Source organism: Phyllobates terribilis, unplaced genomic scaffold, assembly GCF_046119375.1.
Source record: "Phyllobates terribilis strain yellow unplaced genomic scaffold, ASM4611937v1 Scaffold_8__6_contigs__length_399053987, whole genome shotgun sequence".
In the NCBI taxonomy this organism is placed as follows: domain Eukaryota; kingdom Metazoa; phylum Chordata; class Amphibia; order Anura; family Dendrobatidae; genus Phyllobates; species Phyllobates terribilis.
The window spans coordinates 208,349,084-208,492,842 of NW_027362768.1; positions in this window are offsets into that span (position 1 = coordinate 208,349,084).

Consider the following 143,759-nt stretch of genomic DNA (forward strand, 5'->3'; position numbering starts at 1 on the left):
AACCCTAGTTGTCCTGACGCTAATCCTACTTGTCCTGACGATAACCCTAGTTGTCCTGACGCTAACCCTAGTTGTCCTGACGCTAACCCTAGTTGTCCTGATGCTAACCCTAGTTGTCGTGACGCTAACCCTAGTTGTCCTGACGCTAACCCTAGTTGTCGTGACACTAACCCTAGTTGTCGTGAGGCTAACCCTAGTTGTCCTGACGCTAACCCTAGTTGTCCTGACGCTAACCCTAGTTGTCCTGGCGCTAACCCTAGTTGTCGTGACGCTAACCCTAGTTGTCCTGACGCTAACCCTAGTTGTCCTGACGCTAACCCTAGTTGTCCTGACGCTAACCCTAGTTGTCGTGACGCTAACCCTAGTTGTCGTGACGCTAACCCTAGTTGTCCTGACGCTAACCCTAGTCGTCCTGACGCTAACCCTAGTTGTCCTGACGCTAACCCTACTTGTCCTGACGCTAACCCTAGTTGTCCTGACGCTAACCCTAGTTGTCCTGACGCTAACCCTAGTTGTCGTGACGCTAACCCTAGTTGTCCTGACGCTAACCCTAGTTGTCCTGACGCTAACCCTAGTTGTCCTGACGCTAACCCTAGTTGTCGTGACGCTAACCCTAGTTGTCGTGACGCTAACCCTAGTTGTCCTGACGCTAACCCTAGTCGTCCTGACGCTAACCCTAGTTGTCCTGACGCTAACCCTACTTGTCCTGACGCTAACCCTAGTTGTCCTGATGCTAACCCTACTTGTCCTGACGCTAACCCTACTTGTCCTGACGCTAACCCTAGTTGTCGTGACGCTAACCCTAGTTGTCGTGACGCTAAACCTAGTTGTCCTGACGCTAACCCTAGTTGTCCTGACGCTAACCCTAGTTGTCCTGACGCTAACCCTAGTTGTCCTGACGCTAACCCTAGTTGTCGTGACGCTAACCCTAGTTGTCGTGACGCTAACCCTAGTTGTCCTGACGCTAACCCTAGTTGTCCTGACGCTAACCCTAGTTGTCCTGACGCTAACCCTAGCTGTCGTGACGCTAACCCTAGTTGTCGTGACGCTAACCCTAGTCGTCGTGACGCTAACCCTAGTCGTCCTGACGCTAACCCTAGTCGTCCTGACGCTAACCCTAGTTGTCGTGACGCTAACCCTAGTTGTCCTGACGCTAACCCTAGTTGTCGTGACGCTAACCCTAGTTGTCCTGACGCTAACCCTAGTTGTCCTGATGCTAACCCTAGTTGTCCTGACGCTAACCCTACTTGTCCTGACGCTAACCCTAGTTGTCGTGACGCTAACCCTAGTTGTCGTGACGCTAAACCTAGTTGTCCTGACGCTAACCCTAGTTGTCCTGACGCTAACCCTAGTTGTCCTGACGCTAACCCTACTTGTCCTGACGCTAACCCTAGTTGTCCTGACGCTAACCCTAGTTGTCCTGACGCTAACCCTAGTTGTCGTGACGCTAACCCTAGTTGTCCTGACGCTAACCCTAGTTGTCCTGACGCTAACCCTAGTTGCCTGACGCTAACCCTAGTTGTCGTGACGCTAACCGTAGTTGTCGTGAGGCTAACCCTAGTTGTCCTGACGCTAACCCTAGTTGTCGTGACGCTAACCCTAGTTGTCCTGACGCTAACCCTAGTTGTTGTGACGCTAACCCTAGTTGTCCTGACGCTAACCCTAGTTGTCCTGACGCTAACCCTAGTTGTCCTGACGCTAACCCTAGTTGTCCCGACGCTAACCCTAGTTGTCCCGACGCTAACCCTAGTTGTCCCGACGCTAACCCTAGTTGTCCTGACGCTAACCCTAGTTGTCCTGACGCTAACCCTAGTTGTCCTGACGCTAACCCTAGTTGTCGTGACGCTAACCCTAGTTGTCCTGATGCTAACTCTAGTTGTCCTGACGCTAACCCTAGTTGTCGTGACGCTAACCCTAGGTGTCCTGACGCTAACCCTAGTTGTCGTGACGCTAACCCTAGTTGTCCTGACGCAAACCCTAGTTGTCCTGACGCTAACCCTAGTTGTCCTGACGCTAACCCTACTTGTCCTGACGCTAACCTTTGTTGTCCTGACGCTAACCCTACTTGTCCTGACGCTAACCCTAGTTGTCCTGACGCTAACCCTACTTGTCCTGACGCTAACCCTAGTTGTCGTGACGCTAACCCTAGTTGTCGTGACGCTAACCCTAGTTGTCCTGACGCTAACCCTAGTTGTCCTGACGCTAACCCTAGTTGTCCTGACGCTAATCCTACTTGTCCTGACGATAACCCTAGTTGTCCTGACGCTAACCCTAGTTGTCCTGACGCTAACCCTAGTTGTCCTGATGCTAACCCTAGTTGTCGTGACGCTAACCCTAGTTGTCCTGACGCTAACCCTAGTTGTCGTGACACTAACCCTAGTTGTCGTGAGGCTAACCCTAGTTGTCCTGACGCTAACCCTAGTTGTCCTGACGCTAACCCTAGTTGTCCTGACGCTAACCCTAGTTGTCGTGACGCTAACCCTAGTTGTCCTGACGCTAACCCTAGTTGTCCTGACGCTAACCCTAGTTGTCCTGACGCTAACCCTAGTTGTCGTGACGCTAACCCTAGTTGTCGTGACGCTAACCCTAGTTGTCCTGACGCTAACCCTAGTCGTCCTGACGCTAACCCTAGTTGTCCTGACGCTAACCCTAGTTGTCGTGACGCTAACCCTAGTTGTCCTGACGCTAACCCTAGTTGTCGTGACGCTAACCCTAGTTGTCCTGACGCTAACCCTAGTTGTCCTGACGCTAACCCTAGTTGTCCTGACGCTAACCCTACTTGTCCTGACGCTAACCCTAGTTGTCCTGATGCTAACCCTACTTGTCCTGACGCTAACCCTACTTGTCCTGACGCTAACCCTAGTTGTCGTGACGCTAACCCTAGTTGTCGTGACGCTAAACCTAGTTGTCCTGACGCTAACCCTAGTTGTCCTGACGCTAACCCTAGTTGTCCTGACGCTAACCCTAGTTGTCCTGAAGCTAACCCTAGTTGTCGTGACGCTAACCCTAGTTGTCGTGACGCTAACCCTAGTTGTCCTGACGCTAACCCTAGTTGTCCTGACGCTAACCCTAGTTGTCCTGATGCTAACCCTAGCTGTCGTGACGCTAACCCTAGTTGTCGTGACGCTAACCCTAGTTGTCGTGACGCTAACCCTAGTCGTCCTGACGCTAACCCTAGTCGTCCTGACGCTAACCCTAGTTGTCGTGACGCTAACCCTAGTTGTCCTGACGCTAACCCTAGTTGTCGTGACGCTAACCCTAGTTGTCCTGACGCTAACCCTAGTTGTCCTGATGCTAACCCTAGTTGTCCTGACGCTAACCCTACTTGTCCTGACGCTAACCCTAGTTGTCCTGATGCTAACCCTACTTGTCCTGACGCTAACCCTACTTGTCCTGACGCTAACCCTAGTTGTCGTGACGCTAACCCTAGTTGTCGTGACGCTAAACCTAGTTGTCCTGACGCTAACCCTAGTTGTCCTGACGCTAACCCTAGTTGTCCTGACGCTAACCCTACTTGTCCTGACGCTAACCCTAGTTGTCCTGACGCTAACCCTAGTTGTCCTGACGCTAACCCTAGTTGTCGTGACGCTAATCCTAGTTGACCTGACGCTAACCCTAGTTGTCCTGACGCTAACCCTAGTTGTCCTGACGCTAACCCTAGTTGTCGTGACGCTAACCCTAGTTGTCGTGAGGCTAACCCTAGTTGTCCTGACGCTAACCCTAGTTGTCGTGACGCTAACCCTAGTTGTCCTGACGCTAACCCTAGTTGTTGTGACGCTAACCCTAGTTGTCCTGACGCTAACCCTAGTTGTCCTGACGCTAACCCTAGTTGTCCTGACGCTAACCCTAGTTGTCCCGACGCTAACCCTAGTTGTCCCGACGCTAACCCTAGTTGTCCCGACGCTAACCCTAGTTGTCCTGACGCTAAACCTAGTTGTCCTGATGCTAACCCTAGTTGTCCTGACGCTAACCCTAGTTGTCCTGACGCTAACCCTAGTTGTCCTGACGCTAACCCTAGTTGTCCTGATGCTAACCCTAGTTGTCCTGACGGTAACCCTAGTTGTCCTGACGCTAACCCTAGTTGTCGTGACGCTAACCCTAGTTGTCCTGACGCTAACCCTAGTTGTCCTGACGCTAACCCTAGTTGTCCTGACGCTAACCCTAGCTGTCGTGACGCTAACCCTAGTTGTCGTGACGCTAACCCTAGTTGTCGTGACGCTAACCCTAGTCGTCCTGACGCTAACCCTAGTCGTCCTGACGCTAACCCTAGTTGTCGTGACGCTAACCCTAGTTGTCCTGACGCTAACCCTAGTTGTCGTGACGCTAACCCTAGTTGTCCTGACGCTAACCCTAGTTGTCCTGATGCTAACCCTAGTTGTCCTGACGCTAACCCTACTTGTCCTGACGCTAACCCTAGTTGTCCTGATGCTAACCCTACTTGTCCTGACGCTAACCCTACTTGTCCTGACGCTAACCCTAGTTGTCGTGACGCTAACCCTAGTTGTCGTGACGCTAAACCTAGTTGTCCTGACGCTAACCCTAGTTGTCCTGACGCTAACCCTAGTTGTCCTGACGCTAACCCTACTTGTCCTGACGCTAACCCTAGTTGTCCTGACGCTAACCCTAGTTGTCCTGACGCTAACCCTAGTTGTCGTGACGCTAACCCTAGTTGTCCTGACGCTAACCCTAGTTGTCCTGACGCTAACCCTAGTTGTCCTGACGCTAACCCTAGTTGTCGTGACGCTAACCCTAGTTGTCGTGAGGCTAACCCTAGTTGTCCTGACGCTAACCCTAGTTGTCGTGACGCTAACCCTAGTTGTCCTGACGCTAACCCTAGTTGTTGTGACGCTAACCCTAGTTGTCCTGACGCTAACCCTAGTTGTCCTGACGCTAACCCTAGTTGTCCTGACGCTAACCCTAGTTGTCCCGACGCTAACCCTAGTTGTCCCGACGCTAACCCTAGTTGTCCCGACGCTAACCCTAGTTGTCCTGACGCTAAACCTAGTTGTCCTGATGCTAACCCTAGTTGTCCTGACGCTAACCCTAGTTGTCCTGACGCTAACCCTAGTTGTCCTGACGCTAACCCTAGTTGTCCTGATGCTAACCCTAGTTGTCCTGACGGTAACCCTAGTTGTCCTGACGCTAACCCTAGTTGTCCTGACGCTAACCCTAGTTGTCCTGACGCTAACCCTAGTTGTCGTGACGCTAACCCTAGTTGTCCTGACGCTAACCCTAGTTGTCCTGACGCTAACCCTAGTTGTCCCGACGCTAACCCTAGTTGTCCTGAAGCTAACCCTAGTTGTCCTGACGCTAACCCTAGTTGTCCTGACGCTAACCCTAGTTGTCCCGATGCTAACCCTAGTTGTCCCGACGCTAACCCTAGTTGTCCTGACGCAAACCCTAGTTGTCCTGACGCTAACCCTACTTGTCCTGATGCTAACCCTAGTTGTCCTGACGCTAACCCTACTTGTCCTGACGCTAACCCTACTTGTCCTGACGCTAACCCTAGTTGTCCTGACGCTAACCCTACTTGTCCTGACGCTAACCCTAGTTGTCCTGACGCTAACCCTAGTTGTCCTGACGCTAACCCTAGTTGTCGTGACGCTAACCCTAGTTGTCCTGACGCTAACCCTACTTGTCCTGACGCTAACCCTACTTGTCCTGATGCTAACCCTAGTTGTCCTGACGCTAACCCTAGTTGTCCTGACGCTAACCCTAGTTGTCGTGACGCTAACCCTAGTTGTCCTGACGCTAACCCTAGTTGTCCTGACGCTAACCCTAGTTGTCCTGACGCTAACCCTAGTTGTCGTGACACTAACCCTAGTTGTCGTGAGGCTAACCCTAGTTGTCCTGACGCTAACCCTAGTTGTCGTGACGCTAACCCTAGTTGTCCTGATGCTAACCCTAGTTGTCCTGACGCTAACCCTAGTTGTCGTGACGCTAACCCTAGGTGTCAAGACGCTAACCCTAGTTGTCGTGACGCTAACCCTAGTTGTCCTGACGCAAACCCTAGTTGTCCTGACGCTAACCCTAGTTGTCCTGACGCTAACCCTACTTGTCCTGACGCTAACCTTTGTTGTCCTGACGCTAACCCTACTTGTCCTGACGCTAACCCTAGTTGTCGTGACGCTAAACCTAGTTGTCCTGACGCTAACCCTAGTTGTCCTGACGCTAACCCTAGTTGTCCTGACGCTAACCCTAGTTGTCCTGACGCTAACCCTACTTGTCCTGACGCTAACCCTAGTTGTCCTGACGCTAACCCTAGTTGTCCTGACGCTAACCCTAGTTGTCGTGACGCTAACCCTAGTTGTCGTGACGCTAACCCTAGTTGTCCTGACGCTAACCCTAGTTGTCCTGACGCTAACCCTAGTTGTCGTGACGCTAACCCTAGTTGTCGTGAGGCTAACCCTAGTTGTCCTGACGCTAACCCTAGTTGTCGTGACGCTAACCCTAGTTGTCCTGACGCTAACCCTAGTTGTTGTGACGCTAACCCTAGTTGTCCTGACGCTAACCCTAGTTGTCCTGACGCTAACCCTAGTTGTCCTGACGCTAACCCTAGTTGTCCTGACGCTAACCCTAGTTGTCCCGACGCTAACCCTAGTTGTCCCGACGCTAACCCTAGTTGTCCCGACGCTAACCCTAGTTGTCCTGACGCTAAACCTAGTTGTCCTGATGCTAACCCTAGTTGTCCTGACGCTAACCCTAGTTGTCCTGACGCTAACCCTAGTTGTCCTGACGCTAACCCTAGTTGTCGTGACGCTAACCCTAGTTGTCCTGACGCTAACCCTAGTTGTCCTGACGCTAACCCTAGTTGTCCCGACGCTAACCCTAGTTGTCCTGAAGCTAACCCTAGTTGTCCTGACGCTAACCCTAGTTGTCCTGACGCTAACCCTAGTTGTCCCGATGCTAACCCTAGTTGTCCCGACGCTAACCCTAGTTGTCCTGACGCAAACCCTAGTTGTCCTGACGCTAACCCTACTTGTCCTGATGCTAACCCTAGTTGTCCTGACGCTAACCCTAGTTGTCGTGACGCTAACCCTAGTTGTCGTGAGGCTAACCCTAGTTGTCCTGACGCTAACCCTAGTTGTCGTGACGCTAACCCTAGTTGTCCTGACGCTAACCCTAGTTGTTGTGACGCTAACCCTAGTTGTCCTGACGCTAACCCTAGTTGTCCTGACGCTAACCCTAGTTGTCCTGACGCTAACCCTAGTTGTCCTGACGCTAACCCTAGTTGTCCTGACGCTAACCCTAGTTGTCCCGACGCTAACCCTAGTTGTCCCGACGCTAACCCTAGTTGTCCCGACGCTAACCCTAGTTGTCCTGACGCTAAACCTAGTTGTCCTGATGCTAACCCTAGTTGTCCTGACGCTAACCCTAGTTGTCCTGACGCTAACCCTAGTTGTCCTGACGCTAACCCTAGTTGTCGTGACGCTAACCCTAGTTGTCCTGACGCTAACCCTAGTTGTCCTGACGCTAACCCTAGTTGTCCCGACGCTAACCCTAGTTGTCCTGAAGCTAACCCTAGTTGTCCTGACGCTAACCCTAGTTGTCCTGACGCTAACCCTAGTTGTCCCGATGCTAACCCTAGTTGTCCCGACGCTAACCCTACTTGTCCTGACGCTAACCCTAGTTGTCCTGACGCTAACCCTACTTGTCCTGACGCTAACCCTAGTTGTCCTGTCGCTAACCCTACTTGTCCTGACGCTAACCCTAGTTGTCCTGACGCTAACCCTAGTTGTCCTGACGCTAACCCTAGTTGTCGTGACGCTAACCCTAGTTGTCCTGACGCTAACCCTACTTGTCCTGACGCTAACCCTACTTGTCCTGATGCTAACCCTAGTTGTCCTGACGCTAACCCTAGTTGTCCTGACGCTAACCCTAGTTGTCGTGACGCTAACCCTAGTTGTCCTGACGCTAACCCTAGTTGTCCTGACGCTAACCCTAGTTGTCCTGACGCTAACCCTAGTTGTCGTGACACTAACCCTAGTTGTCGTGAGGCTAACCCTAGTTGTCCTGACGCTAACCCTAGTTGTCGTGACGCTAACCCTAGTTGTCCTGATGCTAACCCTAGTTGTCCTGACGCTAACCCTAGTTGTCGTGACGCTAACCCTAGGTGTCCTGACGCTAACCCTAGTTGTCGTGACGCTAACCCTAGTTGTCCTGACGCAAACCCTAGTTGTCCTGACGCTAACCCTAGTTGTCCTGACGCTAACCCTACTTGTCCTGACGCTAACCTTTGTTGTCCTGACGCTAACCCTACTTGTCCTGACGCTAACCCTAGTTGTCGTGACGCTAAACCTAGTTGTCCTGACGCTAACCCTAGTTGTCCTGACGCTAACCCTAGTTGTCCTGACGCTAACCCTAGTTGTCCTGACGCTAACCCTACTTGTCCTGACGCTAACCCTAGTTGTCCTGACGCTAACCCTAGTTGTCCTGACGCTAACCCTAGTTGTCGTGACGCTAACCCTAGTTGTCGTGACGCTAACCCTAGTTGTCCTGACGCTAACCCTAGTTGTCCTGACGCTAACCCTAGTTGTCGTGACGCTAACCCTAGTTGTCGTGAGGCTAACCCTAGTTGTCCTGACGCTAACCCTAGTTGTCGTGACGCTAACCCTAGTTGTCCTGACGCTAACCCTAGTTGTTGTGACGCTAACCCTAGTTGTCCTGACGCTAACCCTAGTTGTCCTGACGCTAACCCTAGTTGTCCTGACGCTAACCCTAGTTGTCCTGACGCTAACCCTAGTTGTCCTGACGCTAACCCTAGTTGTCCCGACGCTAACCCTAGTTGTCCCGACGCTAACCCTAGTTGTCCCGACGCTAACCCTAGTTGTCCTGACGCTAAACCTAGTTGTCCTGATGCTAACCCTAGTTGTCCTGACGCTAACCCTAGTTGTCCTGACGCTAACCCTAGTTGTCCTGACGCTAACCCTAGTTGTCGTGACGCTAACCCTAGTTGTCCTGACGCTAACCCTAGTTGTCCTGACGCTAACCCTAGTTGTCCCGACGCTAACCCTAGTTGTCCTGAAGCTAACCCTAGTTGTCCTGACGCTAACCCTAGTTGTCCCGATGCTAACCCTAGTTGTCCCGACGCTAACCCTAGTTGTCCTGACGCAAACCCTAGTTGTCCTGACGCTAACCCTACTTGTCCTGATGCTAACCCTAGTTGTCCTGACGCTAACCCTACTTGTAATGACGCTAACCCTACTTGTCCTGACGCTAACCCTAGTTGTCCTGACGCTAACCCTACTTGTCCTGACGCTAACCCTAGTTGTCCTGACGCTAACCCTAGTTGTCCTGACGCTAACCCTAGTTGTCGTGACGCTAACCCTAGTTGTCCTGACGCTAACCCTAGTTGTCCTGACGCTAACCCTACTTGTCCTGACGCTAACCCTAGTTGTCCTGACGCTAACCCTAGTTGTCCTGACGCTAACCCTAGTTGTCGTGACGCTAACCCTAGTTGTCCTGACGCTAACCCTAGTTGTCCTGACGCTAACCCTAGTTGTCCTGACGCTAACCCTAGTTGTCGTGACACTAACCCTAGTTGTCGTGAGGCTAACCCTAGTTGTCCTGACGCTAACCCTAGTTGTCGTGACGCTAACCCTAGTTGTCCTGACGCTAACCCTAGTTGTTGTGACGCTAACCCTAGTTGTCCTGACGCTAACCCTAGTTGTCCTGACGCTAACCCTAGTTGTCCTGACGCTAACCCTAGTTGTCCTGACGCTAACCCTAGTTGTCCGGTCGCTAACCCTAGTTGTCCCGACTCTAACCCTAGTTGTCCCGACGCTAACCCTAGTTGTCCCGACGCTAACCCTAGTTGTCCTGACGCTAAACCTAGTTGTCCTGATGCTAACCCTAGTTGTCCTGACGCTAACCATAGTTGTCCTGACGCTAACCCTAGTTGTCCTGACGCTAACCCTAGTTGTCCTGACGCTAACCCTAGTTGTCCTGACGCTAACCCTAGTTGTCCTGATGCTAACCCTAGTTGTCCTGACGGTAACCCTAGTTGTCCTGACGCTAACCCTAGTTGTCCTGACGCTAACCCTAGTTGTCCTGACGCTAACCCTAGTTGTCGTGACGCTAACCCTAGTTGTCCTGACGCTAACCCTAGTTGTCCTGACGCTAACCCTAGTTGTCCCGACGCTAACCCTAGTTGTCCTGAAGCTAACCCTAGTTGTCCTGACGCTAACCCTAGTTGTCCTGACGATAACCCTAGTTGTCCCGATGCTAACCCTAGTTGTCCCGACGCTAACCCTAGTTGTCCTGACGCAAACCCTAGTTGTCCTGACGCTAACCCTACTTGTCCTGATGCTAACCCTAGTTGTCCTGACGCTAACCCTACTTGTCCTGACGCTAACCCTACTTGTCCTGACGCTAACCCTAGTTGTCCTGACGCTAACCCTACTTGTCCTGACGCTAACCCTAGTTGTCCTGACGCTAACCCTAGTTGTCCTGACGCTAACCCTAGTTGTCGTGACGCTAACCCTAGTTGTCCTGACGCTAACCCTACTTGTCCTGACGCTAACCCTACTTGTCCTGATGCTAACCCTAGTTGTCCTGACGCTAACCCTAGTTGTCCTGACGCTAACCCTAGTTGTCGTGACGCTAACCCTAGTTGTCCTGACGCTAACCCTAGTTGTCCTGACGCTAACCCTAGTTGTCCTGACGCTAACCCTAGTTGTCGTGACACTAACCCTAGTTGTCGTGAGGCTAACCCTAGTTGTCCTGACGCTAACCCTAGTTGTCGTAACGCTAACCCTAGTTGTCCTGATGCTAACCCTAGTTGTCCTGACGCTAACCCTAGTTGTCGTGACGCTAACCCTAGGTGTCCTGACGCTAACCCTAGTTGTCGTGACGCTAACCCTAGTTGTCCTGACGCAAACCCTAGTTGTCCTGACGCTAACCCTAGTTGTCCTGACGCTAACCCTACTTGTCCTGACGCTAACCTTTGTTGTCCTGACGCTAACCCTACTTGTCCTGACGCTAACCCTAGTTGTCGTGACGCTAAACCTAGTTGTCCTGACGCTAACCCTAGTTGTCCTGACGCTAACCCTAGTTGTCCTGACGCTAACCCTACTTGTCCTGACGCTAACCCTAGTTGTCCTGACGCTAACCCTAGTTGTCGTGACGCTAACCCTAGTTGTCGTGACGCTAACCCTAGTTGTCCTGACGCTAACCCTAGTTGTCCTGACGCTAACCCTAGTTGTCGTGACGCTAACCCTAGTTGTCGTGAGGCTAACCCTAGTTGTCCTGACGCTAACCCTAGTTGTCGTGACGCTAACCCTAGTTGTCCTGACGCTAACCCTAGTTGTTGTGACGCTAACCCTAGTTGTCCTGACGCTAACCCTAGTTGTCCTGACGCTAACCCTAGTTGTCCTGACGCTAACCCTAGTTGTCCTGACGCTAACCCTAGTTGTCCCGACGCTAACCCTAGTTGTCCCGACGCTAACCCTAGTTGTCCCGACGCTAACCCTAGTTGTCCTGACGCTAAACCTAGTTGTCCTGATGCTAACCCTAGTTGTCCTGACGCTAACCCTAGTTGTCCTGACGCTAACCCTAGTTGTCCTGACGCTAACCCTAGTTGTCGTGACGCTAACCCTAGTTGTCCTGACGCTAACCCTAGTTGTCCTGACGCTAACCCTAGTTGTCCCGACGCTAACCCTAGTTGTCCTGAAGCTAACCCTAGTTGTCCTGACGCTAACCCTAGTTGTCCTGACGCTAACCCTAGTTGTCCCGATGCTAACCCTAGTTGTCCCGACGCTAACCCTAGTTGTCCTGACGCAAACCCTAGTTGTCCTGACGCTAACCCTAGTTGTCCTGACGCAAACCCTAGTTGTCCTGACGCTAACCCTACTTGTCCTGATGCTAACCCTAGTTGTCCTGACGCTAACCCTACTTGTCCTGACGCTAACCCTACTTGTCCTGACGCTAACCCTAGTTGTCCTGACGCTAACCCTACTTGTCCTGACGCTAACCCTAGTTGTCCTGACGCTAACCCTAGTTGTCCTGACGCTAACCCTAGTTGTCGTGACGCTAACCCTAGTTGTCCTGACGCTAACCCTAGTTGTCCTGACGCTAACCCTACTTGTCCTGACGCTAACCCTAGTTGTCCTGACGCTAACCCTAGTTGTCCTGACGCTAACCCTAGTTGTCGTGACGCTAACCCTAGTTGTCCTGACGCTAACCCTAGTTGTCCTGACGCTAACCCTAGTTGTCCTGACGCTAACCCTAGTTGTCGTGACACTAACCCTAGTTGTCGTGAGGCTAACCCTAGTTGTCCTGACGCTAACCCTAGTTGTCGTGACGCTAACCCTAGTTGTCCTGACGCTAACCCTAGTTGTTGTGACGCTAACCCTAGTTGTCCTGACGCTAACCCTAGTTGTCCTGACGCTAACCCTAGTTGTCCTGACGCTAACCCTAGTTGTCCGGACGCTAACCCTAGTTGTCCCGACTCTAACCCTAGTTGTCCCGACGCTAACCCTAGTTGTCCCGACGCTAACCCTAGTTGTCCTGACGCTAAACCTAGTTGTCCTGATGCTAACCCTAGTTGTCCTGACGCTAACCTTAGTTGTCCTGACGCTAACCCTAGTTGTCCTGACGCTAACCCTAGTTGTCCTGACGCTAACCCTAGTTGTCCTGACGCTAACCCTAGTTGTCCTGACATTAACCCTAGTTGTCCTGACGCTAAACCTAGTTGTCCTGACGCTAACCCTAGTTGTCCTGACGATAACCCTAGTTGTCCTGACGCTAACCCTAGTTGTCCCGACGCTAACCCTAGTTGTCCTGACGCTAACCCTAGTTGTCCTGACGCTAACCCTAGTTGTCCTGACGCTAACCCTAGTTGTCCCGATGCTAACCCTAGTTGTCCCGACGCTAACCCTAGTTGTCCTGACGCTAACCCTAGTTGTCCTGACATTAACCCTAGTTGCCCTGACGCTAACCCTAGTTGTCCTGACGCTAACCCTAGTTGTCCTGACGATAACCCTAGTTGTCCTGACGCTAACCCTAGTTGTCCTGACGCTAACCCTAGTTGTCGTGACGCTAACCCTAGTTGTCCTGACGCTAACCCTAGTTGTCCTGACGCTATCCCTAGTTGTCCTGACGCTAACCCTAGTTGTCCTGACGCTAACCCTAGTTGTCCTGACGCTAACCCTAGTTGTCCTGACGCTAACCCTAGTTGTCGTGACGCTAACCCTAGTTGTCCTGATGCTAACCCTAGTTGTCCTGACGCTAACCCTAGTTGTCGTGACGCTAACCCTAGGTGTCCTGACGCTAACCCTAGTTGTCCTGACGCAAACCCTAGTTGTCCTGACGCTAACCCTAGTTGTCCTGACGCTAACCCTACTTGTCCTGACGCTAACCCTAGTTGTCCTGACGCTAACCCTACTTGTCCTGACGCTAACCCTAGTTGTCTTGACGCTAACCCTACTTGTCCTGACGCTAACCCTAGTTGTCCTGACGCTAACCCTAGTTGTCCTGACGCTAACCCTAGTTGTCGTGACGCTAACCCTAGTTGTCCTGACGCTAACCCTAGTTGTCCTGACGCTAACCCTACTTGTCCTGACGCTAACCCTAGTTGTCCTGACGCTAACCCTAGTTGTCCTGACGCTAACCCTAGTTGTCCTGATGCTAACCCTAGTTGTCGTGACGCTAACCCTAGTTGTCCTGACGCTAACCCTAGTTGTCCTGACGCTAACCCTAGTTGTCGTGACACTAACCCTAGTTGTCGTGAGGCTAACCCTAGTTGTCCTGACGCTAACCCTAGTTGTCGTGACGCTAACCCTAGTTGTCCTGACGCTAACCCTAGTTGTTGTGACGCTAACCCTAGTTGTCCTGACGCTAACCCTAGTTGTCCTGACGCTAACCCTAGTTGTCCGGACGCTAACCCTAGTTGTCCGGACGCTAACCCTAGTTGTCCCGACGCTAACCCTAGTTGTCCCGACGCTAACCCTAGTTGTCCCGACGCTAACCCTAGTTGTCCTGACGCTAAACCTAGATGTCCTGACGCTAACCCTAGTTGTCCTGACGCTAACCCTAGTTGTCCTGACGCTAACCCTACTTGTCCTGAAGTTAACACTAGTTGTCCTGACGCTAACCCTAGTTGTCCTGACGCTAACCCTAGTTGTCCTGACGCTAACCCTACTTGTCCTGACGCTAACCCTAGTTGTCTTGACGCTAACCCTACTTGTCCTGACGCTAACCCTAGTTGTCCTGACGCTAACCCTAGTTGTCCTGACGCTAACCCTAGTTGTCGTGACGCTAACCCTAGTTGTCCTGACGCTAACCCTAGTTGTCCTGACGCTAACCCTACTTGTCCTGACGCTAACCCTAGTTGTCCTGACGCTAACCCTAGTTGTCCTGACGCTAACCCTAGTTGTCCTGATGCTAACCCTAGTTGTCGTGACGCTAACCCTAGTTGTCCTGACGCTAACCCTAGTTGTCCTGACGCTAACCCTAGTTGTCGTGACACTAACCCTAGTTGTCGTGAGGCTAACCCTAGTTGTCCTGACGCTAACCCTAGTTGTCTTGACGCTAACCCTAGTTGTCCTGACGCTAACCCTAGTTGTTGTGACGCTAACCCTAGTTGTCCTGACGCTAACCCTAGTTGTCCTGACGCTAACCCTAGTTGTCCGGACGCTAACCCTAGTTGTCCGGACGCTAACCCTAGTTGTCCCGACGCTAACCCTAGTTGTCCCGACGCTAACCCTAGTTGTCCCGACGCTAACCCTAGTTGTTCTGACGCTAAACCTAGATGTCCTGACGCTAACCCTAGTTGTCCTGACGCTAACCCTAGTTGTCCTGACGCTAACCCTACTTGTCCTGAAGTTAACACTAGTTGTCCTGACGCTAACCCTAGTTGTCCTGACGCTAACCCTAGTTGTCTTGACGCTAACCCTAGTTGTCGTGACACTAACCCTAGTTGTCGTGAGGCTAACCCTAGTTGTCCTGACGCTAACCCTAGTTGTCGTGACGCTAACCCTAGTTGTCCTGATGCTAACCCTAGTTGTCCTGACGCTAACCCTAGTTGTCGTGACGCTAACCCTAGGTGTCCTGACGCTAACCCTAGTTGTCGTGACGCTAACCCTAGTTGTCCTGACGCAAACCCTAGTTGTCCTGACGCTAACCCTAGTTGTCCTGACGCTAACCCTACTTGTCCTGACGCTAACCTTTGTTGTCCTGACGCTAACCCTACTTGTCCTGACGCTAACCCTAGTTGTCGTGACGCTAAACCTAGTTGTCCTGACGCTAACCCTAGTTGTCCTGACGCTAACCCTAGTTGTCCTGACGCTAACCCTAGTTGTCCTGACGCTAACCCTACTTGTCCTGACGCTAACCCTAGTTGTCCTGACGCTAACCCTAGTTGTCCTGACGCTAACCCTAGTTGTCGTGACGCTAACCCTAGTTGTCGTGACGCTAACCCTAGTTGTCCTGACGCTAACCCTAGTTGTCCTGATGCTAACCCTAGTTGTCGTGACGCTAACCCTAGTTGTCGTGAGGCTAACCCTAGTTGTCCTGACGCTAACCCTAGTTGTCGTGACGCTAACCCTAGTTGTCCTGACGCTAACCCTAGTTGTTGTGACGCTAACCCTAGTTGTCCTGACGCTAACCCTAGTTGTCCTGACGCTAACCCTAGTTGTCCTGACGCTAACCCTAGTTGTCCTGACGCTAACCCTAGTTGTCCCGACGCTAACCCTAGTTGTCCCGACGCTAACCCTAGTTGTCCTGACGCTAAACCTAGTTGTCCTGATGCTAACCCTAGTTGTCCTGACGCTAACCCTAGTTGTCCTGACGCTAACCCTAGTTGTCCTGACGCTAACCCTAGTTGTCCTGACGCTAACCCTAGTTGTCCTGACGATAACCCTAGTTGTCCTGACGCTAACCCTAGTTGTCCTGACGCTAACCCTAGTTGTCCTGACGCTAACCCTAGTTGTCGTGACGCTAACCCTAGTTGTCCTGACGCTAACCCTAGTTGTCCTGACGCTAACCCTAGTTGTCCCGACGCTAAACCTAGTTGTCCTGAAGCTAACCCTAGTTGTCCTGACGCTAACCCTAGTTGTCCTGACGCTAACCCTAGTTGTCCCGATGCTAACCCTAGTTGTCCCGACGCTAACCCTAGTTGTCCTGACGCAAACCCTAGTTGTCCTGACGCTAACCCTACTTGTCCTGATGCTAACCCTAGTTGTCCTGACGCTAACCCTACTTGTCCTGACGCTAACCCTACTTGTCCTGACGCTAACCCTAGTTGTCCTGACGCTAACCCTACTTGTCCTGACGCTAACCCTAGTTGTCCTGACGCTAACCCTAGTTGTCCTGACGCTAACCCTAGTTGTCGTGACGCTAACCCTAGTTGTCCTGACGCTAACCCTAGTTGTCCTGACGCTAACCCTACTTGTCCTGACGCTAACCCTAGTTGTCCTGACGCTAACCCTAGTTGTCCTGACGCTAACCCTAGTTGTCGTGACGCTAACCCTAGTTGTCCTGACGCTAACCCTAGTTGTCCTGACGCTAACCCTAGTTGTCCTGACGCTAACCCTAGTTGTCGTGACACTAACCCTAGTTGTCGTGAGGCTAACCCTAGTTGTCCTGACGCTAACCCTAGTTGTCGTGACGCTAACCCTAGTTGTCCTGACGCTAACCCTAGTTGTTGTGACGCTAACCCTAGTTGTCCTGACGCTAACCCTAGTTGTCCTGACGCTAACCCTAGTTGTCCTGACGCTAACCCTAGTTGTCCTGACGCTAACCCTAGTTGTCCGGACGCTAACCCTACTTGTCCCGACTCTAACCCTAGTTGTCCCGACGCTAACCCTAGTTGTCCTGACGCTAACCCTAGTTGTCCAGACGCTAACCCTAGTTGTCCTGACGATAACCCTAGTTGTCCTGACGCTAACCCTAGTTGTCCCGACGCTAACCTTAGTTGTCCTGACGCTAACCCTAGTTGTCCTGACGCTAACCCTAGTTGTCCTGACGCTAACCCTAGTTGTCCCGATGCTAACCCTAGTTGTCCCGACGCTAACCCTAGTTGTCCTGACGCTAACCCTAGTTGTCCTGACATTAACCCTAGTTGCCCTGACGCTAACCCTAGTTGTCCTGACGCTAACCCTAGTTGTCCTGACGATAACCCTAGTTGTCCTGACGCTAACCCTAGTTGTCCTGACGCTAACCCTAGTTGTCGTGACGCTAACCCTAGTTGTCCTGACGCTATCCCTAGTTGTCCTGACGCTAACCCTAGTTGTCCTGACGCTAACCCTAGTTGTCCTGACGCTAACCCTAGTTGTCCTGACGCTAACCCTAGTTGTCGTGACGCTAACCCTAGTTGTCCTGATGCTAACCCTAGTTGTCCTGACGCTAACCCTAGTTGTCGTGACGCTAACCCTAGGTGTCCTGACGCTAACCCTAGTTGTCCTGACGCAAACCCTAGTTGTCCTGACGCTAACCCTAGTTGTCCTGACGCTAACCCTACTTGTCCTGACGCTAACCCTAGTTGTCCTGACGCTAACCCTACTTGTCCTGACGCTAACCCTAGTTGTCTTGACGCTAACCCTACTTGTCCTGACGCTAACCCTAGTTGTCCTGACGCTAACCCTAGTTGTCCTGACGCTAACCCTAGTTGTCGTGACGCTAACCCTAGTTGTCGTGACGCTAACCCTAGTTGTCCTGACGCTAACCCTACTTGTCCTGACGCTAACCCTAGTTGTCCTGACGCTAACCCTAGTTGTCCTGACGCTAACCCTAGTTGTCCTGATGCTAACCCTAGTTGTCGTGACGCTAACCCTAGTTGTCCTGACGCTAACCCTAGTTGTCCTGACGCTAACCATAGTTGTCGTGACACTAACCCTAGTTGTCGTGAGGCTAACCCTAGTTGTCCTGACGCTAACCCTAGTTGTCGTGACGCTAACCCTAGTTGTCCTGACGCTAACCCTAGTTGTTGTGACGCTAACCCTAGTTGTCCTGACGCTAACCCTAGTTGTCCTGACGCTAACCCTAGTTGTCCGGACGCTAACCCTAGTTGTCCGGACGCTAACCCTAGTTGTCCCGACGCTAACCCTAGTTGTCCCGACGCTAACCCTAGTTGTCCCGACGCTAAACCTAGATGTCCTGACGCTAACCCTAGTTGTCCTGACGCTAACCCTAGTTGTCCTGACGCTAACCCTACTTGTCCTGAAGCTAACACTAGTTGTCCTGACGCTAACCCTAGTTGTCCTGACGCTAACCCTAGTTGTCTTGACGCTAACCCTAGTTGTCCTGACGCTAACCCTAGTTGTTCTGACGCTAACCCTACTTGTCCTGACGCTAACCCTAGTTGTCCTGACGCTAACCCTAGTTGTCCTGACGCTAACCCTAGTTGTCCTGACGCTAACCCTACTTGTCCTGATGCTAACCCTAGTTGTCCTGACGCTAACCCTAGTTGTCCTGACACTAACCCTAGTTGTCCTGACGCTAACCCTAGTTGTCCTGACGCTAACCCTACTTGTCCTGACGCTAACCCTAGTTGTCCTGACGCTAACCCTAGTTGTCCTGATGCTAACCCTACTTGTCCTGACGCTAACCCTAGTTGTCCTGACGCTAACCCTAGTTGTCCTGACGCTAACCCTACTTGTCCTGATGCTAACCCTACTTGTCCTGACGCTAACCCTAGTTGTCCTGACGCTAAACCTAGTTGTCCTGACGCTAACCCTACTTGTCCTGACGCTAACCCTACTTGTCCTGACGCTAACCCTACTTGTAATGACGCTAACCATAGTTGTCCTGACGCTAACCCTAGTTGTCCTGACGCCTACCCTAGTTCTCCTGACGCCAACCCTAGTTGTCCTGACGCTAACCCTAGTTGTCCTGACGCCAACCCTATTTGTCCTGACGCAAACCCTACTTGTCCTGACGCTAACCCTACTTGTCCTGACGCTAACCATAGTTGTCCTGACGCTAACCCTAGTTGTCCTGACGCTAACCCTAGTTGTCCTGACGCTAACCCTAGTTGTTCTGATGCCTACCCTAGTTGTCCTGACGCCAACCCTAGTTGTCCTGACGCCAACCCTAGTTGTCCTGACGCTAACCCTAGTTGTCCTGACGCTAACCCTAGTTGTCCTGACGCCAACCCTAGTTGTCCTGACGCTAACCCTACTTGTCCTGACGCTAACCCTACTTGTCCTGACGCTAACCCTACTTGTCCTGATGCTAACCATAGTTGTCCTGACGCTAACCCTAGTTGTCCTGACGCCAACCCTAGTTGTCTTGACGCCAACCCTAGTTGTCCTGACGCTAACCCTAGTTGTCCTGACGCCAACCCTAGTTGTCCTGACGCCAACCCTAGTTGTCCTGACTCTAACCCTAGTTGTCCTGACGCTAGCCCTAGTTGTCCTGACGCTAGCCCTAGTTGTCCTGACGCTAACCCAAGTTGTCCTGACGCCAACCCTAGTTGTCCTGACGCTAACCCTACTTGTCCTGACGCTAACCCTACTTGTCCTGACGCTAACCCTACTTGTCCTGACGCTAACCCTACTTGTCCTGACGCTAACCATAGTTGCCCTGACGCTAACCCTAGTTGTCCTGACGCCAACCCTAGTTGTCCTGACGCCAACCCTACTTGTCCTGACGCTAACCCTACTTGACCTGACGCTAACCCTACTTGTCCTGACGCTAACCATAGTTGTCCTGACGCCTACCCTAGTTGTCCTGACGCCAACCCTAGTTGTCCTGACGCCAACCCTAGTTGTCCTGACGCTAACCCTAGTTGTCCTGATGCCAACCCTAGTTGTCCTGACGCTAACCATACTTGTCCTGACGCTAACCCTACTTGTCCTGACGCTAACCATAGTTGTCCTGACGCTAACCCTAGTTGTCCTGACTCTAACCCTAGTTGTCCTGACGCTAACCCTAGTTGTTCTGATGCCTACCCTAGTTGTCCTGACGCCAACCCTAGTTGTCCTGACGCCAACCCTAGTTGTCCTGACGCTAACCCTAGTTGTCCTGACGCCAACCCTAGTTGTCCTGATGCCAACCCTAGTTGTCCTGACTCTAACCCTAGTTGTCCTGACGCTAACCCTAGTTGTCCTGACGCTAACCCTAGTTGTCCTGACGCCAACCCTAGTTGTCCTGACGCTAACCCTACTTGTCCTGACGCTAACCCTACTTGTCCTCACGCTAACCCTACTTGTCCTGAAGCTAACCATAGTTGTCCTGACGCTAACCCTAGTTGTCCTGACGCTGACCCTAGTTGTCCTGACGCCAACCCTAGTTGTCCTGACGCTAACCCTACTTGTCCTGACGCTAACCCTACTTGTCCTGACGCTAACCCTACTTGTCCTGACGCTAACCCTAGTTGTCCTGACGCTAACCCTAGTTGTCCTGATGCTAACCCTAGTTGTCCTGACGCTAACCCTACTTGTCCTGACGCTAACCCTACTTGTCCTGACGCTAACCCTACTTGTAATGACGCTAACCATAGTTGTCTTGACGCTAACCCTAGTTGTCCTGACGCCTACCCTAGTTGTCCTGACGCCAACCCTAGTTGTCCTGACGCTAACCCTAGTTGTCCTGACGCCAACCCTAGTTGTCCTGACGCTAACCCTACTTGTCCTGACGCTAACCCTACTTGTCCTGATGCTAACCATAGTTGTCCTGACGCTAACCCTAGTTGTCCTGACGCCAACCCTAGTTGTCCTGACGCTAACCATAGTTGTCCTGACGCTAACCGTAGTTGTCCTGACGGTAACCCTAGTTGTCCTGACGCCTACCCTAGTTGTCCTGACGCCAACCCTAGTTGTCCTGACGCCAACCCTAGTTGTCCTGACGCTAACCCTAGTTGTCCTGACGCCAACCCTAGTTGTCCTGACGCTAACCCTACTTGTCCTGACGCTAACCCTACTTGTCCTGACGCTAACCCTACTTGTCCTGACGCTAACCATAGTTGTCCTGACGCTAACCCTAGTTGTCCTGACGCTAACCCTAGTTGTCCTGACGCTAACCCTAGTTGTTCTGATGCCTACCCTAGTTGTCCTGACGCCAACCCTAGTTGTCCTGACGCCAACCCTAGTTGTCCTGACGCTAACCCTAGTTGTCCTGACGCCAACCCTAGTTGTCCTGACGCCAACCCTAGTTGTCCTGACTCTAACCCTAGTTGTCCTGACGCTAACCCTAGTTGTCCTGACGCCAACCCTAGTTGTCCTGATGCCAACCCTAGTTGTCCTGACTCTAACCCTAGTTGTCCTGACGCTAACCCTAGTTGTCCTGACGCTAACCCTAGTTGTCCTGACGCCAACCCTAGTTGTCCTGACGCTAACCCTACTTGTCCTGACGCTAACCCTACTTGTCCTCACGCTAACCCTACTTGTCCTGAAGCTAACCATAGTTGTCCTGACGCTAACCCTAGTTGTCCTGACGCTGACCCTAGTTGTCCTGATGCCAACCCTAGTTGTCCTGACGCCAACCCTAGTTGTCCTGACGCTAACCCTACTTGTCCTGACGCTAACCCTACTTGTCCTGACGCTAACCCTACTTGTCCTGACGCTAACCATAGTTGTCCTGACGCTAACCCTAGTTGTCCTGACGCTAACCCTAGTTGTCCTGACGCTAACCCTAGTTGTTCTGATGCCTACCCTAGTTGTCCTGACGCCAACCCTAGTTGTCCTGACGCCAACCCTAGTTGTCCTGACGCTAACCCTAGTTGTCCTGACGCCAACCCTAGTTGTCCTGACGCCAACCCTAGTTGTCCTGACTCTAACCCTAGTTGTCCTGACGCTAACCCTAGTTGTCCTGACGCTAACCCTAGTTGTCCTGACGCTAACCCTAGTTGTCCTGACGCCAACCCTAGTTGTCCTGACGCTAACCCTACTTGTCCTGACGCTAACCCTACTTGTCCTGACGCTAACCCTACTTGTCCTGACGCTAACCATAGTTGTCCTGACGCTAACCCTAGTTGTCCTGACGCTAACCCTAGTTGTCCTGACGCTAACCCTAGTTGTCCTGACGCTAACCCTACTTGTCCTGACGCTAACCCTACTTGTAATGACGCTAACCATAGTTGTCCTGACGCTAACCCTAGTTTTCCTGACGCCTACCCTAGTTGTCCTGACGCCAACCCTAGTTGTCCTGACGCCAACCCTAGTTGTCCTGACGCTAACCCTAGTTGTCCTGACGCCAAACCTAGTTGTCCTGACGCTAACCCTACTTGTCCTGACGCTAACCCTACTTGTCCTGACGCTAACCCTACTTGTCCTGACGCTAACCATAGTTGTCCTGACGCTAACCCTAGTTGTCCTGACGCTAACCCTAGTTGTCCTGACGCTAACCCTAGTTGTTCTGATGCCTACCCTAGTTGTCCTGACGCCAACCCTAGTTGTCCTGACGCCAACCCTAGTTGTCCTGACGCTAACCCTAGTTGTCCTGACGCCAACCCTAGTTGTCCTGATGCCAACCCTAGTTGTCCTGACTCTAACCCTAGTTGTCCTGACGCTAACCCTAGTTGTCCTGACGCTAACCCTAGTTGTCCTGACGCCAACCCTAGTTGTCCTGACGCTAACCCTACTTGTCCTGACGCTAACCCTACTTGTCCTGACGCTAACCCTACTTGTCCTGACGCTAACCATAGTTGTCCTGACGCTAACCCTAGTTGTCCTGACGCTAACCCTAGTTGTCCTGACGCTAACCCTAGTTGTTCTGACGCCTACCCTAGTTGTCCTGACGCCAACCCTAGTTGTCCTGACGCCAACCCTAGTTGTCCTGACGCTAACCCTAGTTGTCCTGATGCCAACCCTAGTTGTCCTGACGCCAACCCTAGTTGTCCTAACGCTAACCCTAGTTGTCCTGACGCTAACCCTAGTTGTCCTGACGCTAACCCTAGTTGTCCTGACGCTAACCCTACTTGTCCTGACGCTAACCCTACTTGTCCTGACGCTAATCCTACTTGTCCTGACGCTAACTCTACTTGTCCTGACGCTAACCCTACTTGTCCTGACGCTAACCCTAGTTGTCCTGACGCTAACCCTAGTTGTCCTGACGCTAACCCTAGTTGTCCTGACGCTAACCCTACTTGTCTTGACGCTAACCCTAGTTGTCCTGATGCCAACCCTAGTTGTCCTGACGCTAAACCTAGTTGTCCTGGCGCTAACCCTACTTGTCCTGACGCTAACCCTACTTGTCCTGACGCTAACCCTAGTTGTCCTGACGCTAACCCTAGTTGTCTTGATGCTAATCCTAGTTGTCCTGACGCTAACCCTAGTTGTCATGATGCTAATCCTAGTTGTCCTGAGGCTAACCCGAGTTGTCCTGACGCTAACCCGAGTAGTCCTGACGCTAACCCTAGTTGTCCTGACGCTAACCCAAGTTGTCCTGACGCTAACCCGAGTTGTCCTGACGCTAACCCGAGTTGTCCTGACGCTAACCCGAGTAGTCCTGACGCTAACCCTAGTTGTCCTGACGCTAACCCGAGTTGTCCTGACGCTAACCCTAGTTGTCCTGACGCTAACCCTAGTTGTCCTGATGCTAACTCTAGTTGTACTGACGCTAACCCTAGTTGTCCTGACGCTAACCCTAGTTGTCGTGACGCTAACCCTAGTTGTCCTGACGCTAACCCTAGTTGTCCTGACGCTAACCCTAGTTGTCCTGACGCTAACCCTAGTTGTCCTGACGCTAACGCTAGTTGTCCTGACGCTAACCCTAGTTGTCCTGACGCTAACCCTAGTTGTCGTGACGCTAACCCTAGTTGTCCTGACGCTAACCCTACTTGTCCTGACGCTAACCCTAGTTGTCCTGACGCTAACCCTAGTTGTCCTGACGCTAACCCCACTTGTCCTGACGCTAACCCTACTTGTCCTGACGCTAACCCTACTTGTCCTGACGCTAACCCTAGTTGTCCTGACGCTTACCCGAGTAGTCCTGACGCTAACCCTAGTTGTCCTGACGCTAACCCGAGTTGTCCTGACGCTAACCCGATTTGTCCTGACGATAACCCGAGTTGTCCTGACGCTAACCCTAGTTGTCCTGACGCTAACCCGAGTTGTCCTGACGTTAACCCGAGTTGTCCTGACGCTAACCCGAGTTGTCCTGACGCTAACCCTAGTTGTCCTGACGCTAACCCTAGTTGTCCTGACGCTAACCCGAGTTGTCCTGACGCTAACCCGAGTTGTCGTGACGCTAACCCTAGTTGTCCTGACGCTAACCCGAGTTGTCCTGACGCTAACCCGAGTTGTCCTGACGCTAACCCGAGTTGTCCTGACGCTAACCCGAGTTGTCCTGACGCTAACCCTAGTTGTCCTGACGCTAACCCAAGTTGTCCTGACGCTAACCCTAGTTGTCCTGACGCTAACCCTAGTTGTCCTGACGCTAACCCTAGTTGTCCTGACGCTAACCCAAGTTGTCCTGACGCTAACCCGAGTTGTCCTGACGCTAACCCGAGTTGTCCTGACGCTAACCCGAGTAGTCCTGACGCTAACCCTAGTTGTCCTGACGCTAACCCGAGTTGTCCTGACGCTAACCCTAGTTGTCCTGACGCTAACCCTAGTTGTCCTGACGCTAACTCTAGTTGTACTGACGCTAACCCTAGTTGTCCTGACGCTAACCCTAGTTGTCGTGACGCTAACCCTAGTTGTCCTGACCCTAACCCTAGTTGTCCTGACGCTAACCCTAGTTGTCCTGACGCTAACCCTAGTTGTCCTGACGCTAACGCTAGTTGTCCTGACGCTAACCCTAGTTGTCCTGACGCTAACCCTAGTTGTCGTGACGCTAACCCTAGTTGTCCTGACGCTAACCCTACTTGTCCTGACGCTAACCCTAGTTGTCCTGACGCTAACCCTAGTTGTCCTGACGCTAACCCCACTTGTCCTGACGCTAACCCTACTTGTCCTGACGCTAACCCTACTTGTCCTGACGCTAACCCTAGTTGTCCTGACGCTTACCCGAGTAGTCCTGACGCTAACCCGAGTTGTCCTGACGCTAACCCGATTTGTCCTGACGATAACCCGAGTTGTCCTGACGCTAACCCTAGTTGTCCTGACGTTAACCCGAGTTGTCCTGACGCTAACCCGAGTTGTCCTGACGCTAACCCTAGTTGTCCTGACGCTAACCCTAGTTGTCCTGACGCTAACCCGAGTTGTCCTGACGCTAACCCGAGTTGTCGTGACGCTAACCCTAGTTGTCCTGACGCTAACCCGAGTTGTCCTGACGCTAACCCGAGTTGTCCTGACGCTAACCCGAGTTGTCCTGACGCTAACCCGAGTTGTCCTGACGCTAACCCGAGTTGTCCTGACGCTAACCCTAGTTGTCCTGACGCTAACCCAAGTTGTCCTGACGATAACCCTAGTTGTCCTGACGCTAACCCTAGTTGTCCTGACGCTAACCCTAGTTGTCCTGACGCTAACCCTAGTTGTCCTGACGCTAACCCTACTTGTCCTGACGCTAACCCTACTTGTCCTGACGCTAACCCTACTTGTCCTGACGCTAACCCTACTTGTCCTGACGCTAACCCTAGTTGTCCTGACGCTAACCCGAGTAGTCCTGACGCTAACCCTAGTTGTCCTGACGCTAACCCGAGTTGTCCTGACGCTAACCCGATTTGTCCTGACGCTAACCCGAGTTGTCCTGACGCTAACCCTAGTTGTCCTGACGCTAACCCGAGTTGTCCTGACGTTAACCCGAGTTGTCCTGACGCTAACCCGAGTTGTCCTGACGCTAACCCTAGTTGTCCTGACGCTAACCCTAGTTGTCCTGACGCTAACCCGAGTTGTCCTGACGCTAACCCGAGTTGTCGTGACGCTAACCCTAGTTGTCCTGACGCTGACCCGAGTTGTCCTGACGCTAACCCGAGTTGTCCTGACGCTAACCCGAGTTGTCCTGACGCTAACCCTAGTTGTCCTGACGCTAACCCGAGTTGTCCTGACGCTAACCCGAGTTGTCCTGACGCTAACCCTAGTTGTCCTGACGCTAACCCTAGTTGTCCTGACGCTAACCCTAGTTGTCCTGACGCTAACCCTAGTTGTCCTGATGCTAACCCTACTTGTCCTGACGCTAACCCTAGTTGTCCTGACGCTAACCCGAGTTGTCCTGACGCTAACCCTAGTTGTCCTGACGCTAACCCTAGTTGTCCTGACGCTATCCCGAGTTGTCCTGACGCTAACCCGAGTTGTCCTGACGCTAACTCTAGTTGTCCTGACGCTAACCCTAGTTGTCCTGATGCTAACCCTAGTTGTCCTGACGCTAACCCGAGTTGTCCTGACGCTAACCCTAGTTGTCCTGACGCTAACCCTACTTGTCCTGACGCTAACCCTAGTTGTCCTGACGCTAACCCTAGTTGTCCTGACGCTAACCCTAGTTGTCCTGACGCTAACCCTAGTTGTCCTGACGCTAACCCTAGTTGTCCTGACGCTAACCCTAGTTGTCCTGACGCTAACACTACTTGTCGTGACGCTAACCCTAGTTGTCCTGACGCTAAACCTAGTTGTCCTGACGCTAACCCTACTTGTCCTGACGCTAACCCTACTTGTCCTGACGCTAACCCTAGTTGTCCTGACGCTAACCCTAGTTGTCTTGATGCTAATCCTAGTTGTCCTGACGCTAACCCTAGTTGTCTTGATGCTAATCCTAGTTGTCCTGACGCTAACCCGAGTTGTCCTGACGCTAACCCGAGTAGTCCTGACGCTAACCCTAGTTGTCCTGACGCTAACCCGAGTTGTCCTGACGCTAACCCGAGTTGTCCTGACGCTAACCCGAGTAGTCCTGACGCTAACCCTAGTTGTCCTGACGCTAACCCGAGTTGTCCTGACGCTAACCCTAGTTGTCCTGACGATAACCCTAGTTGTCCTGACGCTAACCCTAGTTGTCCTGACGCTAACCCTAGTTGTCCTGACGCTAACTCTAGTTGTCCTGACGCTAACCCTAGTTGTCCTGACGCTAACACTAGTTGTCGTGACGCTAACCCTAGTTGTCCTGACGCTAACCCTAGTTGTCCTGACGCTAACCCTAGTTGTCCTGAGGCTAACCCTAGTTGTCCTGACGCTAACGCTAGTTGTCCTGATGCTAACCCTAGTTGTCGTGACGCTAACCCTAGTTGTCCTGACGCTAACCCTACTTGTCCTGACGCTAACCCTAGTTGTCCTGACGCTAACCCTACTTGTCCTGACGCTAACCCTACTTGTCCTGACGCTAACCCTACTTGTCCTGACGCTAACCCTACTTGTCCTGACGCTAACCCTAGTTGTCCTGACGCTAACCCGAGTAGTCCTGATGCTAACCCTAGTTGTCCTGACGCTAACCCGAGTTGTCCTGACGCTAACCCGATTTTTCCTGACGCTAACCCGAGTTGTCCTGACGCTAACCCTAGTTGTCCTGACGCTAACCCGAGTTGTCCTGACGTTAACCCGAGTTGTCCTGACGCTAACCCGAGTTGTCCTGATGCTAACCCGAGTTGTCCTGACGCTAACCCTAGTTGTCCTGACGCTAACCCGAGTTGTCCTGACGCTAACCCGAGTTGTCGTGACGCTAATCCTAGTTGTCCTGACGCTAACCCGAGTTGTCCTGACGCTAACTCGAGTTGTCCTGACGCTAACCCGAGTTGTCCTGACGCTAACCCTAGTTGTCCTGACGCTAACCCGAGTTGTCCTGACGATAACCCTAGTTGTCCTGACGCTAACCCTAGTTGTTCTGACGCTAACCCTAGTTGTCCTGACATTAACCCTAGTTGTCCTGACGCTAAGCCTAGTTGTCCTGACGCTAACCCTAGTTGTCGTGACGCTAACCCTAGTTGTCCTGACGCTAACCCTAGTTGTCCTGACGCTAACCCTAGTTGTCCTTTCGCTATCCCTAGTTGTCCTGACGCTAACCCTAGTTGTCCTGACGCTAACCCTAGTTGTCCTGACGCTAACCCTAGTTGTCGTGACGCTAACCCTAGGTGTCCTGACGCTAACCCTAGTTGTCGTGACGCTAACCCTAGTTGTCCTGACGCAAACCCTAGTTGTCCTGACGCCAACCCTAGTTGTCCTGACGCTAACCCTAGTTGTCCTGACGCCAAACCTAGTTGTCCTGACGCTAACCCTACTTGTCCTGACGCTAACCCTACTTGTCCTGACGCTAACCCTACTTGTCCTGACGCTAACCCTAGTTGTCCTGACGCTAACCCTAGTTGTCCTGACGCTAACCCTAGTTGTCCTGACGCTAACCCTAGTTGTCCTGACGCTAACCCTAGTTGTCCTGACGCTAACCCTAGTTGTCCTGACGCCAACCCTAGTTGTCCTGATGCCAACCCTAGTTGTCCTGACTCTAACCCTAGTTGTCCTGACGCTAACCCTAGTTGTCCTGACGCTAACCCTAGTTGTCCTGACGCCAACCCTAGTTGTCCTGACGCTAACCCTACTTGTCCTGACGCTAACCCTACTTGTCCTGACGCTAACCCTACTTGTCCTGACGCTAACCATAGTTGTCCTGACGCTAACCCTAGTTGTCCTGACGCTAACCCTAGTTGTCCTGACGCTAACCCTAGTTGTTCTGACGCCTACCCTAGTTGTCCTGACGCCAACCCTAGTTGTCCTGACGCCAACCCTAGTTGTCCTGACGCTAACCCTAGTTGTCCTGATGCCAACCCTAGTTGTCCTGACGCCAACCCTAGTTGTCCTGACGCTAACCCTAGTTGTCCTGACGCTAACCCTAGTTGTCCTGACGCTAACCCTAGTTGTCCTGCCGCTAACCCTAGTTGTCCTGACGCTAACCCTACTTGTCCTGACGCTAACCCTAGTTGTCCTGACGCTAATCCTACTTGTCCTGACGCTAACTCTACTTGTCCTGACGCTAACCCTACTTGTCCTAACGCTAACCCTTGTTGTCCTGACGCTAACCCTAGTTGTCCTGATGCTAACCCTACTTGTCCTGACGCTAACCCTAGTTGTCCTGACGCTAACCCTACTTGTCTTGACGCTAACCCTAGTTGTCCTGATGCCAACCCTAGTTGTCCTGACGCTAAACCTAGTTGTCCTGACGCTAACCCTACTTGTCCTGACGCTAACCCTACTTGTCCTGACACTAACCCTAGTTGTCCTGACGCTAACCCTAGTTGTCTTGATGCTAATCCTAGTTGTCCTGACGCTAACCCTAGTTGTCATGATGCTAATCCTAGTTGTCCTGAGGCTAACCCGAGTTGTCCTGACGCTAACCCGAGTAGTCCTGACGCTAACCCTAGTTGTCCTGACGCTAACCCGAGTTGTCCTGACGCTAACCCGAGTTGTCCTGACGCTAACCCGAGTTGTCCTGACGCTAACCCGAGTAGTCCTGACGCTAACCCTAGTTGTCCTGACGCTAACCCGAGTTGTCCTGACGCTAACCCTAGTTGTCCTGACGCTAACCCTAGTTGTCCTGACGCTAACTCTAGTTGTACTGACGCCAACCCTAGTTGTCCTGACGCTAACCCTAGTTGTCGTGACGCTAACCCTAGTTGTCCTGACGCTAACCCTAGTTGTCCTGACGCTAACCCGAGTTGTCCTGACGTTAACCCGAGTTGTCCTGACGCTAACCCGAGTTGTCCTGACGCTAACCCTAGTTGTCCTGACGCTAACCCTAGTTGTCCTGACGCTAACCCGAGTTGTCCTGACGCTAACCCGAGTTGTCGTGACGCTAACCCTAGTTGTCCTGACGCTGACCCGAGTTGTCCTGACGCTAACCCGAGTTGTCCTGACGCTAACCCGAGTTGTCCTGACGCTAACCCTAGTTGTCCTGACGCTAACCCTAGTTGTCCTGACGCTAACCCGAGTTGTCCTGACGATAACCCTAGTTGTCCTGACGCTAACCCTAGTTGTCCTGACGCTAACCCTAGTTGTCCTGACGCTAACCCTAGTTGTCCTGACGCTAACCCTAGTTGTCCTGATGCTAACCCTACTTGTCCTGACGCTAACCCTAGTTGTCCTGACGCTAACCCTAGTTGTCCTGACGCTAACCCTAGTTGTCCTGACGCTATCCCGAGTTGTCCTGACGCTAACCCGAGTTGTCCTGACGCTAACCCTAGTTGTCCTGACGCTAACCCTAGTTGTCCTGACGCTAACCCGAGTTGTCCTGACGCTAACCCTAGTTGTCCTGACGCTAACCCTACTTGTCCTGACGCTAACCCTAGTTGTCCTGACGCTAACCCTAGTTGTCCTGACGCTAACCCTAGTTGTCCTGACGCTAACAATAGTTGTCCTGACGCTAACACTACTTGTCGTGACGCTAACCCTAGTTGTCCTGACGCTAAACCTAGTTGTCCTGACGCTAACCCTAGTTGTCCTGACGCTAACCCTAGTTGTCGTGACGCTAACCCTAGTTGTCCTGACGCTAACCCGAGTAGTCCTGACGCTAACCCTACTTGTCCTGACGCTAACCCTACTTGTCCTGACGCTAACCCTAGTTGTCCTGACGCTAACCCGAGTTGTCCTGACGCTAACCCTGGTTGTCCTGACGATAACCCTAGTTGTCCTGACGCTAACCCTAGTTGTCCTGACGCTAACCCTAGTTGTCCTGACGCTAACTCTAGTTGTCCTGACGCTAACCCTAGTTGTCCTGACGCTAACCCTAGTTGTCGTGACGCTAACCCTAGTTGTCCTGACGCTAACCCGAGTAGTCCTGACGCTAACCCTACTTGTCCTGACGCTAACCCTACTTGTCCTGACGCTAACCCTAGTTGTCCTGACGCTAACCCGAGTAGTCCTGACGCTAACCCTAGTTGTCCTGACGCTAACCCGAGTTGTCCTGACGCTAACCCGATTTGTCCTGACGCTAACCCGAGTTGTCCTGACGCTAACCCTAGTTGTCCTGATGCTAACCCGAGTTGTCCTGACGTTAACCCGAGTTGTCCTGACGCTAACCCGAGTTGTCCTGACGCTAACCCTAGTTGTCCTGACGCTAACCCTAGTTGTCCTGACGCTAACCCGAGTTGTCCTGACGCTAACCCGAGTTGTCGTGACGCTAACCCTAGTTGTCCTGACGCTGACCCGAGTTGTCCTGACGCTAACCCGAGTTGTCCTGACGCTAACCCGAGTTGTCCTGACGCTAACCCTAGTTGTCCTGACGCTAACCCGAGTTGTCCTGACGATAACCCTAGTTGTCCTGACGCTAACCCTAGTTGTCCTGACGCTAACCCTAGTTGTCCTGACGCTAACCCTAGTTGTCCTGATGCTAACCCTACTTGTCCTGACGCTAACCCTAGTTGTCCTGACGCTAACCCGAGTTGTCCTGACGCTAACCCTAGTTGTCCTGACGCTAACCCTAGTTGTCCTGACGCTATCCCGAGTTGTCCTGACGCTAACCCGAGTTGTCCTGACGCTAACCCTAGTTGTCCTGATGCTAACCCTAGTTGTCCTGACGCTAACCCGAGTTGTCCTGACGCTAACCCTAGTTGTCCTGACGCTAACCCTACTTGTCCTGACGCTAACCCTAGTTGTCCTGACGCTAACCCTAGTTGTCCTGACGCTAACCCTAGTTGTCCTGACGCTAACCCTAGTTGTCCTGACGCTAACCCTAGTTGTCCTGACGCTAACCCTACTTGTCGTGACGCTAACCCTAGTTGTCCTGACGCTAAACCTAGTTGTCCTGACGCTAACCCTACTTGTCCTGACGCTAACCCTACTTGTCCTGATGCTAACCCTAGTTGTCCTGACGCTAACCCTAGTTGTCTTGATGCTAATCCTAGTTGTCCTGACGCTAACCCTAGTTGTCTTGATGCTAATCCTAGTTGTCCTGACGCTAACCCGAGTTGTCCTGACGCTAACCCGAGTTGTCCTGACGCTAACCCTAGTTGTCCTGACGCTAACCCGAGTTGTCCTGACGCTAACCCGAGTTGTCCTGACGCTAACCCGAGTAGTCCTGACGCTAACCCTAGTTGTCCTGACGCTAACCCGAGTTGTCCTGACGCTAACCCTAGTTGTCCTGACGATAACCCTAGTTGTCCTGACGCTAACCCTAGTTGTCCTGACGCTAACCCTAGTTGTCCTGATGCTAACTCTAGTTGTCCTGACGCTAACCCTAGTTGTCCTGACGCTAACACTAGTTGTCGTGACGCTAACCCTAGTTGTCCTGACGCTAACCCTAGTTGTCCTGACGCTAACCCTAGTTGTCCTGAGGCTAACCCTAGTTGTCCTGACGCTAACGCTAGTTGTCCTGATGCTAACCCTAGTTGTCCTGACGCTAACCCTAGTTGTCGTGACGCTAACCCTAGTTGTCCTGACGCTAACCCTACTTGTCCTGACGCTAACCCTAGTTGTCCTGACGCTAACCCTACTTGTCCTGACGCTAACCCTACTTGTCCTGACGCTAACCCTACTTGTCCTGACGCTAACCCTACTTGTCCTGACGCTAACCCTAGTTGTCCTGACGCTAACCCGAGTAGTCCTGATGCTAACCCTAGTTGTCCTGACGCTAACCCGAGTTGTCCTGACGCTAACCCGATTTTTCCTGACGCTAACCCGAGTTGTCCTGACGCTAACCCTAGTTGTCCTGACGCTAACCTGAGTTGTCCTGACGTTAACCCGAGTTGTCCTGACGCTAACCCGAGTTGTCCTGATGCTAACCCGAGTTGTCCTGACGCTAACCCTAGTTGTCCTGACGCTAACCCGAGTTGTCCTGACGCTAACCCGAGTTGTCGTGACGCTAATCCTAGTTGTCCTGACGCTAACCCGAGTTGTCCTGACGCTAACTCGAGTTGTCCTGACGCTAACCCGAGTTGTCCTGACGCTAACCCTAGTTGTCCTGACGCTAACCCGAGTTGTCCTGACGATAACCCTAGTTGTCCTGACGCTAACCCTAGTTGTTCTGACGCTAACCCTAGTTGTCCTGACATTAACCCTAGTTGTCCTGACGCTAAGCCTAGTTGTCCTGACGCTAACCCTAGTTGTCGTGACGCTAACCCTAGTTGTCCTGACGCTAACCCTAGTTGTCCTGACGCTAACCCTAGTTGTCCTGACGCTAACCCTAGTTGTCCTTTCGCTATCCCTAGTTGTCCTGACGCTAACCCTAGTTGTCCTGACGCTAACCCTAGTTGTCCTGACGCTAACCCTAGTTGTCGTGACGCTAACCCTAGGTGTCCTGACGCTAACCCTAGTTGTCGTGACGCTAACCCTAGTTGTCCTGACGCAAACCCTAGTTGTCCTGACGCTAACCATAGTTGTCCTGACGCTAACCCTAGTTTTCCTGACGCCTACCCTAGTTGTCCTGACGCCAACCCTAGTTGTCCTGACGCCAACCCTAGTTGTCCTGACGCTAACCCTAGTTGTCCTGACGCCAAACCTAGTTGTCCTGACGCTAACCCTACTTGTCCTGACGCTAACCCTACTTGTCCTGACGCTAACCCTACTTGTCCTGACGCTAACCCTAGTTGTCCTGACGCTAACCCTAGTTGTCCTGACGCTAACCCTAGTTGTCCTGACGCTAACCCTAGTTGTTCTGATGCCTACTCTAGTTGTCCTGACGCCAACCCTAGTTGTCCTGACGCCAACCCTAGTTGTCCTGACGCTAACCCTAGTTGTTCTGACGCCAACCCTAGTTGTCCTGATGCCAACCCTAGTTGTCCTGACTCTAACCCTAGTTGTCCTGACGTTAACCCTAGTTGTCCTGACGCTAACCCTAGTTGTCCTGACGCTAACCCTAGTTGTTCTGACGCCAACCCTAGTTGTCCTGATGCCAACCCTAGTTGTCCTGACTCTAACCCTAGTTGTCCTGACGTTAACCCTAGTTGTCCTGACGCTAACCCGAGTTGTCCTGACGCTAACCCGAGTAGTCCTGACGCTAACCCTAGTTGTCCTGACGCTAACCCGAGTTGTCCTGACGCTAACCCTAGTTGTCCTGACGCTAACCCTAGTTGTCCTGACGCTAACTCTAGTTGTACTGACGCCAACCCTAGTTGTCCTGACGCTAACCCTAGTTGTCGTGACGCTAACCCTAGTTGTCCTGACGCTAACCCTAGTTGTCCTGACGCTAACCCGAGTTGTCCTGACGTTAACCCGAGTTGTCCTGACGCTAACCCGAGTTGTCCTGACGCTAACCCTAGTTGTCCTGACGCTAACCCTAGTTGTCCTGACGCTAACCCGAGTTGTCCTGACGCTAACCCGAGTTGTCGTGACGCTAACCCTAGTTGTCCTGACGCTGACCCGAGTTGTCCTGACGCTAACCCGAGTTGTCCTGACGCTAACCCGAGTTGTCCTGACGCTAACCCTAGTTGTCCTGACGCTAACCCTAGTTGTCCTGACGCTAACCCGAGTTGTCCTGACGATAACCCTAGTTGTCCTGACGCTAACCCTAGTTGTCCTGACGCTAACCCTAGTTGTCCTGACGCTAACCCTAGTTGTCCTGACGCTAACCCTAGTTGTCCTGATGCTAACCCTACTTGTCCTGACGCTAACCCTAGTTGTCCTGACGCTAACCCTAGTTGTCCTGACGCTAACCCTAGTTGTCCTGACGCTATCCCGAGTTGTCCTGACGCTAACCCGAGTTGTCCTGACGCTAACCCTAGTTGTCCTGACGCTAACCCTAGTTGTCCTGACGCTAACCCGAGTTGTCCTGACGCTAACCCTAGTTGTCCTGACGCTAACCCTACTTGTCCTGACGCTAACCCTAGTTGTCCTGACGCTAACCCTAGTTGTCCTGACGCTAACCCTAGTTGTCCTGACGCTAACCCTAGTTGTCCTGACGCTAACACTACTTGTCGTGACGCTAACCCTAGTTGTCCTGACGCTAAACCTAGTTGTCCTGACGCTAACCCTAGTTGTCCTGACGCTAACCCTAGTTGTCGTGACGCTAACCCTAGTTGTCCTGACGCTAACCCGAGTAGTCCTGACGCTAACCCTACTTGTCCTGACGCTAACCCTACTTGTCCTGACGCTAACCCTAGTTGTCCTGACGCTAACCCGAGTTGTCCTGACGCTAACCCTGGTTGTCCTGACGATAACCCTAGTTGTCCTGACGCTAACCCTAGTTGTCCTGACGCTAACCCTAGTTGTCCTGACGCTAACTCTAGTTGTCCTGACGCTAACCCTAGTTGTCCTGACGCTAACCCTAGTTGTCGTGACGCTAACCCTAGTTGTCCTGACGCTAACCCGAGTAGTCCTGACGCTAACCCTACTTGTCCTGACGCTAACCCTACTTGTCCTGACGCTAACCCTAGTTGTCCTGACGCTAACCCGAGTAGTCCTGACGCTAACCCTAGTTGTCCTGACGCTAACCCGAGTTGTCCTGACGCTAACCCGATTTGTCCTGACGCTAACCCGAGTTGTCCTGACGCTAACCCTAGTTGTCCTGATGCTAACCCGAGTTGTCCTGACGTTAACCCGAGTTGTCCTGACGCTAACCCGAGTTGTCCTGACGCTAACCCTAGTTGTCCTGACGCTAACCCTAGTTGTCCTGACGCTAACCCGAGTTGTCCTGACGCTAACCCGAGTTGTCGTGACGCTAACCCTAGTTGTCCTGACGCTGACCCGAGTTGTCCTGACGCTAACCCGAGTTGTCCTGACGCTAACCCGAGTTGTCCTGACGCTAACCCTAGTTGTCCTGACGCTAACCCGAGTTGTCCTGACGATAACCCTAGTTGTCCTGACGCTAACCCTAGTTGTCCTGACGCTAACCCTAGTTGTCCTGACGCTAACCCTAGTTGTCCTGATGCTAACCCTACTTGTCCTGACGCTAACCCTAGTTGTCCTGACGCTAACCCGAGTTGTCCTGACGCTAACCCTAGTTGTCCTGACGCTAACCCTAGTTGTCCTGACGCTATCCCGAGTTGTCCTGACGCTAACCCGAGTTGTCCTGACGCTAACCCTAGTTGTCCTGATGCTAACCCTAGTTGTCCTGACGCTAACCCGAGTTGTCCTGACGCTAACCCTAGTTGTCCTGACGCTAACCCTACTTGTCCTGACGCTAACCCTAGTTGTCCTGACGCTAACCCTAGTTGTCCTGACGCTAACCCTAGTTGTCCTGACGCTAACCCTAGTTGTCCTGACGCTAACCCTAGTTGTCCTGACGCTAACCCTACTTGTCGTGACGCTAACCCTAGTTGTCCTGACGCTAAACCTAGTTGTCCTGACGCTAACCCTACTTGTCCTGACGCTAACCCTACTTGTCCTGATGCTAACCCTAGTTGTCCTGACGCTAACCCTAGTTGTCTTGATGCTAATCCTAGTTGTCCTGACGCTAACCCTAGTTGTCTTGATGCTAATCCTAGTTGTCCTGACGCTAACCCGAGTTGTCCTGACGCTAACCCGAGTTGTCCTGACGCTAACCCTAGTTGTCCTGACGCTAACCCGAGTTGTCCTGACGCTAACCCGAGTTGTCCTGACGCTAACCCGAGTAGTCCTGACGCTAACCCTAGTTGTCCTGACGCTAACCCGAGTTGTCCTGACGCTAACCCTAGTTGTCCTGACGATAACCCTAGTTGTCCTGACGCTAACCCTAGTTGTCCTGACGCTAACCCTAGTTGTCCTGACGCTAACTCTAGTTGTCCTGACGCTAACCCTAGTTGTCCTGACGCTAACACTAGTTGTCGTGACGCTAACCCTAGTTGTCCTGACGCTAACCCTAGTTGTCCTGACGCTAACCCTAGTTGTCCTGAGGCTAACCCTAGTTGTCCTGACGCTAACGCTAGTTGTCCTGATGCTAACCCTAGTTGTCCTGACGCTAACCCTAGTTGTCGTGACGCTAACCCTAGTTGTCCTGACGCTAACCCTACTTGTCCTGACGCTAACCCTAGTTGTCCTGACGCTAACCCTACTTGTCCTGACGCTAACCCTACTTGTCCTGACGCTAACCCTACTTGTCCTGACGCTAACCCTACTTGTCCTGACGCTAACCCTAGTTGTCCTGACGCTAACCCGAGTAGTCCTGATGCTAACCCTAGTTGTCCTGACGCTAACCCGAGTTGTCCTGACGCTAACCCGATTTTTCCTGACGCTAACCCGAGTTGTCCTGACGCTAACCCTAGTTGTCCTGACGCTAACCTGAGTTGTCCTGACGTTAACCCGAGTTGTCCTGACGCTAACCCGAGTTGTCCTGATGCTAACCCGAGTTGTCCTGACGCTAACCCTAGTTGTCCTGACGCTAACCCGAGTTGTCCTGACGCTAACCCGAGTTGTCGTGACGCTAATCCTAGTTGTCCTGACGCTAACCCGAGTTGTCCTGACGCTAACTCGAGTTGTCCTGACGCTAACCCGAGTTGTCCTGACGCTAACCCTAGTTGTCCTGACGCTAACCCGAGTTGTCCTGACGATAACCCTAGTTGTCCTGACGCTAACCCTAGTTGTTCTGACGCTAACCCTAGTTGTCCTGACATTAACCCTAGTTGTCCTGACGCTAAGCCTAGTTGTCCTGACGCTAACCCTAGTTGTCGTGACGCTAACCCTAGTTGTCCTGACGCTAACCCTAGTTGTCCTGACGCTAACCCTAGTTGTCCTGACGCTAACCCTAGTTGTCCTTTCGCTATCCCTAGTTGTCCTGACGCTAACCCTAGTTGTCCTGACGCTAACCCTAGTTGTCCTGACGCTAACCCTAGTTGTCGTGACGCTAACCCTAGGTGTCCTGACGCTAACCCTAGTTGTCGTGACGCTAACCCTAGTTGTCCTGACGCAAACCCTAGTTGTCCTGACGCTAACCATAGTTGTCCTGACGCTAACCCTAGTTTTCCTGACGCCTACCCTAGTTGTCCTGACGCCAACCCTAGTTGTCCTGACGCCAACCCTAGTTGTCCTGACGCTAACCCTAGTTGTCCTGACGCCAAACCTAGTTGTCCTGACGCTAACCCTACTTGTCCTGACGCTAACCCTACTTGTCCTGACGCTAACCCTACTTGTCCTGACGCTAACCCTAGTTGTCCTGACGCTAACCCTAGTTGTCCTGACGCTAACCCTAGTTGTCCTGACGCTAACCCTAGTTGTTCTGATGCCTACTCTAGTTGTCCTGACGCCAACCCTAGTTGTCCTGACGCCAACCCTAGTTGTCCTGACGCTAACCCTAGTTGTTCTGACGCCAACCCTAGTTGTCCTGATGCCAACCCTAGTTGTCCTGACTCTAACCCTAGTTGTCCTGACGTTAACCCTAGTTGTCCTGACGCTAACCCTAGTTGTCCTGACGCCAACCCTAGTTGTCCTGACGCTAACCCTACTTGTCCTTACGCTAACCCTACTTGTCCTGACGCTAACCCTACTTGTCCTGACGCTAACCATAGTTGTCCTGACGCTAACCCTAGTTGTCCTGACGCTAACCCTAGTTGTCCTGACGCTAACCCTAGTTGTTCTGACGCCTACCCTAGTTGTCCTGACGCCAACCCTAGTTGTCCTGACGCCAACCCTAGTTGTCCTGACGCTAACCCTAGTTGTCCTGATGCCAACCCTAGTTGTCCTGACGCCAACCCTAGTTGTCCTGACGCTAACCCTAGTTGTCCTGACGCTAACCCTAGTTGTCCTGCCGCTAACCCTAGTTGTCCTGACGCTAACCCTACTTGTCCTGACGCTAACCCTACTTGTCCTGACGCTAATCCTACTTGTCCTGACGCTAACTCTACTTGTCCTGACGCTAACCCTACTTGTCCTGACGCTAACCCTAGTTGTCCTGACGCTAACCCTAGTTGTCCTGATGCTAACCCTACTTGTCCTGACGCTAACCCTAGTTGTCCTGACGCTAACCCTACTTGTCTTGACGCTAACCCTAGTTGTCCTGATGCCAACCCTAGTTGTCCTGACGCTAAACCTAGTTGTCCTGACGCTAACCCTACTTGTCCTGACGCTAACCCTACTTGTCCTGACGCTAACCCTAGTTGTCCTGACGCTAACCCTAGTTGTCTTGATGCTAATCCTAGTTGTCCTGACGCTAACCCTAGTTGTCATGATGCTAATCCTAGTTGTCCTGAGGCTAACCCGAGTTGTCCTGACGCTAACCCGAGTAGTCCTGACGCTAACCCTAGTTGTCCTGACGCTAACCCAAGTTGTCCTGACGCTAACCCGAGTTGTCCTGACGCTAACCCGAGTTGTCCTGACGCTAACCCGAGTAGTCCTGACGCTAACCCTAGTTGTCCTGACGCTAACCCGAGTTGTCCTGACGCTAACCCTAGTTGTCCTGACGCTAACCCTAGTTGTCCTGACGCTAACTCTAGTTGTACTGACGCCAACCCTAGTTGTCCTGACGCTAACCCTAGTTGTCGTGACGCTAACCCTAGTTGTCCTGACGCTAACCCTAGTTGTCCTGACGCTAACCCTAGTTGTCCTGACGCTAACCCTAGTTGTCCTGACGCTAACGCTAGTTGTCCTGACGCTAACCCTAGTTGTCCTGACGCTAACCCTAGTTGTCGTGATGCTAACCCTAGTTGTCCTGACGCTAACCCTACTTGTCCTGACGCTAACCCTAGTTGTCCTGACGCTAACCCTAGTTGTCCTGACGCTAACCCCACTTGTCCTGACGCTAACCCTACTTGTCCTGACGCTAACCCTACTTGTCCTGACGCTAACCCTAGTTGTCCTGACGCTTACCCGAGTAGTCCTGACGCTAACCCTAGTTGTCCTGACGCTAACCCGAGTTGTCCTGACGCTAACCCGATTTGTCCTGACGATAACCCGAGTTGTCCTGACGCTAACCCTAGTTGTCCTGACGCTAACCCGAGTTGTCCTGACGTTAACCCGAGTTGTCCTGACGCTAACCCGAGTTGTCCTGACGCTAACCCTAGTTGTCCTGACGCCAACCCTAGTTGTCCTGACGCTAACCCGAGTTGTCCTGACGCTAACCCGAGTTGTCGTGACGCTAACCCTAGTTGTCCTGACGCTAACCCGAGTTGTCCTGACGCTAACCCGAGTTGTCCTGACGCTAACCCGAGTTGTCCTGACGCTAACCCGAGTTGTCCTGACGCTAACCCGAGTTGTCCTGACGCTAACCCTAGTTGTCCTGACGCTAACCCGAGTTGTCCTGACGATAACCCTAGTTGTCCTGACGCTAACCCTAGTTGTCCTGACGCTAACCCTAGTTGTCCTGACGCTAACCCTAGTTGTCCTGACGCTAACCCTAGTTGTCCTGACGCTAACCCTACTTGTCCTGACGCTAACCCTACTTGTCCTGACGCTAACCCTACTTGTCCTGACGCTAACCCTAGTTGTCCTGACGCTAACCCGAGTAGTCCTGACGCTAACCCTAGTTGTCCTGACGCTAACCCGAGTTGTCCTGACGCTAACCCGATTTGTCCTGACGCTAACCCGAGTTGTCCTGACGCTAACCCTAGTTGTCCTGACGCTAACCCGAGTTGTCCTGACGTTAACCCGAGTTGTCCTGACGCTAACCCGAGTTGTCCTGACGCTAACCCTAGTTGTCCTGACGCTAACCCTAGTTGTCCTGACGCTAACCCGAGTTGTCCTGACGCTAACCCGAGTTGTCGTGACGCTAACCCTAGTTGTCCTGACGCTGACCCGAGTTGTCCTGACGCTAACCCGAGTTGTCCTGACGCTAACCCGAGTTGTCCTGACGCTAACCCTAGTTGTCCTGACGCTAACCCGAGTTGTCCTGACGATAACCCTAGTTGTCCTGACGCTAACCCTAGTTGTCCTGACGCTAACCCTAGTTGTCCTGATGCTAACCCTACTTGTCCTGACGCTAACCCTAGTTGTCCTGACGCTAACCCGAGTTGTCCTGACGCTAACCCTAGTTGTCCTGACGCTAACCCTAGTTGTCCTGACGCTATCCCGAGTTGTCCTGACGCTAACCCGAGTTGTCCTGACACTAACCCTAGTTGTCCTGACGCTAACCCTAGTTGTCCTGACGCTAACCCGAGTTGTCCTGACGCTAACCCTAGTTGTCCTGACGCTAACCCTACTTGTCCTGACGCTAACCCTAGTTGTCCTGACGCTAACCCTAGTTGTCCTGACGCTAACCCTAGTTGTCCTGACGCTAACCCTAGTTGTCCTGACGCTAACACTACTTGTCGTGACGCTAACCCTAGTTGTCCTGACGCTAAACCTAGTTGTCCTGACGCTAACCCTACTTGTCCTGACGCTAACCCTACTTGTCCTGACGCTAACCCTAGTTGTCCTGACGCTAACCCTAGTTGTCTTGATGCTAATCCTAGTTGTGCTGACGCTAACCCTAGTTGTCTTGATGCTAATCCTAGTTGTCCTGATGCTAACCCGAGTTGTCCTGACGCTAACCCGAGTAGTCCTGACGCTAACCCTAGTTGTCCTGACGCTAACCCGAGTTGTCCTGACGCTAACCCGAGTTGTCCTGACGCTAACCCGAGTAGTCCTGACGCTAACCCTAGTTGTCCTGATGCTAACCCGAGTTGTCCTGACGCTAACCCTAGTTGTCCTGACGATAACCCTAGTTGTCCTGACGCTAACCCTAGTTGTCCTGACGCTAACCCTAGTTGTCCTGACGCTAACTCTAGTTGTCCTGACGCTAACCCTAGTTGTCCTGACGCTAACCCTAGTTGTCGTGACGCTAACCCTAGTTGTCCTGACGCTAACCCTAGTTGTCCTGACGCTAACCCTAGTTGTCCTGACGCTAACGCTAGTTGTCCTGACGCTAACCCTAGTTGTCCTGACGCTAACCCTAGTTGTCGTGATGCTAACCCTAGTTGTCCTGACGCTAACCCTACTTGTCCTGACGCTAACCCTAGTTGTCCTGACGCTAACCCTAGTTGTCCTGACGCTAACCCCACTTGTCCTGACGCTAACCCTACTTGTCCTGACGCTAACCCTACTTGTCCTGACGCTAACCCTAGTTGTCCTGACGCTTACCCGAGTAGTCCTGACGCTAACCCTAGTTGTCCTGACGCTAACCCGAGTTGTCCTGACGCTAACCCGATTTGTCCTGACGATAACCCGAGTTGTCCTGACGCTAACCCTAGTTGTCCTGACGCTAACCCGAGTTGTCCTGACGTTAACCCGAGTTGTCCTGACGCTAACCCGAGTTGTCCTGACGCTAACCCTAGTTGTCCTGACGCCAACCCTAGTTGTCCTGACGCTAACCCGAGTTGTCCTGACGCTAACCCGAGTTGTCGTGACGCTAACCCTAGTTGTCCTGACGCTAACCCGAGTTGTCCTGACGCTAACCCGAGTTGTCCTGACGCTAACCCGAGTTGTCCTGACGCTAACCCGAGTTGTCCTGACGCTAACCCGAGTTGTCCTGACGCTAACCCTAGTTGTCCTGACGCTAACCCGAGTTGTCCTGACGATAACCCTAGTTGTCCTGACGCTAACCCTAGTTGTCCTGACGCTAACCCTAGTTGTCCTGACGCTAACCCTAGTTGTCCTGACGCTAACCCTACTTGTCCTGACGCTAACCCTACTTGTCCTGACGCTAACCCTACTTGTCCTGACGCTAACCCTAGTTGTCCTGACGCTAACCCGAGTAGTCCTGACGCTAACCCTAGTTGTCCTGACGCTAACCCGAGTTGTCCTGACGCTAACCCGATTTGTCCTGACGCTAACCCGAGTTGTCCTGACGCTAACCCTAGTTGTCCTGACGCTAACCCGAGTTGTCCTGACGTTAACCCGAGTTGTCCTGACGCTAACCCGAGTTGTCCTGACGCTAACCCTAGTTGTCCTGACGCTAACCCTAGTTGTCCTGACGCTAACCCGAGTTGTCCTGACGCTAACCCGAGTTGTCGTGACGCTAACCCTAGTTGTCCTGACGCTGACCCGAGTTGTCCTGACGCTAACCCGAGTTGTCCTGACGCTAACCCGAGTTGTCCTGACGCTAACCCTAGTTGTCCTGACGCTAACCCGAGTTGTCCTGACGATAACCCTAGTTGTCCTGACGCTAACCCTAGTTGTCCTGACGCTAACCCTAGTTGTCCTGACGCTAACCCTAGTTGTCCTGATGCTAACCCTACTTGTCCTGACGCTAACCCTAGTTGTCCTGACGCTAACCCGAGTTGTCCTGACGCTAACCCTAGTTGTCCTGACGCTAACCCTAGTTGTCCTGACGCTATCCCGAGTTGTCCTGACGCTAACCCGAGTTGTCCTGACACTAACCCTAGTTGTCCTGACGCTAACCCTAGTTGTCCTGACGCTAACCCGAGTTGTCCTGACGCTAACCCTAGTTGTCCTGACGCTAACCCTACTTGTCCTGACGCTAACCCTAGTTGTCCTGACGCTAACCCTAGTTGTCCTGACGCTAACCCTAGTTGTCCTGACGCTAACCCTAGTTGTCCTGACGCTAACACTACTTGTCGTGACGCTAACCCTAGTTGTCCTGACGCTAAACCTAGTTGTCCTGACGCTAACCCTACTTGTCCTGACGCTAACCCTACTTGTCCTGACGCTAACCCTAGTTGTCCTGACGCTAACCCTAGTTGTCTTGATGCTAATCCTAGTTGTCCTGACGCTAACCCTAGTTGTCTTGATGCTAATCCTAGTTGTCCTGACACTAACCCGAGTTGTCCTGACGCTAACCCGAGTAGTCCTGACGCTAACCCTAGTTGTCCTGACGCTAACCCGAGTTGTCCTGACGCTAACCCGAGTTGTCCTGACGCTAACCCGAGTAGTCCTGACGCTAACCCTAGTTGTCCTGATGCTAACCCGAGTTGTCCTGACGCTAACCCTAGTTGTCCTGACGATAACCCTAGTTGTCCTGACGCTAACCCTAGTTGTCCTGACGCTAACCCTAGTTGTCCTGACGCTAACTCTAGTTGTCCTGACGCTAACCCTAGTTGTCCTGACGCTAACCCTAGTTGTCGTGACGCTAACCCTAGTTGTCCTGACGCTAACCCTAGTTGTCCTGACGCTAACCCTAGTTGTCCTGAGGCTAACCCTAGTTGTCCTGACGCTAACGCTAGTTGTCCTGATGCTAACCCTAGTTGTCCTGACGCTAACCCTAGTTGTCCTGACGCTAACCCAAGTTGTCCTGACGCTAACCCGATTTGTCCTGACGCTAACCCGAGTTGTCCTGACGCTAACCCTAGTTGTCCTGACGCTAACCTGAGTTGTCCTGACGTTAACCCGAGTTGTCCTGACGCTAACCCGAGTTGTCCTGATGCTAACCCTAGTTGTCCTGACGCTAACCCTAGTTGTCCTGACGCTAACCCGAGTTGTCCTGACGCTAACCCGAGTTGTCGTGATGCTAACCCTAGTTGTCCTGACGCTAACCCGAGTTGTCCTGACGCTAACTCGAGTTGTCCTGACGCTAACCCGAGTTGTCCTGACGCTAACCCTAGTTGTCCTGACGCTAACCCGAGTTGTCCTGACGATAACCCTAGTTGTCCTGACGCTAACCCTAGTTGTTCTGACGCTAACCCTAGTTGTCCTGACATTAACCCTAGTTGTCCTGACGCTAAGCCTAGTTGTCCTGACGCTAAGCCTAGTTGTCCTGACGATAACCCTAGTTGTCCTGACGCTAACCCTAGTTGTCCTGACGCTAACCCTAGTTGTCGTGACGCTAACCCTAGTTGTCCTGACGCTAACCCTAGTTGTCCTGACGCTAACCCTAGTTGTCCTTTCGCTATCCCTAGTTGTCCTGACGCTAACCCTAGTTGTCCTGACGCTAACCCTAGTTGTCCTGACGCTAACCCTAGTTATCCTGACGGTAACCCTACTTGTCCTGACGCTAACCCTACTTGTCCTGACGCTAACCCTACTTGTCCTGACGCTAACCCTAGTTGTCCTGACGCTAACCCTACTTGTCCTGACGCTAACCCTAGTTGTCCTGACGCTAACCCTAGTTGTCCTGACGCTAACCCTAGTTGTCCTGACGCTAACCCTAGTTGTCCTGACGCTAACCCGAGTTGACCTGACGCTAACCCGAGTTGTCCTGACGCTAACCCGAGTTGTCCTGACGCTAACCCGAGTAGTCCTGACGCTAACCCTAGTTGTCCTGACGCTAACCCGAGTTGTCCTGATGCTAACCCGAGTTGTCCTGACGCTAACCCGAGTTGTCCTGACGCTAACCCGAGTAGTCCTGACGCTAACCCTAGTTGTCGTGACGCTAACCCGAGTTGTCCTGACGCTAACCCTAGTTGTCCTGACGCTAACCCTAGTTGTCCTGACGCTAACTCTAGTTGTCCTGACGCTAACCCTAGTTGTCCTGACGCTAACCCTAGTTGTCGTGACGCTAGCCCTAGTTGTCCTGACGCTAACCCTAGTTGTCCTGACGCTAACTCTAGTTGTCCTGACGCTAACCCTAGTTGTCCTGACGCTAACCCGAGTTGTCCTGACGCTAACCCGAGTTGTCCTGACGCTAACCCGAGTTGTCCTGACGCTAACCCGAGTTGTCCTGACGCTAACCCGAGTTGTCCTGACGCTAACCCGAGTAGTCCGGACGCTAACCCTAGTTGTCCTGACGCTAACCCGAGTTGTCCTGACGCTAACCCGAGTTGTCCTGACGCTAACCCGAGTTGTCCTGACGCTAACCCGAGTAGTCCTGACGCTAACCCTAGTTGTCCTGACGCTAACCCGAGTTGTCCTGACGCTAACCCTAGTTGTCTTGACGATAACCCTAGTTGTCCTGACGCTAACCCTAGTTGTCCTGACGCTAACTCTAGTTGTCCTGACGCTAACCCTAGTTGTCCTGACGCTAACCCTAGTTGTCCTGATGCTAACCCTAGTTGTCCTGACGCTAACCCTAGTTGTCCTTACGCTAACCCTAGTTGTCCTGACGCTAACCCTAGTTGTTGTGAAGCTAACCCTAGTTGTCCTGACGCTAACCCTAGTTGTCCTGACGCTAACCCTACTTGTCCTGACGCTAACCCTAGTTGTCCTGATGCTAACCCTAGTTGTCCTGACGCTAACCCTATTTGTCCTGACGCTAACCCTACTTGTCCTGACGCTAACCCTAGTTGTACTGACGCTAACCCTAGTTGTCCTGACGCTAACCCTAGTTGTCGTGACGCTAGCCCTAGTTGTCCTGACACTAACCCTAGTTGTCGTGACGCTAACCCTAGTTGTCCTGACGCTAACCCTAGTTGTCCTGACGCTAACCCTAGTTGTCCTGACGCTAACCCTAGTTGTCCTGACGCTAACCCTAGTTGTCGTGACGCTAACCCTAGTTGTCCTGACGCTAACCCTAGTTGTCCTGACGCTAACCCTAGTTGTCCTGACGCTAACCCTAGTTGTCCTGACGCTAACTCTAGTTGTCCTGACGCTAACCCTAGTTGTCCTGACGCTAACCCTAGTTGTCCTGATGCTAACCCTAGTTGTCCTGACGGTAACCCTAGTTGTCCTGAAGCTAACCCTAGTTGTCCTGAAGCTAACCCTAGTTGTCCTGACGCTAACCCTAGTTGTTGTGACGCTAACCCTAGTTGTCCTGACGCTAACCCTAGTTGTCCTGACGCTAACCCTAGTTGTCCTGACGCTAACCCTAGTTGTCCTGACGCTAACCCGAGTTGACCTGACGCTAACCCGAGTTGTCCTGACGCTAACCCGAGTTGTCCTGACGCTAACCCGAGTTGTCCTGACGCTAACTCGAGTAGTCCTGACGCTAACCCTAGTTGTCCTGACGCTAACCCGAGTTGTCCTGACGCTAACGCGAGTTGTCCTGACGCTAACTCGAGTTGTCCTGACGCTAACCCGAGTAGTCCTGACACTAACCCTAGTTGTCCTGACGCTAACCCTAGTTGTCCTGACGCTAACCCTACTTGTCCTGACGCTAACCCTACTTGTCCTGACGCTAACCATAGTTGTCCTGACGCTAACCGTAGTTGTCCTGACGCTAACCCTAGTTGTCCTGACGCTAACCCTAGTTGTTCTGACGCCTACCCTAGTTGTCCTGACGCCAACCCTAGTTGTCCTGACGCTAACCCTAGTTGTCCTGACGCCAACCCTAGTTGTCCTGACGCTAACCATAGTTGTCCTGACGCTATCCGTAGTTGTCCTGACGCTAACCCTAGTTGTCCTGACGCCTACCCTAGTTGTCCTGACGCCAACCCTAGTTGTCCTGACGCCAACCCTAGTTGTCCTGACGCCAACCCTAGTTGTCCTGACGCTAACCCTACTTGTCCTGACGCTAACCCTACTTGTCCTGACGCTAACCCTACTTGTCCTGACGCTAACCATAGTTGTCCTGACGCTAACCCTAGTTGTCCTGACGCTAACCCTAGTTGTCCTGACGCTAACCCTAGTTGTTCTGATGCCTACCCTAGTTGTCCTGACGCCAACCCTAGTTGTCCTGACGCCAACCCTAGTTGTCCTGACGCTAACCCTAGTTGTCCTAACGCCAACCCTAGTTGTCCTGACGCCAACCCTAGTTGTCCTGACTCTAACCCTAGTTGTCCTGACGCTAACCCTAGTTGTCCTGACGCTAACCCTAGTTGTCCTGACGCCAACCCTAGTTGTCCTGACGCTAACCCTACTTGTCCTGATGCTAACCCTACTTGTCCTGACGCTAACCCTACTTGTCCTGACGCTAACCATAGTTGTCCTGACGCTAACCCTAGATGTCCTGACGCTAACCCTAGTTGTCCTGACGCTAACCCTAGTTGTCCTGACGCTAACCCTACTTGTCCTGACGCTAACCCTACTTGTAATGACGCTAACCATAGTTGTCCTGACGCTAACCCTAGTTGTCCTGACGCCTACCCTAGTTGTCCTGACGCCAACCCTAGTTGTCCTGACGCCAACCCAAGTTGTCCTGACGCTAACCCTAGTTGTCCTGACGCCAAACCTAGTTGTCCTGACGCTAACCCTACTTGTCCTGACGCTAACCCTACTTGTCCTGACGCTAACCCTACTTGTCCTGACGCTAACCATAGTTGTCCTGACGCTAACCCTAGTTGTCCTGACGCTAACCCTAGTTGTCCAGACGCTAACCCTAGTTGTTCTGATGCCTACCCTAGTTGTCCTGACGCCAACCCTAGTTGTCCTGACGCCAACCCTAGTTGTCCTGATGCCAACCCTAGTTGTCCTGACTCTAACCCTAGTTGTCCTGACGCTAACCCTAGTTGTCCTGACGCTAACCCTAGTTGTCCTGACGCCAACCCTAGTTGTCCTGACGCTAACCCTACTTGTCCTGACGCTAACCCTACTTGTCCTGACGCTAACCCTACTTGTCCTGACGCTAACCATAGTTGTCCTGACGCTAACCCTAGTTGTCCTGACGCTAACCCTAGTTGTCCTGACGCTAACCCTAGTTGTTCTGACGCCTACCCTAGTTGTCCTGACGCCAACCCTAGTTGTCCTGACGCCAACCCTAGTTGTCCTGACGCTAACCCTAGTTGTCCTGATGCCAACCCTAGTTGTCCTGATGCCAACCCTAGTTGTCCTGACGCTAACCCTAGTTGTCCTGACGCTAACCCTAGTTGTCCTGACGCTAACCCTAGTTGTCCTGACGCTAACCCTACTTGTCCTGACGCTAACCCTACATGTCCTGACGCTAATCCTACTTGTCCTGACGCTAACTCTACTTGTCCTGACGCTAACCCTACTTGTCCTGACGCTAACCCTAGTTGTCCTGACGCTAACCCTAGTTGTCCTGATGCTAACCCTACTTGTCCTGACGCTAACCCTAGTTGTCCTGACGCTAACCCTACTTGTCTTGATGCTAACCCTAGTTGTCCTGATGCCAACCCTAGTTGTCCTGACGCTAAACCTAGTTGTCCTGACGCTAACCCTACTTGTCCTGACGCTAACCCTACTTGTCCTGACGCTAACCCTAGTTGTCCTGACGCTAACCCTAGTTGTCTTGATGCTAATCCTAGTTGTCCTGACGCTAACCCTAGTTGTCTTGATGCTAATCCTAGTTGTCCTGAGGCTAACCCGAGTTGTCCTGACGCTAACCCGAGTAGTCCTGACGCTAACCCTAGTTGTCCTGACGCTAACCCGAGTTGTCCTGACGCTAACCCGAGTAGTCCTGACGCTAACCCTAGTTGTCCTGACGCTAACCCGAGTTGTCCTGACGCTAACCCTAGTTGTCCTGACGCTAACTCTAGTTGTCCTGACGCTAACCCTAGTTGTCCTGACGCTAACCCTAGTTGTCGTGACGCTAACCCTAGTTGTCCTGACGCTAACCCTAGTTGTCCTGACGCTAACCCTAGTTGTCCTGACGCTAACCCTAGTTGTCCTGACGCTAACGCTAGTTGTCCTGACGCTAACCCTAGTTGCCCTGACGCTAACCCTAGTTGTCGTGACGCTAACCCTAGTTGTCCTGACGCTAACCCTACTTGTCCTGACGCTAACCCTAGTTGTCCTGACGCTAACCCTACTTGTCCTGACGCTAACCCTACTTGTCCTGACGCTAACCCTACTTGTCCTGACGCTAACCCTAGTTGTCCTGACGCTTACCCGAGTAGTCCTGACGCTAACCCTAGTTGTCCTGACGCTAACCCGAGTTGTCCTGACGCTAACCCGATTTGTCCTGACGCTAACCCGAGTTGTCCTGACGCTAACCCTAGTTGTCCTGACGCTAACCCGAGTTGTCCTGACGTTAACCCGAGTTGTCCTGACGCTAACCCGAGTTGTCCTGACGCTAACCCTAGTTGTCCTGACGCTAACCCTAGTTGTCCTGACGCTAACCCGAGTTGTCCTGACGCTAACCCGAGTTGTCGTGACGCTAACCCTAGTTGTCCTGACGCTAACCCGAGTTGTCCTGACGCTAACCCGAGTTGTCCTGACGCTAACCCGAGTTGTCCTGACGCTAACCCGAGTTGTCCTGACGCTAACCCGAGTTGTCCTGACGCTAACCCTAGTTGTCCTGACGCTAACCCGAGTTGTCCTGACGATAACCCTAGTTGTCCTGACGCTAACCCTAGTTGTCCTGACGCTAACCCTAGTTGTCCTGACGCTAACCCTAGTTGTCCTGACGCTAACCCTACTTGTCCTGACACTAACCCTACTTGTCCTGACGCTAACCCTACTTGTCCTGACGCTAACCCTAGTTGTCCTGACGCTAACCCGAGTAGTCCTGACGCTAACCCTAGTTGTCCTGACGCTAACCCGAGTTGTCCTGACGCTAACCCGATTTGTCCTGACGCTAACCCGAGTTGTCCTGACGCTAACCCTAGTTGTCCTGACGCTAACCCGAGTTGTCCTGACGTTAACCCGAGTTGTCCTGACGCTAACCCGAGTTGTCCTGACGCTAACCCTAGTTGTCCTGACGCTAACCCTAGTTGTCCTGACGCTAACCCGAGTTGTCCTGACGCTAACCCGAGTTGTCCTGACGCTAACCCGAGTTGTCGTGACGCTAACCCTAGTTGTCCTGACGCTGACCCGAGTTGTCCTGACGCTAACCCGAGTTGTCCTGACGCTAACCCGAGTTGTCCTGACGCTAACCCGAGTTGTCCTGAAGCTAACCCTAGTTGTCCTGACGCTAACCCGAGTTGTCCTGACGATAACCCTAGTTGTCCTGACGCTAACCCTAGTTGTCCTGACGCTAACCCTAGTTGTCCTGACGCTAACCCTAGTTGTCCTGACGCTAACCCGAGTTGTCCTGACGCTAACCCTAGTTGTCCTGACGCTAACCCTAGTTGTCCTGACGCTATTCCGAGTTGTCCTGACGCTAACCCGAGTTGTCCTGACACTAACCCTAGTTGTCCTGATGCTAACACTAGTTGTCCTGACGCTAACCCGAGTTGTCCTGACGCTAACCCTACTTGTCCTGACGCTAACCCTAGTTGTCCTGACGCTAACCCTACTTGTCCTGACGCTAACCCTACTTGTCCTGACGCTAACCCTAGTTGTCCTGACGCTAACCCTAGTTGTCTTGATGCTAATCCTATTTGTCCTGACGCTAACCCTAGTTGTCTTGACGCTAATCCTAGTTGTCCTGACGCTAACCCGAGTTGTCCTGACGCTAACCCTAGTTGTCCTGACGCTAACCCGAGTTGTCCTGACGCTAACCCGAGTTGTCCTGACGCTAACCCGAGTTGTCCTGATGCTAACCCGAGTAGTCCTGACGCTAACCCTAGTTGTCCTGACGCTAACCCGAGTTGTCCTGACGCTAACCCTAGTTGTCCTGACGATAACCCTAGTTGTCCTGACGCTAACCCTAGTTGTCCTGACGCTAACCCTAGTTGTCCTGACGCTAACTCTAGTTGTCCTGACGCTAACCCTAGTTGTCCTGACGCTAACCCTAGTTGTCCTGACGCTAACCCTAGTTGTCCTGAGGCTAACCCTAGTTGTCCTGACGCTAACGCTAGTTGTCCTGATGCTAACCCTAGTTGTCCTGACGCTAACCCTAGTTGTCGTGACGCTAACCCTAGTTGTCCTGACGCTAACCCGAGTTGTCCTGACGCTAACCCGATTTGTCCTGACGCTAACCCGAGTTGTCCTGACGCTAACCCTAGTTGTCCTGACGCTAACCTGTGTTGTCCTGACGTTAACCCGAGCTGTCCTGACGCTAACCCGAGTTGTCCTGATGCTAACCCTAGTTGTCCTGACGCTAACCCTAGTTGTCCTGACGCTAACCCGAGTTGTCCTGACGCTAACCCGAGTTGTCCTGACGATAACCCTAGTTGTCCTGACGCTAACCCTAGTTGTCCTGACGCTAACCCTAGTTGTCCTGACGCTAACCCTAGTTGTCCTGACGCTAACCCGAGTTGTCCTGACGCTAACCCTAGTTGTCCTGACGCTAACCCTAGTTGTCCTGACGCTATTCCGAGTTGTCCTGACGCTAACCCGAGTTGTCCTGACACTAACCCTAGTTGTCCTGATGCTAACACTAGTTGTCCTGACGCTAACCCGAGTTGTCCTGACGCTAACCCTACTTGTCCTGACGCTAACCCTAGTTGTCCTGACGCTAACCCTACTTGTCCTGACGCTAACCCTACTTGTCCTGACGCTAACCCTAGTTGTCCTGACGCTAACCCTAGTTGTCTTGATGCTAATCCTATTTGTCCTGACGCTAACCCTAGTTGTCTTGACGCTAATCCTAGTTGTCCTGACGCTAACCCGAGTTGTCCTGACGCTAACCCTAGTTGTCCTGACGCTAACCCGAGTTGTCCTGACGCTAACCCGAGTTGTCCTGACGCTAACCCGAGTTGTCCTGATGCTAACCCGAGTAGTCCTGACGCTAACCCTAGTTGTCCTGACGCTAACCCGAGTTGTCCTGACGCTAACCCTAGTTGTCCTGACGATAACCCTAGTTGTCCTGACGCTAACCCTAGTTGTCCTGACGCTAACCCTAGTTGTCCTGACGCTAACTCTAGTTGTCCTGACGCTAACCCTAGTTGTCCTGACGCTAACCCTAGTTGTCCTGACGCTAACCCTAGTTGTCCTGAGGCTAACCCTAGTTGTCCTGACGCTAACGCTAGTTGTCCTGATGCTAACCCTAGTTGTCCTGACGCTAACCCTAGTTGTCGTGACGCTAACCCTAGTTGTCCTGACGCTAACCCGAGTTGTCCTGACGCTAACCCGATTTGTCCTGACGCTAACCCGAGTTGTCCTGACGCTAACCCTAGTTGTCCTGACGCTAACCTGTGTTGTCCTGACGTTAACCCGAGCTGTCCTGACGCTAACCCGAGTTGTCCTGATGCTAACCCTAGTTGTCCTGACGCTAACCCTAGTTGTCCTGACGCTAACCCGAGTTATCCTGACGCTAACCCGAGTTGTCGTGACGCTAACCCTAGTTGTCCTGACGCTAACCCGAGTTGTCCTGACGCTAACCCGAGTTGTCCTGACGCTAACCTTAGTTGTCCTGACGCTAACCCGAGTTGTCCTGACGATAACCCTAGTTGTCCTGACGCTAACCCTAGTTGTCCTGACGCTAACCCTAGTTGTCCTGACGCTAACCCTAGTTGTCCTGACGCTAACCCTACTTGTCCTGACGCTAACCCTACTTGTCCTGACGCTAACCCTAGTTGTCCTGACGCTAACCCGAGTTGTCCTGACGCTAACCCTAGTTGTCCTGACGCTAACCCTAGTTGTCCTGACGCTATCCCGAGTTGTCCTGACGCTAACCCGAGTTGTCCTGACGCTAACCCTAGTTGTCCTGATGCTAACCCTAGTTGTCCTGACGCTAACCCGAGTTGTCCTGACCCTAACCCTAGTTGTCCTGACGCTAACTCTACTTGTCCTGACGCTAACCCTACTTGTCCTGACGCTAACCCTACTTGTCCTGACGCTAACCCTAGTTGTCCTGACGCTAACCCTACTTGTCCTGACGCTAACCCTACTTTTCCTGACGCTAACCCTACTTGTCCTGACGCTAACCCTAGTTGTCCTGATGCTAACCCTACTTGTCCTGATGCTAACCCTAGTTGTCCTGACGCTAACCCTAGTTGTCCTGACGCTAACCCTACTTGTCCTGACGCTAACCCTACTTGTCCTGACGCTAACCCTAGTTGTCCTGACGCTAACCCTAGTTGTCCTGACGCTAACCCGAGTTGTCCTGACGCTAACCCGAGTTGTCCTGACGCTAACCCTAGTTGTCCTGATGCTAACCCTAGTTGTCCTGACGCTAACCCGAGTTGTCCTGACCCTAACCCTAGTTGTCCTGACGCTAACTCTACTTGTCCTGACGCTAACCCTACTTGTCCTGACGCTAACCCTACTTGTCCTGACGCTAACCCTAGTTGTCCTGACGCTAACCCTACTTGTCCTGACGCTAACCCTACTTGTCCTGACGCTAACCCTACTTGTCCTGACGCTAACCCTAGTTGTCCTGATGCTAACCCTACTTGTCCTGATGCTAACCCTAGTTGTCCTGACGCTAACCCTAGTTGTCCTGACGCTAACCCTACTTGTCCTGACGCTAACCCTACTTGTCCTGACGCTAACCCTAGTTGTCCTGACGCTAACCCTAGTTATCCTGACGGTAACCCTACTTGTCCTGACGCTAACCCTACTTGTCCTGACGCTAACCCTACTTGTCCTGACGCTAACCCTAGTTGTCCTGACGCTAACCCTACTTGTCCTGACGCTAACCCTAGTTGTCCTGACGCTAACCCTAGTTGTCCTGACGCTAACCCTAGTTGTCCTGACGCTAACCCTAGTTGTCCTGACGCTAACCCTAGTTGTCCTGACGCTAACCCGAGTTGACCTGACGCTAACCCGAGTTGTCCTGACGCTAACCCGAGTTGTCCTGACGCTAACCCGAGTTGTCCTGACGCTAACCCGAGTAGTCCTGACGCTAACCCTAGTTGTCCTGACGCTAACCCGAGTTGTCCTGATGCTAACCCGAGTTGTCCTGACGCTAACCCGAGTTGTCCTGACGCTAACCCGAGTAGTCCTGACGCTAACCCTAGTTGTCGTGACGCTAACCCGAGTTGTCCTGACGCTAACCCTAGTTGTCCTGACGCTAACCCTAGTTGTCCTGACGCTAACCCTAGTTGTCCTGACGCTAACTCTAGTTGTCCTGACGCTAACCCTAGTTGTCCTGACGCTAACCCTAGTTGTCGTGACGCTAGCCCTAGTTGTCCTGACGCTAACCCTAGTTGTCCTGACGCTAACTCTAGTTGTCCTGACGCTAACCCTAGTTGTCCTGACGCTAACCCGAGTTGTCCTGACGCTAACCCGAGTTGTCCTGACGCTAACCCGAGTTGTCCTGACGCTAACCCGAGTTGTCCTGACGCTAACCCGAGTTGTCCTGACGCTAACCCGAGTAGTCCGGACGCTAACCCTAGTTGTCCTGACGCTAACCCGAGTTGTCCTGACGCTAACCCGAGTTGTCCTGACGCTAACCCGAGTTGTCCTGACGCTAACCCGAGTAGTCCTGACGCTAACCCTAGTTGTCCTGACGCTAACCCGAGTTGTCCTGACGCTAACCCTAGTTGTCTTGACGATAACCCTAGTTGTCCTGACGCTAACCCTAGTTGTCCTGACGCTAACTCTAGTTGTCCTGACGCTAACCCTAGTTGTCCTGACGCTAACCCTAGTTGTCGTGACGCTAACCCTAGTTGTCCTGACGCTAACCCTAGTTGTCCTGACGCTAACCCTAGTTGTCCTGACGCTAACCCTAGTTGTCCTGACGCTAACTCTAGTTGTCCTGACGCTAACCCTAGTTGTCCTGACGCTAACCCTAGTTGTCGTGACGCTAACCCTAGTTGTCGTGACGCTAACCCTAGTTGTCCTGACGCTAACCCTACTTGTCCTGACGCTAACCCTACTTGTCCTGACGCTAACCCTAGTTGTCCTGACGCTAACCCTAGTTGTCCTGACGCTAACCTGAGTAGTTCTGACGCTAACCCTAGTTGTCCTGACGCTAACCCTACTTGTCCTGACGCTAACCCTACTTGTCCTGACGCTAACCCTAGTTGTCCTGACGCTAACCCGAGTAGTCCTGACGCTAACCCTAGTTGTCCTGACGCTAACCCGAGTTGTCCTGACGCTAACCCGATTTGTCCTGATGCTAACCCGAGTTGTCCTGACGCTAACCCTAGTTGTCCTGACGCTAACCCGAGTTGTCCTGACGTTAACCCGATTTGTCCTGACGCTAACCCGAGTTGTCCTGACGCTAACCCGAGTTGTCCTGACGCTAACCCTAGCTGTCCTGACGCTAACCCTAGTTGTCCTGACGCTAAGCCGATTTGTCGTGACGCTAACCCTAGTTGTCCTGACGCTAACCCTAGTTGTCGTGACGCTAACCCTAGTTGTCCTGACGCTAACCCTAGTTGTCCTGACGCTAACGCTAGTTGTCCTGACGCTAACCCTAGTTGTCCTGACGCTAACCCTAGTTGTCGTGACGCTAACCCTAGTTGTCGTGACGCTAACCCTAGTTGTCCTGACGCTAACCCTAGTTGTCCTGACGCTAACCCTAGTTGTCGTGACGCTAACCCTAGGTGTCCTGACGCTAACCCTAGTTGTCGTGACGCTAACCCTAGTTGTCCTGACGCTAACCCTAGTTGTCCTGACGCTAACCCTAGTTTTCCTGACGCTAACCCTAGTTGTCCTGACGCTAACCCTAGTTGTCGTGACGCTAACCCTAGTTGTCCTGACGCTAACCCTAGTTGTCGTGACGCTAACCCTAGTTGTCGTGACGCTAACCCTAGTTGTCCTGACGCTAACCCTAGTTGTCGTGACGCTAACCCTAGTTGTCCTGACGCTAACCCTAGTTGTCCTGACGCTAACCCTAGTTGTCCTGACGCTAACCCTAGTTGTCCTGACGCTAACTCTAGTTGTCCTGACGCTAACCCTAGTTGTCCTGACGCTAACCCTAGTTGTCCTGACGCTAACCCTAGTTGTCCTGATGCTAACCCTAGTTGTCCTGACGGTAACCCTAGTTGTCCTGACGCTAACCCTAGTTGTCCTTACGCTAACCCTAGTTGTCCTGACGCTAACCCTAGTTGTTGTGACGCTAACCCTAGTTGTCCTGACGCTAACCCTAGTTGTCCTGACGCTAACCCTAGTTGTCCTGACGCTAACCCTAGTTGTCCTGACGCTAACCCTACTTGTCCTGACGCTAACCCTAGTTGTCCTGATGCTAATCCTAGTTGTCCTGACGCTAACCCTACTTGTCCTGACGCTAACCCTACTTGTCCTGACGCTAACCCTAGTTGTCCTGACGCTAACCCTAGTTGTCCTGACGCTAACCCTAGTTGTCCTGACGCTAACCCTAGGTGTCGTGACGCTAACCCTAGTTGTCCTGACGCTAACCCTAGTTGTCCTGACGCTAACCCTAGTTGTCCTGACGCTAACCCTAGTTGTCCTGACGCTAACCCTGGTTGTCCTGACGCTAACCCTAGTTGTCGTTACGCTAACCCTAGTTGTCGTGACGCTAACCCTAGTTGTCCTGACGCTAACCCTAGTTGTCCTGACGCTAACCCTAGTTGTCGTGACGCTAACCCTAGTTGTCCTGACGCTAACCCTAGTTGTCCTGACGCTAACCCTAGTTGTCGTGACGCTAACCCTAGTTGTCGTGACGCTAACCTTAGTTGTCGTGACGCTAACCCTAGTTGTCGTGACGCTAACCCTAGTTGTCCTGAAGCTAACCCTAGTTGTCCTGACGCTAACCCTAGTTGTCCTGACGCTAACTCTAGTTGTCCTGATGCTAACCCTAGTTGTCCTGACGCTAACCCTAGTTGTCCTGATGCTAACCCTAGTTGTCCTGACGGTAACCCTAGTTGTCCTGACGCTAACCCTAGTTGTCCTTACGCTAACCCTAGTTGTCCTGACGCTAACCCTAGTTGTCGTGAAGCTAACCCTAGTTGTCCTGACGCTAACCCTAGTTGTCCTGACGCTAACCCTACTTGTCCTGACGCTAACCCTAGTTGTCCTGATGCTAACCCTAGTTGTCCTGACGCTAACCCTATTTGTCCTGACGCTAACCCTACTTGTCCTGACGCTAACCCTAGTTGTACTGACGCTAACCCTAGTTGTCCTGACGCTAACCCTAGTTGTCGTGACGCTAGCCCTAGTTGTCCTGACGCTAACCCTAGTTGTCGTGACGCTAACCCTAGTTGTCCTGACGCTAACCCTAGTTGTCCTGACGCTAACCCTAGTTGTCCTGACGCTAACCCTAGTTGTCCTGACGCTAACCCTAGTTGTCGTGACGCTAACCCTAGTTGTCCTGACGCTAACCCTAGTTGTCCTGACGCTAACCCTAGTTGTCCTGACGCTAACCCTAGTTGTCCTGACGCTAACTCTAGTTGTCCTGACGCTAACCCTAGTTGTCCTGATGCTAACCCTAGTTGTCCTGATGCTAACCCTAGTTGTCCTGACGGTAACCCTAGTTGTCCTGACGCTAACCCTAGTTGTCCTTACGCTAACCCTAGTTGTCCTGACGCTAACCCTAGTTGTTGTGACGCTAACCCTAGTTGTCCTGACGCTAACCCTAGTTGTCCTGACGCTAACCCTAGTTGTCCTGACGCTAACCCTAGTTGTCCTGACGCTAACCCGAGTTGACCTGACGCTAACCCGAGTTGTCCTGACGCTAACCCGAGTTGTCCTGACGCTAACCCGAGTTGTCCTGACGCTAACCCGAGTTGTCCTGACGCTAACTCGAGTAGTCCTGACGCTAACCCTAGTTGTCCTGACGCTAACCCGAGTTGTCCTGACGCTAACCCGAGTAGTCCTGACACTAACCCTAGTTGTCCTGATGCTAACCCTAGTTGTCCTGACGATAACCCTAGTTGTCCTGACGCTAACCCTAGTTGTCCTGACGCTAACCCTAGTTGTCCTGACGCTAACTCTAGTTGTCCTGACGCTAACCCTAGTTGTCCTGACGCTAACCATAGTTGTCGTGACGCTAACCCTAGTTGTCCTGACGCTAACCCTAGTTGTCCTGATGCTAACCCTAGTTGTCCTGACGTTAACCCTAGTTGTCCTGACGCTAACCCTAGTTGTCCTGACGCTAACCCTAGTTGTCCTGATGCTAACCCTAGTTGTTCTGACGGTAACCCCAGTTGTCCTGACGCTAACCCTAGTTGTCCTTACGCTAACCCTAGTTGTCCTGACGCTAACGCTAGTTGTTGTGACGCTAACCCTAGTTGTCCTGACGCTAACCCTAGTTGTCCTGACGCTAACCCTAGTTGTCCTGACGCTAACCCTAGTTGTCCTGACGCTAACCCGAGTTGACCTGACGCTAACCCGAGTTGTCCTGACGCTAACCCTAGTTGTCCTGACGATAACCCTAGTTGTCCTGACGCTAACCCTAGTTGTCCTGACGCTAACCCTAGTTGTCCTGACGCTAACTCTAGTTGTCCTGACGCTAACCCTAGTTGTCCTGACGCTAACCATAGTTGTCGTGACGCTAACCCTAGTTGTCCTGACGCTAACCCTAGTTGTCCTGATGCTAACCCTAGTTGTCCTGACGCTAACCCTAGTTGTCCTGACGCTAACCCTAGTTGTCCTGACGCTAACGCTAGTTGTCCTGACGCTAACCCTAGTTGTCCTGACGCTAACCCTAGTTGTCGTGACGCTAACCCTAGTTGTCCTGACGCTAACCCTACTTGTCCTGACGCTAACCCTAGTTGTCCTGACGCTAACCCTAGTTGTCCTGACGCTAACCCTACTTGTCCTGACTCTAACCCTACTTGTCCTGACGCTAACCCTACGTGTCCTGACGCTAACCCTAGTTGTCCTGACGCTAACCCGAGTAGTCCTGACGCTAACCCGAGTTGTCCTGACGCTAACCCGAGTTGTCCTGACGCTAACCCGAGTTGTCCTGACGCTAACCCGAGTTGTCCTGACGCTAACCCGAGTTGTCCTGACGCTAACCCGAGTTGTCCTGACGCTAACCCTAGTTGTCCTGACGCTAACCCGAGTTGTCCTGACGATAACCCTAGTTGTCCTGACGCTAACCCTAGTTGTCCTGACGCTAACCCTAGTTGTCCTGACGCTAACCCTAGTTGTCCTGACGCTAACCCTAGTTGTCCTGACGCTAACCCTACTTGTCCTGACGCTAACCCTACTTGTCCTGACGCTAACTCTAGTTGTCCTGACGCTAACCCGAGTAGTCCTGACGCTAACCCTAGTTGTCCTGACGCTAACCCGAGTTGTCCTGACGCTAACCCGATTTGTCCTGACGCTAACCCGAGTTGTCCTGACGCTAACCCTAGTTGTCCTGACGCTAACCCGAGTTGTCCTGACGTTAACCCGAGTTGTCCTGACGCTAACCCGAGTTGTCCTGACGCTAACCCTAGTTGTCCTGACGCTAACCCTAGTTGTCCTGACGCTAACCCGAGTTGTCCTGACGCTAACCCGAGTTGTCGTGACGCTAACCCTAGTTGTCCTGACGCTGACCCGAGTTGTCCTGACGCTAACCCGAGTTGTCCTGACGCTAACCCGAGTTGTCCTGACGCTAACCCTAGTTGTCCTGACGCTAACCCGAGTTGTCCTGACGCTAACCCGAGTTGTCCTGACGCTAACCCGAGTTGTCCTGACGCTAACCCTAGTTGTCCTGACGCTAACCCGAGTTGTCCTGACGCTAACCCTAGTTGTCCTGACGCTAACCCTAGTTGTCCTGACGCTATTCCGATTTGTCCTGACGCTAACCCGAGTTGTCCTGACACTAACCCTAGTTGTCCTGATGCTAACCCGAGTTGTCCTGACGCTAACCCGAGTTGTCCTGACGCTAACCCTAGTTGTCCTGACGCTAACCCTACTTGTCCTGACGCTAACCCTACTTGTCCTGACGCTAACCCTACTTGTCCTGACGCTAACCCTAGTTGTCCTGACGCTAACCCTAGTTGTCCTGACGCTAACCCTACTTGTCCTGACGCTAACCCTACTTGTCCTGATGCTAACCCTAGTTGTCCTGACGCTAACCCTACTTGTCCTGACGCTAACCCTAGTTGTCCTGACGCTAACCCTAGTTGTCCTGACGCTAACCCTACTTGTCCTGACGCTAACCCTACTTGTCCTGACGCTAACCCTAGTTGTCCTGACGCTAACCCTAGTTATCCTGACGGTAACCCTACTTGTCCTGACGCTAACCCTAGTTGTCCTGACGCTAACCTGAGTTGTCCTGACGCTAACCCTACTTGTCCTGACGCTAACCCTAGTTGTCCTGACGCTAACCCTAGTTGTCCTGACGCTAACCCTAGTTGTCCTGACGCTAACCCTAGTTGTCCTGACGCTAACACTACTTGTCGTGACGCTAACCCTAGTTGTCCTGACGCTAAACCTAGTTGTCCTGACGCTAACCCTACTTGTCCTGACGCTAACCCTACTTGTCCTGACGCTAACCCTAGTTGTCCTGACGCTAACCCTAGTTGTCTTGATGCTAATCCTATTTGTCCTGACGCTAACCCTAGTTGTCTTGATGCTAATCCTAGTTGTCCTGACGCTAACCCGAGTTGTCCTGACGCTAACCCGAGTAGTCCTGACGCTAACCCTAGTTGTCCTGACGCTAACCCGAGTTGTCCTGACGCTAACCCGAGTTGTGCTGACGCTAACCCGAGTAGTCCTGACGCTAACCCTAGTTGTCCTGACGCTAACCCGAGTTGTCCTGACGCTAACCCTAGTTGTCCTGACGATAACCCTAGTTGTCCTGACGCTAACCCTAGTTGTCCTGACGCTAACCCTAGTTGTCCTGACGCTAACTCTAGTTGTCCTGACGCTAACCCTAGTTGTCCTGACGCTAACCCTAGTTGTCGTGACGCTAACCCTAGTTGTCCTGACGCTAACCCTAGTTGTCCTGACGCTAACCCTAGTTGTCCTGAGGCTAACCCTAGTTGTCCTGACGCTAACGCTAGTTGTCCTGATGCTAACCCTAGTTGTCCTGACGCTAACCCTAGTTGTCGTGACGCTAACCCTAGTTGTCCTGACGCTAACCCTACTTGTCCTGACGCTAACCCTAGTTGTCCTGACGCTAACCCTACTTGTCCTGACGCTAACCCTACTTGTCCTGACGCTAACCCTACTTGTCCTGACGCTAACCCTAGTTGTCCTGACGCTAACCCTAGTTGTCCTGACGCTAACCCGAGTAGTCCTGATGCTAACCCTAGTTGTCCTGACGCTAACCCGAGTTGTCCTGACGCTAACCCGATTTGTCCTGACGCTAACCCGAGTTGTCCTGACGCTAACCCGAGTTGTCCTGACGCTAACCCTAGTTGTCCTGACGCTAACCTGAGTTGTCCTGACGTTAACCCGAGCTGTCCTGACGCTAACCCGAGTTGTCCTGATGCTAACCCTAGTTGTCCTGACGCTAACCCTAGTTGTCCTGACGCTAACCCGAGTTGTCCTGACGCTAACCCGAGTTGTCGTGACGCTAACCCTAGTTGTCCTGACGCTAACCCGAGTTGCCTGACGCTAACCCCAGTTGTCCTGACGCTAACCCGAGTTGTCCTGACGCTAACCCGAGTTGTCCTGACGCTAACCCTAGTTTTCCTGACGCTAACCCGAGTTGTCCTGACGATAACCCTAGTTGTCCTGACGCTAACCCTAGTTGTCCTGACGCTAACCCTAGTTGTCCTGACGCTAACCCTACTTGTCCTGACGCTAACCCTACTTGTCCTGACGCTAACCCTAGTTGTCCTGACGCTAACCCGAGTTGTCCTGACGCTAACCCGAGTTGTCCTGACGCTAACCCTAGTTGTCCTGACGCTAACCCGAGTTGTCCTGACGCTAACCCGAGTTGTCCTGACGCTAACCCTAGTTGTCCGGATGCTAACCCTAGTTGTCCTGACGCTAACCCGAGTTGTCCTGACCCTAACCCTAGTTGTCCTGACGCTAACTCTACTTGTCCTGACGCTAACCCTACTTGTCCTGACGCTAACCCTACTTGTCCTGACGCTAACCCTACTTGTCCTGACGCTAACCCTACTTGTCCTGACGCTAACCCTACTTGTCCTGACGCTAACCCGAGTTGTCCTGACGCTAACCCGAGTTGTCCTGACGTTAACCCGAGCTGTCCTGACGCTAACCCGAGTTGTCCTGATGCTAACCCTAGTTGTCCTGACGCTAACCCTAGTTGTCCTGACGCTAACCCGAGTTGTCCTGACGCTAACCCGAGTTGTCGTGACGCTAACCCTAGTTGTCCTGACGCTAACCCGAGTTGCCTGACGCTAACCCCAGTTGTCCTGACGCTAACCCGAGTTGTTCTGACGCTAACCCGAGTTGTCCTGACGCTAACCCTAGTTGTCCTGACGCTAACCCGAGTTGTCCTGACGATAACCCTAGTTGTCCTGACGCTAACCCTAGTTGTCCTGACGCTAACCCTAGTTGTCCTGACGCTAACCCTAGTTGTCCTGACGCTAACCCTACTTGTCCTGACGCTAACCCTACTTGTCCTGACGCTAACCCTAGTTGTCCTGACGCTAACCCTACTTGTCCTGACGCTAACCCTAGTTGTCCTGACGCTAACCCTACTTGTCCTGACGCTAACCCTACTTGTCCTGACGCTAACCCTTCTTGTCCTGACGCTAACCCTAGTTGTCCTGACGCTAACCCTACTTGTCCTGATGCTAACCCTAGTTGTCCTGACGCTAACCCTAGTTGTCCTGACGCTAACCCTACTTGTCCTGACGCTAACCCTACTTGTCCTGACGCTAACCCTAGTTGTCCTGACGCTAACCCTAGTTATCCTGACGGTAACCCTACTTGTCCTGACGCTAACCCTACTTGTCCTGACGCTAACCCTACTTGTCCTGACGCTAACCCTAGTTGTCCTGACGCTAACCCTACTTGTCCTGACGCTAACCCTAGTTGTCCTGACGCTAACCCTAGTTGTCCTGACGCTAACCCTAGTTGTCCTGACGCTAACCCTAGTTGTCCTGACGCTAACCCTAGTTGTCCTGACGCTAACCCGAGTTGACCTGACGCTAACCCGAGTTGTCCTGACGCTAACCCGAGTTGTCCTGACGCTAACCCGAGTTGTCCTGACGCTAACCCGAGTTGTCCTGACGCTAACCCGAGTTGTCCTGACGCTAACCCGAGTAGTCCTGACGCTAACCCTAGTTGTCCTGACGCTAACCCGAGTTGTCCTGATGCTAACCCGAGTTGTCCTGACGCTAACCCGAGTTGTCCTGACGCTAACCCGAGTAGTCCTGATGCTAACCCTAGTTGTCCTGACGCTAACCCGAGTTGTCCTGACGCTAACCCTAGTTGTCCTGACGCTAACCCTAGTTGTCCTGACGCTAACCCTAGTTGTCCTGACGCTAACCCTAGTTGTCCTGACGCTAACCCTACTTGTCCTGACGCTAACCCTACTTGTCCTGACGCTAACCCTAGTTGTCCTGACGCTAACCCTAGTTGTCCTGACGCTAACCCGAGTAGTCCTGACGCTAACCCTAGTTGTCCTGACGCTAACCCGAGTTGTCCTGACGCTAACCCGATTTGTCCTGATGCTAACCCGAGTTGTCCTGACGCTAACCCTAGTTGTCCTGACGCTAACCCGAGTTGTCCTGACGTTAACCCGAGTTGTCCTGACGCTAACCCGAGTTGTCCTGACGCTAACCCTAGCTGTCCTGACGCTAACCCTAGTTGTCCTGACGCTAAGCCGATTTGTCGTGACGCTAACCCTAGTTGTCCTGACGCTAACCCTAGTTGTCGTGACGCTAACCCTAGTTGTCCTGACGCTAACCCTAGTTGTCCTGACGCTAACGCTAGTTGTCCTGACGCTAACCCTAGTTGTCCTGACGCTAACCCTAGTTGTCGTGACGCTAACCCTAGTTGTCGTGACGCTAACCCTAGTTGTCCTGACGCTAACCCTAGTTGTCCTGACGCTAACCCTAGTTGTCGTGACGCTAACCCTAGGTGTCCTGACGCTAACCCTAGTTGTCGTGACGCTAACCCTAGTTGTCCTGACGCTAACCCTAGTTGTCCTGACGCTAACCCTAGTTTTCCTGACGCTAACCCTAGTTGTCCTGACGCTAACCCTAGTTGTCGTGACGCTAACCCTAGTTGTCCTGACGCTAACCCTAGTTGTCGTGACGCTAACCCTAGTTGTCCTGACGCTAACCCTAGTTGTCCTGACGCTAACCCTAGTTGTCGTGACGCTAACCCTAGTTGTCCTGAAGCTAACCCTAGTTGTCCTGACGCTAACCCTAGTTGTCCTGACGCTAACCCTAGTTGTCCTGACGCTAACTCTAGTTGTCCTGACGCTAACCCTAGTTGTCCTGACGCTAACCCTAGTTGTCCTGACGCTAACCCTAGTTGTCCTGATGCTAACCCTAGTTGTCCTGACGGTAACCCTAGTTGTCCTGACGCTAACCCTAGTTGTCCTTACGCTAACCCTAGTTGTCCTGACGCTAACCCTAGTTGTTGTGACGCTAACCCTAGTTGTCCTGACGCTAACCCTAGTTGTCCTGACGCTAACCCTAGTTGTCCTGACGCTAACCCTAGTTGTCCTGACGCTAACCCTACTTGTCCTGACGCTAACCCTAGTTGTCCTGATGCTAATCCTAGTTGTCCTGACGCTAACCCTACTTGTCCTGACGCTAACCCTACTTGTCCTGACGCTAACCCTAGTTGTCCTGACGCTAACCCTAGTTGTCCTGACGCTAACCCTAGTTGTCCTGACGCTAACCCGAGTTGTCCTGACGCTAACCCGAGTAGTCCTGATGCTAACCCTAGTTGTCCTGACGCTAACCCGAGTTGTCCTGACGCTAATCCTAGTTGTCCTGACGCTAACCCTAGTTGTCCTGACGCTAACCCTAGTTGTCCTGACGCTAACTCTAGTTGTCCTGACGCTAACCCTAGTTGTCCTGACGCTAACCCTAGTTGTCGTGACGCTAGCCCTAGTTGTCCTGACGCTAACCCTAGTTGTCCTGACGCTAACCCTAGTTGTCCTGACGCTAACCCTAGTTGTCCTGACGCTAACCCGAGTTGTCCTGACGCTAACCCGAGTTGTCCTGACGCTAACCCGAGTTGTCCTGACGCTAACCCGAGTTGTCCTGACGCTAACCCGAGTTGTCCTGACGCTAACCCGAGTAGTCCTGACGCTAACCCTAGTTGTCCTGACGCTAACCCGAGTTGTCCTGACGCTAACCCGAGTTGTCCTGACGCTAACCCGAGTAGTCCTGACGCTAACCCTAGTTGTCCTGACGCTAACCCGAGTTGTCCTGACGCTAACCCTAGTTGTCCTGACGATAACCCTAGTTGTCCTGACGCTAACCCTAGTTGTCCTGACGCTAACTCTAGTTGTCCTGACGCTAACCCTAGTTGTCCTGACGCTAACCCTAGTTGTCGTGACGCTAACCCTAGTTGTCCTGACGCTAACCCTAGTTGTCCTGACGCTAACCCTAGTTGTCCTGACGCTAACCCTAGTTGTCCTGACGCTAACGCTAGTTGTCCTGACGCTAACCCTAGTTGTCCTGACGCTAACCCTAGTTGTCGTGACGCTAACCCTAGTTGTCGTGACGCTAACCCTACTTGTCCTGACGCTAACCCTAGTTGTCCTGACGCTAACCCTAGTTGTCCTGACGCTAACCCTACTTGTCCTGACGCTAACCCTAGTTGTCCTGACGCTAACCCTAGTTGTCCTGACGCTAACCCTAGTTGTCCTGACGCTAACCCGAGTAGTCCTGACGCTAACCCTAGTTGTCCTGACGCTAACCCGAGTTGTCCTGACGCTAACCCGATTTGTCCTGATGCTAACCCGAGTTGTCCTGACGCTAACCCTAGTTGTCCTGACGCTAACCCGAGTTGTCCTGACGTTAACCCGAGTTGTCCTGACGCTAACCCGAGTTGTCCTGACGCTAACCCTAGCTGTCCTGACGCTAACCCTAGTTGTCCTGACGCTAAGCCGATTTGTCGTGACGCTAACCCTAGTTGTCCTGACGCTAACCCTAGTTGTCGTGACGCTAACCCTAGTTGTCCTGACGCTAACCCTAGTTGTCCTGACGCTAACGCTAGTTGTCCTGACGCTAACCCTAGTTGTCCTGACGCTAACCCTAGTTGTCGTGACGCTAACCCTAGTTGTCGTGACGCTAACCCTAGTTGTCCTGACGCTAACCCTAGTTGTCCTGACGCTAACCCTAGTTGTCGTGACGCTAACCCTAGGTGTCCTGACGCTAACCCTAGTTGTCGTGACGCTAACCCTAGTTGTCCTGACGCTAACCCTAGTTGTCCTGACGCTAACCCTAGTTTTCCTGACGCTAACCCTAGTTGTCCTGACGCTAACCCTAGTTGTCGTGACGCTAACCCTAGTTGTCCTGACGCTAACCCTAGTTGTCGTGACGCTAACCCTAGTTGTCCTGACGCTAACCCTAGTTGTCCTGACGCTAACCCTAGTTGTCGTGACGCTAACCCTAGTTGTCCTGACGCTAACCCTAGTTGTCCTGACGCTAACCCTAGTTGTCCTGACGCTAACCCTAGTTGTCCTGACGCTAACTCTAGTTGTCCTGATGCTAACCCTAGTTGTCCTGACGCTAACCCTAGTTGTCCTGACGCTAACCCTAGTTGTCCTGATGCTAACCCTAGTTGTCCTGACGGTAACCCTAGTTGTCCTGACGCTAACCCTAGTTGTCCTTACGCTAACCCTAGTTGTCCTGACGCTAACCCTAGTTGTTGTGACGCTAACCCTAGTTGTCCTGACGCTAACCCTAGTTGTCCTGACGCTAACCCTAGTTGTCCTGACGCTAACCCTAGTTGTCCTGACGCTAACCCTACTTGTCCTGACGCTAACCCTAGTTGTCCTGACGCTAATCCTAGTTGTCCTGACGCTAACCCTACTTGTCCTGACGCTAACCCTACTTGTCCTGACGCTAACCCTAGTTGTCCTGACGCTAACCCTAGTTGTCCTGACGCTAACCCTAGTTGTCCTGACCCTAACCCTAGTTGTCGTGACGCTAACCCTAGTTGTCCTGACGCTAACCCTAGTTGTCGTGACGCTAACCCTAGTTGTCCTGACGCTAACCCTAGTTGTCCTGACGCTAACCCTAGTTGTCCTGACGCTAACCCTGGTTGTCCTGACGCTAACCCTAGTTGTCGTGACGCTAACCCTAGTTGTCCTGACGCTAACCCTAGTTGTCCTGACGCTAACCCTAGTTGTCCTGACGCTAACCCTAGTTGTCGTGACGCTAACCCTAGTTGTCGTGACGCTAACCCTAGTTGTCCTGACGCTAACCCTAGTTGTCGTGACGCTAACCCTAGTTGTCGTGACGCTAACCCTAGTTGTCGTGACGCTAACCCTAGTTGTCGTGACGCTAACCCTAGTTGTCCTGACGCTAACCCTAGTTGTCCTGACGCTAACCCTAGTTGTCCTGACGCTAACCCTAGTTGTCCTGACGCTAACCCTAGTTGTTCTGACGCTAACCCTAGTTGTCCTGACGCTAACCCGAGTTGTCCTGACGCTAACCCGAGTAGTCCTGACGCTAACCCTAGTTGTCCTGACGCTAACCCGAGTTGTCCTGACGCTAACGCGAGTTGTCCTGACGCTAACTCGAGTTGTCCTGACGCTAACCCGAGTAGTCCTGACACTAACCCTAGTTGTCCTGACGCTAACCCTAGTTGTCCTGACGATAATCCTAGTTGTCCTGACGCTAACCCTAGTTGTCCTGACGCTAACCCTAGTTGTCCTGACGCTAACGCGAGTTGTCCTGACGCTAACCCTAGTTGTCCTGACGCTAACCCTAGTTGTCCTGACGCTAACCCTAGTTGTCCTGACGCTAACCCTAGTTGTCCTGATGCTAACCCTAGTTGTCCTGACGCTAACCCTAGTTGTCCTGACGCTAACCCTAGTTGTCCTGACGCTAACCCTAGTTGTCCTGACGCTAACCCTAGTTGTCCAGATGCTAACCCTAGTTGTCCTGACGGTAACCCTAGTTGTCCTGACGCTAACCCTAGTTGTCCTGACGCTAACCCTAGTTGTCCTGACCCTAACCCTAGTTGTTGTGACGCTAACCCTAGTTGTCCTGACGCTAACCCTAGTTGTCCTGACGCTAACCCTAGTTGTCCTGACGCTAACCCTAGTTGTCCTGACGCTAACTCTAGTTGTCCTGACGCTAACCCTAGTTGTCCTGACGCTAACCCTAGTTGTCCTGATGCTAACCCTAGTTGTCCTGACGGTAACCCTAGTTGTCCTGACGCTAACCCTAGTTGTCCTTACGCTAACCCTAGTTGTCCTGACGCTAACCCTAGTTGTTGTGACGCTAACCCTAGTTGTCCTGACGCTAACCCTAGTTGTCCTGACGCTAACTCTAGTTGTCCTGACGCTAACCCTAGTTGTCCTGACGCTAACCCTAGTTGTCCTGACGCTAACCCTAGTTGTCCTGACGCTAACCCGAGTTGACCTGACGCTAACCCGAGTTGTCCTGACCCTAACCCGAGTTGTCCTGACGCTAACCCGAGTTGTCCTGACGCTAACCCGAGTAGTCCTGACGCTAACCCTAGTTGTCCTGACGCTAACCCGAGTTGTCCTGACGCTAACGCGAGTTGTCCTGACGCTAACCCGAGTAGTCCTGACACTAACCCTAGTTGTCCTGACGCTAACCCTAGTTGTCCTGACGATAATCCTAGTTGTCCTGACGCTAACCCTAGTTGTCCTGACGCTAACCCTAGTTGTCCTGACGCTAACTCTAGTTGTCCTGACGCTAACCCTAGTTGTCCTGACGCTAACCATAGTTGTCGTGACGCTAACCCTAGTTGTCCTGACGCTAACCCTAGTTGTCCTGATGCTAACCCTAGTTGTCCTGACGCTAACCCTAGTTGTCCTGACGCTAACCCTAGTTGTCCTGACGCTAACGCTAGTTGTCCTGACGCTAACCCTAGTTGTCCTGACGCTAACCCTAGTTGTCGTGACGCTAACCCTAGTTGTCCTGACGCTAACCCTACTTGTCCTGACGCTAACCCTAGTTGTCCTGACGCTAACCCTAGTTGTCCTGACACTAACCCTACTTGTCCTGACGCTAACCCTACTTGTCCTGACGCTAACCCTACTTGTCCTGACGCTAACCCTAGTTGTCCTGACGCTAACCCTAGTTGTCCTGACGCTAACTCTAGTTGTCCTGACGCTAACCCTAGTTGTCCTGACGCTAACCCTAGTTGTCCTGATGCTAACCCTAGTTGTCCTGACGGTAACACTAGTTGTCCTGACGCTAACCCTAGTTGTCCTTACGCTAACCCTAGTTGTCCTGACGCTAACCCTAGTTGTTGTGACGCTAACCCTAGTTGTCCTGACGCTAACCCTAGTTGTCCTGACGCTAACTCTAGTTGTCCTGACGCTAACCCTAGTTGTCCTGACGCTAACCCTAGTTGTCCTGACGCTAATCCTAGTTGTCCTGACGCTAACCCGAGTTGTCCTGACGCTAACCCGAGTTGTCCTGACGCTAACCCGAGTTGTCCTGACGCTAACCCGCGTAGTCCTGACGCTAACCCTAGTTGTCCTGACGCTAACCCGAGTTGTCCTGACGCTAACGCGAGTTGTCCTGACGCTAACTCGAGTTGTCCTGACGCTAACCCGAGTAGTCCTGACACTAACCCTAGTTGTCCTGACGCTAACCCTAGTTGTCCTGACGATAACCCTAGTTGTCCTGACGCTAACCCTAGTTGTCCTGACGCTAACCCTAGTTGTCCTGACGCTAACTCTAGTTGTCCTGACGCTAACCCTAGTTGTCCTGACGCTAACCATAGTTGTCGTGACGCTAACCCTAGTTGTCCTGACGCTAACCCTAGTTGTCCTGACGCTAACCCGAGTTGACCTGACGCTAACCCGAGTTGTCCTGACCCTAACCCGAGTTGTCCTGACGCTAACCCGAGTTGTCCTGACGCTAACCCGAGTAGTCCTGACGCTAACCCTAGTTGTCCTGACGCTAACCCGAGTTGTCCTGACGCTAACGCGAGTTGTCCTGACGCTAACTCGAGTTGTCCTGACGCTAACCCGAGTAGTCCTGACACTAACCCTAGTTGTCCTGACGCTAACCCTAGTTGTCCTGACGATAATCCTAGTTGTCCTGACGCTAACCCTAGTTGTCCTGACGCTAACCCTAGTTGTCCTGACGCTAACTCTAGTTGTCCTGACGCTAACCCTAGTTGTCCTGACGCTAACCATAGTTGTCGTGACGCTAACCCTAGTTGTCCTGACGCTAACCCTAGTTGTCCTGATGCTAACCCTAGTTGTCCTGACGCTAACCCTAGTTGTCCTGACGCTAACCCTAGTTGTCCTGACGCTAACGCTAGTTGTCCTGACGCTAACCCTAGTTGTCCTGACGCTAACCCTAGTTGTCGTGACGCTAACCCTAGTTGTCCTGACGCTAACCCTACTTGTCCTGACGCTAACCCTAGTTGTCCTGACGCTAACCCTAGTTGTCCTGACACTAACCCTACTTGTCCTGACGCTAACCCTACTTGTCCTGACGCTAACCCTACTTGTCCTGACGCTAACCCTAGTTGTCCTGACGCTAACCCTAGTTGTCCTGACGCTAACCCTAGTTGTCCTGACGCTAACTCTAGTTGTCCTGACGCTAACCCTAGTTGTCCTGACGCTAACCCTAGTTGTCCTGATGCTAACCCTAGTTGTCCTGACGGTAACACTAGTTGTCCTGACGCTAACCCTAGTTGTCCTTACGCTAACCCTAGTTGTCCTGACGCTAACCCTAGTTGTTGTGACGCTAACCCTAGTTGTCCTGACGCTAACCCTAGTTGTCCTGACGCTAACTCTAGTTGTCCTGACGCTAACCCTAGTTGTCCTGACGCTAACCCTAGTTGTCCTGACGCTAATCCTAGTTGTCCTGACGCTAACCCGAGTTGACCTGACGCTAACCCGAGTTGTCCTGACGCTAACCCGAGTTGTCCTGACGCTAACCCGAGTTGTCCTGACGCTAACCCGCGTAGTCCTGACGCTAACCCTAGTTGTCCTGACGCTAACCCGAGTTGTCCTGACGCTAACGCGAGTTGTCCTGACGCTAACTCGAGTTGTCCTGACGCTAACCCGAGTAGTCCTGACACTAACCCTAGTTGTCCTGACGCTAACCCTAGTTGTCCTGACGATAACCCTAGTTGTCCTGACGCTAACCCTAGTTGTCCTGACGCTAACCCTAGTTGTCCTGACGCTAACTCTAGTTGTCCTGACGCTAACCCTAGTTGTCCTGACGCTAACCATAGTTGTCGTGACGCTAACCCTAGTTGTCCTGACGCTAACCCTAGTTGTCCTGACGCTAACCCTAGTTGTCCTGATGCTAACCCTAGTTGTCCTGACGCTAACCCTAGTTGTCCTGACGCTAACCCTAGTTGTCCTGACGCTAACGCTAGTTGTCCTGACGCTAACCCTAGTTGTCCTGACGCTAACCCTAGTTGTCGTGACGCTAACCCTAGTTGTCCTGATGCTAACCCTACTTGTCCTGACGCTAACCCTAGTTGTCCTGACGCTAACCCTAGTTGTCCTGACGCTAACCCTACTTGTCCTGACGCTAACCCTACTTGTCCTGACGCTAACCCTAGTTGTCCTGACGCTAACCCGAGTAGTCCTGACGCTAACCCTAGTTGTCCTGACGCTAACCTGAGTTGTCCTGACGCTAACCCGATTTGTCCTGACGCTAACCCGAGTTGTCCTGACGCTAACCCTAGTTGTCCTGACGCTAACCCGAGTTGTCCTGACGTTAACCCGAGTTGTCCTGACGCTAACCCGAGTTGTCCTGACGCTAACCCTAGCTGTCCTGACGCTAACCCTAGTTGTCCTGACGCTAACCCGATTTGTCGTGACGCTAACCCTAGTTGTCCTGACGCTAACCCTAGTTGTCCTGACGCTAACCCTAGTTGTCCTGATGCTAACCCTAGTTGTCCTGACGCTAACGCTAGTTGTCCTGACGCTAACCCTAGTTGTCCTGACGCTAACCCTAGTTGTCGTGACGCTAACCCTAGTTGTCCTGACGCTAACCCTAGTTGTCCTGACGCTAACCCTAGTTGTCCTGACGCTAACCCTAGTTGTCGTGACGCTAACCCTAGGTGTCCTGACGCGAACCCTAGTTGTCCTGACGCGAACCCTAGTTGTCGTGACGCGAACCCTAGTTGTCGTGACGCTAACCCTAGTTGTCCTGACGCTAACCCTAGTTGTCCTGACGCTAACCCTAGTTGTCCTGACGCTAACCCTAGCTGTCCTGACGCTAACCCTAGTTGTCCTGACGCTAACCCTAGTTGTCGTGACGCTAACCCTAGTTGTCCTGACGCTAACCCTAGTTGTCGTGACGCTAACCCTAGTTGTCCTGACGCTAACCCTAGTTGTCCTGACGCTAACCCTAGTTGTCCTGACGCTAACCCTAGTTGTCGTGACGCTAACCCTAGTTGTCCTGACGCTAACCCTAGTTGTCCTGACGCTAACTCTAGTTGTTCTGACGCTAACCCTAGTTGTCCTGACGCTAACCCTAGTTGTCCTGATGCTAACCCTAGTTGTCCTGATGCTAACCCTAGTTGTCCTGACGGTAACCCTAGTTGTCCTGACGCTAACCCTAGTTGTCCTTACGCTAACCCTAGTTGTCCTGACGCTAACCCTAGTTGTTTTGACGCTAACCCTAGTTGTCCTGACGCTAACCCTAGTTGTCCTGACGCTAACCCTAGTTGTCCTGACGCTAACCCTACTTGTCCTGACGCTAACCCTAGTTGTCTTGATGCTAACCCTAGTTGTCCTGACGCTAACCCTACTTGTCCTGACGCTAACCCTACTTGTCCTGACGCTAACCCTAGTTGTCCTGATGCTAACCCTAGTTGTCCTGACGCTAACCCTAGTTGTCCTGACGCTAACACTACTTGTCCTGACGCTAACCCTAGTTGTCCTGACGCTAACCCTAGTTGTCCTGACGCTAACCCTACCTGTCCTGACGCTAACCCTAGTTGTCCTGACTCTAACCCTAGTTGTCCTGATGCTAACCCTAGTTGTCGTGACGCTAACCCTAGTTGTCCTGACGCTAACCCTAGTTGTCCTGATGCTAACCCTAGTTGTCCTGACGCTAACCCTACTTGTCCTGACGCTAACCCTAGTTGTCCTGATGCTAACCCTAGTTGTCCTGACGCTAACCCTAGTTGTCCTGACGCTAACACTACTTGTCCTGACGCTAACCCTAGTTGTCCTGACGCTAACCCTAGTTGTCCTGACGCTAACCCTAGTTGTCCTGACGCTAACCCTAGTTGTACTGACGTTAATCCTAGTTGTCCTGACGCTAACCCTAGTTGTCCTGACGCTAACCCTAGTTGTCCTGACGCTAACCCTAGTTGTCCTGACGCTAACCCTTGATGTCCTGACGCTAACCCTACTTGTCCTGACGCTAACCCTGGTTGTTCTGACGCTAACCCTACTTGTCCTGACGCTAACCCTAGTTGTCCTGACGCTAACCCTAGTTGTCCTGACGCTAACCCTAGTTGTCCTGACGATAACCCTAGTTGACCTGACGCTAACCCTAGTTGTCCTGACGCTAACCCTAGTTGTCCTGACGCTAACCCTAGCTGTCCTGACGCTAACCCTACTTGTCCTGACGCTAACCCTAGTTGTCCTGACGCTATCCCTAGTTGTCGTGACGCTAACCCTAGTTGTCCTGACGCTAACCCTAGTTATCCTGACGCTAACCCTAGTTGTCCTGACGCTAACCCTAGTTGTCCTGACGCTAACCCTACTTGTCCTGACGCTAACCCTACTTGTCCTGACGCTAACCCTACTTGTCCTGACGCTAACCCTAGTTGTCCTGACGCTAACCCTAGTTGTCCTGACGCTAACCCTAGTTGTACTGACGCTAACCCTAGTTGTCCTGATGCTAACCCTAGTTGTCCTGACGCTAACCCTACTTGTCCTGACGCTAACCCTACTTGTCCTGACGCTAACCCTACTTGTCCTGACGCTAACCCTAGTTGTCCTGATGCTAACCCTACTTGTCCTGACGCTATCCATACTTGTCCTGACGCTAACCCTAGTTGTCCTGACGCTAACCCTAGTTGTCCTGACGCTAACCCTACTTGTCCTGACGCTAACCCTATTTGTCCTGACGCTAACCCTACTTGTCCTGACGCTAACCCTAGTTGTCCTGACGCTAACCCTAGTTGTCCTGACGCTAACACTACTTGTCCTGACGCTAACCCTAGTTGTCCTGATGCTAACCCTAGTTGTCCTGACGCTAACCCTACTTGTCCTGACGCTAACCCTACTTGTCCTAACGCTAACCCTAGTTGTCCTGACGCTAACCCTAGTTGTCCTGACGCTAACCCTAGTTGTCCTGACGCTAACCCTAGTCGTCCTGACGCTAACCCTTGTCGTCCTGACGCTAACCCTAGTTGTCCTGACTCTAACCCTACTTGTCCTGACGCTAACGCTACTTTTCCTGACGCTAACCCTACTTGTCCTGACGCTAACCCTACTTGTCCTGACGCTAACCCTAGTTGTCCTGACGCTAACTCTAGTTGTCCTGACGCTAACCCTAGTTGTCCTGACGCTAACCCTAGTTGTCCTGACGCTAACCCTAGTTGTCCTGATGCTAACCCTAGTTGTCCTGACGCTAACCCTAGTTGTACTGACGTTAACCCTAGTTGTCCTGACGCTAACCCTAGTTGTCCTGACGCTAACCCTAGTTGTCCTGACGCTAACCCTAGTTGTCCTGACGCTAACCCTAGTTGTCCTAACGCTAACCCTAGTTGTCCTGACGCTAACCCTAGTTGTCCTGATGCTAACCCTACTTGTCCTGACGCTAACCCTAGTTGTCCTGACGCTAACCCTAGTTGTCCTGACGCTAACCCTACTTTTCCTGACGCTAACCCTAGTTGTCCTGACGCTAACCCGAGTTGTCCTGACGCTAAACCTAGTTGTCCTGACGCTAACCCTAGTTGTCCTGACGCTAACCTGAGTTGTCCTGACGCTAACCCGAGTTGTCGTGACGCTAACCCTAGTTGTCCTGACGCTAACCCGAGTTGTCCTGACGCTAACCCGAGTTGTCCTGACGCTAACCCGAGTTGTCCTGACGCTAACTCGAGTTGTCCTGACGCTAACCCGAGTTGTCCTGACGCTAACCCGAGTTTTCCTGACGCTAACCCTAGTTGTCCTGACGCTAACCCTAGTTGTCCTGACGCTAACCCTACTTGTCCTGACGCTAACCCTACTTGTCCTGACGCTAACCCTACTTGTCCTGACGCTAACCCTAGTTGTCCTGACGCTATCCCGAGTTGTCCTGACGCTAACCCTAATTGTCCTAACGCTAACCCTAGTTGTCCTGACGCTAACCTGAGTTGTCCTGACGCTAACCCGAGTTGTCCTGACGCTAACCCTAGTTGTCCTGATGCTAACCCTAGTTGTCCTGACGCTAACCCGAGTTGTCCTGATGCTAACCCTAGTTGTCCTGACGCTAACCCTACATGTCCTGACGCTAACCCTACTTGTCCTGACGCTAACCCTAGTTGTCCTGACGCTAACCCTAGTTGTCCTGACGCTAACCCTACTTGTCCTGATGCTAACCCTACTTGTCCTGACGCTAACCCTACTTGTCCTGACGCTAACCCTAGTTGTCCTGACGCTAACCCTACTTGTCCTGACGCTAACCCTAGTTGTCCTGACGCTAACCCTAGTTGTCCTGACGCTAACCCTACTTGTCCAGACGCTAACCCTAGTTGTCCTGACGCTAACTCTAGTTGTCCTGATGCTAACCCTAGTTGTCCTGACGCTAACCCTAGTTGTCCTGACGCTAACCCTAGTTGTCCTGACGCTAACCCTAGTTGTACTGACGTTAACCCTAGTTGTCCTGACGCTAACCCTAGTTGTCCTGACGATAACCCTAGTTGTCCTGACGCTAACCCTAGTTGTCCTGACGCTAACCCTAGTTGTCCTGACGCTAACCCTTGATGTCCTGACGCTAACCCTACTTGTCCTGACGCTAACCCTGGTTGTTCTGACGCTAACCCTACTTGTCCTGACGCTAACCCTACTTGTCCTGACGCTAACCCTAGTTGTCCTGACGCTAACCCTACTTGTCCTGACGCTAACCCTAGTTGTCCTGACGCTAACCCTAGTTGTCCTGACGCTAACACTACTTGTCCTGACGCTAACCCTAGTTGTCCTGATGCTAACCCTAGTTGTCCTGACGCTAACCCTACTTGTTCTGACGCTAACCCTACTTCTCCTAACGCTAACCCTAGTTGTCCTGACGCTAACCCTAGTTGTCCTGACGTTAACCCTAGTTGTCCTGACGCTAACCCTAGTCGTCCTGACGCTAACCCTAGTCGTCCTGACGCTAACCCTAGTTGTCCTGACTCTAACCCTACTTGTCCTGACGCTAACCCTACTTTTCCTGACGCTAACCCTACTTGTCCTGACGCTAACCCTAGTTGTCCTGACGCTAACCCTAGTTGTCCTGACGCTAACCCTAGTTGTCCTGACGCTAACTCTAGTTGTCCTGACGCTAACCCTAGTTGTCCTGACGCTAACCCTAGTTGTCCTGACGCTAACCCTAGTTGTCCTGATGCTAACCCTAGTTGTCCTGACGCTAACCCTAGTTGTACTGACGTTAACCCTAGTTGTCCTGACGCTAACCCTAGTTGTCCTGACGCTAACCCTAGTTGTCCTGACGCTAACCCTACTTGTCCTGACGCTAACCCTAGTTGTCCTAACGCTAACCCTAGTTGTCCTGACGCTAACCCTAGTTGTCCTGATGCTAACCCTACTTGTCCTGACGCTAACCCTAGTTGTCCTGACGCTAACCCTAGTTGTCCTGACGCTAACCCTAGTTGTCCTGACGCTAACCCGAGTTGTCCTGACGCTAACCCTAGTTGTCCTGACGCTAACCCTAGTTGTCCTGACGCTAACCTGAGTTGTCCTGACGCTAACCCGAGTTGTCGTGACGCTAACCCTAGTTGTCCTGACGCTAACCCGAGTTGTCCTGACGCTAACCCGAGTTGTCCTGACGCTAACCCGAGTTGTCCTGACGCTAACTCGAGTTGTCCTGACGCTAACCCGAGTTGTCCTGACGCTAACCCTAGTTGTCCTGACGCTAACCCTAGTTGTCCTGACGCTAACCCTAGTTGTCCTGACGCTAACCCTACTTGTCCTGACGCTAACCCTACTTGTCCTGACGCTAACCCTAGTTGTCCTGACGATATCCCGAGTTGTCCTGACGCTAACCCTAGTTGTCCTGACGCTAACCCTAGTTGTCCTGACGCTAACCTGAGTTGTCCTGACGCTAACCCGAGTTGTCCTGACGCTAACCCTAGTTGTCCTGATGCTAACCCTAGTTGTCCTGACGCTAACCCGAGTTGTCCTGACGCTAACCCTAGTTGTCCTGACGCTAACCCTACATGTCCTGACGCTAACCCTACTTGTCCTGACGCTAACCCTACTTGTCCTGACGCTAACCCTAGTTGTCCTGACGCTAACCCTAGTTGTCCTGACGCTAACCCTACTTGTCCTGATGCTAACCCTACTTGTCCTGACGCTAACCCTACTTGTCCTGACGCTAACCCTAGTTGTCCTGACGCTAACCCTACTTGTCCTGACGCTAACCCTAGTTGTCCTGACGCTAACCCTAGTTGTCCTGACGCTAACCCTACTTGTCCAGACGCTAACCCTAGTTGTCCTGACGCTAACTCTAGTTGTCCTGTTGCTAACCCTAGTTGTCCTGACGCTAACCCTAGTTGACCTGACGCTAACCCTAGTTGTCCTGACGCTAACCCTATTTGTACTGACGTTAACCCTAGTTGTCCTGACGCTAACCCTAGTTGTCCTGACGCTAACCCTAGTTGTCCTGACGCTAACCCTAGTTGTCCTGACGCTAACCCTTGATGTCCTGACGCTAACCCTAGTTGTCCTGACGCTAACCCTGGTTGTTCTGACGCTAACCCTACTTGTCCTGACGCTAACCCTACTTGTCCTGACGCTAACCCTAGTTGTCCTGACGCTAACCCTAGCTGTCCTGACGCTAACCCTACTTGTCCTGACGCTAACCCTAGTTGTCCTGACGCTATCCCTAGTTGTCGTGACTCTAACCCTAGTTGTCCTGACGCTACCATTAGTTATCCTGACGCTAACCCTAGTTGTACTGACGCTAACCCTAGTTGTCCTGACGCTAACCCTACTTGTCCTGACGCTAACCCTAGTTGTCCTGACGCTAACCCTAGTTGTCCTGACGCTAACCCTAGTTGTACTGACGCTAACCCTAGTTGTCCTGACGCTAACCCTACTTGTCCTGACGCTAACCCTACTTGTCCTGACGCTAACCCTAGTTGTCCTGACGCTAACCCTAGTTGTCCTGACGCTAACCATACTTGTCCTGACGCTAAGCCTAGTTGTCCTGACGCTAACCCTAGTTGTCCTGACGCTAACCCTACTTGTCCTGACGCTAACCCTAGTTGTCCTGACGCTAACCCGAGTTGTCCTGACGCTAACCCTAGTTGTCCTGACGCTAACCCTAGTTGTCCTGACGCTAACCTGAGTTGTCCTGACGCTAACCCGAGTTGTCGTGACGCTAACCCTAGTTGTCCTGACGCTAACACGAGTTGTCCTGACGCTAACCCGAGTTGTCCTGACGCTAACCCGAGTTGTCCTGACGCTAACTCGAGTTGTCCTGACGCTAACTCGAGTTGTCCTGACGCTAACCCGAGTTGTCCTGACGCTAACCCGAGTTGTCCTGACGCTAACCCTAGTTGTCCTGACGCTAACCCTACTTGTCCTGACGCTAACCCTAGCTGTCCTGACGCTAACCCTAGTTGTCCTGACGCTAACCCTACTTGTCCTGACGCTAACCCTACTTGTCCTGACGCTAACCCTAGTTGTCCTGACGATATCCCGAGTTGTCCTGACGCTAACCCTAGTTGTCCTGACGCTAACCCTAGTTGTCCTGACGCTAACCCGAGTTGTCCTGACGCTAACCCGAGTTGTCCTGACGCTAACCCTAGTTGTCCTGATGCTAACCCTAGTTGTCCTGACGCTAACCCGAGTTGTCCTGACGCTAACCCTAGTTGTCCTGACGCTAACCCTACATGTCCTGACGTTAACCCTACTTGTCCTGACGCTAACCCTACTTGTCCTGACGCTAACCCTACTTGTCCTGACGCTAACCCTAGTTGTCCTGACGCTAACCCTAGTTGTCCTGACGCTAACCCTACTTGTCCTGATGCTAACCCTACTTGTCCTGACGCTAACCCTACTTGTCCTGACGCTAACCCTAGTTGTCCTGACGCTAACCCTACTTGTCCTGACGCTAACCCTAGTTGTCCTGACGCTAACCCTAGTTGTCCTGACGCTAACCCTACTTGTCCAGACGCTAACCCTAGTTGTCCTGACGCTAACTCTAGTTGTCCTGATGCTAACCCTAGTTGTCCTGACGCTAACCCTAGTTGTCCTGACGCTAACCCTAGTTGTCCTGACGCTAACCCTAGTTGTACTGACGTTAACCCTAGTTGTCCTGACGCTAACCCTAGTTGTCCTGACGCTAACCCTACTTGTCCAGACGCTAACCCTAGTTGTCCTGACGCTAACTCTAGTTGTCCTGATGCTAACCCTAGTTGTCCTGATGCTAACCCTAGTTGTCCTGACGCTAACCCTAGTTGTCCTGACGCTAACCCTAGTTGTCCTGACGCTAACCCTTGATGTCCTGACGCTAACCCTAGTTGTCCTGACGCTAACCCTGGTTGTTCTGACGCTAACCCTACTTGTCCTGACGCTAACCCTACTTGTCCTGACGCTAACCCTAGTTGTCCTGACGCTAACCCTAGCTGTCCTGACGCTAACCCTACTTGTCCTGACGCTAACCCTAGTTGTCCTGACGCTATCCCTAGTTGTCGTGACGCTAACCCTAGTTGTCCTGACGCTACCATTAGTTATCCTGATGCTAACCCTAGTTGTACTGACGCTAACCCTAGTTGTCCTGATGCTAACCCTACTTGTCCTGACGCTAACCCTACTTGTCCTGACGCTAACCCTAGTTGTCCTGACGCTAACCCTAGTTGTCCTGACGCTAACCCTAGTTGTACTGACGCTAACCCTAGTTGTCCTGACGCTAACCCTAGTTGTCCTGACGCTAACCCTACTTGTCCTGACGCTAACCCTACTTGTCCTGACGCTAACCCTAGTTGTCCTGACGCTAACCCTAGTTGTCCTGACGCTAACCATACTTGTCCTGACGCTAACCCTAGTTGTCCTGACGCTAACCCTAGTTGTCCTGACGCTAACCCTACTTGTCCTGACGCTAACCCTAGTTGTCCTGACGCTAACCCTAGTTGTCCTGACGCTAACCCTAGTTGTCCTGACGCTAACACTACTTGTCCTGACGCTAACCCTAGTTGTCCTGATGCTAACCCTAGTTGTCCTGACGCTAACCCTACTTGTCCTGACGCTAACCCTACTTGTCCTGACGCTAACCCTAGTTGTCCTGACACTAACCCTAGTTGTCCTGACGCTAACCCTAGTTGTCCTGATGCTAACCCTAGTCATCCTGACGCTAACCCTAGTCTTCCTGACGCTAACCCTAGTCGTCCTGACGCTAACCCTAGTCGTCCTGACGCTAACCCTACTTGTCCTGACGCTAACCCTACTTTTCCTGACGCTAACCCTACTTGTCCTGACGCTAACCCTACTTGTCCTGACGCTAACCCTAGTTGTCCTGACGCTAACTCTAGTTGTCCTGACGCTAACCCTAGTTGTCCTGACGCTAACCCTAGTTGTCCTGACGCTAACACTAGTTGTCCTGACGCTAACCCTAGTTGTCCTGACGCTAACCCTAGTTGTACTGACGTTAACCCTAGTTGTCCTGACGCTAACCCTAGTTGTCCTGACGCTAACCCTAGTTGTCCTGACGCTAACCCTAGCTGTCCTAACGCTAACCCTAGTTGTCCTGACGCTAACCCTAGTTGTCCTGATGCTAACCCTACTTGTCCTGACGCTAACCCTAGTTGTCGTGACGCTAACCCTAGTTGTCCTGACGCTAACCCGAGTTGTCCTGACGCTAACCCGAGTTGTCCTGACGCTAACCCGAGTTGTCCTGACGCTAACTCGAGATGTCCTGACGCTAACCCGAGTTGTCCTGACGCTAACCCGAGTTTTCCTGACGCTAACCCTAGTTGTCCTGACGCTAACCCTAGTTGTCCTGACGCTAACCCTAGTTGTCCTGACGCTAACCCTACTTGTCCTGACGCTAACCCTACTTGTCCTGACGCTAACCCTAGTTGTCCTGACGCTATCCCGAGTTGTCCTGACGCTAACCCTAGTTGTCATGACGCTAAACCTAGTTGTCCTGACGCTAACCTGAGTTGTCCTGACGCTAACCCGAGTTGTCCTGACGCTAACCCTAGTTGTCCTGATGCTAACCCTAGTTGTCCTGACGCTAACCCGAGTTGTCCTGATGCTAACCCTAGTTGTCCTGACGCTAACCCTACATGTCCTGACGCTAACCCTACTTGTCCTGACGCTAACCCTAGTTGTCCTGACGCTAACCCTAGTTGTCCTGACGCTAACCCTAGTTGTCCTGATGCTAACCCTAGTTGTCCTGACGCTAACCCTAGTTGTACTGACGTTAACCCTAGTTGTCCTGACGCTAACCCTAGTTGTCCTGACGCTAACCCTAGTTGTCCTGACGCTAACCCTAGTTGTCTTGACGCTAACCCTAGTTGTCCTAACGCTAACCCTAGTTGTCCTGACGCTAACCCTAGTTGTCCTGATGCTAACCCTACTTGTCCTGACGCTAACCCTAGTTGTCCTGACGCTAACCCTAGTTGTCCTGACGCTAACCCTAGTTGTCCTGACGCTAACCCGAGTTGTCCTGACGCTAACCCTAGTTGTCCTGTCGCTAACCCTAGTCGTCCTGACGCTAACCCTAGTCGTCCTGACGCTAACCCTAGTTGTCCTGACTCTAACCCTACTTGTCCTGACGCTAACCCTACTTTTCCTGACGCTAACCCTACTTGTCCTAACGCTAACCCTACTTGTCCTGACGCTAACCCTAGTTGTCCTGACGCTAACCCTAGTTGTCCTGACGCTAACCCTAGTTGTCCTGACGCTAACTCTAGTTGTCCTGACGCTAACCCTAGTTGTCCTGACGCTAACCCTAGTTGTCCTGACGCTAACCCTAGTTGTCCTGATGCTAACCCTAGTTGTCCTGACGCTAACCCTAGTTGTACTGACGTTAACCCTAGTTGTCCTGACGCTAACCCTAGTTGTCCTGACGCTAACCCTAGTTGTCCTGACGCTAACCCTAGTTGTCCTGACGCTAACCCTAGTTGTCCTAACGCTAACCCTAGTTGTCCTGACGCTAACCCTAGTTGTCCTGATGCTAACCCAACTTGTCCTGACGCTAACCCTAGTTGTCCTGACGCTAACCCTAGTTGTCCTGACGCTAACCCGAGTTGTCCTGACGCTAACCCTAGTTGTCCTGACGCTAACCCTAGTTGTCCTGACGCTAACCTGAGTTGTCCTGACGCTAACCCGAGTTGTCGTGACGCTAACCCTAGTTGTCCTGACGCTAACCCGAGTTGTCCTGACGCTAACCCGAGTTGTCCTGACGCTAACCCGAGTTGTCCTGATGCTAACTCGAGTTGTCCTGACGCTAACCCGAGTTGTCCTGACGCTAACCCTAGTTGTCCTGACGCTAACCCTAGTTGTCCTGACGCTAACCCTAGTTGTCCTGACGCTAACCCTACTTGTCCAGACGCTAACCCTAGTTGTCCTGACGCTAACTCTAGTTGTCCTGATGCTAACCCTAGTTGTCCTGACGCTAACCCTAGTTGTCCTGACGCTAACCCTAGTTGTCCTGACGCTAACCCTAGTTGTACTGACGTTAACCCTAGTTGTCCTGACGCTAACCATAGTTGTCCTGACGATAACCCTAGTTGTCCTGACGCTAACCCTAGTTGTCCTGACGCTAACCCTAGTTGTCCTGACGCTAACCCTTGATGTCCTGACGCTAACCCTACTTGTCCTGACGCTAACCCTGGTTGTTCTGACGCTAACCCTACTTGTCCTGACGCTAACCCTACTTGTCCTGACGCTAACCCTAGTTGTCCTAACGCTAACCCTACTTGTCCTGACGCTAACCCTAGTTGTCCTGACGCTAACCCTACTTGTCCTGACGCTAACCCTAGTTGTCCTGACGCTAACCCTAGTTGTCCTGACGCTAACACTACTTGTCCTGACGCTAACCCTAGTTGTCCTGATTCTAACCCTAGTTGTCCTGACGCTAACCCTACTTGTCCTGACGCTAACCCTACTTGTCCTAACGCTAACCCTAGTTGTCCTGACGCTAACCCTAGTTGTCCTGACGCTAACCCTAGTTGTCCTGACGCTAACCCTAGTCGTCCTGACGCTAACCCTAGTCGTCCTGATGCTAACCCTGGTTGTCCTGACTCTAACCCTACTTGTCCTGACGCTAACCCTACTTTTCCTGACGCTAACCCTACTTGTCCTGACGCTAACCCTACTTGTCCTGACGCTAACCCTAGTTGTCCTGACGCTAACCCTAGTTGTCCTGACGCTAACTCTAGTTGTCCTGACGCTAACCCTAGTTGTCCTGACGCTAACCCTAGTTGTCCTGATGCTAACCCTAGTTGTCCTGACGCTAACCCTAGTTGTACTGACGTTAACCCTAGTTGTCCTGACGCTAACCCTAGTTGTCCTGACGCTAACCCTAGTTGTCCTGACGCTAACCCTAGTTGTCCTAACGCTAACCCTAGTTGTCCTGACGCTAACCCTAGTTGTCCTGATGCTAACCCTACTTGTCCTGACGCTAACCCTAGTTGTCCTGACGCTAACCCTAGTTGTCCTGACGCTAACCCTAGTTGTCCTGACGCTAACCCGAGTTGTCCTGACGCTAACCCTAGTTGTCCTGACGCTAACCCTAGTTGTCCTGACGCTAACCTGAGTTGTCCTGAAGCTAACCCGAGTTGTCCTGACGCTAACCCGAGTTGTCCTGACGCTAACCTGAGTTGTCCTGACGCTAACTCGAGTTGTCCTGACGCTAACCCGAGTTGTCCTGACGCTAACCCTAGTTGTCCTGACGCTAACCCTAGTTGTCCTGACGCTAACCCTAGTTGTCCTGACGCTAACCCTACTTGTCCTGACGCTAACCCTACTTGTCCTGACGCTAACCCTAGTTGTCCTGACGATATCCCGAGTTGTCCAGACGCTAACCCTAGTTGTCCTGACGCTAACCCTAGTTGTCCTGACGCTAACCTGAGTTGTCCTGACGCTAACCCGAGTTGTCCTGACGCTAACCCTAGTTGTCCTGATGCTAACCCTAGTTGTCCTGACGCTAACCCGAGTTGTCCTGACGCTAACCCTAGTTGTCCTGACGCTAACCCTACATGTCCTGACGCTAACCCTACTTGTCCTGACGCTAACCCTACTTGTCCTGATGCTAACCCTAGTTGTCCTGACGCTAACCCTAGTTGTCCTGACGCTAACCCTACTTATCCTGATGCTAACCCTACTTGTCCTGACGCTAACCCTACTTGTCCTGACGCTAACCCTAGTTGTCCTGACGCTAACCCTACTTGTCCTGACGCTAACCCTAGTTGTCCTGACGCTAACCCTAGTTGTCCTGACGCTAACCCTACTTGTCCAGACGCTAACCCTAGTTGTCCTGACGCTAACTCTAGTTGTCCTGATGCTAACCCTAGTTGTCCTGACGCTAACCCTAGTTGACCTGACGCTAACCCTAGTTGTCCTGACGCTAACCCTAGTTGTACTGACGTTAACCCTAGTTGTCCTGACGCTAACCCTAGTTGTCCTGACGCTAACCCTAGTTGTCCTGACGCTAACCCTAGTTGTCCTGACGCTAACCCTTGATGTCCTGACGCTAACCCTAGTTGTCCTGACGCTAACCCTGGTTGTTCTGACGCTAACCCTACTTGTCCTGACGCTAACCCTACTTGTCCTGACGCTAACCCTAGTTGTCCTGACGCTAACCCTAGCTGTCCTGACGCTAACCCTACTTGTCCTGACGCTAACCCTAGTTGTCCTGACGCTATCCCTAGTTGTCGTGACGCTAACCCTAGTTGTCCTGACGCTACCATTAGTTATCCTGACGCTAACCCTAGTTGTACTGACGCTAACCCTAGTTGTCCTGACGCTAACCCTACTTGTCCTGACGCTAACCCTAGTTGTCCTGACGCTAACCCTAGTTGTCCTGACGCTAACCCTAGTTGTACTGACGCTAACCCTAGTTGTCCTGACGCTAACCCTAGTTGTCCTGACGCTAACCCTACTTGTCCTGACGCTAACCCTAGTTGTCCTGACGCTAACCCTAGTTGTCCTGACGCTAACCATACTTGTCCTGACGCTAAGCCTAGTTGTCCTGACGCTAACCCTAGTTGTCCTGACGCTAACCCTACTTGTCCTGACGCTAACCCTAGTTGTCCTGACGCTAACCCGAGTTGTCCTGACGTTAACCCTAGTTGTCCTGACGCTAACCCTAGTTGTCCTGACGCTAACCTGAGTTGTCCTGACGCTAACCCGAGTTGTCGTGACGCTAACCCTAGTTGTCCTGACGCTAACCCGAGTTGTCCTGATGCTAACCCGAGTTGTCCTGACGCTAACCCGAGTTGTCCTGACGCTAACTCGAGTTGTCCTGACGCTAACCCGAGTTGTCCTGACGCTAACCCGAGTTGTCCTGACGCTAACCCTAGTTGTCCTGACGCTAACCCTAGTTGTCCTGACGCTAACCCTAGCTGTCCTGACGCTAACCCTAGCTGTCCTGACGCTAACCCTACTTGTCCTGACGCTAACCCTACTTGTCCTGACGCTAACCCTAGTTGTCCTGACGATATCCCGAGTTGTCCTGACGCTAACCCTAGTTGTCCTGACGCTAACCCTAGTTGTCCTGACGCTAACCTGAGTTGTCCTGACGCTAACCCGAGTTGTCCTGACGCTAACCCTAGTTGTCCTGATGCTAACCCTAGTTGTCCTGACGCTAACCCGAGTTGTCCTGACGCTAACCCTAGTTGTCCTGACGCTAACCCTACATGTCCTGACGCTAACCCTACTTGTCCTGACGCTAACCCTACTTGTCCTAACGCTAACCCTAGTTGTCCTGACGCTAACCCTAGTTGTCCTCACGCTAACCCTACTTGTCCTGATGCTAACCCTACTTGTCCTGACGCTAACCCTACTTGTCCTGACGCTAACCCTAGTTGTCCTGACGCTAACCCTACTTGTCCTGATGCTAACCCTAGTTGTCCTGACGCTAACCCTAGTTGTCCTGACGCTAACCCTACTTGTCCAGACGCTAACCCTAGTTGTCCTGACGCTAACTCTAGTTGTCCTGATGCTAACCCTAGTTGTCCTGACGCTAACCCTAGTTGTCCTGACGCTAACCCTAGTTGTCCTGACGCTAACCCTAGTTGTACTGACGTTAACCCTAGTTGTCCTGAAGCTAACCCTAGTTGTCCTGACGCTAACCCTACTTGTCCAGACGCTAACCCTAGTTGTCCTGACGCTAACTCTAGTTGTCCTGATGCTAACCCTAGTTGTCCTGACGCTAACCCTAGTTGTCCTGACGCTAACCCTAGTTGTCCTGACGCTAACCCTTGATGTCCTGACGCTAACCCTAGTTGTCCTGACGCTAACCCTGGTTGTTCTGACGCTAACCCTACTTGTCCTGACGCTAACCCTACTTGTCCTGACGCTAACCCTAGTTGTCCTGACGCTAACCCTAGCTGTCCTGACGCTAACCCTACTTGTCCTGACGCTAACCCTAGTTGTCCTGACGCTATCCCTAGTTGTCGTGATGCTAACCCTAGTTGTCCTGACGCTACCATTAGTTATCCTGACGCTAACCCTAGTTGTACTGACGCTAACCCTAGTTGTCCTGACGCTAACCCTACTTGTCCTGACGCTAACCCTACTTGTCCTGACGCTAACCCTAGTTGTCCTGACGCTAACCCTAGTTGTCTTGACGCTAACCCTAGTTGTACTGACGCTAACCCTAGTTGTCCTGACGCTAACCCTAGTTGTCCTGACGCTAACCCTACTTGTCCTGACGCTAACCCTACTTGTCCTGACGCTAGCCCTAGTTGTCCTGACGCTAACCATACTTGTCCTGACGCTAACCCTAGTTGTCCTGACGCTAACCCTAGTTGTCCTGACGCTAACCCTACTTGTCCTGACGCTAACCCTAGTTGTCCTGACGCTAACCCTAGTTGTCCTGACGCTAACCCTAGTCTTCCTGACGCTAACCCTAGTCGTCCTGACGCTAACCCTAGTCGTCCTGACGCTAACCCTACTTGTCCTGACGCTAACCCTACTTTTCCTGACGCTAACCCTACTTGTCCTGACGCTAACCCTACTTGTCCTGATGCTAACCCTTGTTGTCCTGACGCTAACTCTAGTTGTCCTGACGCTAACCCTAGTTGTCCTGACGCTAACCCTAGTTGTCCTGATGCTAACCCTAGTTGTCCTGATGCTAACCCTAGTTGTCCTGACGCTAACCCTAGTTGTACTGACGTTAACCCTAGTTGTCCTGACGCTAACCCTAGTTGTCCTGACGCTAACCCTAGTTGTCCTGACGCTAACCCTAGCTGTCCTAACGCTAACCCTAGTTGTCCTGACGCTAACCCTAGTTGTCCTGATGCTAACCCTACTTGTCCTGACGCTAACCCTAGTTGTCGTGACGCTAACCCTAGTTGTCCTGACGCTAACCCGAGTTGTCCTGACGCTAACCCGAGTTGTCCTGACGCTAACCCGAGTTGTCCTGACGCTAACCCGAGTTGTCCTGACGCTAACCCGAGTTGTCCTGACGCTAACCCTAGTTGTCCTGACGCTAACCCTAGTTGTCCTGACGCTAACCCTACTTGTCCTGACGCTAACCCTAGTTGTCCTGACGCTATCCCGAGTTGTCCTGACGCTAACCCTAGTTGTCTTGACGCTAAACCTAGTTGTCCTGACGCTAACCTGAGTTGTCCTGACGCTAACCCGAGTTGTCCTGACGCTAACCCTAGTTGTCCTGATGCTAACCCTAGTTGTCCTGACGCTAACCCGAGTTGTCCTGATGCTAACCCTAGTTGTCCTGACGCTAACCCTACATGTCCTGACGCTAACCCTACTTGTCCTGACGCTAACCCTAGTTGTCCTGACGCTAACCCTAGTTGTCCTGACGCTAACCCTAGTTGTCCTGATGCTAACCCTAGTTGTCCTGACGCTAACCCTAGTTGTACTGACGTTAACCCTAGTTGTCCTGACGCTAACCCTAGTTGTCCTGACGCTAACCCTAGTTGTCCTGACGCTAACCCTAGTTGTCCTGACGCTAACCCTAGTTGTCCTAACGCTAACCCTAGTTGTCCTGACGCTAACCCTAGTTGTCCTGATGCTAACCCTACTTGTCCTGACGCTAACCCTAGTTGTCCTGACGCTAACCCTAGTGTTGTCCTGACGCTAACCCTAGTTGTCCTGACGCTAACCCGAGTTGTCCTGACGCTAACCCTAGTTGTCCTGACGCTAACCCTAGTTGTCCTGACGCTAACCTGAGTTGTCCTGACGCTAACCCGAGTTGTCGTGACGCTAACCCTAGTTGTCCTGACGCTAACCCGAGTTGTCCTGACGCTAACCCGAGTTGTCCTGACGCTAACCCGAGTTGTCCTGACGCTAACTCGAGTTGTCCTGACGCTAACCCGAGTTGTCCTGACGCTAACCCCAGTTGTCCTGACGCTAACCCTAGTTGTCCTGACGCTAACCCTACTTGTCCTGACGCTAACCCTACTTGTCCTGACGCTAACCCTAGTTGTCCTGACGATATCCCGAGTTGTCCTGACGCTAACCCTAGTTGTCCTGACGCTAACCCTAGTTGTCCTGACGCTAACCTGAGTTGTCCTGACGCTAACCCGAGTTGTCCTGACGCTAACCCTAGTTGTCCTGACGCTAACCCTAGTTGTCCTGACGCTAACCCTACATGTCCTGACGCTAACCCTACTTGTCCTGATGCTAACCCTACTTGTCCTGACGCTAACCCTAGTTGTCCTGACGCTAACCCTACTTGTCCTGACGCTAACCCTACTTGTCCTGATGCTAACCCTACTTGTCCTGACGCTAACCCTACTTGTCCTGACGCTAACCCTAGTTGTCCTGACGCTAACCCTACTTGTCCTGACGCTAACCCTAGTTGTCCTGACGCTAAACCTAGTTGTCCTGACGCTAACCCTACTTGTCCAGACGCTAACCCTAGTTGTACTGACGCTAACTCTAGTTGTCCTGATGCTAACCCTAGTTGTCCTGACGCTAACCCTAGTTGACCTGACGCTAACCCTAGTTGTCCTGACGCTAACCCTAGTTGTACTGACGTTAACCCTAGTTGTCCTGACGCTAACCCTAGTTGCCCTGACGCTAACCCTAGTTGTCCTGACGCTAACCCTAGTTGTCCTGACGCTAACCCTTGATGTCCTGACGCTAACCCTAGTTGTCCTGACGCTAACCCTGGTTGTTCTGACGCTAACCCTACTTGTCCTGACGCTAACCCTACTTGTCCTGACGCTAACCCTAGTTGTCCTGACGCTAACCCTAGCTGTCCTGACGCTAACCCTACTTGTCCTGACGCTAACCCTAGTTGTCCTGACGCTATCCCTAGTTGTCGTGACGCTAACCCTAGTTGTCCTGACGCTACCATTAGTTATCCTGACGCTAACCCTAGTTGTCCTGACGCTAACCCGAGTTGTCCTGACGCTAACCCTAGTTGTCCTGACGCTAACCCTAGTTGTCCTGACGCTAACCCGAGTTGTCGTGACGCTAACCCTAGTTGTCCTGACGCTAACCCGAGTTGTCCTGACGCTAACCCGAGTTGTCCTGACGCTAACCCGAGTTGTCCTGACGCTAACTCGAGTTGTCCTGACGCTAACCCTACTTGTCCTGACGCTAACCCTACTTGTCCTGACGCTAACCCTACTTGTCCTGACGCTAACCCTAGTTGTCCTGACGCTAACCCTACTTGTCCTGACGCTAACCCTAGTTGTCCTGACGCTAACCCTAGTTGTCCTGACGCTAACCCTACTTGTCCAGACGCTAACCCTAGTTGTCCTGACGCTAACTCTAGTTGTCCTGATGCTAACCCTAGTTGTCCTGACGCTAACCCTAGTTGACCTGACGCTAACCCTAGTTGTCCTGACGCTAACCCTAGTTGTACTGACGTTAACCCTAGTTGTCCTGACGCTAACCCTAGTTGTCCTGACGCTAACCCTAGTTGTCCTGACGCTAACCCTAGTTGTCCTGACGCTAACCCTTGATGTCCTGACGCTAACCCTAGTTGTCCTGACGCTAACCCTGGTTGTTCTGACGCTAACCCTACTTGTCCTGACGCTAACCCTACTTGTCCTGATGCTAACCCTAGTTGTCCTGACGCTAACCCTAGCTGTCCTGACGCTAACCCTAGTTGTCCTGACGCTAACCCTAGTTGTACTGACGCTAACCCTAGTTGTCCTGACGCTAACCCTAGTTGTCCTGACGCTAACCCTACTTGTCCTGACGCTAACCCTACTTGTCCTGACGCTAACCCTAGTTGTCCTGACGCTAACCCTAGTTGTCCTGACGCTAACCATACTTGTCCTGACGCTAAGCCTAGTTGTCCTGACGCTAACCCTAGTTGTCCTGACGCTAACCCTACTTGTCCTGACGCTAACCCTAGTTGTCCTGACGCTAACCCGAGTTGTCCTGACGCTAACCCTAGTTGTCCTGGCGCTAACCCTAGTTGTCCTGACGCTAACCCTAGTTGTCCTGGCGCTAACCCTAGTTGTCCTGGCGCTAACCCTAGTTGTCCTGGGGCTAACCCTAGTTGTAATGGCGCTAACCCTAGTTGTCCTGGCGCTAACCCTAGTTGTCCTGGCGCTAACCCTAGTTGTCCTGAGGCTAACCCTAGTTGTCCTGACGCTAACCCTAGTTGTCCTGACGCTAACCCTAGTTGTCCTGGCGCTAACCCTAGTTGTCCTGACGCTAACCCTAGTTGTCCTGACGCTAACCCTAGTTGTCCTGGCGCTAACCCTAGTTGTCCTGGCTCTAACCCTAGTTGTCCTGGCGCTAACCCTAGTTGTCCTGGCGCTAACCCTAGTTGTCCTGGCGCTAACCCTAGTTGTCCTGGCGCTATCCATAGTTGTCCTGGCGCTAACCCTAGTTGTCCTGACGCTAACCCGAGTTGTCCTGACGCTAACCCTAGTTGTCCTGGCGCTAACCCTAGTTGTCCTGACGCTAACCCTAGTTGTCCTGGCGCTAACCCTAGTTGTCCTGGCGCTAACCCTAGTTGTCCTGGGGCTAACCCTAGTTGTAATGGCGCTAACCCTAGTTGTCCTGGCGCTAACCCTAGTTGTCCTGGCTCTAACCCTAGTTGTCCTGACGCTAACCCGAGTTGTCCTGATGCTAACCCTAGTTGTCCTGACGCTAACCCTACATGTCCTGACGCTAACCCTACTTGTCCTGACGCTAACCCTAGTTGTCCTGACGCTAACCCTAGTTGTCCTGACGCTAACCCTAGTTGTCCTGATGCTAACCCTAGTTGTCCTGACGCTAACCCTAGTTGTACTGACGTTAACCCTAGTTGTCCTGACGCTAACCCTAGTTGTCCTGACGCTAACCCTAGTTGTCCTGACGCTAACCCTAGTTGTCCTGACGCTAACCCTAGTTGTCCTAACGCTAACCCTAGTTGTCCTGACGCTAACCCTAGTTGTCCTGATGCTAACCCTACTTGTCCTGACGCTAACCCTAGTTGTCCTGACGCTAACCCTAGTGTTGTCCTGACGCTAACCCTAGTTGTCCTGACGCTAACCCGAGTTGTCCTGACGCTAACCCTAGTTGTCCTGACGCTAACCCTAGTTGTCCTGACGCTAACCTGAGTTGTCCTGACGCTAACCCGAGTTGTCGTGACGCTAACCCTAGTTGTCCTGACGCTAACCCGAGTTGTCCTGACGCTAACCCGAGTTGTCCTGACGCTAACCCGAGTTGTCCTGACGCTAACTCGAGTTGTCCTGACGCTAACCCGAGTTGTCCTGACGCTAACCCCAGTTGTCCTGACGCTAACCCTAGTTGTCCTGACGCTAACCCTACTTGTCCTGACGCTAACCCTACTTGTCCTGACGCTAACCCTAGTTGTCCTGACGATATCCCGAGTTGTCCTGACGCTAACCCTAGTTGTCCTGACGCTAACCCTAGTTGTCCTGACGCTAACCTGAGTTGTCCTGACGCTAACCCGAGTTGTCCTGACGCTAACCCTAGTTGTCCTGACGCTAACCCTAGTTGTCCTGACGCTAACCCTACATGTCCTGACGCTAACCCTACTTGTCCTGATGCTAACCCTACTTGTCCTGACGCTAACCCTAGTTGTCCTGACGCTAACCCTACTTGTCCTGACGCTAACCCTACTTGTCCTGATGCTAACCCTACTTGTCCTGACGCTAACCCTACTTGTCCTGACGCTAACCCTAGTTGTCCTGACGCTAACCCTACTTGTCCTGACGCTAACCCTAGTTGTCCTGACGCTAAACCTAGTTGTCCTGACGCTAACCCTACTTGTCCAGACGCTAACCCTAGTTGTACTGACGCTAACTCTAGTTGTCCTGATGCTAACCCTAGTTGTCCTGACGCTAACCCTAGTTGACCTGACGCTAACCCTAGTTGTCCTGACGCTAACCCTAGTTGTACTGACGTTAACCCTAGTTGTCCTGACGCTAACCCTAGTTGTCCTGACGCTAACCCTAGTTGTCCTGACGCTAACCCTAGTTGTCCTGACGCTAACCCTTGATGTCCTGACGCTAACCCTAGTTGTCCTGACGCTAACCCTGGTTGTTCTGACGCTAACCCTACTTGTCCTGACGCTAACCCTACTTGTCCTGACGCTAACCCTAGTTGTCCTGACGCTAACCCTAGCTGTCCTGACGCTAACCCTACTTGTCCTGACGCTAACCCTAGTTGTCCTGACGCTATCCCTAGTTGTCGTGACGCTAACCCTAGTTGTCCTGACGCTACCATTAGTTATCCTGACGCTAACCCTAGTTGTCCTGACGCTAACCCGAGTTGTCCTGACGCTAACCCTAGTTGTCCTGACGCTAACCCTAGTTGTCCTGACGCTAACCCGAGTTGTCGTGACGCTAACCCTAGTTGTCCTGACGCTAACCCGAGTTGTCCTGACGCTAACCCGAGTTGTCCTGACGCTAACCCGAGTTGTCCTGACGCTAACTCGAGTTGTCCTGACGCTAACCCTACTTGTCCTGACGCTAACCCTACTTGTCCTGACGCTAACCCTACTTGTCCTGACGCTAACCCTAGTTGTCCTGACGCTAACCCTACTTGTCCTGACGCTAACCCTAGTTGTCCTGACGCTAACCCTAGTTGTCCTGACGCTAACCCTACTTGTCCAGACGCTAACCCTAGTTGTCCTGACGCTAACTCTAGTTGTCCTGATGCTAACCCTAGTTGTCCTGACGCTAACCCTAGTTGACCTGACGCTAACCCTAGTTGTCCTGACGCTAACCCTAGTTGTACTGACGTTAACCCTAGTTGTCCTGACGCTAACCCTAGTTGTCCTGACGCTAACCCTAGTTGTCCTGACGCTAACCCTAGTTGTCCTGACGCTAACCCTTGATGTCCTGACGCTAACCCTAGTTGTCCTGACGCTAACCCTGGTTGTTCTGACGCTAACCCTACTTGTCCTGACGCTAACCCTACTTGTCCTGACGCTAACCCTACTTGTCCTGACGCTAACCCTAGCTGTCCTGACGCTAACCCTAGTTGTCCTGACGCTAACCCTAGTTGTACTGACGCTAACCCTAGTTGTCCTGACGCTAACCCTAGTTGTCCTGACGCTAACCCTACTTGTCCTGACGCTAACCCTACTTGTCCTGACGCTAACCCTAGTTGTCCTGACGCTAACCCTAGTTGTCCTGACGCTAACCATACTTGTCCTGACGCTAAGCCTAGTTGTCCTGACGCTAACCCTAGTTGTCCTGACGCTAACCCTACTTGTCCTGACGCTAACCCTAGTTGTCCTGACGCTAACCCGAGTTGTCCTGACGCTAACCCTAGTTGTCCTGGCGCTAACCCTAGTTGTCCTGACGCTAACCCTAGTTGTCCTGGCGCTAACCCTAGTTGTCCTGGCGCTAACCCTAGTTGTCCTGGGGCTAACCCTAGTTGTAATGGCGCTAACCCTAGTTGTCCTGGCGCTAACCCTAGTTGTCCTGGCGCTAACCCTAGTTGTCCTGAGGCTAACCCTAGTTGTCCTGACGCTAACCCTAGTTGTCCTGACGCTAACCCTAGTTGTCCTGGCGCTAACCCTAGTTGTCCTGACGCTAACCCTAGTTGTCCTGACGCTAACCCTAGTTGTCCTGGCGCTAACCCTAGTTGTCCTGGCTCTAACCCTAGTTGTCCTGGCGCTAACCCTAGTTGTCCTGGCGCTAACCCTAGTTGTCCTGGCGCTAACCCTAGTTGTCCTGGCGCTATCCATAGTTGTCCTGGCGCTAACCCTAGTTGTCCTGGCGCTAACCCTAGTTGTCCTGGCGCTAACCCTAGCTGTCCTGGCGCTAACCCTAGTTGTCCTGACGCTAACCCTAGTTGTCCTGACGCTAACCCTAGTTGTCCTGACGCTAACCCTAGTTGTCCTGATGCTAACCCTATCTGTCCTGATGCTAACCCTAGTTGTCCTGACGCTAACCCTAGTTGTCCTGACGCTAACCCTAGTTGTCCTGACGCAAACCCTAGTTGTCCTGTTGCTAACCCTAGTTGTCCTGACGCTAACCCTAGTTGTCCTGAAGCTAACCCTAGTTGTCCTGACGCTAACCTTAGTTGTCCTGATGCTAACTCTAGTTGTCCTGACGCTTACCCTAGTTGTCCTGACGCTAACCCTAGTTGTCCTGACGCTAACCCTAGTTGTCCTGGCGCTAACCCTAGTTGTCCTGGCGCTAACCCTAGTTGTCCTGATGCTAACCCTAGTTGTCCTGGCGCTAACCCTAGTTGTCCTGGCGGTAACCCTAGTTGTCCTGGCGCTAACCCTAGTTGTCCTGGCGCTAACCCTAGTTGTCCTGGCGCTAACCCTAGTTGTCCTTGCGCTAACCCTAGTTGTCCTGGCGCTAACCCTAGTTGTTCTGGCGCTAACCCTAGTTGTCCTGGGGCTAACCCTAGTTGTAATGGCGCTAACCCTAGTTGTCCTGGCGCTAACCCTAGTTGTAAAGGCGCTAACCCTAGTTGTCCTGGCGCTAACCCTAGTTGTCCTGGCGCTAACCCTAGTTGTCCTGGCGCTAACCCTACCTGTCCTGATGCTAACCCTAGTTGTCCTGACGCTAACCCTAGTTGTCCTGACGCTAACCCTAGTTGTCCTGATGCTAAACCTACTTGTCCTGACGCTAACCCTAGTTGTCCTGACGCTAACCCTAGTTGTCCTGACGCTAACCCTAGTTGTCCTGACGCTAACCCTAGTTGTCCTGACGCTAACCCTAGTTGTCCTGACGCTAACCCTAGTTGTCCTGACGCTAACTCTACTTGTCCTGATGCTAACCCTAGTTGCACTGACTCTAACCCTAGTTGTCCTGACGCTAACCCTAGTTGTCCTGACGCTAACCCTACTTGTCCTGACGCTAACCCGAGTTGTCCTGATGCTAACCCTAGTTGTCCTGACGCTAACTCTACTTGTCCTGATGCTAACCCTAGTTGTACTGACTCTAACCCTAGTTGTCCTGACGCTAACCCTAGTTGTCCTACGCTAACGCTAGTTGTCCTGACGCTAACCCTAGTTGTCCTGACGCTAACCCTAGTTGTCCTGACGCTAACCCTACTTGTCCTGACGCTAACCCGAGTTGTCCTGACGCTAACCCTAGTTGTCCTGACGCTAACCCTACTTGTCCTGACGCTAACCCTAGTTGTCCTGAGGCTAACCCTAGTTGTCCTGACGCTAACCCTAGTTGTCCTGATGCTAACCCTAGTTGTCCTGACGCTAACCCTAGTTGTCCTGGCGCTAACCCTAGTTGTCCTGGCGCTAACCCTAGTTGTCCTGACGCTAACCCTACTTGTCCTGACGCTAACCCTACTTGTCCTGACGCTAACCCAAGTTGTCCTGACGCTAACCCTAGTAGTCCTGACGCTAACCCTAGTTGTCCTGACGCTAACCCTAGTTGTCCTGACGCTAACCCTAGTTGTCCTGACGCTAACCCGAGTTGTCCTGACGCTAACCCGAGTTGTCCTGACGCTAACCCTAGTTGTCCTGACGCTAACCCTAGTTGTCCTGACGCTAACCCTACTTGTCCTGACGCTAACCCGAGTTGTCCTGACGCTAACCCTAGTTGTCCTGACGCTAACTCTACTTGTCCTGATGCTAACCCTAGTTGTACTGACTCTAACCCTATTTGTCCTGACGCTAACCCTAGTTGTCCTGATGCTAACCCTACTTGTCCTGACGCTAACCCGAGTTGTCCTGACGCTAACCCTAGTTGTCCTGACGCTAACTCTACTTGTCCTGATGCTAACCCTACTTGTCCTGACGCTAACCCTACTTGTCCTGACGCTAACCCAAGTTGTCCTGACGCTAACCCTAGTTGTCCTGACGCTAACCCTAGTTGTCCTGACGCTAACCCTAGTTGTCCTGACGCTAACCCTACTTGTCCTGACGCTAACCCTACTTGTCCTGACGCTAACCCTAGTTGTCCTGACGCTAACCCTACTTGTCCTGACGCTAAATCTACTTGTCCTGACGCTAACCCGAGTTGTCCTGACGCTAACTCTACTTGTCCTGATGCTAACCCTAGTTGTACTGACTCTAACCCTATTTGTCCTGACGCTAACCCTAGTTGTCCTGATGCTAACCCTACTTGTCCTGACGCTAACCCGAGTTGTCCTGACGCTAACCCTAGTTGTCCTGACGCTAACTCTACTTGTCCTGATGCTAACCCTAGTTGTACTGACTCTAACCCTAGTTGTCCTGACGCTAACCCTAGTTGTCCTGACGCTAACCCTAGTTGTCCTGACGCTAACCCAAGTTGTCCTGACGCTAACCCTAGTTGTCCTGACGCTAACTCTACTTGTCCTGATGCTAACCCTAGTTGTACTGACTCTAACCCTATTTGTCCTGACGCTAACCCTAGTTGTCCTGACGCTAACCCTACTTGTCCTGACGCTAACCCGAGTTGTCCTGACGCTAACCCTAGTTGTCCTGACGCTAACTCTACTTGTTCTGATGCTAACCCTACTTGTCCAGACGCTAACCCTACTTGTCCTGACGCTAACCCAAGTTGTCCTGACGCTAACCCTAGTTGTCCTGACGCTAACCCTAGTTGTCCTGACGCTAACCCTAGTTGTCCTGACGCTAACCCTACTTGTCCTGACGCTAACCCGAGTTGTCCTGATGCTAACCCTAGTTGTCCTGACGCTAACCCTAGTTGTCCTGACGCTAACCCGAGTTGTCCTGACGCTAACCCGAGTTGTCCTGACGCTAACCCTAGTTGTCCTGACGCTAACTCTACTTGTCCTGATGCTAACCCTAGTTGTACTGACTCTAACCCTATTTGTCCTGACGCTAACCCTAGTTGTCCTGACGCTAACCCTACTTGTCCTGACGCTAACCCGAGTTGTCCTGACGCTAACCCTAGTTGTCCTGATGCTAACCCTAGTTGTCCTGGCGCTAACCCTAGTTGTCCTGGCGCTAACCCTAGTTGTCCTGGCGCTAACCCTAGTTGTCCTGACGCTAACCCTACTTGTCCTGACGCTAACCCTACTTGTCCTGACGCTAACCCAAGTTGTCCTGACGCTAACCCTAGTAGTCCTGACGCTAACCCTAGTTGTCCTGACGCTAACCCTAGTTGTCCTGACGCTAACCCTAGTTGTCCTGATGGTAACCCTACTTGTCCTGACGCTAACCCGAGTTGTCCTGACGCTAACCCTAGTTGTCCTGACGCTAACCCTAGTTGTCCTGACGCTAACCCTACTTGTCCTGACGCTAACCCGAGTTGTCCTGACGCTAACCCTAGTTGTCCTGACGCTAACTCTACTTGTCCTGATGCTAACCCTAGTTGTACTGACTCTAACCCTATTTGTCCTGACGCTAACCCTAGTTGTCCTGATGCTAACCCTACTTGTCCTGACGCTAACCCGAGTTGTCCTGACGCTAACCCTAGTTGTCCTGACGCTAACTCTACTTGTCCTGATGCTAACCCTACTTGTCCTGACGCTAACCCTACTTGTCCTGACGCTAACCCAAGTTGTCCTGACGCTAACCATAGTTGTCCTGACGCTAACCCTAGTTGTCCTGACGCTAACCCTAGTTGTCCTGATGCTAACCCTACTTGTCCTGACGCTAACCCGAGTTGTCCTGACGCTAACCCTAGTTGTCCTGACGCTAACCCTAGTTGTCCTGACGCTAACCCTACTTGTCCTGACGCTAACCCGAGTTGTCCTGACGCTAACCCTAGTTGTCCTGACGCTAACTCTACTTGTCCTGATGCTAACCCTAGTTGTACTGACTCTAACCCTATTTGTCCTGACGCTAACCCTAGTTGTCCTGATGCTAACCCTACTTGTCCTGACGCTAACCCGAGTTGTCCTGACGCTAACCCTAGTTGTCCTGACGCTAACTCTACTTGTCCTGATGCTAACCCTAGTTGTACTGACTCTAACCCTAGTTGTCCTGACGCTAACCCTAGTTGTCCTGACGCTAACCCTAGTTGTCCTGACGCTAACCCAAGTTGTCCTGACGCTAACCCTAGTTGTCCTGACGCTAACTCTACTTGTCCTGATGCTAACCCTAGTTGTACTGACTCTAACCCTATTTGTCCTGACGCTAACCCTAGTTGTCCTGACGCTAACCCTACTTGTCCTGACGCTAACCCGAGTTGTCCTGACGCTAACCCTAGTTGTCCTGACGCTAACTCTACTTGTCCTGATGCTAACCCTACTTGTCCAGACACTAACCCTACTTGTCCTGACGCTAACCCAAGTTGTCCTGACGCTAACCCTAGTTGTCCTGACGCTAACCCTAGTTGTCCTGACGCTAACCCTAGTTGTCCTGACGCTAACCCTACTTGTCCTGACGCTAACCCGAGTTGTCCTGATGCTAACCCTAGTTGTCCTGACGCTAACCCTAGTTGTCCTGACGCTAACCCTACTTGTCCTGACGCTAACCCGAGTTGTCCTGACGCTAACCCTAGTTGTCCTGACGCTAACTCTACTTGTCCTGATGCTAACCCTAGTTGTACTGACTCTAACCCTATTTGTCCTGACGCTAACCCTAGTTGTCCTGACGCTAACCCTACTTGTCCTGACGCTAACCCGAGTTGTCCTGATGCTAACCCTAGTTGTCCTGACGCTAACTCTACTTGTCCTTATGCTAACCCTAGTTGTACTGACTCTAACTCTAGTTGTCCTGACGCTAACCCTAGTTGTCCTGACGCTAACCCTAGTTGTCCTGACGCTAACCCAAGTTGTCCTGACGCTAACCCTAGTTGTCCTGACGCTAACCCTAGTTGTCCTGACGCTAACCCTACCTGTCCTGATGCTAACCCTAGTTGTCCTGACGCTAACCCTAGTTGTCCTGACGCTAACCCTAGTTGTCCTGATGCTAAACCTACTTGTCCTGACGCTAACCCTAGTTGTCCTGACGCTAACCCTAGTTGTCCTGATGCTAACCCTAGTTGTCCTGGCGCTATCCCTAGTTGTCCTGGCGCTAACCCTAGTTGTCCTGGCGCTAACCCTAGTTGTCCTGGCGCTAACCCTACCTGTCCTGATGCTAACCCTAGTTGTCCTGACGCTAACCCTAGTTGTCCTGACGCTAACCCTAGTTGTCCTGATGCTAAACCTACTTGTCCTGACGATAACCCTAATTGTCCTGACGCTAACCATAGTTGTCCTGACGCTAACCCTAGTTGTCCTGACGCTAACCCTAGTTGTCCTGACGCTAACCCTAGTTGTCCTGACGCTAACCCTAGTTGTCCTGATGCTAACTCTACTTGTCCTGATGCTAACCCTAGTTGTACTGACTCTAACCCTAGTTGTCCTGACGCTAACCCTAGTTGTCCTGACGCTAACCCTACTTGTCCTGACGCTAACCCGAGTTGTCCTGATGCTAACCCTAGTTGTCCTGACGCTAACTCTACTTGTCCTGATGCTAACCCTAGTTGTACTGACTCTAACCCTAGTTATCCTGACGCTAACCCTAGTTGTCCTACGCTAACGCTAGTTGTCCTGACGCTAACCCTAGTTGTCCTGACGCTAACCCTAGTTGTCCTGACGCTAACCCGAGTTGTCCTGACGCTAACCCTAGTTGTCCTGACGCTAACCCTACTTGTCCTGACGCTAACCCTAGTTGTCCTGAGGCTAACCCTAGTTGTCCTGACGCTAACCCTAGTTGTCCTGATGCTAACCCTAGTTGTCCTGACGCTAACCCTAGTTGTCCTGGCGCTAACCCTAGTTGTCCTGGCGCTAACCCTAGTTGTCCTGGCGCTAACCCTAGTTGTCCTGACGCTAACCCTACTTGTCCTGACGCTAACCCTACTTGTCCTGACGCTAACCCAAGTTGTCCTGACGCTAACCCTAGTTGTCCTGACGCTAACCCTAGTTGTCCTGACGCTAACCCTACTTGTCCTGACGCTAACCCGAGTTGTCCTGACGCTAACCCTAGTTGTCCTGACGCTAACCCTAGTTGTCCTGACGCTAACCCTACTTGTCCTGACGCTAACCCGAGTTGTCCTGACGCTAACCCTAGTTGTCCTGACGCTAACTCTACTTGTCCTGATGCTAACCCTAGTTGTACTGACTCTAACCCTATTTGTCCTGACGCTAACCCTAGTTGTCCTGACGCTAACCCTACTTGTCCTGACGCTAACCCTAGTTGTCCTGACGCTAACTCTACTTGTCCTGATGCTAACCCTACTTGTCCTGACGCTAACCCTACTTGTCCTGACGCTAACCCAAGTTGTCCTGACGCTAACCCTAGTTGTCCTGACGCTAACCCTAGTTGTCCTGACGCTAACCCTAGTTGTCCTGACGCTAACCCTACTTGTCCTGACGCTAACCCGAGTTGTCCTGACGCTAACCCTAGTTGTCCTGACGCTAACCCTAGTTGTCCTGACGCTAACCCTACTTGTCCTGACGCTAACCCGAGTTGTCCTGACGCTAACCCTAGTTGTCCTGACGCTAACTCTACTTGTCCTGATGCTAACCCTAGTTGTACTGACTCTAACCCAATTTGTCCTGACGCTAACCCTAGTTGTCCTGATGCTAACCCTACTTGTCCTGACGCTAACCCGAGTTGTCCTGACGCTAACCCTAGTTGTCCTGACGCTAACTCTACTTGTCCTGATGCTAACCCTAGTTGTACTGACTCTAACCCTAGTTGTCCTGACGCTAACCCTAGTTGTCCTGACGCTAACCCTAGTTGTCCTGACGCTAACCCAAGTTGTCCTGACGCTAACCCTAGTTGTCCTGACGCTAACTCTACTTGTCCTGACGCTAACCCTACTTGTCCTGACGCTAACCCTAGTTGTCCTGATGCTAACCCTAGTTGTCCTGACGCTAACCCTACTTGTCCTGACGCCAACCCTAGTTGTCCTGATGCTAACCCTAGTTGTCCTGACGCTAACCCTAGTTGTCCTGACGCTAACCCTAGATGTCCTGACGCTAACCGTAGTTGTCCTGACGCTAACCCTACTTGTCCTGATGCCAACCCTAGTTGTCCTGACGCTAACCCTAGTTGTCCTGACGCTAACCCTAGTTGTCCTGACGCTAACCCTAGTTGTCCTGACGCTATCCCTAGTTGTCCTGATGCTAAACCTACTTGTCCTGACGCTAACCCTAGTTGTCCTGACGCTAACCCTAGTTGTCCTGACGCTAACCCTAGTTGTCCTGACGCTAACCCTAGTTGTCTTGACGCTAACCCTAGTTGTCCTGACGCTAACCCTACTTGTCCTGACGCTAACCCGAGTTGTCCTGACGCTAACCCTACTTGTCCTGACGCTAACCCGAGTTGTCCTGATGCTAACCCTAGTTGTCCTGACGCTAACTCTACTTGTCCTGATGCTAACCCTAGTTGTACTGACTCTAACCCTAGTTGTCCTGACGCTAACCCTAGTTGTCCTACGCTAACCCTAGTTGTCCTGACGCTAACCCTAGTTGTCCTGACGCTAACCCTAGTTGTCCTGACGCTAACCCTACTTGTCCTGACGCTAACCCGAGTTGTCCTGACGCTAACCCTAGTTGTCCTGACGCTAACCCTACTTGTCCTGACGCTAACCCTAGTTGTCCTGAGGCTAACCCTAGTTGTCCTGACGCTAACCCTAGTTGTCCTGATGCTAACCCTAGTTGTCCTGACGCTAACCCTAGTTGTCCTGGCGCTAACCCTAGTTGTCCTGGCGCTAACCCTAGTTGTCCTGGCGCTAACCCTAGTTGTCCTGACGCTAACCCTACTTGTCCTGATGCTAACCCTACTTGTCCTGACGCTAACCCTACTTGTCCTGACGCTAACCCAAGTTGTCCTGACGCTAACCCTAGTTGTCCTGACGCTAACCCTAGTTGTCCTGACGCTAACCCTAGTTGTCCTGACGTTAACCCTAGTTGTCCTGATGCTAACCCTACTTGTCCTGACGCTAACCCGAGTTGTCCTGACGCTAACCCTAGTTGTCCTGACGCTAACCCTAGTTGTCCTGACGCTAACCCTACTTGTCCTGACGCTAACCCGAGTTGTCCTGACGCTAACCCTAGTTGTCCTGACGCTAACTCTACTTGTCCTGATGCAAACCCTAGTTGTACTGACTCTAACCCAATTTGTCCTGACGCTAACCCTAGTTGTCCTTACGCTAACCCTACTTGTCCTGACGCTAACCCGAGTTGTCCTGACGCTAACCCTAGTTGTCCTGACGCTAACTCTACTTGTCCTGATGCTAACCCTAGTTGTACTGACTCTAACCCTATTTGTCCTGACGCTAACCCTAGTTGTCCTGACGCTAACCCTACTTGTCCTGACGCTGACCCGAGTTGTCCTGACGCTAACCCTAGTTGTCCTGACGCTAACTCTACTTGTCCTGATGCTAACCCTAGTTGTACTGACTCTAACCCTAGTTGTCCTGACGCTAACCCTAGTTGTCCTGACGCTAACCCTAGTTGTCCTGACGCTAACCCAAGTTGTCCTGACGCTAACCCTAGTTGTCCTGACGCTAACTCTACTTGTCCTGATGCTAACCCTAGTTGTACTGACTCTAACCCTATTTGTCCTGACGCTAACCCTAGTTGTCCTGACGCTAACCCTACTTGTCCTGACGCTAACCCGAGTTGTCCTGACGCTAACCCTAGTTGTCCTGACGCTAACTCTACTTGTCCTGATGCTAACCCTACTTGTCCAGACTCTAACCCTACTTGTCCTGACGCTAACCCAAGTTGTCCTGACGCTAACCCTAGTTGTCCTGACGCTAACCCTAGTTGTCCTGACGCTAACCCAAGTTGTCCTGACGCTAACCCTAGTTGTCCTGACGCTAACTCTACTTGTCCTGATGCTAACCCTAGTTGTACTGACTCTAACCCTATTTGTCCTGACGCTAACCCTAGTTGTCCTGACGCTAACCCTACTTGTCCTGACGCTAACCCGAGTTGTCCTGACGCTAACCCTAGTTGTCCTGACGCTAACTCTACTTGTCCTGATGCTAACCCTACTTGTTCAGACGCTAACCCTAGTTGTCCTGACGCTAACCCTAGTTGTCCTGACGCTAACCCTAGTTGTCCTGACGCTAACCCTACTTGTCCTGACGCTAACCCGAGTTGTCCTGATGCTAACCCTAGTTGTCCTGACGCTAACCCTAGTTGTCCTGACGCTAACCCTACTTGTCCTGACGCTAACCCGAGTTGTCCTGACGCTAACCCTAGTTGTCCTGACGCTAACTCTACTTGTCCTGATGCTAACCCTAGTTGTACTGACTCTAACCCTATTTGTCCTGACGCTAACCCTAGTTGTCCTGACGCTAACCCTACTTGTCCTGACGCTAACCCGAGTTGTCCTGATGCTAACCCTAGTTGTCCTGACGCTAACTCTACTTGTCCTGATGCTAACCCTAGTTGTACTGACTCTAACCCTAGTTGTCCTGACGCTAACCCTAGTTGTCCTGACGCTAACCCTAGTTGTCCTGACGCTAACCCTAGTTGTCCTGACGCTAACCCTACCTGTCCTGATGCTAACCCTAGTTGTCCTGACGCTAACCCTAGTTGTCCTGACGCTAACCCTAGTTGTCCTGATGCTAAACCTACTTGTCCTGACGCTAACCCTAGTTGTCCTGACGCTAACCCTAGTTGTCCTGACGCTATCCCTAGTTGTCCTGACGCTAACCCTAGTTGTCCTGATGCTAACCCTAGTTGTCCTGATGCTAACCCTAGTTGTCCTAACGCTAACCCTAGTTGTCCTGACGCTAACCCTAGTTGTCCTGACTCTAACCCTACTTGTCCTGACGCTAACCCGAGTTGTCCTGACGCTAACCCTAGTTGTCCTGACGCTAACTCTACTTGTCCTGATGCTAACCCTAGTTGTACTGACTCTAACCCTAGTTGTCCTGACGCTAACCCTAGTTGTCCTGACGCTAACCCTACTTGTCCTGACGCTAACCTGAGTTGTCCTGACGCTAACCCTAGTTGTCCTGACGCTAACTCTACTTGTCCTCATGCTAACCCTAGTTGTACTGACTCTAACCCTAGTTGTCCTGACGCTAACCCTAGTTGTCCTGACGCTAACCCTAGTTGTCCTGACGCTAACCCTAGTTGTCCTGACGCTAACCCTAGTTGTCCTGACGCTAACCCTACTTGTCCTGACGCTAACCCGAGTTGTCCTGACGCTAACCCTAGTTGTCCTGACGCTAACCCTACTTGTCCTGACGCTAACCCGAGTTGTCCTGACGCTAACCCTAGTTGTCCTGACGCTAACTCTACTTGTCCTCATGCTAACCCTAGTTGTACTGACTCTAACCCTAGTTTTCCTGACGCTAACCCTAGTTGTCCTGACGCTAACCCTAGTTGTCCTGACGCTAACCCTAGTTGTCCTGACGCTAACCCTAGTTGTCCTGACGCTAACCCTACTTGTCCTGATGCTAACCTGAGTTGTCCTGACGCTAACCCTAGTTGTCCTGACGCTAACCCTACTTGTCCTGACGCTAACCCGAGTTGTCCTGACGCTAACCCTAGTTGTCCTGACGCTAACCCTACTTGTCCTGACGCTAACCCTAGTTGTCCTGACGCTAACCCTAGTTGTCCTGACGCTAACCCTAGTTGTCCTGATGCTAACCCTAGTTGTCCTGACGCTAACCCTAGTTGTCCTGGCGCTAACCCTAGTTGTCCTGGCGCTAACCCTAGTTGTCCTGACGCTAACCCTACTTGTCCTGATGCTAACCATACTTGTCCTGACGCTAACCCTACTTGTCCTGACGCTAACCCTAGTTGTCCTGACGCTAACCCTAGTTGTCATGACGCTAACCCTACTTGTCCTGACGCTAACCCGAGTTGTCCTGACGCTAACCCTAGTTGTCCTGACGCTAACCCTACTTGTCCTGACGCTAACCCTAGTTGTCCTGACGCTAACCCTAGTTGTCCTGACGCTAACCTTAGTTGTCCTGACGCTAACACTAGTTGTCCTGATGCTAACCCTAGTTGTCCTGACGCTAACCCTAGTTGTCCTGACGCTAACCCTAGTTGTCCTCACGCTAACTCTACTTGTCCTGACGCTAACCCTACTTGTCCTGACGCTAACCCTAGTTGTCCTGACGCTAACCCTAGTTGTCCTGACGCTAACCCTACTTGTCCTGACGCCAACCCTAGTTGTCCTGACGCTAACCCTAGTTGTCCTGACGCTAACCCTAGTTGTCCTGACGCTAACCCTAGATGTCCTGACGCTAACCGTAGTTGTCCTGACGCTAACCCTACTTGTCCTGACGCTAACCCTAGTTGTCCTGACGCTAACCCTAGTTGTCCTGACGCTAACCCTAGTTGTCCTGACGCTAACCCTGGTTGTCCTGATGCTAACCCTAGCTGTCCTGATGCTAACCCTAGTTGTCCTGGCGCTAACCCTAGTTGTCCTGACGCTAACCCTAGTTGTCCTGGCGCTAACCCTAGTTGTCCTGGCGCTAACCCTAGTTGTCCTGGCGCTAACCCTAGTTGTCCTGGCGCTAACCCTAGTTGTCCTGGCGCTAACCCTAGTTGTCCTGGCGCTAACCCTAGTTGTCCTGGCGCTAACCCTAGTTGTAGTGGTGCTAACCCTAGTTGTCCTGGCGCTAACCCTAGTTGTCCTGATGCTAACCCTAGTTGTCCTGACGCTAACCCTAGTTGTCCTCACGCTAACCCTAGTTGTCCTGACGCTAACCCTAGTTGTCCTGACGCTAACCCTAGTTGTCCTGACGCTAACCTTAGTTGTCCTGTCGCTAACCCTAGTTGTCCTGACGCTTACCCTAGTTGTCCTGACGCTAACCCTAGTTGTCCTGACGCTAACCCTAGTTGTCCTGACGCTAACCCTAGTTGTCCTGGCGCTAACCCTAGTTGTCCTGGCGCTAACCCTAGTTGTCCTGGCGGTAACCCTAGTTGTCCTGGCGCTAACCCTAGTTGTCCTGGCGCTAACCCTAGTTGTCCTGGTGCTAACCCTAGTTGTCCTGGCGCTAACCCTAGTTGTCCTGGTGCTAACCCTAGTTGTCCTGGTGCTAACCCTAGTTGTCCTGGCGCTAACCCTTGTTGTCCTGGGGCTAACCCTAGTTGTCCTGGCGCTAACCCTAGTTGTCCTGGCGCTAACCCTAGTTGTCCTGATGCTAAGCCTAGTTGTCCTGGCGCTAACCCTAGTTGTCCTGACGCTAACCCTAGTTGTCCTGACGCTAACCCTAGTTGTCCTGACGCTAACCCTAGTTGTCCTGACGCTAACCCTAGTTGTCCTGACGCTAACCCTAGTTGTCCTGACGCTAACCCAAGTTGTCCTGACGCTAACCCTAGTTGTCCTGACGCTAACCCTAGTTGTCCTGACGCTAACCCTACCTGTCCTGACACTAACCCTAGTTGTCCTGACGCTAACCCTAGTTGTCCTGATGCTAACCCTAGTTGTCCTGATGCTAAACCTACTTGTCCTGACGCTAACCCTAGTTGTCCTGACGCTAACCCTAGTTGTCCTGACGCTAACCCTAGTTGTCCTGACGCTAATACTAGTTGTCCTGACGCTAACCCTAGTTGTCCTGACGCTAACCCTAGTTGTCCTCACGCTAACTCTACTTGTCCTGACGCTAACCCTACTTGTCCTGACGCTAACCCTAGTTGTCCTGACGCTAACCCTAGTTGTCCTGACGCTAACCCTACTTGTCCTGACGCCAACCCTAGTTGTCCTGACGCTAACCCTAGTTGTCCTGACGCTAACCCTAGTTGTCCTGACGCTAACCCTAGATGTCCTGACGCTAACCGTAGTTGTCCTGACGCTAACCCTACTTGTCCTGACGCTAACCCTAGTTGTCCTGACGCTAACCCTAGTTGTCCTGACGCTAACCCTAGTTGTCCTGACGCTAACCCTGGTTGTCCTGATGCTAACCCTAGCTGTCCTGATGCTAACCCTAGTTGTCCTGGCGCTAACCCTAGTTGTCCTGACGCTAACCCTAGTTGTCCTGGCGCTAACCCTAGTTGTCCTGGCGCTAACCCTAGTTGTCCTGGCGCTAACCCTAGTTGTCCTGGCGCTAACCCTAGTTGTCCTGGCGCTAACCCTAGTTGTCCTGGCGCTAACCCTAGTTGTCCTGGCGCTAACCCTAGTTGTAGTGGTGCTAACCCTAGTTGTCCTGGCGCTAACCCTAGTTGTCCTGATGCTAACCCTAGTTGTCCTGACGCTAACCCTAGTTGTCCTCACGCTAACCCTAGTTGTCCTGACGCTAACCCTAGTTGTCCTGACGCTAACCCTAGTTGTCCTGACGCTAACCTTAGTTGTCCTGTCGCTAACCCTAGTTGTCCTGACGCTTACCCTAGTTGTCCTGACGCTAACCCTAGTTGTCCTGACGCTAACCCTAGTTGTCCTGACGCTAACCCTAGTTGTCCTGGCGCTAACCCTAGTTGTCCTGGCGCTAACCCTAGTTGTCCTGGCGGTAACCCTAGTTGTCCTGGCGCTAACCCTAGTTGTCCTGGCGCTAACCCTAGTTGTCCTGGTGCTAACCCTAGTTGTCCTGGCGCTAACCCTAGTTGTCCTGGTGCTAACCCTAGTTGTCCTGGTGCTAACCCTAGTTGTCCTGGCGCTAACCCTTGTTGTCCTGGGGCTAACCCTAGTTGTCCTGGCGCTAACCCTAGTTGTCCTGGCGCTAACCCTAGTTGTCCTGATGCTAAGCCTAGTTGTCCTGGCGCTAACCCTAGTTGTCCTGACGCTAACCCTAGTTGTCCTGACGCTAACCCTAGTTGTCCTGACGCTAACCCTAGTTGTCCTGACGCTAACCCTAGTTGTCCTGACGCTAACCCTAGTTGTCCTGACGCTAACCCAAGTTGTCCTGACGCTAACCCTAGTTGTCCTGACGCTAACCCTAGTTGTCCTGACGCTAACCCTACCTGTCCTGACACTAACCCTAGTTGTCCTGACGCTAACCCTAGTTGTCCTGATGCTAACCCTAGTTGTCCTGATGCTAAACCTACTTGTCCTGACGCTAACCCTAGTTGTCCTGACGCTAACCCTAGTTGTCCTGACGCTAACCCTAGTTGTCCTGACGCTAATACTAGTTGTCCTGACGCTAACCCTAGTTGTCCTGGCGCTAACCCTAGTTGTCCTGGCGCTAACCCTAGTTGTCCTGGCGCTAACCCTAGTTGTCCTGGTGCTAACCCTAGTTGTCCTGGCGCTAACCCTAGTTGTCCTGGCGCTAACCCTAGTTGTCCTGGCGCTAACCCTAGTTCTCCTGGGGCTAACCCTAGTTGTAATGGCGCTAACCCTAGTTGTCCTGGCGCTAACCCTAGTTGTCCTGGCGCTAACCCTAGTTGTCCTGGCGCTAACCCTAGTTGTCCTGGCGCTAACCCTAGTTGCCCTGGTGCTAACCCTAGTTGTCCTGGCGCTAACCCTAGTTGTCCTGGCGCTAACCCTAGTTGTCCTGGCGCTAACCCTAGTTGTCCTGGGGCTAACCCTAGTTGTCCTGGCGCTAACCCTAGTTGTCCTGATGCTAAGCCTAGTTGTCCTGGCGCTAACCCTAGTTGTCCTGACGCTAACCCTAGTTGTCCTGACGCTAACCCTAGTTGTCCTGACGCTAACCCTACTTGTCCTGACGCTAACCCAAGTTGTCCTGACGCTAACCCTAGTTGTCCTGACGCTAACCCTAGTTGTCCTGACGCTAACCCTACCTGTCCTGACGCTAACCCTAGTTGTCCTGACGCTAACCCTAGTTGTCCTGACGCTAACCCTAGTTGTCCTGATGCTAAACCTACTTGTCCTGACGCTAACCCTAGTTGTCCTGACGCTAACCCTAGTTGTCCTGATGCTAACCCTAGTTGTCCTGACGCTAATACTAGTTGTCCTGACGCTAACCCTAGTTGTCCTGGCGCTAACCCTAGTTGTCCTGGCGCTAACCCTAGTTGTCCTGGCGCTAACCCTAATTGTCCTGGCGCTAACCCTAGTTGTCCTGGTGCTAACCCTAGTTGTCCTGGCGCTAACCCTAGTTGTCCTGGCGCTAACCCTAGTTGTCCTGGCGCTAACCCTAGTTGTCCTGGGGCTAACCCTAGTTGTAATGGCGCTAACCCTAGTTGTCCTGGCGCTAACCCTAGTTGTCCTGGCGCTAACCCTAGTTGTCCTGGTGCTAACCCTAGTTGTCCTGATGCTAAGCCTAGTTGTCCTGGCGCTAACCCTAGTTGTCCTGACGCTAACCCTAGTTGTCCTGACGCTAACCCTAGTTGTCCTGACGCTAACCCAAGTTGTCCGGACGCTAACCCTAGTTGTCCTGACGCTAACCCTAGTTGTCCTGACGCTAACCCTACCTGTCCTGACGCTAACCCTAGTTGTCCTGACGCTAACCCTAGTTGTCCTGACGCTAACCCTAGTTGTCCTGATGCTAAACCTACTTGTCCTGACGCTAACCCTAGTTGTCCTGACGCTAACCCTAGTTGTCCTGACGCTACCCCTAGTTGTCCTGACGCTAATACTAGTTGTCCTGACGCTAACCCTAGTTGTCCTGACGGTAACCCTAGTTGTCCTGATGCTAACCCTAGTTGTCCTGACGCTAACCCTAGTTGTCCTGACGCTAACCCTAGTTGTCCTGACGCTAACCCTAGTTGTCCTGACGCTAACCCTACTTGTCCTGACGCTAACCCAAGTTGTCCTGACGCTAACCCTAGTTGTCCTGACGCTAACCCTAGTTGTCCTGACGCTAACCCTACCTGTCCTGACACTAACCCTAGTTGTCCTGATGCTAACCCTAGTTGTCCTGATGCTAACCCTAGTTGTCCTGATGCTAAACCTACTTGTCCTGACGCTAATCCTAGTTGTCCTGACGCTAACCCTAGTTGTCCTGACGCTAACCCTAGTTGTCCTGACGCTAATACTAGTTGTCCTGACGCTAACCCTAGTTGTCCTGGCGCTAACCCTAGTTGTCCTGGCGCTAACCCTAGTTGTCCTGGCGCTAACCCTAGTTGTCCTGGTGCTAACCCTAGTTGTCCTGGCGCTAACCCTAGTTGTCCTGGCGCTAACCCTAGTTGTCCTGGCGCTAACCCTAGTTGTCCTGGGGCTAACCCTAGTTGTAATGGCGCTAACCCTAGTTGTCCTGGCGCTAACCCTAGTTGTCCTGGCGCTAACCCTAGTTGTCCTGGCGCTAACCCTAGTTGTCCTGGCGCTAACCCTAGTTGTCCTGGTGCTAACCCTAGTTGTCCTGGCGCTAACCCTAGTTGTCCTGGCGCTAACCCTAGTTGTCCTGGCGCTAACCCTAGTTGTCCTGGGGCTAAACCTAGTTGTCCTGGTGCTAACCCTAGTTGTCCTGATGCTAAGCCTAGTTGTCCTGGCGCTAACCCTAGTTGTCCTGACGCTAACCCTAGTTGTCCTGACGCTAACCCTAGTTGTCCTGACGCTAACCCAAGTTGTCCTGACGCTAACCCTAGTTGTCCTGACGCTAACCCTAGTTGTCCTGACGCTAACCCTACCTGTCCTGACGCTAACCCTAGTTGTCCTGACGCTAACCCTAGTTGTCCTGATGCTAAACCTACTTGTCCTGACGCTAACCCTAGTTGTCCTGACGCTAACCCTAGTTGTCCTGACGCTACCCCTAGTTGTCCTGACGCTAATACTAGTTGTCCTGACGCTAACCCTAGTTGTCCTGACGGTAACCCTAGTTGTCCTGATGCTAACCCTAGTTGTCCTGACGCTAACCCTAGTTGTCCTGACGCTAACCCTAGTTGTCCTGACGCTAACCCTAGTTGTCCTGACGCTAACCCTACTTGTCCTGACGCTAACCCGAGTTGTCCTGACGCTAACCCTACTTGTCCTGACGCTAACCCTAGTTGTCCTGACGCTAACCCTAGTTGTCCTGACGCTAACCCTAGTTGTCCTGACGCTAACCCTAGTTGTCCTGGCTCTAACCCTAGTTGTCCTGGCTCTAACCCTAGTTGTCCTGGGGCTAACCCTAGTTGTCCTGACGCTAACCCTACTTGTCCTGATGCTAACCCTACTTGTCCTGACGCTAACCCTAGTTGTCCTGACGCTAACCCTAGTTGTCCTGACGCTAACCCTAGTTGTCCTGACGCTAACCCTAGTTGTCCTGACGCTAACCCTACTTGTCCTGACGCTAACCCGAGTTGTCCTGACGCTAACCCTAGTTGTCCTGACGCTAACCCTACTTGTCCTGACGCTAACCCTAGTTGTCCTGACGCTAACCCTAGTTGTCCTGATGCTAACCCTAGTTGTCCTGGCGCTAACCCTAATTGTCCTGGCGCTAACCCTAGTTGTCCTGACGCTAACCCTAGTTGTCCTGACGCTAACCCTAGTTGTCCTGACGCTAACCCTACTTGTCCTGACGCTAACCCTAGTTGTCCTGACGCTAACCCTACTTGTCCTGACGCTAACCCGAGTTGTCCTGACGCTAACCCTACTTGTCCTGACGCTAACCCTAGTTGTGCTGACGCTAACCCTAGTTGTCCTGACGCTAACCCTAGTTGTCCTGACGCTAACCCTAGTTGTCCTGGCTCTAACCCTAGTTGTCCTGGCTCTAACCCTAGTTGTCCTGGCGCTAACCCTAGTTGTCCTGACGCTAACCCTACTTGTCCTGATGCTAACCCTACTTGTGCTGACGCTAACCCTACTTGTCCTGACGCTAACCCTACTTGTCCTGACGCTAACCCTAGTTGTGCTGACGCTAACCCTAGTTGTCCTGACGCTAACCCTAGTTGTCCTGACGCTAACCCTACTTGTCCTGACGCTAACCCTACTTGTCCTGACGCTAACCCTAGTTGTCCTGACGCTAACCCTAGTTGTCCTGACGCTAACCCTACTTGTCCTGACGCTAACCCGAGTTGTCCTGACGCTAAACCTAGTTGTCCTGACGCTAACCCTACTTGTCCTGACGCTAACCCTAGTTGTCCTGACGCTAACCCTAGTTGTCCTGACGCTAACACTAGTTGTCCTGACGCTAACCCTAGTTGTCCTGACACTAACCCTAGTTGTCCTCACGCTAACTCTACTTGTCCTGACGCTAACCCTACTTGTCCTGACGCTAACCCTAGTTGTCCTGACGCTAACCCTAGTTGTCCTGACGCTAACCCTACTTGTCCTGACGCCAACCCTAGTTGTCCTGACGCTAACCCTAGTTGTCCTGATGCTAACCCTAGATGTCCTGACGCTAACCGTAGTTGTCCTGACGCTAACCCTAGTTGTCCTGACGCTAACCCTACTTGTCCTGACGCTAACCCTAGTTGTCCTGATGCTAACCCTAGTTGTCCTGACGCTAACCCTAGTTGTCCTGACGCTAACCCTAGTTGTCCTGATGCTAACAATAGCTGTCCTGATGCTAACCCTAGTTGTCCTGGCGCTAACCCTAGTTGTCCTGACGCTAACCCTAGTTGTCCTGGCGCTAACCCTAGTTGTCCTGGCGCTAACCCTAGTTGTCCTGGCGCTAACCCTAGTTGTCCTGGCGCTAACCCTAGTTGTCCTGGCGCTAACCCTAGTTGTAGTGGCGCTAACCCTAGTTGTCTTGGCGCTAACCCTAGTTGTCCTGGCGCTAACCCTAGTTGTCCTGACGCTAACCCTAGTTGTCCTGGCGCTAACCCTAGTTGTCCTGACGCTAACCCTAGTTGTCCTGACGCTAACCCTAGTTGTCCTGACGCTAACCCTAGTTGTCCTGATGCTAACCTTAGTTGTCCTGACGCTAACCCTAGTTGTCCTGACGATTACACTAGTTGTCCTGACACTAACCCTAGTTGTCCTGACGCTAACCCTAGTTGTCCTGACGCTAACCCTAGTTGTCCTGGCGCTAACCCTAGTTGTCCTGGCGCTAAGCCTAGTTGTCCTGACGCTAACCCTAGTTGTTCTGGCGCTAACCCTAGTTGTCCTGGCGGTAACCCTAGTTGTCCTGGCGCTAACCCTAGTTGTCCTGGCGCTAACCCTAGTTGTCCTGACGCTAACACTAGTTGGCCTGACGCTAACCCTAGTTGTCCTGACACTAACCCTAGTTGTCCTCACGCTAACTCTACTTGTCCTGACGCTAACCCTACTTGTCCTGACGCTAACCCTAGTTGTCCTGACGCTAACCCTAGTTGTCCTGACGCTAACCCTACTTGTCCTGACGCCAACCCTAGTTGTCCTGACGCTAACCCTAGTTGTCCTGATGCTAACCCTAGATGTCCTGACGCTAACCGTAGTTGTCCTGACGCTAACCCTAGTTGTCCTGACGCTAGCCCTACTTGTCCTGACGCTAACCCTAGTTGTCCTGATGCTAACCCTAGTTGTCCTGACGCTAACCCTAGTTGTCCTGACGCTAACCCTAGTTGTCCTGATGCTAACAATAGCTGTCCTGATGCTAACCCTAGTTGTCCTGGCGCTAACCCTAGTTGTCCTGACGCTAACCCTAGTTGTCCTGGCGCTAACCCTAGTTGTCCTGGCGCTAACCCTAGTTGTCCTGGCGCTAACCCTAGTTGTTCTGGCGCTAACCCTAGTTGTCCTGGCGCTAACCCTAGTTGTAGTGGCGCTAACCCTAGTTGTCCTGGCGCTAACCCTAGTTGTCCTGGCGCTAACCCTAGTTGTCCTGGCGCTAACCCTAGTTGTCCTGACGCTAACCCTAGTTGTCCTGACGCTAACCCTAGTTGTCCTGACGCTAACCCTAGTTGTCCTGATGCTAACCTTAGTTGTCCTGACGCTAACCCTAGTTGTCCTGACGATTACACTAGTTGTCCTGACGCTAACCCTAGTTGTCCTGACGCTAACCCTAGTTGTCCTGACGCTAACCCTAGTTGTCCTGACGCTAACCCTAGTTGTCCTGGCGCTAACCCTAGTTGTCCTGGCGCTAACCCTAGTTGTCCTGACGCTAACCCTAGTTGTCCTGGCGCTAACCCTAGTTGTCCTGGCGGTAACCCTAGTTGTCCTGGCGCTAACCCTAGTTGTCCTGGCGCTAACCCTAGTTGTCCTGGCGCTAACCCTAGTTGTCCTGGGGCTAACCCTAGTTGTAATGGCGCTAACCCTAGTTGTCCTGGCGCTAACCCTAGTTGTCCTGGCGCTAACCCTAGTTGTCCTGGCGCTAACCCTAGTTGTCCTGGCGCTAACCCTAGTTGTCCTGATGCTAACCCTAGTTGTCCTGGCGCTAACCCTAGTTGTCCTGGCGCTAACCCTAGTTGTCCTGATGCTAACCCTAGTTGTCCTGACGCTAACCCTAGTTGTCCTGACGCTAACCCTAGTTGTCCTGATGCTAACCCTAGTTGTCCTGACGCTAACCCTAGTTGTCCTGACGCTAACCCTAGTTGTCCTGACGCTAACCCAAGTTGTCCTGACGCTAACCCTAGTTGTCCTGACGCTAACCCTAGTTGTCCTGACGCTAACCCTAGTTGTCCTGACGCTAACCCTAGTTGTCCTGACGCTAACCCTAGTTGTCCTGACGCTAACCCTACTTGTCCTGACGCTAACCCGAGTTGTCCTGACGCTAAACCTAGTTGTACTGACGCTAACCCTACTTGTCCTGACGCTAACCCTAGTTGTCCTGGCGCTAACCCTAGTTGTCCTGGCGCTAACCCTAGTTGTCCTGGCGCTAACCCTAGTTGTCCTGGCGCTAACCCTAGTTGTAGTGGTGCTAACCCTAGTTGTCCTGGCGCTAACCCTAGTTGTCCTGGCGCTAACCCTAGTTGTCCTGGCGCTAACCCTAGTTGTCCTGGCGCTAACCCTAGTTGTCCTGACGCTAACCCTAGTTGTCCTGACGCTAACCCTAGTTGTCCTGACGCTAACCCTAGTTGTCCTGATGCTAACCTTAGTTGTCCTGACGCTAACACTAGTTGTCCTGACGATTACACTAGTTGTCCTGACACTAGCCCTAGTTGTCCTGACGCTAACCCTAGTTGTCCTGACGCTAACCCTAGTTGTCCTGGCGCTAACCCTAGTTGTCCTGGCGCTAACCCTAGTTGTCCTGACGCTAACCCTAGTTGTCCTGGCGCTAACCCTAGTTGTCCTGGCGGTAACCCTAGTTGTCCTGGTGCTAACCCTAGTTGTCCTGGCGCTAACCCTAGTTGTCCTGACGCTAACACTAGTTGTCCTGACGCTAACCCTAGTTGTCCTGACACTAACCCTAGTTGTCCTCACGCTAACTCTACTTGTCCTGACGCTAACCCTACTTGTCCTGACGCTAACCCTAGTTGTCCTGACGCTAACCCTAGTTGTCCTGACGCTAACCCTACTTGTCCTGACGCCAACCCTAGTTGTCCTGACGCTAACCCTAGTTGTCCTGATGCTAACCCTAGATGTCCTGACGCTAACTGTAGTTGTCCTGACGCTAACCCTAGTTGTCCTGACGCTAACCCTACTTGTCCTGACGCTAACCCTAGTTGTCCTGATGCTAACCCTAGTTGTCCTGACGCTAACCCTAGTTGTCCTGACGCTAACCCTAGTTGTCCTGATGCTAACAATAGCTGTCCTGATGCTAACCCTAGTTGTCCTGGCGCTAACCCTAGTTGTCCTGACGCTAACCCTAGTTGTCCTGGCGCTAACCCTAGTTGTCCTGGCGCTAACCCTAGTTGTCCTGGCGCTAACCCTAGTTGTTCTGGCGCTAACCCTAGTTGTCCTGGCGCTAACCCTAGTTGTAGTGGCGCTAACCCTAGTTGTCCTGGCGCTAACCCTAGTTGTCCTGGCGCTAACCCTAGTTGTCCTGGCGCTAACCCTAGTTGTCCTGGCGCTAACCCTAGTTGTCCTGACGCTAACCCTACTTGTCCTGACGCTAACCCTAGTTGTCCTGACGCTAACCCTAGTTGTCCTGACGCTAACCCTAGTTGTCCTGATGCTAACCCTAGCTGTCCTGATGCTAACCCTAGTTGTCCTGGCGCTAACCCTAGTTGTCCTGACGCTAACCCTAGTTGTCCTGGCGCTAACCCTAGTTGTCCTGGCGCTAACCCTAGTTGTCCTAGCGCTAACCCTAGTTGTCCTGGCGCTAACCCTAGTTGTCCTGGCGCTAACCCTAGTTGTCCTGGCGCTAACCCTAGTTGTCCTGGCGCTAACCCTTGTTGTAGTGGCGCTAACCCTAGTTGTCCTGGCGCTAACCCTAGTTGTCCTGGCGCTAACCCTAGTTGTCCTGGCGCTAACCCTAGTTGTCCTGACGCTAACCCAAGTTGTCTTGACGCTAACCCTAGTTGTCCTGACGCTAACCCTAGTTGTCCTGACGCTAATCCTACCTGTCATGACGCTAACCCTAGTTGTCCTGACGCTAACCCTAGTTGTCCTGACGCTAACCCTAGTTGTCCTGATGCTAAACCTACTTGTCCTGACGCTAACCCTAGTTGTCCTGACGCTAATCCTAGTTGTCCTGACGCTAACCCTAGTTGTCCTGACGGTAACCCTAGTTGTCCTGACGCTAACCCTAGTTGTCCTGACGCTAACCCTAGTTGTCCTGACGCTAACCCTAGTTGTCCTGACGCTAACCCTACTTGTCCTGACGCTAACCCGAGTTGTCCTGACGCTAACCCTAGTTGTCCTGACGCTAACTCTACTTGTCCTGATGCTAACCCTAGTTGTACTGACTCTAACCCTAGTTGTCCTGACGCTAACCCTAGTTGTCCTGACGCTAACCCTACTTGTCCTGACGCTAACCCGAGTTGTCCTGACGCTAACCCTAGTTGTCCTGACGCTAACTCTACTTGTCCTGATGCTAACCCTAGTTGTACTGGCTCTAACCCTAGTTGTCCTGACGCTAACCCTAGTTGTCCTGACGCTAACCCAAGTTGTCCTGACGCTAACCCTAGTTGTCCTGACACTAACCCTAGCTGTCCTGACGCTAACCCTAGTTGTCCTGGCTCTAACCCTAGTTGTCCTGGCTCTAACCCTAGTTGTCCTGGCGCTAACCCTAGTTGTCCTGACGCTAACCCTACTTGTCCTGATGCTAACCATACTTGTCCTGACGCTAACCCTACTTGTCCTGACGCTAACCCTAGTTGTCCTGACGCTAACCCTAGTTGTCCTGACGCTAACCCTAGTTGTCCTGACGCTAACCCTAGTTGTCCTGACGCTAACCCTACTTGTCCTGAAGCTAACCCGAGTTGTCCTGACGCTAACCCTAGTTGTCCTGACGCTAACCCTACTTGTCCTGACGCTAACCCTAGTTGTCCTGACGCTAACCCTAGTTGTCCTGACGCTAACCCTTGTTGTCCTGACGCTAACACTAGTTGTCCTGACGCTAACCCTAGTTGTCCTGACGCTAACCCTAGTTGTCCTGACGCTAACCCTAGTTGTCCTCACGCTAACTCTACTTGTCCTGACGCTAACCCTACTTGTCCTGACGCTAACCCTAGTTGTCCTGACGCTAACCCTAGTTGTCCTGACGCTATTCCTACTTGTCCTGACGCCAACCCTAGTTGTCCTGACGCTAACCCTAGTTGTCCTGACGCTAACCCTAGTTGTCCTGACGCTAACCCTGGATGTCCTGACGCTAACCGTAGTTGTCCTGACGCTAACCCTAGTTGTCCTGACGCTAACCCTACTTGTCCTGACGCTAACCCTAGTTGTCCTGACGCTAACCCTAGTTGTCCTGACGCTAATCCTACCTGTCATGACGCTAACACTAGTTGTCCTGACGCTAACCCTAGTTGTCCTGACGCTAACCCTAGTTGTCCTGATGCTAAACCTACTTGTCCTGACGCTAACCCTAGTTGTCCTGACGCTAATCCTAGTTGTCCTGACGCTAACCCTAGTTGTCCTGACGGTAACCCTAGTTGTCCTGACGCTAACCCTAGTTGTCCTGACGCTAACCCTAGTTGTCCTGACGCTAACCCTAGTTGTCCTGACGCTAACCCTACTTGTCCTGACGCTAACCCGAGTTGTCCTGACGCTAACCCTAGTTGTCCTGACGCTAACTCTACTTGTCCTGATGCTAACCCTAGTTGTACTGACTCTAACCCTAGTTGTCCTGACGCTAACCCTAGTTGTCCTGACGCTAACCCTACTTGTCCTGACGCTAACCCGAGTTGTCCTGACGCTAACCCTAGTTGTCCTGACGCTAACTCTACTTGTCCTGATGCTAACCCTAGTTGTACTGGCTCTAACCCTAGTTGTCCTGACGCTAACCCTAGTTGTCCTGACGCTAACCCAAGTTGTCCTGACGCTAACCCTAGTTGTCCTGACACTAACCCTAGCTGTCCTGACGCTAACCCTAGTTGTCCTGGCTCTAACCCTAGTTGTCCTGGCTCTAACCCTAGTTGTCCTGGCGCTAACCCTAGTTGTCCTGACGCTAACCCTACTTGTCCTGATGCTAACCCTACTTGTCCTGACGCTAACCCTACTTGTCCTGACGCTAACCCTAGTTGTCCTGACGCTAACCCTAGTTGTCCTGACGCTAACCCTAGTTGTCCTGACGCTAACCCTAGTTGTCCTGACGCTAACCCTACTTGTCCTGAAGCTAACCCGAGTTGTCCTGACGCTAACCCTAGTTGTCCTGACGCTAACCCTACTTGTCCTGACGCTAACCCTAGTTGTCCTGACGCTAACCCTAGTTGTCCTGACGCTAACCCTAGTTGTCCTGACGCTAACACTAGTTGTCCTGACGCTAACCCTAGTTGTCCTGACGCTAACCCTAGTTGTCCTGACGCTAACCCTAGTTGTCCTCACGCTAACTCTACTTGTCCTGACGCTAACCCTACTTGTCCTGACGCTAACCCTAGTTGTCCTGACGCTAACCCTACTTGTCCTGACGCTAACCCTACTTGTCCTGACGCCAACCCTAGTTGTCCTGACGCTAACCCTAGTTGTCCTGACGCTAACCCTAGTTGTCCTGACGCTAACCCTAGATGTCCTGACGCTAACCGTAGTTGTCCTGACGCTAACCCTAGTTGTCCTGACGCTAACCCTACTTGTCCTGACGCTAACCCTAGTTGTCCTGACGCTAACCCTAGTTGTCCTGACGCTAACCCTAGTTGTCCTGATGCTAACCCTAGCTGTCCTGATGCTAACCCTAGTTGTCCTGGCGCTAACCCTAGTTGTCCTGACGCTAACCCTAGTTGTCCTGGCGCTAACCCTAGTTGTCCTGGCGCTAACCCTAGTTGTCCTGGCGCTAACCCTAGTTGTAGTGGCGCTAACCCTAGTTGTCCTGGCGCTAACCCTAGTTGTCCTGGCGCTAACCCTAGTTGTCCTGGCGCTAACCCTAGTTGTCCTGACGCTAACCCTAGTTGTCCTGACTCTAACCCTAGTTGTCCTGACGCTAACCCTAGTTGTCCTGACGCTAACCCTAGTTGTCCTGACGCTGACCTTAGTTGTCCTGACGCTAACCCTAGTTGTCCTGGCGCTAACCCTAGTTGTCCTGGCGCTAACCCTAGTTGTACTGATGCTAACCCTAGTTGTCCTGGCGCTAACCCTAGTTGTCCTGGTGGTAACCCTAGTTGTCCTGGCGCTAACCCTAGTTGTCCTGGCGCTAACCCTAGTTGTTCTGGCGCTAACCCTAGTTGTCCTGGCGCTAACCCTAGTTGTCCTGGTGCTAACCCTAGTTGTCCTGGCGCTAACCCTAGTTGTCCTGGCGCTAACCCTAGTTGTCCTGGCGCTAACTCTAGTCGTCCTGGGGCTAACCCTAGTTGTAATGGTGCTAACCCTAGTTGTCCTGGCGCTAACCCTAGTTGTCCTGGCGCTAACCCTAGTTGTCCTGGCGCTAACCCTAGTTGTCCTGATGCTAACCCTAGTTGTCCTGGCGCTAACCCTAGTTGTCCTGACGCTAACCCTATTTGTGTTGACGCTAACCCTAGTTGTCCTGACGCTAACCCTAGTTGTCCTGACGCTAACCCTAGTTGTCCTGACGCTAACCCAAGTTGTCTTGACGCTAACCCTAGTTGTCCTGACGCTAACCCTAGTTGTCCTGACGCTAATCCTACCTGTCATGACGCTAACCCTAGTTGTCCTGACGCTAACCCTAGTTGTCCTGACGCTAACCCTAGTTGTCCTGATGCTAAACCTACTTGTCCTGACGCTAACCCTAGTTGTCCTGACGCTAATCCTAGTTGTCCTGACGCTAACCCTAGTTGTCCTGACGCTAACCCTAGTTGTCCTGACGCTAACCCTAGTTGTCCTGACGCTAACCCTAGTTGTCCTGACGCTAACCCTACTTGTCCTGACGCTAACCCGAGTTGTCCTGACGCTAACCCTAGTTGTCCTGACGCTAACTCTACTTGTCCTGATGCTAACCCTAGTTGTACTGACTCTAACCCTAGTTGTCCTGACGCTAACCCTAGTTGTCCTGATGCTAACCCTACTTGTCCTGACGCTAACCCGAGTTGTCCTGACGCTAACCCTAGTTGTCCTGATGCTAACTCTACTTGTCCTGATGCTAACCCTAGTTGTACTGGCTCTAACCCTAGTTGTCCTGACGCTAACCCTAGTTGTCCTGACGCTAACCCAAGTTGTCCTGACGCTAACCCTAGTTGTCCTGACACTAACCCTAGCTGTCCTGACGCTAACCCTAGTTGTCCTGGCTCTAACCCTAGTTGTCCTGGCTCTAACCCTAGTTGTCCTGGCGCTAACCCTAGTTGTCCTGACGCTAACCCTACTTGTCCTGATGCTAACCCTACTTGTCCTGACGCTAACCCTACTTGTCCTGACACTAACCCTAGTTGTCCTGACGCTAACCCTAGTTGTCCTGACGCTAACCCTAGTTGTCCTGACGCTAACCCTAGTTGTCCTGACGCTAACCCTACTTGTCCTGAAGCTAACCCGAGTTGTCCTGACGCTAACCCTAGTTGTCCTGACGCTAACCCTACTTGTCCTGACGCTAACCCTAGTTGTCCTGACGCTAACCCTAGTTGTCCTGACGCTAACCCTAGTTGTCCTGACGCTAACACTAGTTGTCCTGACGCTAACCCTAGTTGTCCTGACGCTAACCCTAGTTGTCGTGACGCTAACCCTAGTTGTCCTCACGCTAACTCTACTTGTCCTGACGCTAACCCTACTTGTCCTGACGCTAACCCTAGTTGTCCTGACGCTAACCCTAGTTGTCCTGACGCTAACCCTACTTGTCCTGACGCCAACCCTAGTTGTCCTGACGCTAACCCTAGTTGTCCTGACGCTAACCCTAGTTGTCCTGACGCTAACCCTAGATGTCCTGACGCTAACCGTAGTTGTCCTGACGCTAACCCTAGTTGTCCTGACGCTAACCCTACTTGTCCTGACGCTAACCCTACTTGTCCTGACGCTAACCCTAGTTGTCCTGACGCTAACCCTAGTTGTCCTGACGCTAACCCTAGTTGTCCTGATGCTAACCCTAGCTGTCCTGATGCTAACCCTAGTTGTCCTGGCGCTAACCCTAGTTGTCCTGACGCTAACCCGAGTTGTCCTGGCGCTAACCCTAGTTGTCCTGGCGCTAACCCTAGTTGTCCTGGCGCTAACCCTAGTTGTAGTGGCGCTAACCCTAGTTGTCCTGGCGCTAACCCTAGTTGTCCTGGCGCTAACCCTAGTTGTCCTGGCGCTAACCCTAGTTGTCCTGGCGCTAACCCTAGTTGTCCTGACGCTAACCCTAGTTGTCCTGACTCTAACCCTAGTTGTCCTGACGCTAACCCTAGTTGTCCTGACGCTAACCTTAGTTGTCCTGACGCTAACCCTAGTTGTCCTGGCGCTAACCCTAGTTGTCCTGGCGCTAACCCTAGTTGTACTGATGCTAACCCTAGTTGTCCTGGCGCTAACCCTAGTTGTCCTGGCGGTAACCCTAGTTGTCCTGGCGCTAACCCTAGTTGTCCTGGCGCTAACCCTAGTTGTTCTGGCGCTAACCCTAGTTGTCCTGGCGCTAACCCTAGTTGTCCTGGTGCTAACCCTAGTTGTCCTGGCGCTAACCCTAGTTGTCCTGGCGCTAACCCTAGTTGTCCTGGTGCTAACCCTAGTCGTCCTGGGGCTAACCCTAGTTGTAATGGCGCTAACCCTAGTTGTCCTGGCGCTAACCCTAGTTGTCCTGGCGCTAACCCTAGTTGTCCTGGCGCTAACCCTAGTTGTCCTGATGCTAACCCTAGTTGTCCTGGCGCTAACCCTAGTTGTCCTGACGCTAACCCTATTTGTGTTGACGCTAACCCTAGTTGTCCTGACGCTAACCCTAGTTGTCCTGACGCTAACCCTAGTTGTCCTGACGCTAACCCAAGTTGTCCTGATGCTAACTCTAGTTGTCCTGACGCTAACCCTAGTTGTCCTGACGCTAACCCTACCTGTCCTGACGCTAACCCTGGTTGTCTTGACGCTAACCCTAGTTGTCCTGACGCTAACCCTAGTTGTCCTGACGCTAACCCAAGTTGTCCTGACGCTAACCCTAGTTGTCCTGACGCTAACCCTAGTTGTCCTGACGCTAACCCTACCTGTCCTGACGCTAACCCTAGTTGTCCTGACGCTAACCCTAGTTGTCCTGATGCTAAACCTACTTGTCCTGACGCTAACCCTAGTTGTCCTGACGCTAACCCTAGTTGTCCTGACGCTACCCCTAGTTGTCCTGACGCTAATACTAGTTGTCCTGACGCTAACCCTAGTTGTCCTGACGGTAACCCTAGTTGTCCTGACGCTAACCCTAGTTGTCCTGACGCTAACCCTAGTTGTCCTGACGCTAACCCTAGTTGTCCTGGCTCTAACCCTAGTTGTCCTGGCTCTAACCCTAGTTGTCCTGGCGCTAACCCTAGTTGTCCTGACGCTAACCCTACTTGTCCTGATGCTAACCCTACTTGTCCTGACGCTAACCCTAGTTGTCCTGACGCTAACCCTAGTTGTCCTGACGCTAACCCTACCTGTCCTGACGCTAACCCTAGTTGTCCTGACGCTAACCCTAGTTGTCCTGATGCTAAACCTACTTGTCCTGACGCTAACCCTAGTTGTCCTGACGCTAACCCTAGTTGTCCTGACGCTACCCCTAGTTGTCCTGACGCTAATACTAGTTGTCCTGACGCTAACCCTAGTTGTCCTGACGGTAACCCTAGTTGTCCTGACGCTAACCCTAGTTGTCCTGACGCTAACCCTAGTTGTCCTGACGCTAACCCTAGTTGTCCTGGCTCTAACCCTAGTTGTCCTGGCTCTAACCCTAGTTGTCCTGGCGCTAACCCTAGTTGTCCTGACGCTAACCCTACTTGTCCTGATGCTAACCCTACTTGTCCTGACGCTAACCCTAGTTGTCCTGACGCTAACCCTAGTTGTCCTGACGCTAACCCTAGTTGTCCTGACGCTAACCCTACTTGTCCTGACGCTAACCCGAGTTGTCCTGACGCTAACCCTAGTTGTCCTGACGCTAACCCTACTTGTCCTGACGCTAACCCTAGTTGTCCTGACGCTAACCCTAGTTGTCCTGATGCTAACCCTAGTTGTCCTGGCGCTAACCCTAGTTGTCCTGGCGCTAACCCTAGTTGTCCTGACGCTAACCCTAGTTGTCCTGACGCTAACCCTAGTTGTCCTGACGCTAACCCTACCTGTCCTGACGCTAACCCTAGTTGTCCTGACGCTAACCCTAGTTGTCCTGACGCTAACCCTAGTTGTCCTGATGCTAAACCTACTTGTCCTGACGCTAACCCTAGTTGTCCTGACGCTAACCCTAGTTGTCCTGACGCTAACCCTAGTTGTCCTGACGCTAATACTAGTTGTCCTGACGCTAACCCTAGTTGTCCTGGCGCTAACCCTAGTTGTCCTGGTGCTAACCCTAGTTGTCCTGGCGCTAACCCTAGTTGTCCTGGCGCTAACCCTAGTTGTCCTGGCGCTAACCCTAGTTGTCCTGGCGCTAACCCTAGTTGTCCTGGGGCTAACCCTAGTTGTAATGGCGCTAACCCTAGTTGTCCTGGCGCTAACCCTAGTTGTCCTGGCGCTAACCCTAGTTGTCCTGGCGCTAACCCTAGTTGTCCTGGCGCTAACCCTAGTTGTCCTGATGCTAAGCCTAGTTGTCCTGGCACTAACCCTAGTTGTCCTGACGCTAACCCTAGTTGTCCTGACGCTAACCCTAGTTGTCCTGACGCTAACCCAAGTTGTCCTGACGCTAACCCTAGTTGTCCTGACGCTAACCCTAGTTGTCCTGACGCTAACCCTACCTGTCCTGACGCTAACCCTAGTTGTCCTGACGCTAACCCTAGTTGTCCTGACGCTAACCCTAGTTGTCCTGATGCTAAACCTACTTGTCCTGACGCTAACCCTAGTTGTCCTGACACTAACCCTAGTTGTCCTGACGCTACCCCTAGTTGTCCTGACGCTAATACTAGTTGTCCTGACGCTAACCCTAGTTGTCCTGACGGTAACCCTAGTTGTCCTGACGCTAACCCTAGTTGTCCTGACGCTAACCCTAGTTGTCCTGACGCTAACCCTAGTTGTCCTGACGCTAACCCTAGTTGTCCTGGCTCTAACCCTAGTTGTCCTGGCTCTAACCCTAGTTGTCCTGGCGCTAACCCTAGTTGTCCTGACGCTAACCCTACTTGTCCTGATGCTAACCCTACTTGTCCTAACGCTAACCCTACTTGTCCTGACGCTAACCCTAGTTGTCCTGACGCTAACCCTAGTTGTCCTGACGCTAACCCTAGTTGTCCTGACGCTAACCCTACTTGTCCTGACGCTAACCCTAGTTGTCCTGATGCTAACCCTACTTGTCCTGACGCTAACCCTAGTTGTCCTGACGCTAACCCTAGTTGTCCTGATGCTAACCCTAGTTGTCCTGGCGCTAACCCTAGTTGTCCTGGCGCTAACCCTAGTTGTCCTGACGCTAACCCTAGTTGTCCTGACGCTAACCCTAGTTGTTCTGGCGCTAACCCTAGTTGTCCTGACGCTAACCCTACTTGTCCTGACGCTAACCCTAGTTGTCCTGACGCTAACCCTACTTGTCCTGACGCTAACCCGAGTTGTCCTGACGCTAAAACTACTTGTCCTGACGCTAACCCTAGTTGTCCTGACGCTAACCCTAGTTGTCCTGACGCTAACCCTAGTTGTCCTGGCTCTAACCCTAGTTGTCCTGGCTCTAACCCTAGTTGTCCTGGCGCTAACCCTAGTTGTCCTGACGCTAACCCTACTTGTCCTGATGCTAACCCTACTTGTCCTGACGCTAACCCTACTTGTCCTGACGCTAACCCTACTTGTCCTGACGCTAACCCTAGTTGTCCTGACGCTAACCCTAGTTGTCCTGACGCTAACCCTACTTGTCCTGACGCTAACCCGAGTTGTCCTGACGCTAACCCTAGTTGTCCTGACGCTAACCCTACTTGTCCTGACGCTAACCCTAGTTGTCCTGACGCTAACCCTAGTTGTCCTGACGCTAACCCTAGTTGTCCTGGCGCTAGCCCTAGTTGTCCTGGCGCTAACCCTAGTTGTCCCGACGCTAACCCTAGTTGTCCTGACGCTAACCCTAGTTGTCCTGACGCTAACCCTAGTTGTCCTGACGCTAACCCTACTTGTCCTGACGCTAACCCGAGTTGTCCTGACGCTAACCCTAGTTGTCCTGACGCTAACCCTAGTTGTCCTGATGCTAACCCTACTTGTCCTGACGCTAACCCTAGTTGTCCTGACGCTAACCCTAGTTGTCCTGACGCTAACCCTAGTTGTCCTGGCTCTAACCCTAGTTGTCCTGGCTCTAACCCTAGTTGTCCTGGCGCTAACCCTAGTTGTCCTGACGCTAACCCTACTTGTCCTGACGGTAACCCTACTTGTCCTGACGCTAACCCTACTTGTCCTGACGCTAACCCTAGTTGTCCTGACGCTAACCCTAGTTGTCCTGACGCTAACCCTAGTTGTCCTGACGCTAACCCTACTTGTGCTGACGCTAACCCGAGTTGTCCTGACGCTAAACCTAGTTGTCCTGCCGCTAACCCTACTTGTCCTGACGCTAACCCTAGTTGTCCTGACGCTAACCCTAGTTGTCCTGACGCTAACCCTAGTTGTCCTGACGCTAACACTAGTTGTCCTGACGCTAACCCTAGTTGTCCTGACGCTAACCCTAGTTGTCCTGACGCTAACCCTACTTGTCCTGACGCCAACCCTAGTTGTCCTGACGCTAACCCTAGTTGTCCTGACGCTAACCCTACTTGTGCTGACGCTAACCCGAGTTGTCCTGACGCTAAACCTAGTTGTCCTGCCGCTAACCCTACTTGTCCTGACGCTAACCCTAGTTGTCCTGACGCTAACCCTAGTTGTCCTGACGCTAACCCTAGTTGTCCTGACGCTAACACTAGTTGTCCTGACGCTAACCCTAGTTGTCCTGACGCTAACCCTAGTTGTCCTGACGCTAACCCTACTTGTCCTGACGCCAACCCTAGTTGTCCTGACGCTAACCCTAGTTGTCCTGACGCTAACCCTAGATGTCCTAACGCTAACCGTAGTTGTCCTAACGCTAACCCTAGTTGTCCTGACGCTAACCCTACTTGTCCTGATGCTAACCCTAGTTGTCCTGACGCTAACCCTAGTTGTCCTGATGCTAACCCTAGTTGTCCTGATGCTAACCCTAGCTGTCCTGATGCTAACCCTAGTTGTCCTGGCGCTAACCCTAGTTGTCCTGACGCTAACCCTAGTTGTCCTGGCGCTAACCCTAGTTGTCCTGGCGCTAACCCTAGTTGTCCTGGCGCTAACCCTAGTTGTAGTGGCGCTAACCCTAGTTGTCCTGGCGCTAACCCTAGTTGTCCTGGCGCTAACCCTAGTTGTCCTGGCGCTAACCCTAGTTGTCCTGACGCTAACCCTAGTTGTCCTGACTCTAACCCTAGTTGTTCTGACGCTAACCCTAGTTGTCCTGACGCTAACCCTAGTTGTCCTGACGCTAACCTTAGTTGTCCTGACGCTAACCCTAGTTGTCCTGGCGCTAACCCTAGTTGTCCTGGCGCTAACCCTAGTTGTCCTGATGCTAACCCTAGTTGTCCTGGCGCTAACCCTAGTTGTCCTGGCGCTAACCCTAGTTGTCCTGGCGCTAACCCTAGTTGTCCTGGTGCTAACCCTAGTTGTCCTGGCGCTAACCCTAGTTGTCCTGGCGCTAACCCTAGTTGTCCTGGCGCTAACCCTAGTTGTCCTGGCGCTAACCCTAGTTGTCCTGGCGCTAACCCTAGTTGTCCTGGCGCTAACCCTAGTTGTCCTGGCGCTAACCCTCGTTGTCCTGGCGCTAACCCTAGTTGTCCTGGCGCTAACCCTAGTCGTCCTGGGGCTAACCCTAGTTGTAATGGCGCTAACCCTAGTTGTCCTGGCGCTAACCCTAGTTGTCCTGGCGCTAACCCTAGTTGTCCTGGCGCTAACCCTAGTTGTCCTGATGCTAACCCTAGTTGTCCTGGCGCTAACCCTAGTTGTCCTGACGCTAACCCTAGTTGTGTTGACGCTAACCCTAGTTGTCCTGACGCTAACCCTAGTTGTCCTGACGCTAACCCTAGTTGTCCTGACGCTAACCCAAGTTGTCCTGATGCTAACTCTAGTTGTCCTGACGCTAACCCTAGTTGTCCTGACGCTAACCCTACCTGTCCTGACGCTAACCCTGGTTGTCCTGACGCTAACCCTAGTTGTCCTGACGCTAACCCTAGTTGTCCTGACGCTAACCCAAGTTGTCCTGACGCTAACCCTAGTTGTCCTGACGCTAACCCTAGTTGTCCTGACGCTAACCCTACCTGTCCTGACGCTAACCCTAGTTGTCCTGACGCTAACCCTAGTTGTCCTGACGCTAACCCTAGTTGTCCTGATGCTAAACCTACTTGTCCTGACGCTAACCCTAGTTGTCCTGACGCTAACCCTAGTTGTCCTGACGCTAACCCTAGTTGTCCTGACGCTAATACTAGTTGTCCTGACGCTAACCCTAGTTGTCCTGGCGCTAACCCTAGTTGTCCTGGCGCTAACCCTAGTTGTCCTGGCGCTAACCCTAGTTGTCCTGGCGCTAACCCTAGTTGTCCTGGCGCTAACCCTAGTTGTCCTGGCGCTAACCCTAGTTGTAATGGCGCTAACCCTAGTTGTCCTGGCGCTAACCCTAGTTGTCCTGGCGCTAACCCTAGTTGTCCTGGCGCTAACCCTAGTTGTCCTGGCGCTAACCCTAGTTGTCCTGGCGCTAACCCTAGTTGTCCTGATGCTAAGCCTAGTTGTCCTGGCACTAACCCTAGTTGTCCTGACGCTAACCCTAGTTGTCCTGACGCTAACCCTAGTTGTCCTGATGCTAACCCTAGTTGTCCTGACGCTAACCCAAGTTGTCCTGACGCTAACCCTAGTTGTCCTGACGCTAACCCTAGTTGTCCTGACGCTAACCCTACCTGTCCTGACGCTAACCCTAGTTGTCCTGACGCTAACCCTAGTTGTCCTGACGCTAACCCTAGTTGTCCTGATGCTAAACCTACTTGTCCTGACGCTAACCCTAGTTGTCCTGACGCTACCCCTAGTTGTCCTGACGCTAATACAAGTTGTCCTGACGCTAACCCTAGTTGTCCTGCCGCTAACCCTACTTGTCCTGACGCTAACCCTAGTTGTCCTGACGCTAACCCTAGTTGTCCTGACGCTAACACTAGTTGTCCTGACGCTAACCCTAGTTGTCCTGACGCTAACCCTAGTTGTCCTCACGCTAACTCTACTTGTCCTGACGCTAACCCTACTTGTCCTGACGCTAACCCTAGTTGTCCTGACGCTAACCCTAGTTGTCCTGACGCTAACCCTACTTGTCCTGACGCCAACCCTAGTTGTCCTGACGCTAACCCTAGTTGTCCTGACGCTAACCCTAGATGTCCTGACGCTAACCGTAGTTGTCCTGACGCTATCCCTAGTTGTCCTGACGCTAACCGTAGTTGTCCTGACGCTATCCCTAGTTGTCCTGACGCTAACCCTACTTGTCCTGACGCTAACCCTAGTTGTCCTGATGCTAACCCTAGTTGTCCTGACGCTAACCCTAGTTGTCCTGACGCTAACCCTAGTTGTCCTGATGCTAACCCTAGCTGTCCTGATGCTAACCCTAGTTGTCCTGGCGCTAACCCTAGTTGTCCTGACGCTAACCCTAGTTGTCCTGACGCTAACCCTAGTTGTCCTGATGCTAAACCTACTTGTCCTGACGCTAACCCTAGTTGTCCTGACGCTACCCCTAGTTGTCCTGACGCTAATACAAGTTGTCCTGACGCTAACCCTAGTTGTCCTGCCGCTAACCCTACTTGTCCTGACGCTAACCCTAGTTGTCCTGACGCTAACCCTAGTTGTCCTGACGCTAACACTAGTTGTCCTGACGCTAACCCTAGTTGTCCTGACGCTAACCCTAGTTGTCCTCACGCTAACTCTACTTGTCCTGACGCTAACCCTACTTGTCCTGACGCTAACCCTAGTTGTCCTGACGCTAACCCTAGTTGTCCTGACGCTAACCCTACTTGTCCTGACGCCAACCCTAGTTGTCCTGACGCTAACCCTAGTTGTCCTGACGCTAACCCTAGATGTCCTGACGCTAACCGTAGTTGTCCTGACGCTATCCCTAGTTGTCCTGACGCTAACCGTAGTTGTCCTGACGCTATCCCTAGTTGTCCTGACGCTAACCCTACTTGTCCTGACGCTAACCCTAGTTGTCCTGATGCTAACCCTAGTTGTCCTGACGCTAACCCTAGTTGTCCTGACGCTAACCCTAGTTGTCCTGATGCTAACCCTAGCTGTCCTGATGCTAACCCTAGTTGTCCTGGCGCTAACCCTAGTTGTCCTGACGCTAACCCTAGTTGTCCTGGCGCTAACCCTAGTTGTCCTTGCGCTAACCCTAGTTGTCCTGGCGCTAACCCTAGTTGTCCTGGCGCTAACCCTAGTTGTCCTGGCGCTAACCCTAGTTGTAGTGGCGCTAACCCTAGTTGTCCTGGCGCTAACCCTAGTTGTCCTGGCGCTAACCCTAATTGTCCTGGCGCTAACCCTAGTTGTCCTGACGCTAACCCTAGTTGTCCTGACGCTAACCCTAGTTGTCCTGACGCTAACCCTAGTTGTCCTGATGCTAACCCTAGTTGTCCTGACGCTAACCCTAGTTGTCCTGATGCTAACCTTAGTTGTCCTGATGCTAACCCTAGTTGTCCTGACGCTTACCCTAGTTGTCCTGACGCTAACCCTAGTTGTCCTGACGCTAACCCTAGTTGTCCTGACGCTAACCCTAGTTGTCCTGACGCTAACCCTGGTTGTCCTGGCGCTAACCCTAGTTGTCCTGACGCTAACCCTAGTTGTCCTGACACTAACCCTAGTTGTCCTGGCGCTAACCCTAGTTATCCTGGCGGTAACCCTAGTTGTCCTGGCGCTAACCCTAGTTGTCCTGGCGCTAACCCTAGTTGTCCTGGCGCTAACCCTAGTTGTCCTGGCGCTAACCCTAGTTGTCCTGGGGCTAACCCTAGTTGTAATGGCGCTAACCCTAGTTGTCCTGGCGCTAACCCTAGTTGTCCTGGCGCTAACCCTAGTTGTCCTGGCGCTAACCCTAGTTGTCCTGATGCTAACCCTAGTTGTCCTGGCGCTAACCCTAGTTGTCCTGGCGCTAACCCTAGTTGTCCTGATGCTAACCCTAGTTGTCCTGACTCTAACCCTAGTTGTCCTGACGCTAACCCTAGTTGTCCTGACGCTAACCCTAGTTGTTCTGACGCTAACCCTACCTGTCCTGACGCTAACCCTAGTTGTCCTGACGCTAACCCTAGTTGTCCTGACGCTAACCCTAGTTGTCCTGATGCTAAACCTACTTGTCCTGACGCTAACCCTAGTTGTCCTGACGCTAACCCTAGTTGTCCTGACGGTAACCCTAGTTGTCCTGACGCTAACCCTAGTTGTCCTGACGCTAACCCTAGTTGTCCTGACGCTAACGCTACTTGTCCTGAGGCTAACCCCAGTTGTCCTGACGCTAACCCTAGTTGTCCTGACGCTAACTCTACTTGTCCTGATGCTAACCCTAGTTGTACTGACTCTAACCCTAGTTGTCCTGACGCTAACCCTAGTTGTCCTGACGCTAACCCTACTTGTCCTGACGCTAACCCGAGTTGTCCTGACGCTAACCCTAGTTGTCCTGACGCTAACTCTACTTGTCCTGATGCTAACCCTAGTTGTCCTGACGCTAACCCTAGTTGTCCTGACGCTAACCCTAGTTGTCCTGATGCTAACCCTAGCTGTCCTGATGCTAACCCTAGTTGTCCTGGCGCTAACCCTAGTTGTCCTGACGCTAACCCTAGTTGTCCTGGCGCTAACCCTAGTTGACCTGGCGCTAACCCTAGTTGTCCTGGCGCTAACACTAGTTGTCCTGGCGCTAACCCTAGTTGTCCTGGCGCTAACCATAGTTGTAGAGGCGCTAACCCTAGTTGTCCTGGCGCTAACCCTAGTTGTCCTGGCGCTAACCCTAGTTGTCCTGGCGCTAACCCTAGTTGTCCTGACGCTAACCCTAGTTGTCCTGACGCTAACCCTAGTTGTCCTGATGCTAACCCTAGTTGTCCTGACGCTAACCCTAGTTGTCCTGATGCTAACCTTAGTTGTCCTGATGCTAACCCTAGTTGTCCTGACGCTTACCCTAGTTGTGCTGACGCTAACCCTAGTTGTCCTGACGCTAACCCTAGTTGTCCTGACGCTAACCCTAGTTGTCCTGACGCTAACCCTAGTTGTCCTGGCGCTAACCCTAGTTGTCCTGGCGCTAACCCTAGTTGTCCTGACACTAACCCTAGTTGTCCTGGCGCTAACCCTAGTTATCCTGGCGGTAACCCTAGTTGTCCTGGCGCTAACCCTAGTTGTCCTGGCGCTAACCCTAGTTGTCCTGGCGCTAACCCTAGTTGTCCTGGCGCTAACCCTAGTTGTCCTGGCGCTAACCCTAGTTGTCCTGGGGCTAACCCTAGTTGTAATGGCGCTAACCCTAGTTGTCCTGGCGCTAACCCTAGTTGTCCTGGCGCTAACCCTAGTTGTCCTGGCGCTAACCCTAGTTGTCCTGGCGCTAACCCTAGTTGTCCTGATGCTAACCCTAGTTGTCCTGGCGCTAACCCTAGTTGTCCTGGCGCTAACCCTAGTTGTCCTGATGCTAACCCTAGTTGTCCTGACGCTAACCCTAGTTGTCCTGACGCTAACCCTAGTTGTCCTGATGCTAACCCTAGTTGTCCTGACGCTAACCCTAGTTGTCCTGACGCTATCCCAAGTTGTCCTGACGCTAACCCTAGTTGTCCTGACGCTAACCCTAGTTGTCCTGATGCTAAACCTACTTGTCCTGACGCTAACCCTAGTTGTCCTGACGCTAACCCTAGTTGTCCTGACGCTAACCCTAGTTGTCCTGACGGTAACCCTAGTTGTCCTGACGCTAACCCTAGTTGTCCTGACGCTAACCCTAGTTGTCCTGACGCTAACCCTAGTTGTCCTGACGCTAACCCTACTTGTCCTGAGGCTAACCCGAGTTGTCCTGACGCTAACCCTAGTTGTCCTGACGCTAACTCTACTTGTCCTGATGCTAACCCTAGTTGTACTGACTCTAACCCTAGTTGTCCTGACGCTAACCCTAGTTGTCCTGACGCTAACCCTACTTGTCCTGACGCTAACCCGATTTGTCCTGACGCTAACCCTAGTTGTCCTGACGCTAACTCTACTTGTCCTGATGCTAACCCTAGTTGTACTGGCTCTAACCCTAGTTGTCCTGACGCTAACCCTAGTTGTCCTGACGCTAACCCAAGTTGTCCTGACGCTAACCCTAGTTGTCCTGACGCTAACCCTAGTTGTCCTGACGCTAACCCTAGTTGTCCTGGCTCTAACCCTAGTTGTCCTGGCTCTAACCCTAGTTGTCCTGGCGCTAACCCTAGTTGTCCTGACGCTAACCCTACTTGTCCTGATGCTAACCCTACTTGTCCTGACGCTAACCCTAGTTGTCCTGACGCTAACCCTACTTGTCCTGACGCTAACCCGAGTTGTCCTGACTCTAACCCTAGTTGTCCTGACGCTAACCCTAGTTGTCCTGACGCTAACCCTACTTGTCCTGATGCTAACCCTACTTGTCCTGACGCTAACCCTAGTTGTCCTGACGCTAACCCTACTTGTCCTGAAGCTAACCCGAGTTGTCCTGACTCTAACCCTAGTTGTCCTGACGCTAACCCTACTTGTCCTGACGCTAACCCTAGTTGTCCTGACGCTAACCCTAGTTGTCCTGACGCTAACCCTAGTTGTCCTGACGCTAACCCTGGTTGTCCTGGCGCTAACCCTAGTTGTCCTGACGCTAACCCTAGTTGTCCTGACACTAACCCTAGTTGTCCTGGCGCTAACCCTAGTTATCCTGGCGGTAACCCTAGTTGTCCTGGCGATAACCCTAGTTGTCCTGGCGCTAACCCTAGTTGTCCTGGCGCTAACCCTAGTTGTCCTGGCGCTAACCCTAGTTGTCCTGGGGCTAACCCTAGTTGTAATGGCGCTAACCCTAGTTGTCCTGGCGCTAACCCTAGTTGTCCTGGCGCTAACCCTAGTTGTCCTGGCGCTAACCCTAGTTGTCCTGGCGCTAACCCTAGTTGTCCTGATGCTAACCCTAGTTGTCCTGGCGCTAACCCTAGTTGTCCTGGCGCTAACCCTAGTTGTCCTGATGCTAACCCTAGTTGTCCTGACTCTAACCCTAGTTGTCCTGACGCTAACCCTAGTTGTCCTGACGCTAACCCTAGTTGTTCTGACGCTAACCCTACCTGTCCTGACGCTAACCCTAGTTGTCCTGACGCTAACCCTAGTTGTCCTGACGCTAACCCTAGTTGTCCTGATGCTAAACCTACTTGTCCTGACGCTAACCCTAGTTGTCCTGACGCTAACCCTAGTTGTCCTGACGGTAACCCTAGTTGTCCTGACGCTAACCCTAGTTGTCCTGACGCTAACCCTAGTTGTCCTGACGCTAACGCTACTTGTCCTGAGGCTAACCCCAGTTGTCCTGACGCTAACCCTAGTTGTCCTGACGCTAACTCTACTTGTCCTGATGCTAACCCTAGTTGTACTGACTCTAACCCTAGTTGTCCTGACGCTAACCCTAGTTGTCCTGACGCTAACCCTACTTGTCCTGACGCTAACCCGAGTTGTCCTGACGCTAACCCTAGTTGTCCTGACGCTAACTCTACTTGTCCTGATGCTAACCCTAGTTGTCCTGACGCTAACCCTAGTTGTCCTGACGCTAACCCTAGTTGTCCTGATGCTAACCCTAGCTGTCCTGATGCTAACCCTAGTTGTCCTGGCGCTAACCCTAGTTGTCCTGACGCTAACCCTAGTTGTCCTGGCGCTAACCCTAGTTGTCCTGATGCTAACCCTAGTTGTCCTGGCGCTAACCCTAGTTGTCCTGGCGCTAACCCTAGTTGTCCTGATGCTAACCCTAGTTGTCCTGACGCTAACCCTAGTTGTCCTGACGCTAACCCTAGTTGTCCTGATGCTAACCCTAGTTGTCCTGACGCTAACCCTAGTTGTCCTGACGCTATCCCAAGTTGTCCTGACGCTAACCCTAGTTGTCCTGACGCTAACCCTAGTTGTCCTGACGCTAACCCTACCTGTCCTGACGCTAACCCTAGTTGTCCTGACGCTAACCCTAGTTGTCCTGACGCTAACCCTAGTTGTCCTGATGCTAAACCTACTTGTCCTGACGCTAACCCTAGTTGTCCTGACGCTAACCCTAGTTGTCCTGACGCTAACCCTAGTTGTCCTGACGGTAACCCTAGTTGTCCTGACGCTAACCCTAGTTGTCCTGACGCTAACCCTAGTTGTCCTGACGCTAACCCTAGTTGTCCTGACGCTAACCCTACTTGTCCTGAGGCTAACCCGAGTTGTCCTGACGCTAACCCTAGTTGTCCTGACGCTAACTCTACTTGTCCTGATGCTAACCCTAGTTGTACTGACTCTAACCCTAGTTGTCCTGACGCTAACCCTAGTTGTCCTGACGCTAACCCTACTTGTCCTGACGCTAACCCGATTTGTCCTGACGCTAACCCTAGTTGTCCTGACGCTAACTCTACTTGTCCTGATGCTAACCCTAGTTGTACTGGCTCTAACCCTAGTTGTCCTGACGCTAACCCTAGTTGTCCTGACGCTAACCCAAGTTGTCCTGACGCTAACCCTAGTTGTCCTGACGCTAACCCTAGTTGTCCTGACGCTAACCCTAGTTGTCCTGGCTCTAACCCTAGTTGTCCTGGCTCTAACCCTAGTTGTCCTGGCGCTAACCCTAGTTGTCCTGACGCTAACCCTACTTGTCCTGATGCTAACCCTACTTGTCCTGACGCTAACCCTAGTTGTCCTGACGCTAACCCTACTTGTCCTGACGCTAACCCGAGTTGTCCTGACTCTAACCCTAGTTGTCCTGACGCTAACCCTAGTTGTCCTGACGCTAACCCTACTTGTCCTGATGCTAACCCTACTTGTCCTGACGCTAACCCTAGTTGTCCTGACGCTAACCCTACTTGTCCTGAAGCTAACCCGAGTTGTCCTGACTCTAACCCTAGTTTTCCTGACGCTAACCCTACTTGTCCTGACGCTAACCCTAGTTGTCCTGACGCTAACCCTAGTTGTCCTGACGCTAACCCTAGTTGTCCTGACGCTAACCCTGGTTGTCCTGGCGCTAACCCTAGTTGTCCTGACGCTAACCCTAGTTGTCCTGACACTAACCCTAGTTGTCCTGGCGCTAACCCTAGTTATCCTGGCGGTAACCCTAGTTGTCCTGGCGCTAACCCTAGTTGTCCTGGCGCTAACCCTAGTTGTCCTGGCGCTAACCCTAGTTGTCCTGGCGCTAACCCTAGTTGTCCTGGGGCTAACCCTAGTTGTAATGGCGCTAACCCTAGTTGTCCTGGCGCTAACCCTAGTTGTCCTGGCGCTAACCCTAGTTGTCCTGGCGCTAACCCTAGTTGTCCTGGCGCTAACCCTAGTTGTCCTGATGCTAACCCTAGTTGTCCTGGCGCTAACCCTAGTTGTCCTGGCGCTAACCCTAGTTGTCCTGATGCTAACCCTAGTTGTCCTGACTCTAACCCTAGTTGTCCTGACGCTAACCCTAGTTGTCCTGACGCTAACCCTAGTTGTTCTGACGCTAACCCTACCTGTCCTGACGCTAACCCTAGTTGTCCTGACGCTAACCCTAGTTGTCCTGACGCTAACCCTAGTTGTCCTGATGCTAAACCTACTTGTCCTGACGCTAACCCTAGTTGTCCTGACGCTAACCCTAGTTGTCCTGACGGTAACCCTAGTTGTCCTGACGCTAACCCTAGTTGTCCTGACGCTAACCCTAGTTGTCCTGACGCTAACGCTACTTGTCCTGAGGCTAACCCCAGTTGTCCTGACGCTAACCCTAGTTGTCCTGACGCTAACTCTACTTGTCCTGATGCTAACCCTAGTTGTACTGACTCTAACCCTAGTTGTCCTGACGCTAACCCTAGTTGTCCTGACGCTAACCCTACTTGTCCTGACGCTAACCCGAGTTGTCCTGACGCTAACCCTAGTTGTCCTGACGCTAACTCTACTTGTCCTGATGCTAACCCTAGTTGTCCTGACGCTAACCCTAGTTGTCCTGACGCTAACCCTAGTTGTCCTGATGCTAACCCTAGCTGTCCTGATGCTAACCCTAGTTGTCCTGGCGCTAACCCTAGTTGTCCTGACGCTAACCCTAGTTGTCCTGGCGCTAACCCTAGTTGACCTGGCGCTAACCCTAGTTGTCCTGGCGCTAACACTAGTTGTCCTGGCGCTAACCCTAGTTGTCCTGGCGCTAACCCTAGTTGTAGTGGCGCTAACCCTAGTTGTCCTGGCGCTAACCCTAGTTGTCCTGGCGCTAACCCTAGTTGTCCTGGCGCTAACCCTAGTTGTCCTGACGCTAACCCTAGTTGTCCTGACGCTAACCCTAGTTGTCCTGATGCTAACCCTAGTTGTCCTGACGCTAACCCTAGTTGTCCTGATGCTAACCTTAGTTGTCCTGATGCTAACCCTAGTTGTCCTGACGCTTACCCTAGTTGTGCTGACGCTAACCCTAGTTGTCCTGACGCTAACCCTAGTTGTCCTGACGCTAACCCTAGTTGTCCTGACGCTAACCCTAGTTGTCCTGGCGCTAACCCTAGTTGTCCTGGCGCTAACCCTAGTTGTCCTGACACTAACCCTAGTTGTCCTGGCGCTAACCCTAGTTATCCTGGCGGTAACCCTAGTTGTCCTGGCGCTAACCCTAGTTGTCCTGGCGCTAACCCTAGTTGTCCTGGCGCTAACCCTAGTTGTCCTGGCGCTAACCCTAGTTGTCCTGGCGCTAACCCTAGTTGTCCTGGGGCTAACCCTAGTTGTAATGGCGCTAACCCTAGTTGTCCTGGCGCTAACCCTAGTTGTCCTGGCGCTAACCCTAGTTGTCCTGGCGCTAACCCTAGTTGTCCTGGCGCTAACCCTAGTTGTCCTGATGCTAACCCTAGTTGTCCTGGCGCTAACCCTAGTTGTCCTGGCGCTAACCCTAGTTGTCCTGATGCTAACCCTAGTTGTCCTGACGCTAACCCTAGTTGTCCTGACGCTAACCCTAGTTGTCCTGATGCTAACCCTAGTTGTCCTGACGCTAACCCTAGTTGTCCTGACGCTAACCCAAGTTGTCCTGACGCTAACCCTAGTTGTCCTGACGCTAACCCTAGTTGTCCTGACGCTAACCCTACCTGTCCTGACGCTAACCCTAGTTGTCCTGACGCTAACCCTAGTTGTCCTGACGCTAACCCTAGTTGTCCTGATGCTAAACCTACTTGTCCTGACGCTAACCCTAGTTGTCCTGACGCTAACCCTAGTTGTCCTGACGCTAACCCTAGTTGTCCTGACGGTAACCCTAGTTGTCCTGACGCTAACCCTAGTTGTCCTGACGCTAACCCTAGTTGTCCTGACGCTAACCCTAGTTGTCCTGACGCTAACCCTACTTGTCCTGAGGCTAACCCGAGTTGTCCTGACGCTAACCCTAGTTGTCCTGACGCTAACTCTACTTGTCCTGATGCTAACCCTAGTTGTACTGACTCTAACCCTAGTTGTCCTGACGCTAACCCTAGTTGTCCTGACGCTAACCCTACTTGTCCTGACGCTAACCCGATTTGTCCTGACGCTAACCCTAGTTGTCCTGACGCTAACTCTACTTGTCCTGATGCTAACCCTAGTTGTACTGGCTCTAACCCTAGTTGTCCTGACGCTAACCCTAGTTGTCCTGACGCTAACCCAAGTTGTCCTGACGCTAACCCTAGTTGTCCTGACGCTAACCCTAGTTGTCCTGACGCTAACCCTAGTTGTCCTGGCTCTAACCCTAGTTGTCCTGGCTCTAACCCTAGTTGTCCTGGCGCTAACCCTAGTTGTCCTGACGCTAACCCTACTTGTCCTGATGCTAACCCTACTTGTCCTGACGCTAACCCTAGTTGTCCTGACGCTAACCCTACTTGTCCTGACGCTAACCCGAGTTGTCCTGACTCTAACCCTAGTTGTCCTGACGCTAACCCTAGTTGTCCTGACGCTAACCCTACTTGTCCTGATGCTAACCCTACTTGTCCTGACGCTAACCCTAGTTGTCCTGACGCTAACCCTACTTGTCCTGAAGCTAACCCGAGTTGTCCTGACTCTAACCCTAGTTGTCCTGACGCTAACCCTACTTGTCCTGACGCTAACCCTAGTTGTCCTGACGCTAACCCTAGTTGTCCTGACGCTAACCCTAGTTGTCCTGACGCTAACACTAGTTGTCCTGACGCTAACCCTAGTTGTCCTGACGCTAACCCTAGTTGTCCTGACGCTAACCCTAGTTGTCCTCACGCTAACTCTACTTGTCCTGACGCTAACCCTACTTGTCCTGACGCTAACCCTAGTTGTCCTGACGCTAACCCTAGTTGTCCTGACGCTAACCATACTTGTCCTGACGCCAACCCTAGTTGTCCTGACGCTAACCCTAGTTGTCCTGACGCTAACCCTAGTTGTCCTGACGCTAACCCTAGATGTCCTGACGCTAACCGTAGTTGTCCTGACGCTAACCCTAGTTGTCCTGACGCTAACCCTACTTGTCCTGACGCTAACCCTAGTTGTCCTGACGCTAACCCTAGTTGTCCTGACGTTAACCCTAGTTGTCCTGATGCTAACCCTAGCTGTCCTGATGCTAACCCTAGTTGTCCTGACGCTAACCCTAGTTGTCCTGGCGCTAACCCTAGTTGTCCTGGCGCTAACCCTAGTTGTCCTAGCGCTAACCCTAGTTGTCCTGGCGCTAACCCTAGTTGTCCTGGTGCTAACCCTAGTTGTCCTGGCGCTAACCCTAGTTGTAGTGGCGCTAACCCTAGTTGTCCTGGCGCTAACCCTAGTTGTCCTGGCGCTAACCCTAGTTGTCCTGGCGCTAACCCTAGTTGTCCTGACGCTAACCCTAGTTGTCCTGACGCTAACCCTAGTTGTCCTGACGCCAACCCTAGTTGTCCTGACGCTAACCCTAGTTGTCCTGACGCTAACCCTAGTTGTCCTGACGCTAACCCTAGATGTCCTGACGCTAACCGTAGTTGTCCTGACGCTAACCCTAGTTGTCCTGACGCTAACCCTTCTTGTCCTGACGCTAACCCTAGTTGTCCTGACGCTAACCCTAGTTGTCCTGACGCTAACCCTAGTTGTCCTGATGCTAACCCTAGCTGTCCTGATGCTAACCCTAGTTGTCCTGGCGCTAACCCAAGTTGTCCTGACGCTAACCCTAGTTGTCCTGGCGCTAACCCTAGTTGTCCTGGCGCTAACCCTAGTTGTCCTAGCGCTAACCCTAGTTGTCCTGGCGCTAACCCTAGTTGTCCTGGCGCTAACCCTAGTTGTCCTGGCGCTAACCCTAGTTGTAGTGGCGCTAACCCCTGTTGTCCTGGCGCTAACCCTAGTTGTCCTGGCGCTAACCCTAGTTGTCCTGGCGCTAACTCTACTTGTCCTGACGCTAACCCTACTTGTCCTGACGCTAACCCTAGTTGTCCTCACGCTAACTCTACTTGTCCTGACGCTAACCCTACTTGTCCTGACGCTAACCCTAGTTGTCCTGACGCTAACCCTAGTTGTCCTGACGCTAACCCTACTTGTCCTGACGCCAACCCTAGTTGTCCTGACGCTAACCCTAGTTGTCCTGACGCTAACCCTAGTTGTCCTGACGCTAACCCTACATGTCCTGACGCTAACCGTAGTTGTCCTGACGCTAACCCTAGTTGTCCTGACGCTAACCCTACTTGTCCTGACGCTAACCCTAGTTGTCCTGACGCTAACCCTAGTTGTCCTGACGCTAACCCTAGTTGTCCTGACGCTAACCCTAGATGTCCTGACGCTAACCGTAGTTGTCCTGACGCTAACCCTAGTTGTCCTGACGCTAACCCTACTTGTCCTGACGCTAACCCTAGTTGTCCTGACGCTAACCCTAGTTGTCCTGACGTTAACCCTAGTTGTCCTGATGCTAACCCTAGCTGTCCTGATGCTAACCCTACTTGTCCTGACGCTAACCCTAGTTGTCCTGACGCTAACCCTAGTTGTCCTGACGCTAACCCTAGTTGTCCTGACGCTAACCCTAGATGTCCTGACGCTAACCGTAGTTGTCCTGACGCTAACCCTAGTTGTCCTGACGCTAACCCTACTTGTCCTGACGCTAACCCTAGTTGTCCTGACGCTAACCCTAGTTGTCCTGACGTTAACCCTAGTTGTCCTGATGCTAACCCTAGCTGTCCTGATGCTAACCCTAGTTGTCCTGACGCTAACCCTAGTTGTCCTGGCGCTAACCCTAGTTGTCCTGGCGCTAACCCTAGTTGTCCTAGCGCTAACCCTAGTTGTCCTGGCGCTAACCCTAGTTGTCCTGGTGCTAACCCTAGTTGTCCTGGCGCTAACCCTAGTTGTAGTGGCGCTAACCCTAGTTGTCCTGGCGCTAACCCTAGTTGTCCTGGCGCTAACCCTAGTTGTCCTGGCGCTAACCCTAGTTGTCCTGACGCTAACCCTAGTTGTCCTGACGCTAACCCTAGTTGTCCTGACGCCAACCCTAGTTGTCCTGACGCTAACCCTAGTTGTCCTGACGCTAACCCTAGTTGTCCTGACGCTAACCCTAGATGTCCTGACGCTAACCGTAGTTGTCCTGACGCTAACCCTAGTTGTCCTGACGCTAACCCTTCTTGTCCTGACGCTAACCCTAGTTGTCCTGACGCTAACCCTAGTTGTCCTGACGCTAACCCTAGTTGTCCTGATGCTAACCCTAGCTGTCCTGATGCTAACCCTAGTTGTCCTGGCGCTAACCCTAGTTGTCCTGACGCTAACCCTAGTTGTCCTGGCGCTAACCCTAGTTGTCCTGGCGCTAACCCTAGTTGTCCTAGCGCTAACCCTAGTTGTCCTGGCGCTAACCCTAGTTGTCCTGGCGCTAACCCTAGTTGTCCTGGCGCTAACCCTAGTTGTAGTGGCGCTAACCCCAGTTGTCCTGGCGCTAACCCTAGTTGTCCTGGCGCTAACCCTAGTTGTCCTGGCGCTAACCCTAGTTGTCCTGACGCTAACCCTAGTTGTCCTGACGCTAACCCTAGTTGTCCTGGCGCTAACCCTAGTTGTCCTGACGCTAACCCTAGTTGTCCTGACGCTAACCCAAGTTGTCCTGACGCTAACCCTAGTTGTCCTGACGCTAACCCTACCAGTCCTGACGCTAACCCTAGTTGTCCTGACGCTAACCCTAGTTGTCCTGATGCTAAACCTACTTGTCCTGACGCTAACCCTAGTTGTCCTGACGCTAACCCTAGTTGTCCTGACGCTAACCCTAGTTGTCCTGACGGTAACCCTAGTTGTCCTGAAGCTAACCCTAGTTGTCCTGACGCTAACCCGAGTTGTCCTGACGCTAACCCTAGTTGTCCTGACGCTAACTCTACTTGTCCTGATGCTAACCCTAGTTGTACTGGCTCTAACCCTAGTTGTCCTGACGCTAACCCAAGTTGTCCTGACGCTAACCCTAGTTGTCCTGACGCTAACCCTAGTTGTCCTGACGCTAACCCTAGTTATCCTGGCTCTAACCCTAGTTGTCCTGGCTCTAACCCTAGTTGTCCTGGCGCTAACCCTAGTTGTCCTGACGCTAACCCTACTTGTCCTGATGCTAACCCTACTTGTCCTGACGCTAACCCTACTTGTCCTGACGCTAACCCTACTTGTCCTGACGCTAACCCTAGTTGTCCTGACGCTAACCCTAGTTGTCCTGACGCTAACCCTACTTGTCCTGAAGCTAACCCGAGTTGTCCTGACGCTAACCCTAGTTGTCCTGACGCTAACCCTACTTGTCCTGACGCTAACCCTAGTTGTCCTGACGCTAACCCTAGTTGTCCTGACGCTAACCCTAGTTGTCCTGACGCTAACACTAGTTGTCCTGACGCTAACCCTAGTTGTCCTGACGCTAACCCTAGTTGTCCTGACGCTAACCCTAGTTGTCCTCACGCTAACTCTACTTGTCCTGACGCTAACCCTACTTGTCCTGACGCTAACTCTACTTGTCCTGATGCTAACCCTAGTTGTACTGACTCTAACCCTAGTTGTCCTGACGCTAACCCTAGTTGTCCTGACGCTAACCCTACTTGTCCTGACGCTAACCCTAGTTGTCCTGACGCTAACCCTAGTTGTCCTGACGCTAACCCTAGTTGTCCTGACGCTAACACTAGTTGTCCTGACGCTAACCCTAGTTGTCCTGACGCTAACCCTAGTTGTCCTGACACTAACCCTACTTGTCCTGAGGCTAACCCGAGTTGTCCTGACGCTAACCCTAGTTGTCCTGACGCTAACTCTACTTGTCCTGATGCTAACCCTAGTTGTACTGACTCTAACCCTAGTTGTCCTGACGCTAACCCTAGTTGTCCTGACGCTAACTCTACTTGTCCTGACGCTAACCCTACTTGTCCTGACGCTAACCCTAGTTGTCCTGACGCTAACCCTATTTGTCCTGACGCTAACCCTAGTTGTCCTGACGCTAACCTTAGTTGTCCTGACGCTAACCCTACTTGTCCTGAAGCTAACCCGAGTTGTCCTGACTCTAACCCTAGTTGTCCTGACGCTAACCCTACTTGTCCTGTCGCTAAACCTAGTTGTCCTGACGCTAACCCTAGTTGTCCTGACGCTAACCCTAGTTGTCCTGACGCTAACACTACTTGTCCTGACGCTAACCCTACTTGTCCTGACGCTAACCCTAGTTGTCCTGACGCTAACCCTAGTTGTCCTGACGCTATCCCTACTTGTCCTGATGCCAACCCTAGTTGTCCTGACGCTAACCCTAGTTGTCCTGATGCTAACCCTAGTTGTCCTGACGCTAACCCTAGTTGTCCTGACGCTAACCGTAGTTGTCCTG